Below are 128,053 nucleotides of genomic sequence, written 5' to 3' on the forward strand. Positions count from 1 at the left end.
ATGGGGTAGCCACTTCATCTGGAAGAGAGTCACTAGGAACCACCTTGGGACAACCCATGCTCTCCATTAAGGTACTGTTACTTGGCTGAACACGCCTCCGCAACTGATCAACATGACGGTGCCACTCTTGCCCATCATCACAATGTACCTTGTATGACACAGGTCCAGTAACTTCAGTTATTACTGCAGGGACCCACTTTGGACCAGCCCCATAATTCCTGGCATACACTGGATCATTAGAAGCAACTGTACGCAGAGTCTTAGAGGATAGGGCTGAATCCAGGCTTTGTTGCTGTTTCCTTTCTACATCATCAGTTAGATCTGGATTAAGACGATCAAGACATGTTTTAAGGCGCCGCCCCATCAGAAGCTCAGCAGGGCTGACACCTGTGGTAGGACATGGGGTAACATGCTGAGCTATAAGGAATCGTGCAAGTCTTGTTGACCAGTCCCCATTAGTAATCCTTCTGAGTGCATCCTTCGCAGTTTGAACCATTCTTTCAGCTTGTCCATTTCCTTGAGGTCGACGTGGAGCAATGGTTACTGCCTTTATTAAGTTGTTATTGGTAAAGGTCTTAAACTCCTCAGAAGTAAAAGCAGTCCCATTGTCTGATACAATAACATCTGGTATTCCGTGTGTTGCAAACAGATGACGTAGGGCTGAAATTGTCACAGCTGATGTCTGAGATGACACGAGGATGACCTCTAACCATTTTGAGAAAGAGTCTACCACTACAAGAAAGTTCTTCCCCTGGAATGGTCCAGCAAAATCAATATGAAGTCTAGACCAAGGCTTTTTTGTAATCTCCCAAGGAAACACTGGAGCTGCAAGGAGGCTGTGATGAGAGTTCTGGCAAGTGACACACAGATGTACGGCCTCCTCTATGTCTGTGTCAATTCTGGGCCACCAGACATAACTCCTTGCGAGAGCTTTCATGCGCACGATTCCTGGGTGGGCTGCATGTAGCATATCTAGGACAAATTTGCGTCCTCTTTGAGGAATGACTACTCGGCTTCCCCATAATAAACACCCTTTATGTGCAGATAGTTCATGTTGACGGTTTGAATATGGTCTGAACTCTTCAGACAACTTTTCATTTGTCCATCCCCTCCACACCCAGTTGAGAACACGAGAAAGGATTGGATCCTTTGCAGTCATATGAGCAATCTCAGTAGCTTCCAGTGGAGAATCAGGGAGGGATTCAAGCATAAGTACTTCAAGTAAAGGGGGTAGTGAGCAGTCTGGGATCTGTAAAGGCAAGCGACTCAAAGCATCAGCATTTAAGATTGATTTTCCAGGTTTATAAAGAAGAGTGTAATCATAAGCACTTAGCACGATACTCCATCTGAGCATTCGAGGTGACATAACATTAGGAGTAGGGCTATCTTTTGAGAGCAAACCCAGTAATGGTTTATGATCAGTGTGGATTTCAAATGTATGTCCATAGAGGTAATTATGAAACTTCTTAACACCAGCTATGATAGCTAATACTTCTTTATCAATTTGTGCATAGTTCCTCTCTGCTGATGTCATTGTCCTAGAGTAATAAGCAACTGGTGCCTCTTTACCATTTGGGAGAATGTGGCTAAGAACAGCGCCAACACCATAAGGAGATGCATTTGTAGTAAGTATTAATGGCCGATCTTCATCATAATGGACAAGAAGAGAATCAGATGTCAGCAACTGTTTAACTTTGCAGAAGGCCTCTGAATGTTTAGGAGTCCAATTCCATGGGACCCCTTTGTCAAACAAGCGATGAAGAGGCTCTGCCACTGTTGCCTTGTGAGCAAGGAAGCTGTGATAGAAATTGAGCAACCCAAGGAATGCTTGAAGTTCTTGTTTACATTTTGGTTCAGGTGCATCATGGATAGCTTTCACTTTACTTTCTGTAGGATGAATGCCTGAAGCATCTATACGGTACCCCAAGAAGTTTACACTGGTAGCTCCAATCTCACACTTTTCTTTTTTTAAACGAATGCCTGATGAATCAAAACGAGATAGTACTTCTCTAAGGCGGTCAGCCAGTATACTTTCAGATGGCCCCATTAGTAGAACATCATCAAAATATGGTACAACACCAGGAATGCTGGATAGCAAGGTTTCCATAAAGTGCTGGAATATTCCTGGTGCGGTTGAAATTCCAAACTGGAGGCGCTTTACCCTGAATGCACCCCGATGGGTAATAATAGTCTGGGCATCTGCAGAAGCTTCATCCACCAACAACTGTTGGTATGCCTGGGCAAGATCAAGTTTTGCAAAAACCTTGCCACCAGCTAGTGTGGATAACAGTTGATTCACAGCAGGCACAGGATATGGATGCTGATTAAGAGCTTTATTTACTGTGCATTTATAGTCTCCACAGAGTCTCACATCACCATTAGGTTTAAGAACTGGCACAATTGGGGTTGCCCATTGTGTGTGTGTCACTGGCTCAAAGACCCCTTGTGCTGTGAGACGTTCAAGTTCAGCTTCAATTTTTGGACGTAAAGCATATGGCACAGATCTGGCTTTCATGTGTATGGGTGAGATTGCAGGGTCTAATCTAAGTGACACAGGTGGACCCTTGTAAGTGCCTAGTTCATTTGCAAAAACTTGTGGAAATTCCTCAATGACTTTCTTTACTGATCCCCCAGTGACAACATGGATGCCTTGGAGTACCTTTGGCAACAATCAGGGGTAACATTCCGCTGAATGTGTTGTACTGAACACTCACATCACAACTTCCAAGAAGCTCAACAGACTGCCCATTATAGTCACGGAGTGTGCACCCTGGCTTTGATAATGTGGGAGGATTGTGAGGGAACAGTTTATCAAATAATTCAGAGCTTATTATGGTAAATGCGGCTCCTGAGTCAATCTCCATTTCACACCGATAGCCATGTATAAAAACATTTGCAGTAATTTCAGAGTTTACAGGGCTCTTACTGTTGACATGTTGGATATGATACAGCTGGTTGACCTCTGTTCCAGTGGCTGCCCCTTTATTTGTTGGTAAATTTTTATGTGAAAACTTTGCATTATCGCTTTGTTTTTCCTGATTAACCCTTGCTTTGCAAACACGTATTACATGGCCTTTCTTTTTGCAGTAATGACACACAGCATTCTTAAAAGGGCATACAGAGCGTCTGTGCTGACCACCACATCCAATACATGGTGTAAATGGTGATGCATTTGTTGCAAGATAGTCTTTTGGTTTGTTGTTTTGAAATTGAATGTCATCTCCCTGTTTGGAGGATATGGTGTGCACACTGGTTGCTGTATGATGAATTGCCTTAAGGTGGCCATACACGGACCGATTTTTTACTTACAAACGACCGATTCCCGAACGATCCGATGCTATCGTTAAGTTATCGTATAGTTGGTGGTGTACGAACGATCGTCGGCCCACTAAACGAGCCGACATTATCGTCCCCAAAATCGATCGGCCAGGTTTAAAAATTTTGGTCGTTTAACGATAAAATCTGCCAGTTGGTGTGAGTGTCAGACATTTGTCTTTCAACAATTGTTCTCTGCGCATGTCACGATTGCCAGCAGCGGAAGTCAACGACATTCGATCGTACGTAGATGTACGATCGTACGTATTTTACGATAATGATGCGACGAAATCTTTCCCGAATTATCGTTGCCCGTGGATGGCATATCGTATGGGAACTCGATCGCCATACGATCGTTTGTCGATATAATCGTTCATCGCACAACGAGCGAAATCGCCTCGTGTATGGCCACCTTAAGTGTGTAAAAGTGCAGTTTCTGCAGCCAAGGCCTTCTCCTGCGCAGCTGCCAGTGTCAGGTTAGGCTCAGCGAGAAGCCGGCGCTGCAAGGCCTCATTCTTACATAGTTACATAGTTACATAGGGTTGAAAAAAGACCATTGTCCATCAAGTTCAACCCATCCAAGTAAACCCAGCACACAACCTATACTTACCAGTCTATACACTCACATACAGACCAACACTGACCTATCTATCCACTCACATACAGACCCATACTGACCTATCCACTCACATACAGACCCATACTGACCTATCCACTCACATACAGACCCATACTGACCTATCCACTCACATACAGACCCACACTGACCTATCTATCCACTCACATACAGACCCACACTGACCTATCTATACACTCACATACAGACCCATACTGACCTATCTATACACTCACATACAGACCCACACTGACCTATCTATCCACTCACATACAGACCCATACTGACCTATCTAGCCACTCACATACAGACCCACACTGACCTATCTATCCACTCACATACAGACCCACACTGACCTATCTATCCACTCACATACAGACCCACACTGACCTATCCACTCACATACAGACCCACACTGACCTATCTATCCACTCACATACAGACCCATACTGACCTATCTATCCACTCACATACAGACCCACACTGACCTATCTATCCACTCACATACAGACCCATACTGACCTATCTATCCACTCACATACAGACCCACACTGACCTATCTATACACTCACATACAGACCCACACTGACCTATCTATACACTCACATACAGACCCATACTGATCTATACACTCACATACATAAACTATATATACAACCACTAATACTAACTGTAGATATTAGTATCACAATAGCCTTGGGTATTCTGCTTGTTCAAGAACTCATCCAGAATACTGACCCAGAATTAACCCACTGATACTGAGCCAGAATCAACCCACTGATACTGACCCAGAATCAACCCATTGATACTGACCCAGAATCAACCCATTGATACTGACCCAGAATTAACCCATTGATACTGACCCAGAATTAACCCATTGATACTGACCCAGAATTAACCCACTGATACTGACCCAGAATTAACCCATTGATACTGACCCAGAATTAACCCACTGATACTGACCCAGAATCAACCCATTGATACTGACCCAGAATTAACCCATTGATACTGACCCAGAATTAACCCATTGATACTGACCCAGAATTAACCCACTGATACTGACCCAGAATTAACCCATTGATACTGACCCAGAATCAACCCATTGATACTGACCCAGAATCAACCCATTGATACTGACCCAGAATTAACCCACTGATACTGAGCCAGAATCAACCCACTGATACTGACCCAGAATCAACCCATTGATACTGACCCAGAATCAACCCATTGATACTGACCCAGAATTAACCCATTGATACTGACCCAGAATTAACCCACTGATACTGACCCAGAATTAACCCATTGATACTGACCCAGAATTAACCCACTGATACTGACCCAGAATTAACCCATTGATACTGACCCAGAATTAACCCACTGATACTGACCCAGAATCAACCCATTGATACTGACCCAGAATTAACCCATTGATACTGACCCAGAATTAACCCATTGATACTGACCCAGAATTAACCCACTGATACTGACCCAGAATTAACCCATTGATACTGACCCAGAATTAACCCATTGATACTGACCCAGAATTAACCCATTGATACTGACCCAGAATTAACCCATTGATACTGACCCAGAATCAACCCATTGATACTGACCCAGAATTAACCCACTGATACTGAGCCAGAATCAACCCACTGATACTGACCCAGAATCAACCCATTGATACTGACCCAGAATCAACCCATTGATACTGACCCAGAATTAACCCATTGATACTGACCCAGAATTAACCCATTGATACTGACCCAGAATTAACCCACTGATACTGACCCAGAATTAACCCATTGATACTGACCCAGAATTAACCCACTGATACTGACCCAGAATCAACCCATTGATACTGACCCAGAATTAACCCATTGATACTGACCCAGAATTAACCCATTGATACTGACCCAGAATTAACCCACTGATACTGACCCAGAATTAACCCATTGATACTGACCCAGAATTAACCCATTGATACTGACCCAGAATTAACCCACTGATACTGACCCAGAATTAACCCATTGATACTGACCCAGAATTAACCCACTGATACTGACCCAGAATTAACCCACTGATACTGACCCAGAATTAACCCATTGATACTGACCCAAAATTAACCCATTGATACTGACCCAGAATTAACCCACTGATACTGACCCAGAATTAACCCATTGATACTGACCCAGAATTAACCCACTGATACTGACCCAGAATTAACCCATTGATACTGACCCAGAATTAACCCACTGATACTGACCCAGAATCAACCCATTGATACTGACCCAGAATCAACCCATTGATACTGACCCAGAATTAACCCTCTGATACTGACCCAGAATTAACCCACTGATACCGATCCAGAATTAACCCATAGATGAGCATGACGGTGCCCAGAATGTTGGCCTCTGCCAGTCTCCTGGTGCCGGCTGTACCCCACGTCCCACTGCTGCACTGCAGGGTGAGTGCCCGTTGCTTGCCCAGTGGCAGTGGAATGGGGGTGTGGGCACACAAGGAATGCTGTGGGCCCACAAGCCCTGTTGGTTGGGCCTGGGCAGCCTGGCAATGTGAAACAACCTAAAGCAATTATCCCATGAGGCTTTGCCAGGGGCAGCAGTGGGCACAGGGCATGGCCCTTACTGAATCCCACAGACTAATTGATCTCTCAGCATATCATTTAGGGACTCTCCAAACTGGCAATGCTCTGCTATGTGCCGTCATTCTGCAATATACAGTAGGTAGAAATTGTTTCATCTGCTCTTTGGTTTCTTTTGTGGAAGTGAAATCTCTGTATAATGACAGATGGTGTTGGAGAAAAATGTGCCTTTAACATTGCTAGTAACTCCTCATAAGACTTTGTTTTTGGAGAGGCCGGGGCAGTGAGTGAGCGGATGACTGCAAATGTTTTAGCCCCACAGACAGTCAGTAGCACGGCCCTCAGGGGTATCTATAGTGTTTGCTTCTAGGAAGTAAGAAAGTCTCTCTGCATATGAGTCCCAAGAAGAAGAGCCTCCATGTGTCCCAGGGCAGCCATGTCTGCAGTGGATCTGAAGTTTGTCCTGTGAGTTTTCTTTTCTGCACTTTTCCTATTCTGCTGCTCTGTCCAGACAGCAGAGTTCTAATCCTCGTCGCCACAAAAGGTGTTGGGTTCACAGTGGAGTTGTGCAGGACTCAATGGTAATGCTTAAACAACTTGTTTATTAGAGCTCCAACATGGCAAACTATATACAGACATTCCAAGTAGGAAGTATATCTAACCATAGAGAGCAAACAGAAGCCAAGCTAGATAACACATTGTAGCTGAGCTAACATTTAGGCATCCAGCTCCCTCTAGTGGTACACAACAAAGGGTGAGGCATGCTGGGAGCTGTAGTCCAGCAACATCAGGGCTGTATCCTTAAAGCAATATTGCCCAATAAAACTTTCCCCCATTAAAATGCAAGAAATCCCCCAATGAGAATCCCAGCTGATGTGAGTAAATCCGGCTCCCTGTTCTCTGTTCCTGCAATTGGAGTTGGGAGCAATAAGCACAGTTTCCCAGCACTGAACAAGTCTGTCCCTTTATCCCCATGTCTGATTCCTGTGCCATATAATGACGGGAAAAATGCCATCATTATCTCTATATGTAAGGTACCAGCAAGGGGCCTGTACCATTGTGAATAAAATACAGTTAAAAGCCATGCATGGTGGCAATTAATTTAAACTGTATACCAGTCTCTCATTCACACCACTGCCTGGTTGCTAAGGTAAACAAGACCCTAGCAACCAGAGAGCTGTGATTCTGTGCCATGTGTTTCTATGTTAATGAGTAAGTGAGTGTTACTGAGTGTTACTGAATGTGAGTGAGTGTTAGTGAGTGTTAGTGAGTGCTAGTGTGTGTTACAGAGTGTTAGTGAATGTTACTGAGTGCTACTGAGTGTTAGAGAGTGTTAGTGAGTGTTAGTGAGTGCTAGTGAGTGCTAGTGTGTGTTACAGAGTGTTAGTGAATGTTACTGAGTGCTACTGAGTGTTAGTGAGTGTTACTGAGTGCTACTGAGTGTTACTGAGTGCTACTGAGTGTTAGTAACACACACTAGCACTCACTAGCACTCACTAACACTCACTAACACTCAGTAGCACTCAGTAACATTCACTAACACTCTGTAACACACACTAGCACTCACTAGCACTCACTAACACTCACTAACACTCAGTAGCACTCAGTAACATTCACTAACACTCTGTAACACACACTAGCACTCACTAGCACTCACTAACACTCACTAACACTCAGTAGCACTCAGTAACACTCATTAACACTCAGTAACACACACTAGCACTCACTAGCACTCACTAACACTCACTAACACTCAGTAGCACTCAGTAACACTCAGTAACACTCACTAACACTCACTAACACTCACTAACACTCAGTAACACTCAGTAACACTCACTAACACTCTCTAACACTCACTAACACTCAGTAACACACACTAGCACTCACTAACACTCACTGAGTGTTAGTGAGTGCTAGTGAGTGTTAGTGAGTGTTAATGGTTGTTAGTGAGAGTTACTGAGTGTTAGTGAGTGTTACTGAGTGTTAGTGAGTGTGAGTGAGTGTTACTGAGTGTTAGTGAGTGTTAATGGTTGTTAGTGAGAGTTACTGAGTGTTAGTGAGTGTTAGTGAGTGTTACTGAGTGTTAGTGAGTGTTAGTGAGTGTTACTGAGTGTTAGTGAGTGTTACTGAGTGTTAGTGAGTGTTAATGGTTGTTAGTGAGAGTTACTGAGTGTTAGTGAGTGTTAGTGAGTGTTAGTGAGTGTTACTGAGTGTTAGTGTGTGTTAGTGAGTGTGAGTGAGTGTGAGTGAGTGCTCCTCGGCGGGACCTGCCCGGGATGCTATGCGTTTAGTACACCGGCCCCACTGAGAGCTGTTAGAGTGCCTACTTGATGCTTTCACTCCATCCAATGTGTAACCGTCAGGCTTCTTTGTTCCTCTATAAAACAATACTCAGAGCAAACAAACCGGCTGTGTTTCTATGCAGAGCGCAGGGGCAGGGGATACGGGGGAACCTGTGTATAATATACAGAGCGTTTATTACAGAGAGAGGCACACGGGGGGTTATTGCGCATCACTGGGAACATTGGGCTCAGAAAAGACATTTTACCCGGTTGAAAGGAATAAAATAAGCAGATAAGTCTTTGTCTGATTGCATTTAATTGCGAGTGAAGCGCCTCGAGGCTGTGTATCTGGCCCACTTCTTATTAATCTGTCTGTTCATTACCTTTTATTGGGTGTAGCGCTCTGTGTTACAGAGAATAACTTTTGAGCAATGAAACAAATTGTAAATTATGTTTCTGCCGACGCCGCCATCTTAGGCCACATGACAGCTCTACATCGGCAACTCGGCAAGGCACACCCATACACACACTTTTTACACTAACACATATACACACTTTATTTAAAGGGGATGTAAACCCAACCATAACGCTGTCCCACAGCGCCCCCTATTTTAATGCAGTTTTATTGGGCAATATTGCTTTAAGAATACAACCCTGATGTTGCTGGACTACAGCTCCCAGCATGCCTCACCCTTCATTATATGTTACATTATTCTGGGATTTGTAGTCCGGCAACAGCTGAGTAAGGTTTGGTTGAGCCACAGGGTGGTGGGGGCACAGAGGGGACTCCTCATTATACTAACTAACAAGAGCTGAAGGGGTCATGGGTTGAACATCCCTGACCTGTGTGATTCCCCCCCCCCTGCTTCTTAGATGGTGACCCCCAAATTTGCCTTAAGAAAAGTCTATAATAAAGCGATGAAATGTACAAAGCAGCTAAAGTTATTGGGTAAGTGGGAAATTTCTCAGACTGTAATTGTGTCTCTTTCTGTAAATAAATCTTGTTAACCCAGTTATGGGGCCCTCGCACTGCTACGCCCCCGCTCTCTCGCCAACCTCGCACTTCGCTCCATATGCAACCGACAAAAAACAGGTGCCATGTGATCTCCTGGCAACAAGTCTCTGCCGGGATTCAATCCCCCACCGGTGCCTGGGAACGTTCCTTTGCTGCAGGATTTCCCCTGGAATTAACTTGTAGTATTCTGAGATCATTTGTAGATAATGTGATCTTTATTTTATTTGTTAATTACTTACAGTATCTTTTTATTGTGTCTATTCTATGGGGCTGGCCTTCAGGGTGAAGAAGCAAAGTCATAGGTGGGGTACAGGGTCGGATTGGAGGGTGTGGGGCCCACACCCCCCAAGGGGCCCCCGCTTCAGCCCATCCTAGGGACCCCCGCCGGCTGCCTAACCCCCTCCCCCGAGCACATGTACACAATGTATAGCTATGCGCACTTGGGGGACAGTTAATAGTGGCCTGGGGAGCACCCAGTCCAACCTTGGTGGGGTGGAACCCAATCTGAGGAGGTCATTGGGTGCCAATGCATCATACAATGACATTGTATGTATGTATAACTTTATTCTTAACATTTATTCTTAACATTTCTGTGCTCCCTGTGGTAAAAGTTTGCTGAAGGCCCTTTCCTGGTCCTGCCCACATAGCCCCCCATGCATAAAGCAGTCCATAAAGAAAGGGTTTACAGAGAGTAGAACTTGGCCTTTACAAAGTCCTGAACTCAACCCAGTGGGATGAAATGGAGGCCCTTCTGTGAGCCGGGCCTGATCCCCAACATCACTGGCCTACCTCAAAAATACTCCTGTGGCTGAATGGAGGCAATTCCTCACACCTCTCTCCCCTTATACTCTGGTAGAATCCTCTAGAAGCTCTACGGGGCAGGGACCATACCTGGTGCACTCTTACCTTCCAATTTGTGCCTGTATGTTACCCAACCACTTAGACTGTAAGCTCTACGGGGCAGGGACCATACCTGGTGCCTCTTACCTTCCAATTTGTGCCTGTATGTTACCCAACCACTTAGACTGTAAGCTCTACGGGACAGGGACCATACCTAGTGCCTCTTACCTTCCAGTTTGTGCCTGTATGTTACCCAACCACTTAGATTGTAAGCTCTACGGGGCAGGGACCATACCTGGTGCCTCTTACCTTCCAGTTTGTGCCTGTATGTTACCCACCCACTTAGATTGTAAGCTCTACGGGGCAGGGACCATACCTGGTGCACTCTTACCTTCCAGTTTGTGCCTGTATGTTACCCAACTACTTAGATTGTAAGCTCTACGGGGCAGGGACCATACCTGGTGCCTCTTACCTTCCAGTTTGTGCCTGTATGTTACCCAACTACTTAGACTGTAAGCTCTACGGGACAGGGACCATACCTAGTGCCTCTTACCTTCCAGTTTGTGCCTGTATGTTACCCAACCACTTAGACTGTAAGCTCTACGGGGCAGGGACCATACCTGGTGCCTCTTACCTTCCAATTTGTGCCTGTATGTTACCCACCCACTTAGATTGTAAGCTCTACGGGGCAGGGACCATACCTGATGCACTCTTACCTTCCAGTTTGTGCCTGTATGTTACCCAACTACTTAGACTGTAAGCTCTACGGGGCAGGGACCATACCTGGTGCCTCTTACCTTCCAGTTTGTGCCTGTATGTTACCCAACTACTTAGATTGTAAGCTCTACAGGGCAGGGACCATACCTGGTGCCTCTTACCTTCCAGTTTGTGCCTGTATGTTACCCAACCACTTAGATTGTAAGCTCTATGGGGCAGGGATTCCTTCCTAATGTGCCTTTTTCCACATCACTTAATTACTGTATATGTATACTGATTTGTTTACTATTATTCATTATAATGGTGTCTTTACTATGGGTACTTTTCTAGCTTGTGTATCCTACTATAAATAAAGTTACAATTACAATAATGTTCCAACATCCAGAGGAAAAAGAAGTAGAAGCTTATATAGGAGCAAACTTTGGTTTGGGAATGAGATGTTGAACAGGGACAGGGAGGGTTCCTCAAGCTCTTGGCTATGCCTGAAAACATGACCATAACACTCACCCTGTGATGGTTCCAGGTAGATCCCAACCCTGGTGGGTCTTAGGGATAGTAGCCCATTCCAACTAGGGAATTAGAGTGATATTTGGGGTTAATGCTTACCTGGGAACCCTCTCTGAAGGCAGTCTGAGATTTGGCCGCCCTAGATGTTCTTGTGACTGTAGTAGGATAACTAATAAGATCATGATAATGTTTTGATAAGCTAAGAGGGGTTAAGGTCCCCATACACAGGCCGATTCTAGCTGCCCATATTGGTCCCTTAGACAGATTCAGCAGCTTATTGGCCCGTGTATGGGCACTACCAACGGGCCTGCCCGACCGATATCTGGCCTGAAATAGGCCAGATCTCAATTGGGCAGGTGAAGGTGCCCATACACGGGCAGATCCGCTCGCTTGGCAAAGTCACCAAGCGAGCGGACCTTCTCCCGATATCCCCACCTTCGGGTGGGCAATATCGGGAGAATCCCGATGCCACTAGATTTTCTAACCTGCCCGATTGAGATCTGGCCGATTTCAGGCAGGCCCGTCGGTAGTGCCCATACACGGGCCGATTAGCTGCCGAAACGGTCTAAGGGACCCATATCGGCAGCTAGAATCAGCCCGTGTATGGGGACCTTTAGAAAATCTAGTCAGATTGGGGACCGCATCGGCTTGTTGATGCGGTCCCCGGACCGACTTTTGCTATGCCCATCGTTATAACTCAAATGGCCAAATGATCAAATTATCCTGGATTCTCCCGATATCGCTCACCCGATCGCCAAGCCATCGGATCTGCCCGTGTATGGGGACCTTTAGAGTTGGACCACAGAGGACCTTAGACCAAAAACCCCCTGAAAACCTCTGCATTAAGAGTAAGAATTGTGGAAACCATCCCTGTAGCTGTGTGTTTGCACTGTGTGAATGAACAGTGTGTTTGCATTGTATAAATCAATAGTTGTTGCTCGTATCAGGAGCAATGGATGGTTTTCATATCTCTACTGAGAACATAGATCCATGGAAAGTCCGACAGAATCCCATTCCCTTCTCTCCGGCGCTGCTAGATTGTATCTGTGTGTTACAAATGTAGAATGTTCCATCAACACAGACACAGGGTGTAGAGGGGAATGGGCTGTCTCTGAACTAGAGAATAAAGATGCCCATTGGACTCACCCCCCCAAGTCATGTGTTTTTTATTGAACATCGAACTGTGAGAAGCCCCATTGGCTTGCTGTAAATCTCCTCCATCTTTCATGCAACCCTGGGGCCCTAGTCATTAGCCCTGTGATATTAGATCATTTGGTGCAGCGGGTGCCTGAGAAATGAGGCTCCGGGGTTATTAAAACACTTGGCCCCAGAGCAGCGTTCTACTGTCAGGCAATAAGCAAAGCAAATGGGAAGCCTGCGTGAGGCGGCTGCCTGGGTCCCTTATTAAAACGAGCTGCCCGTCCATTTGTTTTACTTGGCCACTGAATTTTAGGCTGCAGCCTAGAGCAGAAATGCTTTGTAAACAAATACCCATGTTTAAAGGGCAAGTAAAAATATTATCTTTTGAGGGTTGCGTATGTAACCTATTTGGCTGTAAAACAGTCCAACACTAGAATAGGTGTTAGCGCATGGGGTACATACGACTCAATCCTTCAGGATGGGCCTTCGCTATATGGAAGTAGCCTGGGGGTGTGGTGCAAAATAGCAAATTGTGGACGCCAGAAGGTTCTTCCAGTTGAACAAATAATAACTGGGTATTATTGTCAATCAGACAAGATGCAGGGTAATAATACTCACAAGGCAGCTGTTATATGATAGGGGTACTCTTTGACGACAACAAGAGAGGATGCCACCGGTTTATCCCACCTCTGTTGGGAGTCTGGGCAGGGTAAATGCGCCTGGTCAGCTTGGCACCCCTTTGGAAGCAGTCAGGATAGATACCTCAGTCCTCAGGTTGATAACTCCCTAACTTGAGAGTCCTACAGCCGACTGTGGAACAGGGTTGAGATACTGCTCCTATGTCTTAACCGTGACCCTATGCTGAGGCAACAGTTCCTGTATGGGAGGTACTTCCAGCTACTTTCCTTGGTGGAGCCAAAACTGCTCTTGCTTCCTTCCCTCTCTATCTCACTCTCCTAGAGTGCTCCACTAGTGTGCTCCACTAGAGTAACTATCTAACTGGTCCTCGTTCACGGGGTCCCTGTCCCCGACTTCTCTAGAGCAGGTGATGACTCTAGGGTAATTTATGACTTTACTGGGGCCCTGTTGATCCCAGGCTCAGTGGAACTTCACCTGAGACACCAGAGGCAGACCCACCCCTTCGCTAAACACTATATTGGAGAGCTAAGGATGGAGTCAACCTGTAAACCAATAAGGCATAAGTGCCTAACTAGAACTGGATACATGGCTCTTGGCCTAGAAACAGCATCAACTAAGGAAGTTGTAGGGTTTAAAGCATGTTAACCCTATGGGTCCCTACACATACATGAGCTTTTCCATGTTAGTATCACGTGACAAGGTCTGGCACAAGACTTAGTCAGGCTAAATCAGTCTGTACATTGTAATACTATACAACTAAGGCTGCAGAGATATTCCAAAACTCCCAACAATTTAAAAATACAAATAAAGGCGCTTTGGGCTACCACCTTGATCTTCCCCCAACCATAAACAGTTACCCCCTTGATCCATCATTAACCCCACCCCATAATTTGCTACTGTACCACCTAAATAGGGGCAGTTAGGGGGTATGGGATTCCCCTCAAACACAATTCTGTAGCATAATTTGAGAATATAGCGGCACTACAGCCAATCACAGCACTTCCCTGGGTGCTCCTTGCTTAATTGTCTTTAATTCTGGATTTTGGAGGGTCACTGAGTGGTGAATAAATGTATAAAACTTTAACGACCTTTGTAATAAATTTGGAACCTGATTTTTGCATCAGATGGGAGAGATGCACTGGGATCAGAGAGAAGCAAAACACAAAATAGCACTCTGACAAATGCCATTAATGACCCAGGTACATGAATATTTCAGTATTCAATATTAAAAATGTTCTTATTGAGCTAAAGTAAGAAAGGGAAATAGTACTATTCTTTATACTGTGATTTAGGTATTTACATGGGCTCTGTGACCATATAATGTACCCCCTACTGTAAATGATAAGGATATTAGCAGTCACTGGGGGGTTCTGTGCCCATATAAAGGCACAAGGCTGCAGGCTGAGTTATACAGGGAACTCTGAGTATCACTCATGTATTATAAGGGATAATGTACCCCCTACTGTAAATGATAAGGATATTAGCAGTCACTGAGGGGTTCTGTGCCCATATAAAGGCACAAGGCTGCAGGCTGAGTTATACAGGGAACTCTGAGTATCACTCATGTATTATAAGGGATAATGTACCCCCTACTGTAAATGATAAGGATATTAGCAGTCACTGAGGGGTTCTGTGCCCATATAAAGGCACAAGGCTGCAGGCTGAGTTATACAGGGAACTCTGAGTATCACTCATGTATTATAAGGGATAATGTACCCCCTACTGTAAATGATAAGGATATTAGCAGTCACTGAGGGGTTCTGTGCCCATATAAAGGCACAAGGCTGCAGGCTGAGTTATACAGGGAACTCTGAGTATCACTCATGTATTATAAGGGATAATGTACCCCCTACTGTAAATGATAAGGATATTAGCAGTCACTGAGGGGTTCTGTGCCCATATAAAGGCACAAGGCTGCAGGCTGAGTTATACAGGGAACTCTGAGTATCACTCATGTATTATAAGGGATAATGTACCCCCTACTGTAAATGATAAGGATATTAGCAGTCACTGAGGGTTCTTTCTTTATCTTTTCTTTATTTCTTGTTACTGCGTTGCTGTTCTCCTTACACACAGCCTACGGACGAGCGGGTCGGCTGCCTTTTGAATCGCAGATCGATTTGCTTAATTGGAAAGCAAGAGAATGATTCCGCAAATCACATGAATTAGGGGAAGCAGTGATGAAGGGTCGCCGCTGTGCTGATCGATTTGAACTGATAGAGTGAACTCATTGGTATGGGGAAAAGCCGCCTGCAACTGCCCCAGGGTCAGACATGAAGCAGGGGGTAAGGAGCGCTACTCCATTAGGGTAAAGTCAATAGAACGTTTCTTTGGAGACTAAGTGCCCTGCACACCCACACAAACATGTATTCACTATTAAACTGCCACAGAGACTTGCCTTGCCAGGGCTTGCAAGCTTAAAGGGAAACTAAACCCCCAAACAATGTAGGTCCCTATAAAAACATATTACATAAACAGCTCATATGTAAAAACCTTTCCTTGTCCTTTAAAGGGAAACTACACCCCCAGAATGACCAACAGAAAGTTAATATTATATTAAGTGACCTATTAAACAATCTCCCCAAACTGGAATATATATATCAGTAAATATTGCCCTTTTACATCCTTTCCCTTGAGCCGCCATTTTGTGATGGGCTGTGTGCTCCCTCAGAGATCAGCTGACAGGAAGTGATGCAGCTCTAACTGTAACAGGAAGTAGTGTGGGAGCAAAAGGCAGAACTCTGCCCATTCATTGGCTGATGGGGCCTAGCATGTATGTGTGCCTTGGCTTGTTTGTGTGCACTGTGAATCCTATGATCCCAGGGGGCGGCCCTTAGTACATAAAATGGTTTCCTATTTAGGATTACCCAATGGCACATACTGCTAAATAAGTATATTTATATGAAAATGGTTTATTTAGATCAGTGCTGTCCAACTTCTGTGGTACCGAGGGCTGGAATTTTTCCGACCTACGTGGTGGAGGGCCGATAATGGAAGCCAGTTTTGACCACTCCCCTTTTTTAAACCGCACCCACTTGAAACCACACCCATGTTATCACATGACCATACCCATATTAATGGTTGTAGTACAGCAAAAACCTGCCATACTCTGCCTTCCCTACCCTGCCTGTGTGTGCCATACTCTGCCTTCCCTACCCTGCCTGTGTGTGCCATACTCTGCCTTCCCTACCCTGCCTGTGTGTGCCATACTATGCCTTCCCTACCCTGCCTGTGTGTGCCATACTCTGCCTTCCCTATGCTCCCTGTGTGCCATACTCTGCCTTCCCTACCCTGTCTATGTGTGCCATACTCTGCCTTCCCTACCCTGTCTATGTGTGCCATACTCTGCCTTCCCTACCCTGCCTGCGTGTGCCATACTCTGCCTACCCTACCCTGCCTGTGTGTGCCATACTCTGCCTTCCCTACCCTGTCTATGTGTGCCATACTCTGCCTTCCCTACCCTGCCTGTGTGTGCCATACTCTGCCTTCCCTATGCTCCCTGTGTGCCATACTCTGCCTTCCCTACCCTGTCTATGTGTGCCATACTCTGCCTTCCCTATGCTCCCTGTGTGCCATACTCTGCCTTCCCTACCCTGCCTGCGTGTGCCATACTCTGCCTACCCAACCCTGCCTGTGTGTGCCATACTCTGCCTTCCCTACCCTGTCTATGTGTGCCATACTCTGCCTTCCCTACCCTGCCTGTGTGTGCCATACTCTGCCTTCCCTACCCTGCCTGCGTGTGCCATACTCTGCCTGCCCTACCCTGCCTGTGTGTGCGCCATACTCTGCCTTCCCTACCCTGCCTGTGTGTGCCATACTCTGCCTTCCCTACCCTGCCTGTGTGTGCCATACTCTGCCTTCCCTACCCTGCCTGCGTGTGCCATACTCTGCCTGCCCTACCCTGCCTGTGTGTGCGCCATACTCTGCCTGCCCTACAGTCCTACAGTCTGCACAATAACTATATATTAAAAACCTTTTTAATTGCAGTACCACCTCAGTATATGTTCTTTTTGTAGTGTGCAGGGATTATTTGTGGGTTTCTACTGCTCCTGAGGTGTGAACAGGGGAACAATATGGTTGATTACAGCCTGAGCCTGAGGTGTGAACACTGCAGGGGGTGAACAATGCAAAAACTAAAAGGTGTGAAAAACACAGGGGATTACATATTTAAACAATACAGCCTGATTACAGCCTGAATCTGAGGTGAGAACCATGCAGGGGGGGCCAGTTAATCTCAGTACTGATACCATTTAAAGCTTACACAACATTAAGCCATCAAAGCAGCCAGACAGGTGGGGGCCACACAGAGGGGGGTCGCGGGCCGCCAGTTGGACAGCACTGATTTAGATGATACAGGGCTTTACATATGAGCTGTTTATGCAATATATTTTTATACAGACCTACATTGTTTGGGGGTATAGTTTCCCTTTAATGGAGATAACGGTATGAGAACATGAAGTTCATCGTTGTATTGAGAAAAATGAAAACACAAACAAACTTTAACCCTTTTGACCCTGTCAGAGTCGTCGGCTTTTCAATGAGTAATTAGGAGAGACCTGCCTGACAAATAATAATGTAGCGCTTCCCTCACCGTATTGAAGTCATCGAACTAAAACAAAGGAATCCTAATGCATTTCTCGGAATACATGTTTATTTATGAGATGCATACGCGGCGGGTTGTGCAGTTCAGCTTAGCATTTACAAGGTTATTCCGAATGTGTTATTGGATGCTGCCTCCAGGGATTCCGCTGGTAGAATATACACCGAAAAAGATATTATTTAAAGTGCTGTTTACTGTGTCATGTAAAATGGCTCAGTCACACTTTACTGCTGCGCTGCAAGTTGGAATGATACCCCCCCCTCACCCCCAGCAGCCGATCAGCAGAACAATGGGAAGGGAGCAAGATAGCAGCTCCCAGTAGGTATCAGAATAGCACTCAATAGTAAAAAATCCAAGTCCGGCTTGGGACTCCTCCAGTTACATGGGAGTAGGAGAAGCAATAGGTTAGCTGAAAGTAGTTCTAATGTGTAACGTTGGCTGAAAGCTCAGACTCAGGCACACTTTACTGCTGCGCTGCAAGTTGGAGTGATATCCCCCCCTCCCCAGCAGCCGATCAGCAGAACAATGGGAAGGGAGCAAGATAGCAGCTCCCAGTAGGTATCAGAATAGCACTCAATAGTAAGAAATCCAAGTCCGGCTTGGGACTCCTCCAGTTACATGGGAGTAGGAGAAACAATAGGTTAGCTGAAAGCAGTTCTAATGTGAAGCGCAGAACTTCCAAAGGAAAGAGATAGATGTTGGGGGTTGGGTGGCAGATGCTTAAACCCTATAGGTGATCTGGTAAAATGATAGGTACATTAACAGAGCACAAATTGTACTAAAATATCTGATTTTAGAGAAGTGGTGGACTTTGTCACTTGAAATGCCCTTGAAGTCCAACTTTTTTCATGGATAATGCTAGTTAAGTCTATGGAATTGGCTTGGAAGCAGCCAAAGAATTGAATGCACCCTATGGAAGTATGTAAGTGGTGTGCAGAAGAATCAATTGCTGTAGTGTAGCATGCCTCTTGTTCTTGGTGACCAATCTCCATCAGGGGTGAATTGCTCCAGGACCTACCTAGTCCTGAGCCTAACTGCTCGGGTCCATATAATGGCAGCAGAGGTACTGTAGGGAACTAAACCACATCAATCTCCTTGTTGGAGCACAAGACTGCTCACTAACCATTCCTGAATCCATTTTTCAAGATCTAGGACAAAATCTGGCAAAATCTACCTAGTCCTGAGCACAACCGCTTGGGTCCCTATAATGGCAGCAGAGGTACCGTAGGGAACTAACCCACATCAATCTCCTTGTTGGAGCACAAGACTGCTCACTAACTATTCCTGAATCCATTTTTCAAGATCTAGGACAAAATCTGGCAAAATCTACCTAGTCCTGAGCATAACCGCTTGGGTCCCTATAATGGCAGCAGAGGTACCGTAGGGAACTAACCCACATCAATCTCCTTGTTGGAGCACAAGACTGCACACTAACTATTCCTGAATCCATTTTTCAAGATCTAGGACAAAATCTGACAAAATATACCTAATCTTGAGCCTAACCGCTTGGGTCCGTATAATGGCAGCAGAGGTACCGTAGGGGACTAACCCACATCAATCTTCTTCTTGGAGCACAAGACTGCTCACTAACTATACCTAAATCCATTTTTTCAATATCTAAAATGATATCTGACAAAATGTACCTAGTCCTGAGCCTAACCGCTTGGGTCCCTATAATGGCAGCAGAGGTACAGCAGGGAACTAACCCCCATCAATCTCCTTGTTGGAGCACAAGACTGCTCACTAACTATTCCTGAATCCATTTTTCAAGATCTAGGACAAAATGTACCTAGTCCTGAGCATAACCGCTTGGGTCCCTATAATGGCAGCAGAGGTACCGTAAGAAACTAACCCCCATCAATCTCCTTGTTGGAGCACAAGACTGCTCACTAACTATTCCTGAATCCATTTTTCAAGATCTAGGACAAAATGTACCTAGTCCTGAGCATAACCGCTTGGGTCCCTATAATGGCAGCAGAGGTACCGTAGGGAACTAAACCACATCAATCTCCTTGTTGGAGCACAAGACTGCTCACTAACTATTCCTGAATCCATTTTTCAAGATCTAGGACAAAATCTGGCAAAATCTACCTAGTCCTGAGCATAACCGCTTGGGTCCCTATAATGGCAGCAGAGGTACCATAGGGAACTAACCCACATCAATCTCCTTGTTGGAGCACAAGACTGCTCACTAACTATTCCTGAATCCACTTTTCAAGATCTAGGACAAAATCTGACCCGGCTCTTGCTTCTCCTGTACTGGGTCAATCTCTGACCAGGCCCTTTGGAGCACACCTCGCCTCCTCCTGCGAGTGAGGGAACTACTCCCCCATCTAACTTATCAGGAACCAGCCTAGCTGGCTAACTCAATGCCAGGGGGCAAATAACTAAGGGTTTAGAAAATCTTTACCCTCCTACATATAAACGTTTGCCCCATATATCACCCTGAGTTTACCTTCAAGCAGGGACCAGGCCATCAGCATATCATTTTATCTGCGTATTATCTGTGTCACAACTGCCAGAATACTTCATTTATTTTTATATCGCTAGTGTACACATTACATACTGTGTCCCACTTAGTGGCAAAACATTTTTGGTGGAAATCCGCAGAACAGAGTTACAAGGCACATTAATCACGAGCTCAAATTCAAAGAGTCTCAGAGCATTTTCGGGCACTTGGCAGTTGTTTTCATTGTTGGGCATGTTTAGTAATTGCGTCTGCAGAACATAAGTCTTTCCATGATTCATCTAAATCCTGAAAGAATAAGTGTTGCGGGGAAAAATGATTAGCATCGCATTGACTTTGAACTTCTTGTTCTTTTTTTTATTCAGCTCTTCAAACACAAAATCAAATCAAAAGGAGGTTTAAAAACAATTTCCCACATAGAACTGTTTCCTTCTCAAACCCAATGCAGAACTCATCAACAACTCTTACCTCCCTATTTCCCACGTAAAGCCGGTAAAACTATGGTGAGTCTGGTGAATAAACAGATTGTCTGCTGGTTTGGATGTTCTCTACTTTCATATCTATGACATAGTCAGGATGGCTTCCACTGGCAATTAGTGGACTTTAGTGGCTGTGATTGGCTATTGGAAGCCCCTATGTGGACTGGCAGCTTACAGGAGGCTCAGTTTGGCACTGCTCTAGATCAGCTCTGATCTTCTCAATTCAAAACTTAGCACCTGCTTTGAAGTCAGTATGAGCAACATTTAATTGGTTGGTGAGAAACATGTTGCTCGGAAGCCATTGGTTGGGGTCACTGCTCTAGATCAGCTCTGATCTTCTCAATTCAAAAATTAGCACCTGCTTTGAAGTCAGTAAGAGCAACATTTAATTGGTTGGTGAGAAACATGTTGCTCGGAAGCCATTGGTTGGGGTCACTGCTCTAGATCAGCTCTGATCTTCTCAATTCAAAAATTAGCACCTGCTTTGAAGTCAGTAAGAGCAACATTTAATTGGTTGGTGAGAAACATGTTGCTCGGAAGCCATTGGTTGGGGTCACTGCTCTAGATCAGCTCTGATCTTCTCAATTCAAAAATTAGCACCTGCTTTGAAGTCACCAAGAGCAACATTCAATGCGTTGGTGAGAAACATGTTGCTCGGAAGCCATTGGTTGGGGTTACTACTCTAGATCAGCTCTGATCTTCTCAATTCAAAAATTAGCACCTGCTTTGAAGTCACCAAGAGCAACATTCAATGGGTTGGTGAGAAACATGTTGCTCAGGAGCCGTTGGGGTTGGGGGTCACTGCTCTAGATCAGCTCTGATCTTCTCAGTTCCCACAGCAGCTAGAACCAGCACATTGGTAACATATATTAAGTGTAACACAAGATCATGGGGGGGCCCACTTTCTGGTCATTTCGCAAAAACACTATAATACACTGAGGTCCAGAAACCCCATGTCCCCAAAGGGTCGAAACTTAAATTCCATAAAATGGGTTCACACAGATATTAAAATGGACATTTTCATTTCCTTGGTTGGGCCATATAATAACTCGGGATGGCACAGCGTAAAAGTGTGAAATCTTCTTTGCAGTCCAGGATGTAAAGATGAAAGTTTGCACAGACTGTTATAATGGAACTCAAGAGTATGAAACATGCCCGAAATAACAAGGAGAAGAAGCGGAAACATGAAGGAGGAGGGAAAATAAAGCCTCAGAGCCGAGAGTCGCGGTGCATTCGAGAGGTTGCATCTGATTCTTCTTTTTATTCCTGTTGCATCCTTTAACGTAAAAGCCTAAAGTGCACCCATGAGTGGTCAGCCAACTCAGCCTAATAAGTGACTCTCAGACAAGCCCAGAACCCACTGGCAATCACATACTTGGTCCTGTATGGAGCCGGTTGCTAAGCAACCCAGGCCATCTTCTCCTATGAACAATCCCCCATCTCTCAGGAGCAGGCAGAGCACTTTTGTTTGGAGAAACAGTTCTGACAGCGAAATGGAAAGATGTTATTTTGCCCCCTGCATGATGCGGCGGCTCAGATTGTGATTGCTCGGAACCTAAAAACCTTTTCGTTATCCTCCATCGGCCATAAATGTACGGCACAAATAGTAAATTGTATATAATACTCAAATTATCATTCAATTTCCCTACCTAAACATTTAGGCTCAGTTGGGTAGTACAAGTCTAGATCTAGGTTGTGCTTCTTCACTTTATCCCATAGATCAGATAGGAATATCGTTGTACAGGTATAGGACCTGTTATCCAGAATGCTGGGGACCAAGGGTATTCCGGATAAGAGGTCTTTCCATAATTTGGATCTCCATACCTACTAAAAAATCAATAAAACATTAATTAAACCCAATAGGGCTGTTCTGCCCCCAATAAGGGGTAATTATATCTTAGTTGGGATCAAGTACAGGTACTGTTTTATTATTACAGAGAAAAGGGAATCATTTAACCATGAAATAAACCCAATAGGGCTGTTCTGCCCCAATAAGGGGTAATTATATCTTAGTTGGGATCAAGTACAGGTACTGTTTTATTATTACAGAGAAAAGGGAATCATTTAACCATGAAATAAACCCAATAGGGCTGTTCTGCCCCCAATAAGGGGTAATTATATCTTAGTTGGGATCAAGTACAGGTACTGTTTTATTATTACAGAGAAAAGGGAATCATTTAACCATTAAATAAACCCAATAGGGCTGTTCTGCCCCAATAAGGGGTAATTATATCTTAGTTGGGATCAAGTACAGGTACTGTTTTATTATTACAGAGAAAAGGGAATCAATTAACCATTTAATAAACCCAATAGGGCTGTTCTGCCCCAATAAGGGGTAATTATATCTTAGTTGGGATCAAGTACAGGTACTGTTTTATTATTACAGAGAAAAGGGAATCATTTAACCATGAAATAAACCCAATAGGGCTGTTCTGCCCCAATAAGGGGTAATTATATCTTAGTTGGGATCAAGTACAGGTACTGTTTTATTATTACAGAGAAAAGGGAATCATTTAACCATTAAATAAACCCAATAGGGCTGTTCTGCCCCCAATAAGGGGTAATTATATCTTAGTTGGGATCAAGTACAGGTACTGTTTTATTATTACAGAAAAAAAGGAAATCAGTTTTAAAATTCTGTATTATTTGATTAAAATGGAGCCTATGGGAGACTAATTCTGAGCTTTCTGGATAATGGGTTTCTGGATAAGGGATCCGATACCTGTACCTGTAGTTTGGATTGTGGAGATTGACAGGTTAATATTAGAAGCTCAATATTATGGGTTGCATTTTGTTAATGCCATTGCAATGGGCTTTTAATATATGTTTTTAATATATACAGTGGCAGTTCCTGCTTAACTGTGCTTACTACAGGGGAATAATCCTGCTAGAATAGGTGTTTTGTTATCTCTCTATACAGGCTGTGTGCAAACTAAGGGTCTTGAAATGCGGCCAGTTCAGGAGAATGCCTTAAATTTTTTGTTATTTTTTCCATCAAGCAGTATAAAGCTGTTCATTCTATGCATTATCTTTCCATTTCCAGCCACAATCCCAAGTACCTGCCCATTGGATCATCCCTACTGGTTATCTTGTAAGGGAGCAGAGCAATGGGATTAGATAATTTAGTTATTGTAGATTCAGTGGAATTGAAGACAATATCTGCGATGTGTTCTGGCTCCTTACCCAAAACTTTATGAAGAATTCTTCAGTGCATTTGTCAGGTCCCTCAATGGGGTCCCCTTAAACTTCCAAGACTACCAGCAATCACTTGGTTTGCTACCTATACTGGAACACCAATACCACCCATAAGGCCAAACAAGGGCCAGTGTGTGTCTTCAAACACAACAAGAGTAGACACAGATTAAGGAGCTCCTATCAGGATCTCTGCTGCCTCCTGTTATTGTCAGAATGAAATAGTATTGGATAATTTATCACACAGAGACAATGAACATTACAGTCTGCAGTTTGTTTTCTTGGAAGGAGGGGTATTTATCTCCATTAAGCACAACAAAACAAAGTTATAGAAGTCCTTCTGGAAATCTCAGACTTCACAATGTGTTATTAAGGCTGGGGAGTAGAGTTGGAGCTGCTGCTATATGTTCTTTTGCCAAAGAAGGTGCTTTAGATCTGGGGCCAATGGGATCTGAAACGTTTAGGCGCAAGGGGACCATTGAATCAACCATATCATTATTTATATGTGTGGGCAAAGTGGGTATTGGCCAAAAGTAAATGTAGGGGGTGGTCCGCTCTTTACCCCTTACTTCAGTTAGGGAGTAAGTTTGAGAATTTCCAGGTTACACATTCTCTAGGGAAGGAATCCCAACAGGACTGTTCTGCCCCCAATAAGGGGTAATTATATCTTAGTTGGGATCAAGTACAGGTACTGTTTTATTATTACAGAGAAAAGGGAATCATTTAACCATTAAATAAACCCAATAGGGCTGTTCTGCCCCCAATAAGGGGTAATTATATCTTAGTTGGGATCAAGTACAGGTACTGTTTTATTATTACAGAGAAAAGGGAATCATTTAACCATTAAATAAACCCAATAGGGCTGTTCTGCCCCAATAAGGGGTAATTATATCTTAGTTGGGATCAAGTACAGGTACTGTTTTATTATTACAGAGAAAAGGGAATCATTTAACCATTAAATAAACCCAATAGGGCTGTTCTGCCCCCAATAAGGGGTAATTATATCTTAGTTGGGATCAAGTACAGGTACTGTTTTATTATTACAGAGAAAAGGGAATCCTTTAACCATTAAATAAACCCAATAGGACTGTTCTGCCCCCAATAAGGGGTAATTATATCTTAGTTGGGATCAAGTACAGGTACTGTTTTATTATTACAGAGAAAAGGGAATCATTTAACCATTAAATAAACCCAATAGGGCTGTTCTGCCCCCAATAAGGGGTAATTATATCTTAGTTGGGATCAAGTACAGGTACGGTTTTATTATTACAGAGAAAAAGGAATCATTTAACCATTAAATAAACCCAATAGGGCTGTTCTGCCCCAATAAGGGGTAATTATATCTTAGTTGGGATCAAGTACAGGTACTGTTTTATTATTACAGAGAAAAGGGAATCATTTAACCATGAAATAAACCCAATAGGGCTGTTCTGCCCCCAATAAGGGGTAATTATATCTTAGTTGGGATCAAGTACAGGTACTGTTTTATTATTACAGAGAAAAGGGAATCATTTAACCATTAAATAAACCCAATAGGGCTGTTCTGCCCCAATAAGGGGTAATTATATCTTAGTTGGGATCAAGTACAGGTACTGTTTTATTATTACAGAGAAAAGGGAATCATTTAACCATTAAATAAACCCAATAGGGCTGTTCTGCCCCAATAAGGGGTAATTATATCTTAGTTGGGATCAAGTACAGGTACTGTTTTATTATTACAGAGAAAAGGGAATCATTTAACCATTAAATAAACCCAATAGGGCTGTTCTGCCCCAATAAGGGGTAATTATATCTTAGTTGGGATCAAGTACAGGTACTGTTTTATTATTATAGGGGTGCTGAGGAGCATGAGGCAGAAGGCAATGGAAGTAGAAGGAGATGTGCAAGGTAGGACTGGCTAATGCTAGGGCTAGTTGTTGTTTTAGCTTACTGGGAGCAAGAGATAGGATTAGGCTAGATTAATTAATAGAAGAGGTTAAGAATTCACCAAGAAGGGCAGGTAGGGTTAGTACCCTAAGCGTCACCCAATAGCAGGAATTAAGTGCATAGACTTGGGAATAAAGAAATTGCAAGAGGTTCACCACAGTAAGAGCCTTGTACTTGTTAGTGAGTACGATCTTTCAGCCATCATTTATCTCAATATCTAACTATCCACCTATCTAATTGTATACCTGTCCCCCATATATCTATCGTCTTTCCTTGATTTATCTCTTTGTCTATCTGAGCTTTTCTATCCATCCTTTATGCTAGACTAGTGGTTGTGCTGACATTTTCACTCCAAGCCCCCCTTACTCTAGGCAAGGGAATCCCCGTAACTCACAACAATGGTACGAATATGGGAATATATCGGTGTTCCATTCAGCCACAGTTCCAAAAATATCTGGGAAAGCAAATAAGTTATCGCCCCAAGCTGAGTTTCAGGTGCATCTTGAGGGGCAAATAGCAATTTCCCCAACATCTTCACCTATCCAACATTCAGGCTGCCACTGCTCCTAGACCCTATGGGGGACCAGTCCCACATATTAAGAACTATTGCAGCAACAGAACAATTGTCTGTGTTGTACCATTGCACATCCCCTTACATTTCCCTTAATTTCCTAACTAACCCTCATTCAGGCTGAACAACCTTGGCCCAATGGGATTTTACTGGCTTAGGCAACATCTTTGGAGACCCACACTGTACTTTCATACACTCTGATTGATCGCTTTTTTACCTGTTCGTTTCTCCCATTAAATTGTTAATTTGATAGCAATGTAGAGCAAAGAAGTGAAATAGATGCTGCCTGCCTTGCTACAAAGCACAGAACTCTCCCTACAGCTGAACAGCCAATGGCATCGCTTACTTTAAACCCAGTCTCAATTCTGCCTGAGATCCCAAAGTCTGAGATGCATCAAAGCGATCGTTCTTCTCTCTATAGACAGCAGGAATAGAATATGAGATTGTGCTCGGGAAGCCCTAGGCAATGTGTGTCTTGTTATTGTGGCCATCAGCGGGGGGGTCCTGACATAATCCTTGTTATGAAGACCCCCGGAGCAGCGGCTGCCAGTGTACATGCAGATATGGGTCTATCAGGCAGGAGGGGAAGCTTGAAATTATTTAAACAAAAAACATACATTTCCCATAGGCAGAGAAATCATTGTATTAAATACAGTAGGACTGCTGTCGGCTCTGAATAAAATGTATTAACCATTACAGAATAGTCTACATTTATAATTGCTATTGTACTTTATATTTGCCTAGAATTATGTCACCTCTGATATTGCTATTTTGTATTGAAGTGCAACACTGGGGCTTATTTATTCATAAAGCACAGCTCTAAAAGAAATATTCCAACATCGGCGATGTCCCACCTGATAATAAAAATGTTACGCAGCTATTAATTATCTTTATGAAATCCGGGAACACTGAGCCTCACCGAGGCAATGGGGTGCCTCAGTATATCCCAGTGGACCCCAATGTTGGTGGGCTGTCTACACCCCTGCAACGTCCCGTGCCCCCCATTAAATGGCAACTCAGCCTCCATCTCACAATGTAGTGAGCAGCTAGCCAATCCAGCAACATTCCTAGTAGCTTGGTGCATAGCAACAAGTTTGAAAGGCAGACCATTGGTGCTGCCCAATTTAACATTCTGGATCATTGTGCCATTTTATGCTGGGAATCTCTGTGCTATTTATTGCTGGGAGTCACTGTGCCATTTTATGCTGGGAATCTCTGTGCTATTTATTGCTGGGAGTCACTGTGCCATTTTATTCCAGGAATATCCCTGCTATTTGTTACTGGGAGTCACTGTGCCATTTTATGCTGGGAATATACCTGCTAGTTATTGCTGGGAGTCACTGTGCCATTTTATGCTGGGAATATCCCTGCTAGTTATTGCTGGGAGCCACTGTGCCATTTTATGCTGGGAATATCCCTGCTATTTATTGCTGGGAGTCACTGTGCCATTTTATGCCAGGAATATCCCTGCTATTTATTGTTGGGAGTCACTGTGCCATTTTATGCTGGGAATATCCCTGCTATTTATTGCTGGGAGTCTCTGTGCCATTTTATGCTAGGAATATCCCCGCTATTTATTGTTGGGAGTCACTGTGCCATTTTATGCTGGGAATAAACCTGCTATTTATTGTTGGGAGTCACTGTGCCATTTTATACTGGGAATCTCTGTGCTATTTATTGTTGGGAGTCACTACACAATTTAATGCTGGGAATATCCCTGCTATTTATTGCTGGGAGTCACTGTGCCATTTTATGCTGGGAATATCCCTGCTAGTTATTGCTGGGAGTCACTGTGCCATTTTATGCTGGGAATATCCCTGCTAGTTATTGCTGGGAGTCACTGTGCCGTTTTATACTGGGAATCTCTGTGCTATTTATTGTTGGGAGTCACTACACAATTTAATGCTGGGAATATCCCTGCTATTTATTGCTGGGAGTCACTGTGCCATTTTATGCTGGGAAAATCCCTGCTAGTTATTGCTGGGAGTCACTGTGCCATTTTATGCTGGGAATATCCCTGCTACTTATTGCTGGGAGTCACTGTGCCATTTTATACTGGGAATCTCTGTGCTATTTATTGCTGGGAGTCACTGTGCCATTTTATGCTGGGAATATCCCTGCTATTTATTGCTGGGAGTCACTGTGCCGTTTTATACTGGGAATCTCTGTGCTATTTATTGTTGGGAGTCACTACACAATTTAATGCTGGGAATCTTTGTGCTATATATCACTGGGAGTCACTGTGCCATCTTATGCTGGGAATATCCCTGCTATTTATTGCTGGGAGTCACTACACCATTAAATACTGGGAATCTATGTGCAAATTATTTCTGGAAGTCACTGTGCCATTTAATGTCGGGAATATCCCTGCTATTTATTGCTGGGGTCACTGGGCCATTTTATGCCAGGAATATACCTGCTATTTATTGTTGGGAGTCACTGTGCCATTTTATGCTGGGAATAAACCTGCTATTTATTGTTGGGAGTCACTGTGCCATTTTATACTGGGAATCTCTGTGCTATTTATTGTTGGGAGTCACTACACAATTTAATGCTGGGAATATCCCTGCTATTTATTGCTGGGAGCCACTGTGCCATTTTATGCTGGGAATATCCCTGCTATTTATTGCTGGGAGTCACTGTGCCATTTTATGCTGGGAATATCCCTGCTATTTATTACTGGGAGTCACTGTGCCATTTTATGCTGGGAATATCCCTGCTAGTTATTGCTGGGAGTCACTGTGCCATTTTATGCTGGGAATATCCCTGCTATTTATTACTGGGAGTCACTGTGCCATTTTATGCTGGGAATATCCCTGCTAGTTATTGCTGGGAGTCACTGTGCCATTTTATACTGGGAATATCCCTGCTAGTTATTGCTGGGAGTCACTGTGCCATTTTATGCTGGGAATATCCCTGCTAGTTATTGCTGGGAGTCACTGTGCCATTTTATACTGGGAATATCCCTGCTACTTATTGCTGGGAGTCACTGTGCCATTTTATGCTGGGAATATCCCTGCTAGTTATTGCTGGGAGTCACTGTGCCATTTTATGTTGGGAATATCCCTGCTACTTATTGCTGGGAGTCACTGTGCCGTTTTATACTGGGAATCTCTGTGCTATTTATTGTTGGGAGTCACTACACAATTTAATGCTGGGAATCTTTGTGCTATATATCACTGGGAGTCACTGTGCCATCTTATGCTGGGAATATCCCTGCTATTTATTGCTGGGAGTCACTACACCATTAAATTCTGGGAATCTATGTGCAAATTATTTCTGGAAGTCACTGTGCCATTTAATGTCGGGAATATCCCTGCTATTTATTGCTGGGGTCACTGTGCCATTTTATGCCGGGAATATACCTGCTATTTATTGTTGGGAGTCACTGTGCCATTTTATACTGGGAATCTATGTGCAAATTAGTTCTGGAAGTCACTGCGCCATTTATTGCTGGGAGTCTCTGTGCCATTTTATGCCAAGAATATCCCTGCTATTTATTGCTTTACTGTGCCAATTTATATTGGGAATATCCCTGCTATTTACACCTGTATTATTTAACATACAAACTGCCTGGGATTTATTGTGCCATTTAATGCTGGGAGTCACAGTGCCACAGTCACCGGCTAACTGTCACTTTACCAACTAACCAATCAGTGGAATGGGACACATTTTTGTAACTTACAAGAAACTTTATTTGAATAAGAATAAAAATATCAACTCATTTACTGGATAAACTCTTTTAGAAATGATTATATCCCCCCCCTCCCCCAAATCACTGCTGGGAGTCACAGTGCCACAGTCACCGGCTAACTGTCACTTTACCAACCAACCAATCAGTGGGCTGGAATGGGACACTTTCTTGTAACTTACAAGAAACTTTATTTGAAAAAGAATAAAAATATCAACTAATTTACTGGATAAACTCTTTTAGAAATGATTATATCCTCCCCCAAATCACTGCTGGGAGTCACAGTGCCACAGTCACCGGCTAACTGTCACTTTACCAACCAACCAATCAGTGGGCTGGAATGGGACACTTTCTTGTAACTTACAAGAAACTTTATTTAAAAAAGAATAAAAATATCAACTAATTTACTGGATAAACTCTTTTAGAGATGACTATATCCCCCCCCCCCAAATCACTGCTGGGAGTCACAGTGCCACAGTCACCGGCTAACTGTCACTTTACCAACTAACCAATCAGTGGCCTGGAATGACTATATCCCCCCCCCCAAATCAAAAGAAATTTGGAGAACTCCATCTGTGAATTTTTTTTTTTTTCAAAACTCTCCTGCTTTGACAATTTTATACATTCCGCTGATTTGTTTTTTTCTTTTTAATGAACACAATCCTATCTCCCAGAGACATCTGCTTCTCAGCGACGGAATGTTCCTCGCCATTTCCATGAGAATCAGCCTCAATTACGGGGCCGTTTATGAATATGGTAAATCCTTGATGTAAATGTATGAGCTAGAGGCTCCCCTATCCCTCTACCACACACATTACCCATTTCCCATACAACCTCTCGCAATCAGCAGTAATAGCTGCCGGGGGGGGGGGGGGGAGATGGATTGTGTAGTTTAAATTGTATAATATAAATGTTCTTGCCCATCAAAATATTCACTGAAACCTAATGAAGTAATCAGAGTGTTTCCTAGATATGGCCGCTCCTCATGAATAAAGGCTACTGAACGTTCTTTCATTTAGAAACTTCTCATTTAGACTCATCTTCTCCAACTGCCTCTAAACCCCTCTCATAGCAACGTCATTTGGTATATCCCAGTGGGCCGACCCACCTACTCACAGGGAGGGTCCTACTCTTCATCTTATTCTGCCCCTATTTCCAACCTACTATCTCTCCCTTCCACTTTCTGACCATCACTTGCTCTCCTTCCATATAAACTCCTTCTTCTTTGTTATATAAACAAGCATTAATCACCCCCATCCTCAAAAAACCTTCCCTTGATCCCTGCTCCCCCATCAACTATTGGCCAGTCTCCCTTCTTCCATTTGCATCTCAACTGCTAGTGAGGTTTTTTTACAACCGCCTGGCCCAGCATCTCACTCGCAACTCCATTCTTCCCCTGCAATCTGGCTTCCGTCCAACACCCTCAACAGAAACTGCTCTCACCAAAGTAACCAATGATCTTCTCCTGGCAAAGTCTAAGGGTGAAGACACACACACAGCTACTAGTAGCAGCTACTTGTTGTGGCTACTAAAAAATCCAATGCTGATCATTTACTGATAATTGTCTCCACGTGTGTTTAGCAGAGGCAATTCTCAGTATTTCCTGGAGTTTAAAAGCCGTGACAAGTAGCTGCTACTAAGAAGCTCTGTGTGTCTTCACCCTAAAGGTCACTATTCCATACTTTTTCTTCTAGATCTCTCCACAGCCTTTGACACGGTTGACTCTACTTGCTATCCCACAGCCCCAGTCCCTTCCCAGAGGCTATTATCCCCCACTGCTACTATAGGCACCATCTCTCCCTACTATACCTGCTATTCCACAGCCCCAGTCCCTTCCCAGAGGCTATTATCCCCCCACTGCTACTATAGGCACCATCTCTCCCTACTATACCTGCTATCCCACAGCCCCAGTCCCTTCCCAGAGGCTATTATCCCCCACTGCTACTATAGGCACCATCTCTCCCTACTATACCTGCTATTCCACAGCCCCAGTCCCTTCCCAGAGGCTATTATCCCCCCACTGCTACTATAGGCACCATCTCTCCCTACTATACCTGCTATCCCACAGCCCCAGTCCCTTCCCAGAGGCTATTATCCCCCACTGCTACTATAGGCACCATCTCTCCCTACTATACCTGCTATTCCACAGCCCCAGTCCCTTCCCAGAGGCTATTATCCCCCCACTGCTACTATAGGCACCATCTCTCCCTACTATACCTGCTATCCCACAGCCCCAGTCCCTTCCCAGAGGCTATTATCCCCCCACTGCTACTATAGGCACCACCTCTCCCTACTATACCTGCTATCCCACAGCCCCAGTCCCTTCCCAGAGGCTATTATCCCCCACTGCTACTATAGGATCTCTCCCTTACTATACCTGCTACCCACAGCCCAGGTCCTTCCAGAGGCTATTATCCCCCACTGCTACATACGGCACCATCTCTCCTACTAACCTGCCTATCCCACAGCCGATCCGTCCCCTTCCCAGAGGCTATTATCCCCACTGTTACTATAGGCCACCATCTCTCCCTACTATACCTGCTATCCCACAGCCCAGTCCCTTCTCAGAGGCGTATTTTCCCCACTGCTCTATACGGCACCAATCTCTCCCTACTATACCTGCTATCCCACAGTCCCAGTTCCCTGTCCCAGAGGCTATTATCCCCCACTGCTAACTATGGGCACACATCTTCCCTACTATACCTGCTATCCCCACAGCCCCAGTCCCTTCCCCAGAGAGCTATTATCCCCACTGCTACTTATAGGCCACCATCTCTCCCTACCATACCTGCTATCCCACAGCCCCAGTCCCTTCCCAGAGGCTATTATCCCCCCACTGTCCTATAGGCACCAATCTCTCCCTACTATACCTGCTATCCCACAGCCCCCAGTCCCTTCCCAGAGGCTATTATCCCCCCACTGCTACTATAGGCACCATCTCTCCCCTACTATACTGCCTTCCCACAGCCCAGTCCCTTCAGAGGCTATTATCCCCCACTGCTACTATAGGCACATCCTTCCCTAACTGCTACCCACAGCCCCAGTCCCTCAGAGGCTATTCCCCCACTGCTACTATAGGCACCATCTCTCCCTACTATACCTGCTATCCCACAGCCCCAGTCCCTTCCCAGAGGCTATTATCCCCCCACTGCTACTATAGGCACCATCTCTCCCTACTATACCTGCTATCCCACAGCCCCAGTCCCTTCCCAGAGGCTATTATCCCCCCCACTGCTACTATAGGCACCATCTCTCCCTACTATACCTGCTATCCCACAGCCACAGTATAATCCCCAGTGCTCGTATAAATGTTGCTGCATCTCCTTTTCTGATTAAAAACAGAAAGTTCAAGCATGGGTAGACTCAAGGTACTTTTAGCCCTGCTCCGTAGTGCCTGACCATGTGGCTCTTTGCCTGCAGCATTGGTACATGAGGCAGTGTATCTTTCAGCCCATTAAGCAACAGCAAGAAGATTTCACCTCGGATACAGCATAATCAGTACAGTAACATTCATGCGCATGTGTTAAAGGCAAATTAAGACAATATATAATAAAATTGTAACCTGAGTCGGGGATACAAGCCTAGCTGAAAGCAGTTCTAATGTGTAGTGCCGGCTCCTTCTGAAAGCTCAGACTCAGGCACACTTTACTGCTGTGCTGCAAGTTGGAGTGATATCCCCCCTCACCCCCAGCAGCCGATCAGCAGAACAATGGGAAGGGAGCAAGATAGCAGCTCCCAGTAGGTATCAGAATAGCACTCAATAGTAAGAAATCCAAGTCCGGCTTGGGACTCCTCCAGTTACATGGGAGTAGGAGAAACAATAGGTTAGCTGAAAGCAGTTCTAATGTGTAGCGCTGGCTGAAAGCTCAGACTCAGGCACAAGGCACTGAGATGGCGCCTACACACCAATATTACAGCTACAAATACATTTGTTGGTTGAAGAATAAAAGGTTAAATGGCAGAGGGAATCATTTGCTATGTAACAGTGTCATTTAGAAATAAAAAGTGTCCCATAAAAATCATGACAGTGTCCCTTTAATAACCATAGGATATAAAGGAAGTCTGTTTAGGGATAAATGCCTTTATTCACTACTGCCCCTGTGTAAGGGAAAATAAAGATACAAACTCCTATCAGTGGGGAATTGTTTCCCTCAGTAGATGAGGAGGCCGAGTGTTGTGCCGGCAGGTCCCTCGCTACGTGTGATTCTCTATCCACATGTAATTACTCCCCCCATTCCCCTGTAAGGGGTTATTTACAGTCGGCTGATGGAAGGGCACGGCGCCCCCTAACAGAATGGTGACAGTGTATCAGCGAAGCCCAAGCCAATTCCCACCGCAAATTGACAGACGCGTCCTTGGTGTCTGCACTGGGATATCATAGGCACTTGTGCGGAATAGAATGGCTTCAATCTCATTAATGGTGCGCCGAGCCCGGCATCTCAGCGAGAGAAATACTGGCACCGAATGCTTCTGTATCTGTTCAGTATAAGGAACCGGCACAGGGAACTCTGAGTATCACTCATGTATTATAAGGGATAATGTACCCCCTACTGTAAATGATAAGGATATTAGCAGTCACTGAGGGGTTCTGTGCCCCCCATATAAAGGCACAAGGCTGCAGGCTGAGTTATACAGGGAACTCTGAGTATCACTCATGTATTATAAGGGATAATGTACCCCCTACTGTAAATGATAAGGATATTAGCAGTCACTGAGGGGTTCTGTGCCCATATAAAGGCTCAAGGCTGCAGGCTGAGTTATACAGGGAACTCTGAGTATCACTCATGTATTATAAGGGATAATGTACCCCCTACTGTAAATGATAAGGATATTAGCAGTCACTGAGGGGTTCTGTGCCCATATAAAGGCACAAGGCTGCAGGCTGAGTTATACAGGGAACTCTGAGTATCACTCATGTATTATAAGGGATAATGTACCCCCTACTGTAAATGATAAGGATATTAGCAGTCACTGAGGGGTTCTGTGCCCCCCATATAAAGGCACAAGGCTGCAGGCTGAGTTATACAGGGAACTCTGAGTATCACTCATGTATTATAAGGGATAATGTACCCCCTACTGTAAATGATAAGGATATTAGCAGTCACTGAGGGGTTCTGTGCCCATATAAAGGCACAAGGCTGCAGGCTGAGTTATACAGGGAACTCTGAGTATCACTCATGTATTATAAGGGATAATGTACCCCCTACTGTAAATGATAAGGATATTAGCAGTCACTGAGGGGTTCTGTGCCCATATAAAGGCTCAAGGCTGCAGGCTGAGTTATACAGGGAACTCTGAGTATCACTCATGTATTATAAGGGATAATGTACCCCCTACTGTAAATGATAAGGATATTAGCAGTCACTGAGGGGTTCTGTGCCCATATAAAGGCACAAGGCTGCAGGCTGAGTTATACAGGGAACTCTGAGTATCACTCATGTATTATAAGGGATAATGTACCCCCTACTGTAAATGATAAGGATATTAGCAGTCACTGAGGGGTTCTGTGCCCCCCATATAAAGGCACAAGGCTGCAGGCTGAGTTATACAGGGAACTCTGAGTATCACTCATGTATTATAAGGGATAATGTACCCCCTACTGTAAATGATAAGGATATTAGCAGTCACTGAGGGGTTCTGTGCCCATATAAAGGCACAAGGCTGCAGGCTGAGTTATACAGGGAACTCTGAGTATCACTCATGTATTATAAGGGGTAATGTACCCCCTACTGTAAATGATAAGGATATTAGCAGTCACTGAGGGGTTTGTGACCCTGTCTTTATCTATCATATTATTCCCAATGCTATCTGATTGAGGAGTTGAGTGTATATGGATAAATTGCAACAATTCTACATGTCCCTTGTTGTTACCCTGAAACCTACAGATGGGGGGCACCTACAGAGTCAGTGTATATAGTTATTCAGCCCGTGGTGCCACCCTGCAGGCATTAAATAAGGTCCCTAATAAGCATTAATCGGCGCTGACAGATAGCGGCAGAATGTGCTTGTCCGACAGACAATCCCTTAACTCAATCTCTGGGTCAGAACCCACAGCAGAGGCAAATGGCAGAGCCCCCCCCCCCGAGACCCCCAGCTCCGACAGGAAGGGACTGAGAGCAAATCACTGAGTTAATTAACAATTACAGACATCTGTGTAGTGAGCGGCACCGGGGAAACAGCTCAAGAACCCACACAGCTGGGCTACGGGGGGGTCCATAATGTGCCGGCAACTCCCGGCTCCCTGGGTACATCTATTGGTGCCCAGACATGTAGCTGTATAATATATAAAGGGAAAGTTATATCTATACATTAACTACAGTGTATGAGTAGATAGTACAGCAACTGTGCAGTTGGTCTTCTTCTCTTTCTAGTCTTCCTCACTGACTGTAGTGTTAATGGTTCTTTACTGCTGATCCTTTCATCTCTTCTCATTATCCTTTACTCTGATATTCCCCAATAAATGCCCGGTTGCTAGGGTGAGTGGAACCCTGCCAACCAGATGATCTGTATCCCTTTATTCTGAGTTTGAGGCTCATATTTCCCATGTTGCCCTTATATCTAACATAAATCACATATTTACTGTATATATGCTTAAATTGCGTGGCTATAACATGTAGCATCCTACATATGCAATACATCTCCGTAAATCGGCCCTACTTTCTATTTAAGATAATTTCCCTGAGGCCCGGTGCATTTTCCCTTTTCCTTGCATGCAATTCAGCCCCATAATAACCAGATACGCAATTTAGGAAAGTAACAGAGAAGAAATGAAAGAAAGATATGGGCCTTTAACACTATCCATGATATACAAACTGCTGCTCCGACCCAGAACTTCCAGCACTAATGATGGGCGAAATGTTTTGGCAGGCATGGAATCGCGCGGCTATTCCGGCGACAATTTTTGGACGTGCGGCAAATTTTTCCGCGGCAAATTTTTTCATCCATTTCGCAAAACAACCCACCAATGGCGAAACACAGAAATTTGCCGCGGAAACATTTGCTGCACGTCCACAAATTGTTGCAGGTGTCAAAAAAGAATAGCCGCACTATGAAATAATAGCCGCGGGCAACAAAATAATAGCTGCGGGTGACAAAATAATAGCCGCGCAACAAAAGAATAGCCGCACTATGAAATAATAGCCGCGGGCAACAAAAGAATAGCCGCGGGTGACAAAATAATAGCCGCGCAACAAAAGAATAGCCGCGTGATGAAATAATAGCTGCAGGCAACAAAAGAATAGCCGCGGGCGACAAAATAATAGCCGTGCAACAAAAGAATAGCCGCGTGATGAAATAATAGCTGCGGGCAACAAAAGAATAGCCGCGGGCGACAAAATAATAGTCGCGCAACAAAAGAATAGCCGCAGGCGACAAAACAATAGCTGCGCAACAAAAGAATAGCCGCGGGTGACAAAATAATAGCCGCAAGCGACAAAATAATAGCTGCAGGCGACAAAAGAATAGCCGCAAGCGACAAAATAATAGCTGCGCAACAAAATAATAGCCGCGGGCGACGAAATAATAGCCGCGCAACAAAAGAATAGCCGCAGGCGACAAAATAATAGCCACGCAACAAAAGAATAGCCGCGGGCGACAATTTTTTTTTTTGCCGCACAACATTTTTGCCGTTTCGCGGCAAAGAGAAACAGAACAAATTCGCTCATCACTATCCAGCACCAAAGATTCTACGTCTCTGGTTTATTTTATTCCCAACACATCATAGTGTATTAGAAACCCCCATTTGGTGAGCCTGACGCTGGCACAAAAAGGGTTAACCTCTTTAGGATAAAAAATGGTTTAGAATCTATTAAAGCCATGACATATTCTAAAGCAGGGTCACAGTTAAGTTTCATTCAACCCATAGAAACGGTAGTCAAGGTAAGGCCAACCCTGGAACATTCCTTAGGTATATTGAGAGTAAATAAGAAAACCGTTTAAAAATTTACGATAAAATCGCTCGGGGGTGCTCTCCTAAGCACTTTGCTATTTACATTACAATGCAGTTTACATTCATTATTCATTTAAGTTTTTATTCATTGCCAATATAATGACGTTTGTAACAATGGTGCCACCTGCTGGTCAGTTCCTGTAACTGTACACACAAAGAGATGTCCCTTCAGAAGGGAAACAGAGAAGGGTTCTGATGTTGTTCTGCTCAGGGAAGGGACCAGAAGCCCCAGATGCCCTTTCCCATCTCCTCCCAGAGCAACATCAGAACCCTTCTCTGTTTTCCTTCTGAAGGGATATCTCTTTGTCTGTACAGTTACAGGAACTGACCAGCAGGTGGAGCTGTTGTTATAAACTATTATCCCCAGTGCTAGTATAAATGGTGTTTCACCCCCTTTTGTGAATAAACACAGAGACTGTAGTTAAGATGCAGTTGGGCATGCCTGGCTTTTCAGTGCCAGCTGAATGATAAATGGACCTTTCATTTTTCAAGGTCTGATTAAATGCCTGTTGGGTATTTTAGTAAATAATAATAATAATAAGTATAAGTTATTTGTATGCAGTTTGGGTTGCAGTATGTAATGTAAGAGCTAACGGTATAGTGATTGATTGAAATCTGAATGGTTGTTTAATTAAAAGAAACAAACATCTTTTCGCCGATGATACCGGAGGCATTAGTGCCCAGCCTTGGCTTCTCCCCCTGATAATGAGCAGGTTTCTCACACTTCCAGAGCTACGAAGCGAAGCAGGAATTTTGTTATGTGATAACATAGATTAGGAAAAAACGGAGATTAAAAAGTACAGAAATTGTAAAGCATCAACAAAATGGATGGGGGGTGGGGGCTGAGCAAAGATGGAATGACACGGCCGCGAGTGATTGGAAGATGAAAAGATGACACTTTGGAACAGGTTCAAGGCAAAGTGACAATCAGACGCCGAGCTTCAAGCGAATGATGGATGAAGCCTTTCTGGTCGGCTCAGAGGTTCCAGCGACAGCCGCGAGGAAACAACCGGAATTTACAAGCTGGAAACAAAGGAAATAATTATCTCGGGAAATAAACTCGCCCTCTGATGCAAATGGAACGAAAACAAACGCAAAATGGGGATAAATACGTTCGGGGAATTGCTGACATTCTGCGCAGTTTGGTTACAGAGACGCACAGAGTTGCACAGGACGTAATGGCGCTACAGAGGCCCCCGGCCGCCATGTAATGTGACTTCTGCTGCAAATCATTTATTAACTGTGGACTCTATTAATTGCATTTACACGCTAACAACCCATCAGGGTCGGACTGGGCCGCTGGGGCACTGCAATAATAACCAGTGGGCCCCGGCCTTGGTGGGCCCCAGCGGCCCAGACCTGACCCTAGTGCCGCTTCCTCTGGCCTCCAATGTCCTCCCCGACGCGTTTCACATAAGCTCATTTAGGGAAGGATGATGGACAGGGGCCCCTGCAGAAAGGGGGCTAGGGGTGCACGGCAGTGGGGGCCCCTGTGGGGGACGCGGCCGGAGGAGGCACCGTGGGTGGTGCACCCCCCAGTCCAACCCCACAGCCCATCTTTGTGGACACGTTTGTGCCCTTGATAGGGCGGAGCCAAGCTGCACTTGGGTGGTGGCAAGTTTAAGGCTTCTGCTGCCCCATGTTGAATCCTGAACATACAGTTGGGGGTAGACTACTCTTCCATAAAGCAGGAGAACCCCTTCCACCACCAGCAGGTGTTGCCCCGCCCCCTCCCAGATATAGCTCAGGATCCATCCCAGTCCCGACCAATCCCTCTCTGCCCCCAGCATGCCCAATCTACACCCCTTTTAGCTAACACTGGGCCTCCTTTCAGTGTCTGACACTGACCAATGGTCTTCACTGTAAATATTGCCCTTTTACATCCTTTCCCTTGAGCCGCCATTTTGTGATGGGCTGTGTGCTCCCTCAGAGATCAGCTGACAGGAAGTGATGCAGCTCTAACTGTAACAGGAAGTAGTGTGGGAGCAAAAGGCAGAACTCTGCCCATTCATTGGCTGATGGGGCCTAGCATGTATGTGTGCCTTGGCGTGTTTGTGTGCACTGTGACTCCTATGATCCCAGGGGGCGGCCCTTAGTACATAAAATGGCAGTTTCCTATTTAGGATTACCCAATGGCACATACTGCTAAATAAGTATATTTATATGAAAATGGTTTATTTAGATGAAGCAGGGCTTTACATATGAGCTGTTTATGCAATATATTGTTATAGAGACCTACATTGTTTGGGGTATAGTTTCCCTTTAAAATGGAAAACTGGTGCCAAAAGGAGAGGGAAATACAAAAGAACCAATGAGAACCCCCCTTTGCAGCAGAATGTAAATAAAGGACACTCACAATGGGTGTGACCAATAGCAAACCACCTTACATCCTTGAATTCAGGAAGCCTAATGCATGGCGCACTAGCAAGGGGTTTTCATGAGAATAACAGCCCCCCAAGGTGGGCAAGCTGCACCTAATTGCACAGTAACCACTATTGGGCTCGACTACATAGCAACAAGGTGTGGGCAAAAAATATGCAGCTTTGCTCCTATTAAAAATGATGATATTTCTAGGCTGGGAAGTTCAAAGAGACCTAATAGAAGCAGTTCTACGAGACTGCCGGCTCCTTAGTGACCCCGGGGGGCACCTATATCTTATCCCCTCCCTCCAACCGAACCCCCGAGCTTCCCCGCGCCGATCAGCCGCTGCCTTTTAATTAACCTCGGGGTGAAATCTGCGTCGGAACAGATTCAGTTTGTGTGAAACGAGGCACCGGTATTAATATTACTTTTCTAACTTATCTTGATGGGAGAAATACTTTCATTTGCCTGCTGCTGCCACTTACCTGAGCCTAGGGACCCGCTCACATTACACAGTATATATTCAGTATAAAAGTCATGGTACAAGGATAAGTAATTCATTCAGATTCACATTACATGGCAGCATAGAATTCAGTGCAGTCTGCATCGTAACCAGCCCCATAGCAGCAGCTTCTATGCCAGATGGAACCTCACTTTCTGCTATGATTTCCCAAACCCCAAAAGAAGCTTAGCTTCTTATCAGCAGCCCAGAGCCCACTGAGCACGTGCAGTGCCGCTGGCACACAAAAGATGGCCTAACAAGACACAAGATGGGGAGCTGCTGGGGGCAAATATGAAGGCTCGGATCATTACTATTATAGGGCTGCTGCACCTCTGGGCTGGTACAGTAAGTCCAGTATATAAAATACAGCATTTCTAGCCTGAGTCTGTTTTAAAGGTACAGTAAACTCCACCCAAACACAGCTTTTTAAAAAATAAACATAATTTCAAGTGACTTTGCAATATACGTCAATTAAAAATGTGCAGCCTTTTTGTGATTGTTAATGTAAATATAGATTGTAAGCTCTAAGGGGCAGGGTCCTCCATCCTCTTGTGTCTTTGACTCTTATCTTATAGCAACCATATCTTTTATGTATTTGTATTTATTGTTATACTGTGTATTTATCTATTATTATCTTAATAACTCCCTGTTTATATTAATTTATTCTACTGTACAGCGCTGGGTACATAAGTAGCACTTTATAAATAAAGATATACATACAATGTAATAATATGGGTTGGAACAGTTCCCTAAGCCCCGCCCCCTGTTCCCCTGCTGATCTGGCTGACTACTTTGGGACTAGTCGACTGTCCCCAGCCTGCCTTCAGCCTGCCTCCTCCCAATCCCACAATTCCCTGCTGGACACGTCATGTCAATAAGGAAAGGAGCATCCCAGTGCAATGCATTGTGGGTTATGTAGTTCCTGCATGCTGTCTGTAAGCTGTGGGGAAGTTATTACAATTTGTAACATCAGTGTTTTAGTCCCTCCTCCCCTGCCAGGATTTCAAATGATGCAAAAAGAGAAGAACTGTTTTGCAGCTGGATTTCAGCATATAAAAATGGGATTTATTCCTACTGTTTGAAGGACCAGATTACAGTGATAGGGATATTAGGGGTTTCTGTGTTGTGGGGTTTTGGTTCTGAAGCAGGAGTTCCTCGTTAATGATTTAGGTCTAGTGATGGGTGAAATGTTTCGCCAGGCATGGATTTGCATCGAATATCCACGTTTCGCCATTGGCGGATTGTTTTGCGATACGGGTGAAAAAATTTGCCGCAGAAAACTTTGTTGCGCTTCCAAAAATTATCGCCCACGGCAAAAGAATAGTTGCGCGTAAAAAAAAGAATAGCAGCGCGACTAAAGAATAGTTGCGGGAGACAAAAGAATAGCCGCGCAACAAAAGAATAGCCGCAGGTGACAAAAGAATAGCCACGGTTGACAAAAGAATAGCTGCGGGAGACAAAAGAATAGCCGCACAACAAAAGAATAGCCGCAGGTGACAAAAGAATAGCCGCGGGTGACAAAAGAATAGCTGCGGGAGACAAAAGAATAGCCACGCGACAAAAAAATAGCCGCAGGTGACAAAAGAATAGCCGTGCGACAAAAGAATGGCCGCGAGACAAAAGAATAGCCGCGGGCAACAAAAGAATAGCTGTGGGCGACAAAAGAATAGCTGTGGGTGACAAAAGAATAGCCGCATGACGAAAGAATAGCTGTAGGCGACAAAAGAATAGCTGTGGGCGACAAAAGAATAGCTGTGGGCGACAAAAGAATAGCTGCAGGCGACAAAAGAATAGCCGCCCGACAAAAGAATAGCTGCGGGCGACAAAAGAATAGCCGCGGGCAACAAAAGAATAGCCGCACGACAAAAAAATAGCTGCGGGCGACAAAAGAATAGCCGCACAACAAAAAAATAGCTGTGGGCGACAAAAGAATAGCAGCGGGCGACAAAAAAATAGCTGTGGGCGACAAAAGAATAGCCGCGTGACAAAAGAATAGCTGTGGGCGACAAAAGAATAGCCACGTGACCATTTTTTTTGACGCACGTCATTTTCGCCGTTTCACAAATTTTTGTAAAAGATTCGCAAATTTTTGGCCGAAGCGAAACAGGACAGATTCACTCATCTCTATTTAGAATCCCCAGCTTCTGTTGTTGGTCTCGGGAGAATTGTCAGTCTCTCTTGGTCAAACACAAGCATATTCCTAATAAATATTGATCCTGTAGGAACAACAGTCAAAGCAGCCATGGCACGGGCCGACACATGATCCAGAGCCAATTACAACTGCCAGTAAATCTACTAATTCTCACCCCTCCCCTCTTTACCATTATGTTGCTGACAGGTCCCATCGACCCCCCTCTGATAACAATCGATTGACTGGTTCCCCCCCCCCACACAAGGCTTACGGCAATTCCAATACCCATTTTCCTATTGGCCAGTCCATAATGAACTACAGAACTGCGGGAGTCCATAAAGATAAATAATGATAATAATAAACCGTCGGCGCAGATACAAAGACGACGGAAGCCACTGACTTACTGCCATTGGCCCCCGACTATATTGATGATTATGGGATTCCCCCCGGGATTGGATTTCTCCCTTTCCGGCCCAGTTTGGCCCAATAGGAATAAAAACCCAGAACGAGCCAAATGACTGTAATTTCGAGAAAAGCCCAGGGAGCATCATTAAACGGAATCAATTCGGTGGCGATTAAGTTACTCAGTCGAAAAACCTTGTCAGAGAGAAATGCAATTTAGGAGCCTCGACATTGTGATTGATGGCTGACGGCGTGCCCTGCGCTTCTGTCAGAGCTGAAGAGCCAGACGCGGCTTCCTATTGGCTGACACCAGGCACATTGACGCTCATAACTCTTGGGTGCCAATAGGCAGACTTAGCAAGGGGATAAAGAACAGAGATAGAGCCTCAGACCGACAACTGTCTCCCTAAGCCACATATAAAAAAAAAAAAAATGGATTAAATTCAGACAAAAGGAAACACGATGTACAAAAATGAACATTCAAAGAAGGGAAAATGGCGAAGAGCGGTCTGTCTGTCCCTGATATGCCTGATCCGCTCCGTGATTTACGCACCTTTTGTTTCCCTTTAGACTTCCCACAATGGGAACATTTTGTAAAGATAAGCGCAAAGGCGGCAGGATTCCCGGAATTCAATCGTTTTTTTTTTTTAATCGGGGAGATTTTTGATTTGTGACGTTGGGCACACGCGGCTCTAGCGGGCGGATACGGCTTCATTAATCCGCTGAATAGGCAGAATAGAAAACAATCATCAGCAATAACGGCAGAGAATAAATCATTCATAGCGCAGAACAACGCAGCGGGTTGAAAGAATTCTTGTGTTCCAGAGCTTCTTTGTGATTGGGCACTCAGGGCCCCATTAACTCTTTGGTCAGGGCTAGTGATGAGCAAATCTTGTCCTGTTTCGCTTCGCCAAAAAGTCTGCAAAATGGCAAGAAAATTCACGAAATGGCGAAAAATCTGTGAAGCACATTTGTTGCACAATTTTTTTGTCGCCCACGTCTGTTTTTTGTCGTCTGCCCTTTTTTGACGCACAACTAATTTTGTGGACGCGCAACAAATTTTCCCGTGGTGAATTTTCCCGGAAGTTTTGCGAAACAATTCTCCAATGGTGAAATGTGGAAATTCGCTGCGAATCCATGTCTGGCGAAAAAATTCGCTCATCATTAGTCAGGGCCCCTTAGTGGGTTGTATGAAAATATACGCTAATGAACTCCAGATAGGGGATATAATAGGAATTTCGGAACCATATGCACCCCCATCCGTTGTGTGCCCCCTACATGGGCAGTAGTAATGTGCAGGCTGGCCCAAAACCTGCGGGACCTGCAGGAGGGTTCGGGGCTCCGCCCCCAGCCACTCCCACTCCAAAGTGGAACACATGACCACCTTTATTTTTCCACATTACGTAACCAGAGCAAGAGTTGCGGTGGCTGGGGGCCCTTGATTCGGGTACCCAGTGGGCCCGGGGGAACCCAGTCCAACTCTGGCAACCATTGGGTCTTGTGTAGATTTAGAAGGGGTGGGTTAGGGTCGGTGTGGGTTGACTATTGGTCAACCTGCCCATCACTAATGGGCAGCCATTCTGGGGCACACGTATGTGTATAATGTACTTGTGTCTGGGCTCACGTTACACGTATGTATATTGAACAATCCAGCAAACTTGCTCATTATATACATACATGTTCCCCAACATGGCTGCCCATAGGTTCCTGGTGCGAGGGACACAGCATGTAGTGGGGTATACCCTTCAAAAAATACTACTGTTTCCACCATCCAGAACACTCTGTTAGAACACTCTGCCGGGGGGGAAACACCTTGCCAAGCGAGCGGATCTTCTCCCGATATCCCCACCTATGGGTGAGCCATATCGGGCAAATTTAGGCTAATTTGCTGGGGCCAAATGATCGAATTATAACGACTGTAATAGGCATAGTCGGTTCGGGGACCGCATCAACGAGCCAATGGGGTAGGCCCTTCGTTAGTTCCCATACACGGGCCGATAAGTTGCCGAATTGGTCTAAGGGACCCATATCGGCAGCTACAATCGGCCCGTGTATGGCCACCTTAAGTTACATTCTGTCTGACCAATCGGCCCAGACAGAACAACAGGGGGCGCTGCTGCTGCTAATGTCAAAGAAAAAATTTGAGTGCAAAAGTTCTCAGAAGAGCAAATTTGCCATTTAAGGTTAACATACGCCAATGGGATATTTTAGAAGGGGTGCTTGTCTGAAACGCAAAGTGCCTGAAAGCCCCTACGACTAAGTGCCCCATAAGGCACGAAATGCGTTAGGCTGTTCCTTCTCTCCTAATAAATGACTTATTGATTGCTATTTTACCATTACTGCTCTAATTATCGATGGTCTTTTGCAATTTAAGCCCCAGTACTTACATTTTTCAGTGCAAAACGCTGTACACGGTAATTGCAGTCTCACAGTCCTGTTCCAAGAAGGCAACAGAGGGCGGAGCTTGGTAACGAGGGGACTATTATTGGAATAATGATGAATGAAACAGCCCCAGAGGATATTAGCCTAATTAAGAAGAAACCTATTTGTTCGCTCATCGGATATCTCTAAGGTGGACATTAACTTTCCTAAAATATATGGATCATAAAGTACTTGAGTTAGAGAAGAGCCCTGTGTCTATTCTCCTACACAGCTTGCCTAGAACATCTCCTCAGGATAAAGGCAGCAGATGTTGGCTCCGTTACATAACTCTGCCCTTTAAACTGCCGATGGGATCCAACAGGAAATCCACAGAGAGGGACAGGAACTCATGACAGACGGACTCCCAGACCTTCGTTGCTCCTCCTGAATCCCAGAGATTCCAGCGCAGATGGCCTAGCTGCACAACAAACCATCTCTCGCCATGCGTTCCTCACATACCGTGCCAAGAATTCATCCTTTTATCTTTATCTTCAACAAACAACGTGTGTAGCCCTCACTGAATGCATCCAGCCTTTCAATAAAGAGTCTATTGTGATAAAGATTGTAAAGCTTCAGAACAAAAAGTAAAATAGACAGACGCAAAACTATTATGTGTGTAGGACTTTCTCATATTGGTTAGAAGATACCACCAGGAGTCTTGTGGGACACTTCTTCTGATCATGGTTTTACATCAAAAGGCCCAGCCATAAAGCAAGGCAATCACCTTGAGATGCATTTAGTTGAGGCTAAGATTAGTTGTGTTGCTGTACAGCAGTGCTGTAACTATAATGGGTAGCAGACCCTGCTGGACCTTAGCAGACCTCCTCTACCCATGGGAGGATGGTGGGCCTTTCACAGGCTTGAGGTGGGACCCTAAACGATTGTTACGAGTAGATATGGATTCTGAGAAGGAGATGGGAAGGTGAGTCCTTAAGGCAGGGGCTGTTACAGGACAGGATGGAGTGGGCGGAGACTGACAGGATGGAACGTGATGGCACGGGTGAAGCAAGGAGCAAAGGGGCAAAGGAGCAAAGGCAAGGAGCAAAGGAGAAAAGGCAAGGAGCGAGATCAGGAGCCAGAAGAGGGAACATGACTTAGGGGCAAGCCATAGTGTTTAATGTTAGACCAATGTTCAGGCAAGGAATGTGAGGAGGGCTGGGCTTAAATAGGGCAGGGTCAGCCCCAATTGACTGACTCCAACTAACCAATAAGGCTGCTGGGGTGATGTCACAAAGCCCAGGATACAGGTGAGTAAAACAACATATAAGCAATGGACACTTGCCAGCTGCTTTACTGGCCCAATGGTTAGGGAGAGCAGTCAACAACCAGGAGGTCCTGGAATCAAACCCCAGTAGAGCCTAACAACGATACTTTGCTGGAGGCCTGAGGATGCCATGTTATAGCCCTAGCTTTTAGATCACATGAAGGTTCTAATCATCCACTTAGGGCTCCAAACATTGGGTACCACTTTCTAACAACAAGACAGACAAGATATGGCTGAGAATGGCAAAGATAGCATAGACCAGGGATCCCCAAACTTTCTTACTCGTGAGCCACAGTCAAATGTAAAAAGACTTGGGGAGCAACACAAGCACCATAAAAGTTCATGGAGGAGACAAATAAGGGCTGTGATTGGCTATTAGGGGCCTCTATGCACCCTATCAGCTTACAGGGGCTTTATTTGGTAGGAAATCTTGTTTTTATTCAACCAAAACTTGCCCCCAAGTCAGGAATTCAAAAATAACTCCCTGGTTTGGGGGCACTGAGAGCAACATCCAAGGGGTTGGAGAGCAACATGTTATCCCTGAGCCACTGGTTGGGGATCACTGGCTTAGACTATGGAGAGATTTGCTAGACTGGATCTGATTTAACATCACAAAACCTTCAAAAACCAAGATGAAAATCGGTTGCGGTAATGAAACAAAAGCATTGTTGCCTATTTTACACAACAGAGCGCCAGGTTATTGGTTCTTTAGGCATCAAATCCCTCGGCCTTGCTAACCTAGCCTTTGCAGTTGTACGGAGATAAGACATGTCTATACCACTCTCATTGTCCCAGACCATGTTCCTGCTACCGGGTAAAACGTGTTACTTGATGAAACATTAATACTGATGGACAAATCCAATATCCTCCACACAAAGACAAAGACAAAACAGTGAGGCAAATTAACATGGAGACAAAAAACAAACCAGATCGGCAGAACGAGCGCTTCATCCACTCAGAGGACTATTGACCAAATGGCTCATTCAGTGAAGGCAACATCTGGAATCTTCTGGGACTGAGCTCTTGGGCTTTCAGGATATTGTGTCTTAAATGACAAACACCAACAATAAAAAGAATCCTTCTTTCTCTTCCAGACTGATTTTCTCTTTCCACTTTCTTTCTATTGACTCTTGGGCCTGTGAGACAAGTTCTTCAGGTGTTGCTGGACAACAAATCCAAGTAGTTAACCACTTATAGTCAATGTTTAAAGCACAGTAAAGGTCCCCATACACGGGCCGATTGTAGCTGCCAATATGGGTCCCTTGGACCGATTTGGCAGCTTATCGGCCCGTGTATGGGGCAGAAACGAGGGGCCTGCCCGACCGACAGGGTAGGACTGGGCCGCCGGGACACCGGGAAAAATCCCGGTGGGCCCCAGCGGCCCAGTCCGACCTTTGCCAGCACTCCCCCTACTGACTGTTCCTCCCCGACGCGTTCAATTTATACTCGCTCGGGGAGGACGTCAGGCAGGGGCCCTGTGGGGGGGTTAGGGGGGCCCCTGGGGGGGGTTAGGGGACACGGCTGGGGCACCTGCAGGGCCCCTGGGGCGGGAGCCCCGGTGGGCCCTGCACCCCCCAGTCCGACCGATATCTATCGAATTAGTCTACACGCTCCCCGATATCGCCCACCCGTAGGTGGGGATATCGGGTGAAGATCTGCTTGCTTGGCGACCTCGCCAAGCAAGCAAATCTTAATGTGTATGGGGACCTTAAGTTGTTGAACTTTAACACCTAACAACAAATAACCCAGATAAGTACAAGTAATCTATACATTAAAGCAGTGGAGCAGTGGCAGGGGGCTCAGATTGAAGACTAGATAGACTTGATAGTGACCCACAGTGAGAATTGGGTAGAATGGCCATTTACTCTCCTAGATACACCTGAAAGCCCAGTTTGAAGGTTTGTAGAGGTGAGATTTGCAGGGGGATTATATATTTGCTGCCATACTATGCTTGAGACTATATCTGACTGAATGATACCCTATATTTGTGCTAAAGGAGACCCTGATTTGAGGTTGGGCCTTCTAGGTGGGCATTGCCAAAGGTTGGACCTTCCAATGGGGTTTGAACTAAAAAGTTTAACAAGCACATCATGAGAAGGAAAAAGTGACTATGACCCTACGCCTGTCTATATAAAATAAGATTTGGTCATTTGACCAACCACTCAAGCCAAAAGCCAACAATCAATAGGGGGCCTATGTAGAAACTTTGAGATTCCATAGCTCAAGGCAGTCTCCAGCTAGCAGAATTTTTCATTCTGTCAGATCGATATCAGAATGGGCCCCCAGAGGTGGCCCTTTTCCCGGGCCAATAGGCTGTTGAGTCATTAGCCGAAGTGATCACAAATAATCACAAATGTAATAACGGGTTGGCTAATTATCCCCATTCACACACTGACATAAGTCAAATGTTCTGAAGTTCCATTTTGCTTTATTATCCTGCAGTCTATTAAACCAAGACAAAGAAGTGGCCTACTAAGTGCTGCAGTAACACAGCGCCATCTGCTGGCTGAATATAATATGGAAGCAGGTGAATGCGCCTCACAAGGTAATGGCTCTGTTAGTAGGGTGGGGATGGGACACAGACCTTGTATCTGCCCCAAAGGCAGTGGGAGAAGCAGAGCCATCTTTCCCCATAGAACTGTCCCCCCATATTCATTAATATTTGTTTATTTAGACGAATACATTGATTTTTATTTGTCTTTGCCCCCTTCTTTGCTACGTTTCCAGCTATTGGTTTAATGCAGCCCCGTTCCAGCAATCTCTTTATCCCCATTAAAATGCAAGAAATCCCCCAATGAGAATCCCAGCTGATGTGAGTAAATCCGGCTCCCTGTTCTCTGTTCCTGCAATTGGAGTTGGGAGCAATAAGCACAGTTTCCCAGCACTGAACAAGTCTGTCCCTTTATCCCCATGTCTGATTCCTGTGCCATATAATGAGGGGAAAAATGCCATCATTATCTCTATATGTAAGGTACCAGCAAGGGGCCTGACACAGTGCTGGGAATCAGCATTCTCATTGGTCACTTCTCTTGCACTTACAGTCACATTGTTGCTCAGTAGAATTCTCATTGGGGAATTTCCTTGCATCTATAATAATGGTTTTTGGCAACTTCTATAGCAAAACTAGGGGGCGCAGTGGGACAGTGTTATGGTTGGGTTTACATCCCCTTTAAGGTGTGTGACACAATCTTGACACTTTGGAAGGACAGTTTGGGTGACCGCCCCAACATTTTGTTTGGGGGCAGTCAACAGACTGCCCCTATGTTAACTGCTTCTGGATTCAAGCTGGGTTTGCTTGAAACAGAACATCCCTAAAGCCCCCCCCACCAACGTAGTCCATATACAGGTATGGGATCCCTTATCCGGAAACCCTTTATCCAGAAAGCTCCGAATTACGGAAAGCCCATCTCCCATAGATTCCATTTTAATCAAATAATTCAGAATTTTAAAACTGATTTCCTTTTTTCTCTGTAGTAATAAAAGAGTCCCTTGTAATTGATCCCAACTAAGATATAAATAATCCTTATTGGGGGCAGAACAGTCCTATTGGGTTTAATTAATGTTTTATTGATTTTTTAGTAGACTTAAGGTATGGAGATCCAAATTACGGAAAGACCCCTTATCCGGAATACCCTTGGTCCCGAGCATTCTGGATAACGGGTCCTATACCTGTATATTGTAAGCTATACAGGGCAGGGACCTCCATCCTCTTGTGTCTTTGACTCTTAACTTATTGCAACTGTATCTTGTATTTATTTGTATTTATTGTTATACTTTGTATTTATCTATTATTATCTTAATAACCCCCTGTTTGTATTAATGTATTCTACTGTACAGCGCTGGGTACATAAGTAGCACTTTATAAATAAACATATACATACATACATACAAGTAGTTTCAATATTTGTGAATAGTGATGAGTGAATCTGTCCCGTTTCGCTTTGCTGAAAAATTCGCGAATCTTTCAAAAGATTTGCGAAACGGCGAAAAATTCATGAAACGGCAAAAATGTCGCTCGTCAAAAAAATTGTCGCCTGCGACTATTCTTTTGTCGGCCGCGGCTATTCTTTTATCACACAACTATTCTTTTGTTGCACGGCTATTCTTTTGTCACCTGTGACTAATCCTTTGTCGGCCACGGCTATTCTTTTGTCGCCCGTGGCTATTCTTTTGTCGCCCGCGGCTATTCTTTTGTCGCCCGTGGCTATTCTTTTGTCGCCCACGGCTATTTTTTTGTCGCACAACTATTCTTTTGTTGCACGGCTATTCTTTTGTCACCTGTGACTATTCTTTTGTCGCCCACGGCTATTTTTTTGTCGCCCGCAGCTATTCTTTTGTTGCACGGCTATTCTTTTGTCGCCCGCGGCTATTCTTTTGTCGCCCGCGGCTATTCTTTTGTCACACGGCTATTCTTTTGTCACCCACAGCTATTCTTGGACGCGCGGCAATTTTTTTCATAAATCCAGCGAATCCATGCCTGGCGAAACATTTCGCCCATCACTATTTGTGAATAAAAACTGTCTCAATCCCAAACTATTGGTGGACCTTAAAACTTCTGGAAGGAGGGACAACGGCAATGGGTTTCTGTAAGTTTCGACATTCTACATCCAAGAGCGAGTGCAAATGATGCCCCGGTCACGTCGGATTCCATTCGTTTGCTTCCCGCGGGGAACGGTGAATATTCATGAGGGCACCATGAGGGCCATCGTAGACCTCGAGTGCAAATGGAATGGAACACGGAAGCTTTCAAGTCTCAATCAATATCATAGCTACTCAGTTAGGGTTGGAACCTCTCCGCCGAGTCTGGCTTTTTGCTGTTAGAGCCGTTCTCCATGGAAACCAGAGCAATCACTGGATGCCCACGTCCCTCCTCGTTAGGGCCAAGTGGCGCAGACCCCTGACATGAATGATTTCCTCACTCCGGAGCGGAACAAGCCGTTCTGTGACTCTCAGCTTCACTGCTGGACAAAACAACCAAAGCCCTGACGGAAGGCTTGTTTATTGGATTCTATTCAATGCGGCCCTTAGTGCTGCTTTGCTCCTTATTGTTTACTCTCATAGAGCACTGGTTACATTTCAGACTCTATTAGGTATTAATTACTGATGTAGCTTTATTCCGAATGGGCAGTTCGTCAAGAGACCTGAACAAAATGCATTTTACTGCTCGAAGTAAAATAATAAAGGCAGATAGGAGCAATGGGTTACATAGTTATATAGTTAATTTGGGTTTAAAAAACAAAAGTCCATAAAGTTCAACCTCTCAAAATGGAGGGCATATATAGATAGATAGATAGATAGACAGATAGATAATTTTATAGACCCATCTATAGACTCACATACTATGTTTATTATATACAGTGGTGTGAAAAACTATTTGCCCCCTTCCTGATTTCTTATTCTTTTGCATGTTTGTCACACAAAATGTTTCTGATCATCAAACACATTTAACTATTAGTCAAAGATAACACAAGTAAACACAAAATGCAGTTTTTAAATGAGGGTTTTTATTATTTAGGGAGAAAAAAAATCCAAACCTACATGGCCCTGTGTGAAAAAGTAATTGCCCCCTGAACCTAATAACTGGTTGGGCCACCCTTAGCAGCAATAACTGCAATCAAGCGTTTGCGATAACTTGCAATGAGTCTTTTACAGCGCTCTGGAGGAATTTTGGCCCACTCATCTTTGCAGAATTGTTGTAATTCAGCTTTATTTGAGGGTTTTCTAGCATGAACCGCCTTTTTAAGGTCATGCAACAACATCTCAATAGGATTCAGGTCAGGACTTTGACTAGGCCACTCCAAAGTCTTCATTTAGTTTTTCTTCAGCCATTCAGAGGTGGATTTGCCGGTGTGTTTTGGGTCATTGTCCTGCTGCAGCACCCAAGATCGCTTCAGCTTGAGTTGACGAACAGATGGCCGGACATTCTCCTTCAGGATTTTTTGGTAGACAGTAGAAATCATGGTTCCATCTATCACAGGAAGCCTTCCAGGTCCTGAAGCAGCAAAACCACCCCAGACCATCACACTACCACCACCATATTTTACTGTTGGTATGATGTTCTTTTTCTGAAATGCTGTGTTACTTTTACGCCAGATGTAACGGGGCACGCACCTTCCAAAAAGTTCAACTTTTGTCTCATCGGTCCACAAGGTATTTTCCCAAAAGTCTTGGCAATCATTGAGATGTTTTTTAGCAAAATTGAGACAAGCCTTAATGTTCTTTTTGCTTAAAAGTGGTTTGCGCCTTGGAAATCTGCCATGCAGGCCGTTTTTGCCCAGTCTCTTTCTTATGGTGGAGTCGTGAACACTGACCTTAATTGAGGCAAGTGAGGCCTGCAGTTCTTTAGATGTTGTCCTGGGGTCTTTTGTGGCCTCTCGGATGAGTTGTCTCTGCGCTCTTGGGGTAATTTTGGCCGGCCGGCCACTCCTGGGAAGGTTCACCACTGTTCCATGTTTTTGCCATTTGTGGATAATGGCTCTCACTGCGGTTCGCTGGAGTCCCAAAGCTTTAGAAATGGCTTTATAACCTTTACCAGACTGATAGATCTCAATTACTTTTGTTCTCATTTGTTCCTGAATTTCTTTGGATCTTGGCATGATATCTAGCTTTTGAGGTGCTTTTGGTCTACTTCTCTGTGTCAGGTAGCTCCTATTTAAGTGATTTCTTGATTGAAACAGGTGTGGCAGTAATCAGGCCTGGGGGTGACTACAGAAATTGAACTCAGGTGTGATAAACCACAGTTAAGTTATTTTTTAACAAGGGGGGCAATCACTTTTTCACACAGGGCCATGTAGATTTGGAGTTTTTTTCTCCATTAATAACGTAAACCTTCATTTATAAACTGCATTTTGTGTTCAATTATGTTATCTTAGACTAATAGTTAACGGTTTTTGATGAGCAGAAACATTTAAGTGTGACAAACATGCAAAAGAATAAGAAATCAGGAAGGGGGCAAATAGTTTTTCACACCACTGTACATATATACAGATACCTACACTCAAGGTGAGCTCTCAGATACATGGTCGTGATTAATTATTGATGCAGATTTATCCGGAATGGGCGGTTCGTCAAGAGACCTGAACAAAATGCATTTTACTGCTCGAAGTAAAATAATAAAGGCAGATAGGAGCAATGGGTTACATAGTTATATGGTTAATTTGGGTTTAAAAATGATTTAAATATTGGATAAACCCAATAGGACTGTTCTGCCCCAATAAGGGGTAATTATATCTTAGTTGGGATCAAGTACAGGTACTGTTTTATTATTACAGAGAAAAGGGAATCATTTAACCATGAAATAATCCCAATAGGGCTGTTCTGCCCCCAATAAGGGGTAATTATATCTTAGTTGGGATCAAGTACAGGTACTGTTTTATTATTACAGAGAAAAGGGAATCATTTAACCATTAAATAAACCCAATAGGGCTGTTCTGCCCCAATAAGGGGTAATTATATCTTAGTTGGGATCAAGTACAGGTACTGTTTTATTATTACAGAGAAAAGGGAATCATTTAACCATTAAATAAACCCAATAGGGCTGTTCTGCCCCAATAAGGGGTAATTATATCTTAGTTGGGATCAAGTACAGGTACTGTTTTATTATTACAGAGAAAAAGGAAATCAATCATAAAATTAGAATTATTTGCTTGTAATGGAGTCTATGGGAGATGGTCTTTCCATAATTCGGAATTCGGTATTGATCCCATACCTGTATATGTAGAAATTCACTGATGAAATGGCATTATGCAGCACACTGGGTGCATTTTCTCTTAAGCTGGGCCTGAATATATCCTAATATTTTGTGGCAGGAATTAGTTGACTGACATGTGGGTCACCGTGTAGGAGTCTCGGCTGAACTTGCATCTGATTCCCTGCAGCTTCCTATAACTACGGAATATCACAGGTAAATGTAAAGTCAGTTTCTAAAATATTCTAATTCTATGTGTAAGTGCTCACTCGAGAGAGCCATGATTTGGGTTTATTCTGCAAAGTGGAGAATGAAGAGAGTGGAAATGGGGGAAAAAAATCTCATTTCTCAATGTGACATAATCAGTGCCGAGGAGCAGAGGGGCATGGGGAAGATTACATGAATTATTCTTGCCTGTTATTTCAGGTTATATTATTATATTATTCCTTGGGAATTAATTGCATATTGAATTTTTCTTTAGTCAACTTTATCCATTTGAGTTTTCTGCAGACTTCAAAAACAACCCGTGGATATATATATATATATAAACACTAATACGCAGACATGCTCTGCCCTTATATTGTGCTGCCTAATTATAGGCCGTCATTGAAGGATACTTGAAATAGGCTATTGTAATTATTTTTAGGGCAAAGCAAGTCTAATCACAGTGCTGTGGCCCCTTAGTTACCATACATACCATACGTCCAGTTATGTTCTCTATGAACTCCATCCCTTTACCTTCCTGTGCAGAAGGGCAGAAGGTTTAATATATAAGAATACGGCTCTCGCCTCAGGGTTTTCATTATTCACCACCTGGTCTTTCACCGAATGCACAACATAAACACTGCTCGGGGGTTAAACCCCTGACAGGACATTACTGTACCAGGTTAGGAACAGCTTGAGCTTCCCAAACAAAATCAGAGCAGCCCTTGTATTAGCGAGAATGATCATTTTAATTGAGTAGCGCCTGTCGGCAACACCCAAAGCCCCTTCTGGCAGCTTCCATCCAACATGCCAGTTGTAAATTATAGGGATATTATAAGTCCCCGAGGAGTTCCTTATAATATATAGTGAATAAAGTGCCCCCTATTGTAACATATAGGGATATTATAAGTCCCCGAGGAGTTCCTTATAATATATAGTGAATAAAGTGCCCCCTATTGTAACATATAGGGATATTATAAGCCCCCGAGGAGTTCCTTATAATATATAGTGAATAAAGTACCCCCTATTGTAACATATAGGGATATTATAAGTACCAGAGGAGTTCCTTATAGTATATAGTGAATAAAGTACCCCCTATTGTAACATATAGGGATATTATAAGCCCCCGAGGAGTTCCTTATAATATATAGGGAATAAAGTACCCCCTATTGTAACTTATAGGGATATTATAAGTCCCCGAGGAGTTCCTTATAATATATAGGGAATAAAGTGCCCCCTATTGTAACATATAGGGATATTATAAGCCCCCGAGGAGTTCCTTATAATATATAGGGAATAAAGTACCCCCTATTGTAACATATAGGGATATTATAAGCCCCCGAGGAGTTCCTTATAATATATAGGGAATAAAGTGCCCCCTATTGTAACATATAGGGATATTATAAGTCCCCGAGGAGTTCCTTATAATATATAGGGAATAAAGTACCCCCTATTGTAACATATAGGGATATTATAAGTCCCCGAGGAGTTCCTTATAATATATAGGGAATAAAGTACCCCCTATTGTAACATATAGGGATATTATAAGTCCCCGAGGAGTTCCTTATAATATATAGGGAATAAAGTGCCCCCTATTGTAACATATAGGGATATTATAAGCCCCCGAGGAGTTCCTTATAATATATAGGGAATAAAGTACCCCCTATTGTAACATATAGGGATATTATAAGTCCCCGAGGAGTTCCTTATAATATATAGGGAATAAAGTACCCCCTATTGTAACATAAAGGAATATTATAAATCACAGACTTGTTCCTTTTGCACAAATCAGGTGTGAAATTAATCAGAGTTGAACTGAGAAATGAAAGAGGTGGTGGAGAAGGGGCTGAAGGTTCAGTGGCTTGTAATATATTCATTCGTTACCGGATTCCGGGCGACCTGCTAATTACGTCTGGTGAATAATTGATGGTAATGGCTTTGTTATATTGGCAGAAAGGCAGCGCCGTGATTGAGGTTATAAAGGATTTCTCTTAAATGGTATTGGATTCCAATTTAATTACGTTGTAATTAATCACAGGGTTCAGTGCCCCTAATACATATTGTGACCGACTCACTTGAGTCTGAGCAGGGAAATTGCCCCGGGCCCTGCAGAGCAGAACTGGGGAGTATGGAGAATGTGGGAAATGTGGGAATTTGTCATTTGTTTTTTTAGACATCCCCTGCTATGTACATGTATGAGCAGGGCTCATGCCAGCAAGATCACTGCAAAAATGGATAATGAACATATTACCCCAAACATGCCAGTAAGATCATTGCAGAATGGATAATGAGCACACTAATCCCAGACATGCCAGTAAAATCACTGCAGAATGGATAATAAGTATACTAATCCCAGACATGCCAGTAAAATCACTGCAGAATGGATAATAAGCACACTAACCCCAGACATGTCAGTAAAATCACTGCAGAATGGATAATAAGTACACTAATCCCAGACATGCCAGTAAAATCACTGCAGAATGGATAATAAGTACACTAACCCCAGACATGCCAGTAAAATCATTGCAGAATGGATAATAAGTATACTAACCCCAGACATGCCAGTAAAATCACTGCAGAATCGATAATAAGCACACTAACCCCAGACATGCCAGTAAAATCCTTGCAGAATGGATAATAAGTACACTAACCCCAGACATGCCAGTAAAATCATTGCTGAATGGATAATAAGCACACTAACCCCAGACATGCCAGTAAAATCACTGCAGAATGGACAATAAGTATACTAACCCCAGACATGCCAGTAAAATCACTGCAGAATGGATAATAAGTACACTAACCCCAGACATGCCAGTAAAATCATTGCTGAATGGATAATAAGCACACTAACCCCAGACATGCCAGTAAAATCACTGCAGAATGGATAATAAGTACACTAACCCCAGACATGCCAGTAAAATCATTGCTGAATGGATAATAAGCACACTAACCCCAGACATGCCAGTAAAATCACTGCAGAATGGATAATAAGCACACTAACCCCAGACATGCCAGTAAAATCATTGCAGAATGGATAATAAGTACACTAACCCCAGACATGCCAGTAAAATCATTGCTGAATGGATAATAAGCACACTAACCCCAGTCATGCCAGTAAAATCACTGCAGAATGGATAATAAGTACACTAACCCCAGACATGCCAGTAAAATCATTGCTGAATGGATAATAAGCACACTAACCCCAGACATGTCAGTAAAATCCCTGCAGAATGGATAATAAGTACACTTACCCCAGACATGCCAGTAAGATCACTGCAGAATGGATAATAAGTACACTAACCCCAGATATGCCAGTAAAATCACTGCAGAATCGATAATATGTACACTAACCCCAGACATGCCAGTAAGATCACTGCAGAATCGATAATAAGTACACTAACCCCAGACATGCCAGTAAGATCACTGCAGAATGGATAATAAGTACACTAACCTCAGACATGTCAGAAAAATCACTGCAGAATTGATAATAAGCACACTAACCCCAGACATGCCAGTAAGATCCCTGCAGAATGGATACTCGGCCAGCTCTCCCAGTCTCTGCACTGTGTTTGACAAATACGTTTGACTCTACATCAAGACCTTCTGGGCCCCCACATCTCACCTGTGCATAATTGAGGGTGTAAGGAAAGTCCTCCTCAGGACTTTGGTTCCGATATCCAGTATCTGACACAATAATCACATTAACCCCAGACATGCCAATAGGATTACTGCAGAAAATGGATAGATTAAAGGCGACCTGTCGCCCTAAGAAATAATTTCCAATACATGCAGTGGGCAAGTCCAACTAGTGAGCGGTGGCCCTGTTTAGGCACAGCATCAACAAACTACAGGGACTGCCTAGAAAGGGTCGTCCTTCCAAAAAGTTTGCACCAATAGGGACACTTGAGAGAGAAGCCAATAATCTCTATGAAGTTTGGAAATCTGGAATTTACTCCTAAGAATCTGCCTCTCCTTATCATTAGTATATTAGTGATTTAATTAGCAAATTCCTGTGTAACCTCATTACCCACAAGGCCTCGGTAATTGTAGGAAAGGACTGTACCACTCTCTGCCAGCCCCACAACTGTCATCTAATTAATTTCCTCAAGTGTAAATCATTCAATTAAACCTCTCTCATCTCAGCTAAATGCCGGCTAATCCCACTAATTATCTGCAGAACTTTCATCCTAAAAACATCTTCACTCTGTTGCCATAGTTTTATGGTATCTCTCTGTACAGACTATGAGCAAACTTAGGGGGCTGTTCCTGCTGAATTGTGCTTAGTACAGGGGAATCCCTATCTGCCATAGTTTTATGGTATCTCTCTGTACAGGCTATGAGCAAACTTAGGGGGCTGTTCCTGCTGAATTGTGCTTAGTACAGGGGAATCCCTATGTGCCATAGTTTTATGCTATCTTTCTGTACAGGCTATGGGCAAACTTAGGGGGCTGTTCCTGCTGAACTGTGCTTAGTACAGGGGAATCCCTATGCTGCCATAGTTTTATGCTATCTTTCTGTACAGGCTATGGGCAAACTTAGGGGGCTGTTCCTGCTGAATTGTGCTTAGTACAGGGGAATCCCTATGTGCCATAGTTTTATGCTATCTTTCTGTACAGGCTATGAGCAAACTTAGGGGGCTGTTCCTGCTGAACTGTGCTTAGTACAGGGGAATCCCTATGCTGCCATAGTTTTATGGTATCTCTCTGTACAGGCTATGAGCAAACTTAGGGGGCTGTTCCTGCTGTTTTTGGCCCTTACAGAGGGTTCGGGTAGGAAAGGGTGCCTTGGTCATTTAATTCAGTGTCTAATTAAACAAATTGCTAACGGAGCGGCTCCCCAGATACGGACAGATGGCGGCGAGGTTGGCACAGGAAACGCTCACAGCTGAGCCCGGAGACGCCATGACGCCCACCCCCAACCTGGGGGATTCAGCCAGAACCAGGGAGCACCCCCAGCTCTCCCACAGCCCAGGCAGTACCGGCCCGAACCTTTTTGGTGTATAGAAATAAATAATACTGTTAACCTATACGAGCCAGACTGGTGCAACCATTCTATCCACTGTGGGACGGAATTAGTGGGATTCCCAGCAAAGATAATATGTTTTATGCTTTATGAAGCCATTTTGGTTGTTGGCGGTGCTGAACAAACTGGCAACTGTGTCATTTTAACTTCCCTTTTAAAGCTGGCAGCTAGTAATTACAGGGCTCTATGGCTGCTCCCACTGTGCTGAAACACTCAAATCAAACTGTAGGGGGCGCAGCAGCCCTTCCCTAACAGCCGGCACCATAGTCTTTATCATCTCCAATTGCTCTAATTTACAGAAAGATCTCTTATGGGGAAAACACTGTGTCCCAGCATTCCAGATAATAGGTCCCATATTTTTATGTACAGGCACCCCCTATATATCGCCCCTCCCCATGTGGTCCCACTTTCACCGCTTTTACTTAGCCACTCGGCGCCTTTGGGTGCCATTCGGTATCGGTTTTTATTCCTCGTTTCTCCTTTACAGCAGCAAAACATCAAAACTGCCAGCGGAATTAGGTTCAAAACTGCCACTTTTTTGGGTACTTTTATGTTTTCTGTCAGCTTAATATTAAGCAAGAGCCATGGGGGGGGGGGGGGGGGGATAATTGGGGCAATTATATGTGATAAAAGGGGTTTCCTTATCAAAGTGCAGGGGTATGTCTTGTAGAACCTATGGAGCTGGCAATCAAACTAAATGACATTGTCAGGATACAAAGCAATTAAACTAATGTACAATATTGGGACAATTGGCATTCTGGGGGGCGGGGTTATAGGGCTGGGGGGCAAATAGCCAGGCATGGAAGACTCCTAGGACCCAGGCTCCTTAGTGGCACAGGGATGCCAGTGTTATTGCTCAGGGGGCAGATTAGAGAAGACTGGGAACTGGAAGAGAAGGGGTGAGCATGGGGGTTGGGGGGGGGCGGGCAAGGGCAGAAAGTCTAAAGCTGCCCCTGAATTACAAGCTAAGGGAGGTAGGAAATAAGCAGAGCTGTGTTAGTTGGACAAACAGCAAGATTCACAGAAACCCACAGGGCACTACTGCCCCCTGGTGGCACAACTCTAATAGTACAATCCCCACAGTAATGCTGCCTGGCACATTCCCTGGCACCAGTCTGTAGCAGCCCGGCCATTCTGCCTGGGGAGGGATCCGGCTGCTGAGATACAGGCTTGCGGGGCAGAACAGGGGGTGCATATGGGCAACTATAATCCCTGTACAACTCTATATATTTGTACTTATACTCTAATCATACAATATCTAAACTGTGCCCATACTGTATCTATACTGTACTTATACGCTAACCATACTGTGCCTATACTGAATCTATACTGTACTTATACGCTAACCATACTGTGCCCATACTGTATCTATACTGTACTTATACGCTAACCATACTGTGCCCATACTGTATCTATACTGTACTTATACGCTAACCATACTGTGCCCATACTGTATCTATACTGTACTTATACGCTAACCATACTGTGCCCATACTGTATCTATACTGTACTTATACGCTAACCATACTGTGCCCATACTGTATCTATACTGTACTTATACGCTAACCATACTGTGCCTATACTTTCCTGTATTGTATCTTCATTTCTTACTGCATACATATGCATCTTTATGGAGGCCCTACAACGTATAGGGCCTGGTGCAACCTTCCTATAAAAGCAGTTTATAATCTCCGCACTTCTGTTTCTGACTCCTGATACAATGTAGTAGAGTAACAGACCCAGGAAAGAAATTATATTTAATTCATGGAAGTTGTGTAATCCAAAAATCTGACTGTAAGTGCAAGAGAAGTGACCAATGAGAATGCTGATTCCCAGCCCTGTGTCAGGCCCCTTGCTGGTACCTTACATATAGAGATAATGATGGCATTTTTCCCGTCATTATATGGCACAGGAATCAGACATGGGGATAAAGGGACAGACTTGTTCAGTGCTGGGAAACTGTGCTTATTGCTCCCAACTCCAATTGCAGGAACAGAGAACAGGGAGCCGGATTTACTCACATCAGCTGGGATTCTCATTGGGGGATTTCTTGCATTTTAATGCAGTTTTATTGGGCAATATTGCTTTAAGAATACAGCCCTGATGTTGCTGGACTACAGCTCCCAGCATGCCTCACCCTTCATTATATGTTACATTATTCTGGGATTTGTAGTCCGGCAACAGCTGAGTAAGGTTTGGTTGAGCCGCGCTGTGCAGCAGGGTTTAGTTCCCCTTTAACTTCATGTTAGAAACTAAACCCCAGGGACTGACTGAGGGGATATTCGGGTTAAAAGATGAATAAATATCCCACACCCCAGATTTTTTTTTGTCACGGCCCCGGGGCCGGCAGCTGTTACTGGCGGGCAGGGAAGCCAGACACTGGCATATAATCAGCCTAACGACTGGAAACGAGCAGAGGCTGGAGCCTAATTGCCACTCATTAATAGGGCAGCTGGATGCGGCTAATTACTGTTTTGCTTGAGGCGCCAAGCGCATCTTCAGCCTCTTCCAGTCTATTTATATAGAGCCGCCTCCTCCCACCGGCACAATGGGGAGATAATAAGTGGCGCCTCTGTGATACCCCCCCATTTGGATTTATTATTAAAGGGAAACTATACCCCCAGAATGAATACGTAACCAACAGACAGTTTATATTATCTAAGTGGCCTATTAAAGAATCTCCCCAAACTGGAATATATATATCAGTAACTATTGCCCTTTTACATCCTTTCCCTTGAGCCGCCATTTAGTGATGGGCTGTGTGCTCCCTCAGAGATCAGCTGACAGGAAGTGATGCAGCTCTAACTGTAACAGGAAGTAGTGTGGGAGTAACAGGCAGAACTCTGCCCATTCATTGGCTGATGGGGCCTAGCATGTATGTGTGCCTTGGCTTGTTTGTGTGCACTGTGACTCCTATGATCCCAGGGGGCGGCCCTTAGTACATAAAATGGCAGTTTCCTATTTAGGATTACCCAATGGCACATACTGCTAAATAAGTATATTTATATGAAAATGGTTTATTTAGATGAAGCAGGGTTTTACATATCAGCTGTTTATGCAATATATTTTGGGGGTATAGTTTTCCTTTAAATCTGCCTCTGAGGGATGGACTCTGGGTAATATTACTCTACGATCCCCCAATGCTTCCTCGCTCCCCCCATTGCGCCAAACTTTCTCCTTCTGTTCTCTTTACATTCCCTTCGCCTCATTATCCCACCACAATAACTTCTGTCCACATTTATTGACTAGCTCAGATTGGCCACTAGGGGGAAGCACTGTCCCACAAACAGCTCTATCATTGTCAGAACAAGCCTCCATTAGTTTTTAGAGTGTAAGCTCTGATGAGCCCACTTTACAACTCTTGTCTTGGTCCCTTATTTGTGTTATAACTGTAATACACTGTTACACAGCAAATAATTCCCTCTGCCATTTAACATTTTATTCTTGTACCAACAAATGTATTTGTATCTGTAATATTGGTGTGTAGGCGCCATCTCAGTGCCTTGTGCCTGAGTCTAACCTATTGTTTCTCCTACTCCCATGTAACTGGAGGAGTCCCAAGCCGGACTTGGATTTCTTACTATTGAGTGCTATTCTGATACCTACTGGGAGCTGCTATCTTGCTCCCTTCCCATTGTTCTGCTGATCGGCTGCTGGGGGTGAGGGGGGGGATATCACTCCAACTTGCAGCGCAGCAGTAAAGTGTGCCTGAGTCTGAGCTTTCAGAAGGAGCCAGCGCTACACATTAGAACTGCTTTCAGCTAACCTATTGTTTCTCCTACTCCCATGTAACTGGAGGAGTCCCAAGCCGGACTTGGATTTCTTACTATTGAGTGCTATTCTGATACCTACTGAGAGCTGCTATCTTGCTCCCTTCCCATTGTTCTGCTGATCGGCTGCTGGGAGGGAGGGGGGGGGGATATCACTCCAACTTGCAGCGCAGCAGTAAAGTGTGCCTGAGTCTGAGCTTTCAGAAGGAGCCAGCGCTACACATTAGAACTGCTTTCAGCTAACCTATTGTTTCTCCTACTCCCATGTAACTGGAGGAGTCCCAAGCCGGACTTGGATTTCTTACTATTGAGTGCTATTCTGATATCTACTGGGAGCTGCTATCTTGCTCCCTTCCCATTGTTCTGCTGATCGGCTGCTGGGGGTGAGGGGGGTGATATCACTCCAACTTGCAGCGCAGCAGTAAAGTGTGACTGAGTCTGAGCTTTCAGCCAGCGCTACACATTAGAACTACTTTCAGCTAACCTATTGTTTCTTCTATTTCTCCTGCTTGGGTGCTATCCTTAGATCTACCACTAGGTGGAGCAAATGATTTTGATCTATACAATGCTGAAACATTCTCCAGCCATCAGGTAACCCTGCTCCTTAAAAAGGAAAGTGGGTCTGTGGGGTTAGGAACAATTGCCTCCGACTGCATATAATGTATTTGGGGCGGCACTGCCCTCTGCCTCTCTCACTGTATAATGTATTTAGGATCTGGGGGCATTTTTCATGGAAATCGCTGTACCATTACATGTACATAGAAGTTGCCTGACACAGTCTGAACTCATCCCACAAATATAGAGTGTAAGCTCTTTTGGGCAGGGCTCCCTTCCCCTCCTGTATCGGTTACTGATTGCTTTATATGTTACTCTGTATGTCCAATGTATGTAACCCACTTATTGTACAGCGCTGCGGGATATGTTGGCGCTTTATAAATAAATGTTAATAATAATAATAATGCACATTGAAGCAGTTTAATACCTCCCCCCCCCCCCCCCCCCAATGTACTGTAGCCCTTAGGGGAATAGCAAGGGGGGCAAGTCTGTTCAACCCATGTAATTCACATGCAATTCATAGGGATTTCAGAAAACCTGTAATACCAGTGGGCAATAAAATCTCCCGGAAATACCTATTCATTGCTGCAGGGGAAGGAAATCTTTGGCAGTTCTGCCATTTATATGATTTATTGTGGGAGGTTCCCACAGACACCGATACCAAGGTATTTTAAGGAGATTTGTGGCCGGCGGGTAGGGTAGATTCCTATGGGCAGCTTTGCCCTTTCCCCAGTCTCTAATATATAGAGCCCCAGAACCCCTCAGTGACTTCTAATATCCTTATCATTTACAGTAGGGGGTACATTATCCCTTATAATACATGAGTGATACTCAGAGTTCCCTGTATAACTCAGCCTGCAGCCTTGTGCCTTTATATGGGGGGCACAGAACCCCTCAGTGACTGCTAATATCCTTATCATTTACAGTAGGGGGTACATTATCCCTTATAATACATGAGTGATACTCAGAGTTCCCTGTATAACTCAGCCTGCAGCCTTGTGCCTTTATATGGGGGGCACAGAACCCCTCAGTGACTGCTAATATCCTTATCATTTACAGTAGGGGGTACAGTATCCCTTATAATACATGAGTGATACTCAGAGTTCCCTGTATAACTCAGCCTGCAGCCTTGTGCCTTTATATGGGGGGCACAGAACCCCTCAGTGACTGCTAATATCCTTATCATTTACAGTAGGGGGTACATTATCCCTTATAATACATGAGTGATACTCAGAGTTCCCTGTATAACTCAGCCTGCAGCCTTGTGCCTTTATATGGGGGGCACAGAACCCCTCAGTGACTGCTAATATCCTTATCATTTACAGTAGGGGGTACATTATCCCTTATAATACATGAGTGATACTCAGAGTTCCCTGTATAACTCAGCCTGCAGCCTTGTGCCTTTATATGGGCACAGAACCCCTCAGTGACTGCTAATATCCTTATCATTTACAGTAGGGGTTAATGGGAAGCAATGAGGCGGTGGGTAAATATATATATATCTATTTATTAAAGAAATGGTTTATACCGATTTTCACAGTTCACTGAGCAAAAAATAAGCCCCATAAGGAGGGGCCACAAATGACTGTAGAACAGCGTCCGTACGTGCGATTCTGAGAATAGTTTTTGGCAGAGACGGGATTTTTTTTTTATAAAAAGTCGTTTTTTTTTGTCCCATGCATTTAAATTGGCATTAAAGGCACTTCGGTGTGACGTTAATACTGGTTACAGTTCTTTCCTTGAGTTGACCAATCCCAGTGCGTCGGGGCGCGACGGTCCGCACTACGATAGATATACGATATGGAGGGGGCGGAGCTCAGAAATGAGAAAAACGAAGTCTAAGGGAACTGGGAAGGAAATAAAATATTAGTGTAGGAAGCCCTGGGCTCTGTGGGCGGAGCTCCGGTTGTATAACAGGAAGTAAGGAAATGGGTCCTTCCTCAGGATTGGATGGTATTAAACTAGTGTAAAGGAAAAATAGAAAAATAAATTCCGTTTCAGTGTTGGGAAAAGTAAAATCCTCGTGTTAAAACTGGTTTAGAAATTGCACTTTGGGATAGAGATCAGTGGTGGATTTCCTCCCCCCGCGTGATTGGTCGGAGGGGATATTGCAGAGAAGAGACGTACAAATACTGCAGAAAAACAGAGGTCTCTGCCCCCCCGGAGCGAGGGATCCCGGCCTGTAACGTAGGGGTGGGGCCCCCCTCGCTGTATGGAAGTTCTCAGTGCTCGGGGGCGGGATCAGAAGAGTCATTGCAGCCAATGGCTGTCCAGTCCGCATCCCATAGGCCGCCGGCAACGCCGGATTCGTACTTTGGTTTTCCAGTCTCGGTTTAAGGTGAAAGACAGAAAAAGCCAACGGAAATATCTATCTTTATACAGAGAGAAGGATATGGCGGCGGGGCGCCCCATAGGCCATGGCGTTGGGTTCCTTGAGTTGCTGCTAACAGTTCTAAGAAAGGGCTTCTGGGAAAGTACAGCACGAGCGGTGGGGGGGCGCCGGGTCTCACGTGTGGGGGTTCAGGCCTTTGTCTGTGCCGATGTTCACAGTGATGTTGGTGTAAAGCGGCTGCAACTCCTTGGAGAGCAGTAGGTACTGCAGCGAGTTCATCCCGTCCTGCCGCCACGTCCGCCGGGTCTTCGTCAGCATGTTAAACCTAGCGGGCAGCAAACGAGAAGCTTTAGGGTACGTACTAAGCACAATTCAGCAGGAACAGCCCCCTAAGTTTGCTCATAGCCTGTACAGAGAGATACCATAAAACTATGGCACATAGGGATTCCCCTGTACTAAGCACAATTCAGCAGGAACAGCCCCCTAAGTTTGCTCATAGCCTGTACAGAGAGATACCATAAAACTATGGCACATAGGGATTCCCCTGTACTAAGCACAATTCAGCAGGAACAGCCCCCTAAGTTTGCTCATAGCCTGTACAGAGAGATACCATAAAACTATGGCAGCATAGGGATTCCCCTGTACTAAGCACAATTCAGCAGGAACAGCCCCCTAAGTTTGCTCATAGCCTGTACAGAGAGATACCATAAAACTATGGCACATAGGGATTCCCCTGTACTAAGCACAATTCAGCAGGAACAGCCCCCTAAGTTTGCTCATAGCCTGTACAGAGAGATACCATAAAACTATGGCAGCATAGGGATTCCCCCGTACTAAGCACAATTCAGCAGGGACAGCCCCCTAAGTTTGCTCATAGCCTGTACAGAGAGATACCATAAAACTATGGCACATAGGGATTCCCCTGTACTAAGCACAATTCAGCAGGGACAGCCCCCTAAGTTTGCTCATAGCCTGTACAGAGAGATACCATAAAACTATGGCAGCATAGGGATTCCCCCGTACTAAGCACAATTCAGCAGGAACAGCCCCCTAAGTTTGCTCATAGCCTGTACAGAGAGATACCATAAAACTATGGCACATAGGGATTCCCCTGTACTAAGCACAATTCAGCAGGAACAGCCCCCTAAGTTTGCTCATAGCCTGTACAGAGAGATACCATAAAACTATGGCACATAGGGATTCCCCTGTACTAAGCACAATTCAGCAGGAACAGCCCCCTTGTATAAATAAGATAAGATAATAGAAGATAGGGCATTATGGACTTTATGGGAACAAACCTTGTTATCAACTGAAAAAACACTCTGCTAAAGAGCTTATAAAGTAAATAAGTTAATAAAGTGATGCCCAGAGCCCGGGGCCAAGGAACACAAAGGGAACCATTCTAACAAATCAGTGGAGCTGGGTGCCAAGCTGTTAATGAGCTGCCAACGGCCTGCCCATATGATTAATAGAGAGAGATGTGCCAAGGTAAGCACTCCCTAATAACCCTGCCCGTGCCCGGCGTGCCGCCCCATGGGGCTCATTTATTAGCACTGCCCGTGGGCAGTAAACCGTAGCAACCAATCAGCGATTAGCTTTTTTTCAGCCAGCTGCAGGTAGAACAATAAATACAACAGTTTGATTGGCTACCATGGGTTACTGCCTGCCCAAGCTCTGTATACACCGGGGGAGCTTCCATATTGCTTCCTTTACATAGCAAGTATGAGTGTTCAGCATCAGCCACAAGGGGGCGACAATAACATTTCCCGGGGGCTGTACACCCTGCGGCATTAAAAATAAACAACTCACCTTTTGGGATTTTGCTCATTGCCCTTGTCGTGGCCGTGCTTGATCATTTTATACCTCCCGTGCTGGATAGAAGGGCGAGAGATGATCATGCCGCTAAGTGCGACCCTGCAGGAAGGGAGATAATGGGTTAATCAACCATAATGACCTTCTGTTTAAAGGGTAAATATCGTGTATACAGTATATACACAGCTTAACCACTAGGGGCGTTGTTCCATTTGCCCTGAGCTACTGTATATACACAGCGTAACCACTAGGGGCGTTGTTCCATTTGCCCTGAGCTACTGTATATACACAGTATAACCACTAGGGGCGTTGTTCCATTTGCCCTGAGCTACTGTATATAGACAGCTTAACCACTAGGGGCGTCGTTCCATTTGCCCATAGCTACTGTATATACACAGCGTAACCACTAGGGGCATTGTTCCATTTGCCCTGAGCTATTGTATATACACGGCTTAACCACTAGGGGCATTGTTCCATTTGCCCTGAGCTACTGTATATACACAGTTTAACCACTAGGGGTGTTGTTCCATTTGCCCTGAGCTACTGTATATACACAGCTTAACCACTAGGGGCGTTGTTCCATTTGCCCATCACATTATCACATGACTCACCTGATGCCTATATCATCATCTTCGCCGCCCCATCCCCAGTAGTTGTTGGGGAAGCCGTTCATCTTCATGTATTGTTCTGGGGAAAGGGCTGACACTCCCCCGAAGTAGGATTTGTAAGGCAATCTGCAATAGGAAATGGGAAATATTAACGTACCCCATACACATTTATTTTGTGCCTGAGCCAAAAGGTACAGGTCATTAACCTTTTATGTGAGAATCTGTGGGGACTTGCGCTTACGGCAGTATTGTGGCCATAGATTTTCTTGGGAAACCACGCTAAGGGGGAAGACACACGGAGCTACTAGTAGCAGCTGCTAAAACAGACAATGCTGATCATTTACGGATAATTGACACTACATGTGTTTTAGCAGAGGCAATTCTCAGTATTGTCTATGGCAGGGGATTTTCTGGAGTTTAGTAGCCGTGACAAGTAGCTGCTACTAGTAGCCCAGTGTGTCTTCACCCTTAAGGTGGCCATACACGGGCAGATTTCACCTGCTGATTGTGGTCCTTCAGACTGATTCAGCAGCTTATCTGCCCGTGTATGGCCACTATTAGGCAGGTATACCCTTGGGCAAGTTGCCTTTATACATTACTATGTGTTTAGCACACACATACGGGCCATGCTGGGCTCAGAGCAATGTGTTCCCAAACCCGCCATTCCTCATATAACCGTGGTTAATATATTACTCAGCACATGAGGTGTTTATTAGGTTTCCAACGTGAGGTCTAAACACTGAGGTTTTATCACCGCTTGTGCCTTCAGCTAATGGCACGTAGGCGCTCTATCTAACCAGTAACCCCCACCTACTTGTATCCAAACTTGTCCATGGCGATCGAGGCGTGCTTGGGAAATTTGTCGCAGGTATAGATATTGCGATCGTCTTCGGGAATGAGGTCGACATCGTGGTAGAACAAGCAGTCCCAATCCTCGTCTTTCATGGCCTCCTTGAAGCCGACGTTCAGCAACTTAGCGCGGTTGAAAGTAAAATTACCCGCCTACAATAGAAACGTGCGGTTAATCATGAGTATTCTAAGTGAGGTATCTAGGTCATAGTATGGGAGCTGGTTGGTTACTAAGCACCTTCAGGCTGGGCCCCCTTAGCCCATAACAAGGTTACAGATATATAGAAACATTGGGGTAACAGTCAACCCGCTATAGTTCCAGGGGTACCCAGGGCACAAATAAGCACTCACCCCAAATCCCCCCCTAACTGGCCTTCAGGCTGGGCCCCCTTAGCCCATAACAAGGTTACAGATATATAGAAACATTGGGGTAACAGTCACCCCGCTATAGTTCCAGGGGTACCCAGGGCACAAATAAGCACTCACCCCAAATCCCCCCCTAACTGGCCTTCAGGCTGGGCCCCCTTAGCCCATAACAAGGTTACAGATATATAGAAACATTGGGGTAACAGTCACCCCGCTATAGTTCCAGGGGTACCCAGGGCACAAATAAGCACTCACCCCAAATCCCCCCCCTAACTGGCCTTCAGGCTGGGCCCCCTTAGCCCATAACAAGGTTACAGATATATAGAAACATTGGGGTAACAGTCACCCTGCTATAGTTCCAGGGGTACCCAGGGCACAGATAAGCACTCACCCCAAATCCCCCCCTAACTGGCCTTCAGGCTGGGCCCCCTTAGCCCATAACAAGGTTACAGATATATAGAAACATTGGGGTAACAGTCACCCTGCTATAGTTCCAGGGGTACCCAGGGCACAGATAAGCACTCACCCCAAATCTCCCCCTAACTGGCCTTCAGGCTGGGCCCCCTTAGCCCATAACAAGGTTACAGATATATAGAAACATTGGGGTAACAGTCACCCTGCTATAGTTCCAGGGGTACCCAGGGCACAGATAAGCACTCACCCCAAATCTCCCCCTAACTGGCCTTCAGGCTGGGCCCCCTTAGCCCATAACAAGGTTACAGATATATAGAAACATTGGGGTAACAGTCACCCTGCTATAGTTCCAGGGGTACCCAGGGCACAGATAAGCACTCACCCCAAATCTCCCCCTAACTGGCCTTCTAGCATACCGATCATATGACCTGCCCCAATGTTATTGCCCTGTACAAGCAATCATTGCACCATTTCTCGAGTGCCAAATTGAACACTTACACATTCCAGGGAATGAGCCACATCAGCAGACCTGACTAAGAAGATTGGTAATTACCCCAAGGAGCCTGTAATCTGCCCTTTGCACTCCCACCACTGTGACCCTGCTGCTGAACTGCTTACTTGCCCTCAGTGAGCAAGCAAAACCCATACGGCCTCACTTTGTATCTCCAGCTGTCGGCTATCCATTCATCTCTATGGATGGGCTAAAGTACAGCGCCACTCCCAGTGACTATCAGCAGCTGTGCTTATTTCCCCTTTAAAAAATAAATCAACTGAATGTGAAGTAACAGGCCCAGCCCTGTTATCAGTATCTAAATAAAGGCACAGAGCAAATAGAGGAATCAATGCCGAGGTTAAATTCCTTCACCGGTGAGTAATCCCCGTGACCTGAATTAGTTCTGTAGACAACCTCTTCCAACAGCCAGTGGCCCTTATAGTCTCTCCTGCGGCCAAGGCTTCACTTCCCACAATGCCTTGCAAGTCCTACGGTTAACACACCTGTGTAGAAAGAACCCCAGAGATGTGCAAGGCATTGTGGGAACCGGAGTCTCGGCCGGAGGCCACAGTTTTGGGCATTGGGCTTTGGTCTCACCTGATGGATGATGTATATCCCGTAGTTCAGTTGCTGCCGCTGCAGAAACGGGTGCAGATAATACAGCAGGTATTTAAGGTGCTGCTCCCTGCCGCGGTGAGGGATGATCACGGCCGTTTTATGAGTGGACTCGCAGTCGGGTGGCTTGTAGCGCCCTCCTTTGGACACGTAAGGGTTCTTTTTCTCCACCTCCTCCAGTAACAAGTTCTCCGGCAACGTGACTCTTATTGGGCCCCCTAAAAAAAATAAAATGAAATATATTAAGCAAAAAGTTGGTAGTTAATTAATTGTCTTAATGGCATGTCCTGGGTTTAAGGTTCATCAGTGAAATTGTTGCCCCCAACAGGGTTGCATGACGGGACAGTGGGGGAGGAGATGCCTGTACTAGTGCGCTTGCCCTTTAAGTTTCATAGGAATCAGCATGACTAACCCTCGGCCTCGTCACCTTGCCCACACATTAAGGAGTGTCGGAGGGAAAGGTATCAAATTCCAGGCTTTTACAAGGCTATTAGTGATATTAATGGATTGGGTATTATGACCCAACAGGCCGGGCAAGAAGAAACCGTATAAACCAATGACTCACCAAGTATCAAGCGGAATATAAATCTTCATTTTGCTTCTCTCGCAATGGGTTGACCAAAGAGCAACCTCACCAAGGGAGCAGATCTCTGGGAGTATAATCAGCTTTGAAAGGTTTTTAAAGATTTATAACCTCAGCCTTACAGGAAGCTCAGTGGTCTAAGACAGTGCTGTCCAACTGGTGGCCTGCGGCTCCCCCTGTGTGGCCCCTACCTGTCTGGTTACGGATACCCGATTAACTGGCTGCCTGCCCTACCCTGCCTGTGTGTGCCATACTCTGCGTGTGTGTGCCATACTCTGCCTGCCCTACCCTGCCTGTGTGTGTGTGCCATACTCAGCCTGCCCTACCCTGCCTGTGTGTGCCATACTCTGCCTGCCCTATGCTGCCTGTGTGTGCCATACTCTGCCTGCCCTACGCTGCCTGTGTGTGCCATACTCTGCCTGCCCTACCCTGCCTGTGTGTGCCATACTCTGCCTGCCCTACGCTGCCTGTGTGTGCCATACTCTGCCTGCCCTACCCTGCCTGTGTGTGTGTGCCATACTCAGCCTGCCCTACCCTGCCTGTGTGTGCCATACTCTGCCTGCCCTATGCTGCCTGTGTGTGCCATACTCTGCCTGCCCTATGCTGCCTGTGTGTGCCATACTCTGCCTGCCCTACCCTGCCTGTGTGTGCCATACTCTGCCTGCCCTACGCTGCCTGTGTGTGCCATACTCTGCCTGCCCTATGCTGCCTGTGTGTGCCATACTCTGCCTGCCTTATGCTGCCTGTGTGTGCCATACTCTGTCTGCCCTATGCTGCCTGTGGGTGCCATACACTGCTTGCCCTATGCTGCCTGTGGGTGCTATACTGCTGTGCTACCACCCTGCACCATATGGGAATGGTCATAAAAGCTCTTGTGATAACATGGGTGTGGTTTAAAAAACAGAAGTGGTCAAAACTGGCTTCCATTGTCAGCCCTCCACCATATAGGCCAGAAAAATTCTGGCCCTCGGTACTGAAGTTGGACAGCACTGGTCTAAGAGAAACAGTATGGCAGCTCCTAAACACACACAGGCATAATCACATCCACTCCCCATTAACACAGGGCAGCACCACCCATCAGTGTGAATAGAGCAGGTTCTATGGACAAACTGTACCGCCCAAGGGAAACATTCTGAATAAACTGAAATAGAGATGAATAGAATGTTCCAGGAACACAATAAACTATGCCCTCATTCCATCTTGTTTATGTCAGATAATCGTATTTTTCTGCAGGGTAAAGATGAAATCCCATTCTGTGCTTTGTTTCCTCTCAATTGATTTTCAAGGGGTGGAAACAAAGGTCTGAGCGCTGTAACCAAACAATAACGATAATGTTACGGTCGATTAGCTGGGAACCCATCCCCTACTGGTCAATGTATGGGAGAGGCATACAAGCACAAGCAAGCCCTTCTATTTTACGCACACCTCTCTCCCTACACTAAGAATAAAGGCCTTTCTCATGGTGGCCATACACAGACCTATTCGGCAGCTTATGGGACGTGCCTACCCGACCAATATCTGCTTGAAACCTTTACCATCGGTGGCCATTTTGGGAGAAGATCTGCTGGTTTGGCGACCTACTAGTCTACTAAAGAGAGCGGAGCTTCATGTTCAACTTGGATCCAGGCCCAGTAGTAGTTCCGCATATGGGGCCAAACAGACAACCTAGTGAAGAACAGCCAGTTCTGAAATAATTCCCAATGGATGAAGATGTCGTTATGTTCCTCTCCTGATGAGTCGGCATTGGCCCTATTTATGCCCCTTGGCCAAACAATCGCATCAGCAGTAGTTAGCCCACTATAATAAATCTTGGTTGCCCAACTGAAGGTTCAGAGTCTGAACATGGCTGCCCAAGCAGTAGTTATTGCCCAAATACGACAAAATAATACAAAAATTGCCTTTAGCAATGCCACCCCTGTGTGGCGCCCCACCCAGGACAAGTCAAGCTTGCTAAAGGGACGTGCCACTCCTCCGTCTGTTCCCTTTGTGCCTGGTTTGTCTTACATTTGTTTTCCTAAAGCTAGACTGCCACTGGGACAATGGCCTCACTTAAGGTCCCCATACACGGGCTGATTCTAGCTGCCGATATCGGTCCGTTAGACAGATTTGGCAGCTAATCGGCCCGTGTATGGGCACTACCGACAGGCCTGCCCTACCGGATATCTGGCAGATATCGATCGGACCGACTTTACCTATACCCGCCGTTATAATTCGATTTTTTGGCCACAGGGCCAAACGATCGAATTATCCTGGATAATAAATATGGGTGGGCGATATCGGGAGAAGATTCACTTGCTTGGCGATCGGCCCATGTATGGGGACCTTAAGAAATATTCTGAGCCCAAAGCTGGTCTATAAAGTCTCCCACTGGGACTAGTGTTTATACAGGTTACTTGCCCTTAAATCTGAAGCGGTTTCCTACTATCTATAGATGAAACACAGCCGAAAAAAAACTAGACATATCTGAGAACTGGCAATGGAAATATGTTACTGGCATGCAAACGTAGGGCTTGGCTGCCAAGTGGCTCCGTGCCATCGGCACAGCAGGTGTCAGAACTTGGAGAGGTGTCAGAACAGCAGAACTGGGCCGCGGAACACTGGAAAGCTCATGTAATGCCCCTATTCCCCAGCCGGACCCGGTGCCAGGCAATACGAGCCCCTCAGCTGGTATGTTCAGCCAAATAACTGCATCCCGTGCCGGAATCTGAAGCCTCCGAGGGATAACGATTTGCCTTATCATCTACATACCCAACAGCCAAGATATATCCCCAGGGCCAAAAGATCGAATTAGCCTGGATTCTCCCGATATCGCCCACCTGTAGGGCCCGTGTATGGGGCCCATGACTGATCTCTGCTACCATGGACGACTAACCTCTCCGAAATACCTTTCCGTCTGCAACAATAATGTCATTCTGTGGCTACTAAAGCAAACAAAGTAGACTCAAGGGATGAAACATAATTTTGCCTCTTTATAGGTCCCTGGTAAGGCCTCACCTTGAGTATGGGGGACAGTTACAGTGAGTATGGGGGGCAGTTCTGGGCTCCAGTTCTTAAGAAGGATATTAATGAGCTGGAGAGAGTGCAGAGACTGCAACTAAACTGGTAAAGGGGATGGGAGGTCTCAAGCCTATATAATTATGTATGATTAGCAGACCTGGAGGAGAATGGACTCCTGTTACACTGTTTCAGGTTAGACTGCTAATATCAGGCAGTTGGGTCAGCGACCCTAGTGTTAAATGGCCTGCAACAGCGCTCAGGAGCACTTCCTACCTGGGTTTAGTTTGCCTTTAATACAGTGTGCCTCGACACCAAGTTCCTTCGATAACACACAAGCTGATCGACTGATGTGAGGCTTTGCCCTATGGGAGTATTACTCGCTTTGCCAATTGCTTGAGAGCACAATGTAACTAACACACCCATGCACTCTAACAAAAGCTTAAGTGCTAAGCCCCAAACCCACGGTTACCAGCCTTGTCTGCCATGTAAAGCTTTGCAGATGCAAAGAGCCAGATAAGCCAGTCTGTGTTTGTTGTAGGTTTCTAAAAAAGGCTAAAACCAGAGGCCGAGACGGCCAGTCCAAGAGACAATGGCAGCTTAGGCAAGGCTCAAACCACAGGCTGAGATGGCCAGTCCAAGGGGCAACAGCAGCTTAGGCAAGGCTAAACCACCTGCTGAGACAGGCAGTCCAAGGGACAATAGCAGCTTAGGCAAGGCTAAAACCACCGGTCGAGACAGCCAGTCCAAGGGACAATAGCAGCTTAGGCAAGGCTAAAACCACCGGTCGAGACAGCCAGTCCAAGGGACAATAGCAGCTTAGGCAAGGCTAAAACCACCGGTCGAGACAGCCAGTCCAAGGGACAATGACAATGTAGGCAAGGTTCAAACCACAGGCCGAGACAGCCAGTCCAAGGGACAATAGCAGCTTAGGCAAGGCTAAAACCACCGGTCGAGACAGCCAGTCCAAGGGACAATAGCAGCTTAGGCAAGGCTAAAACCACAGGCCGAGACAGCCAGTCCAAGGGACAATGACAATGTAGGCAAGGTTCAAACCACAGGCCGAGACAGCCAGTCCAAGGGACAATAGCAGCTTAGGCAAGGCTCAAACCACAGGTCGAGACAGCCAGTCCAAGGGACAATAGCAGCTTAGGCAAGGCTCAAACCACAGGCCGAGACAGCCAGTTGAAGAGACAATGACAATGTAGGCAAGGCTGAAACTGCAAGCCAAACTAATAACCTCTTCACAGAAGCTAAGAGTGGGGAAAGCAGCACAGAGCCCACTCTCAATATCCGTTCTGCACAAAAAGAAAATTAAAACTGACTGTGCAGTATCGGTTTAGGAAAAAAGTCCCTAAAAAATAAATAACAGCACCATCTGTCACATTTAAGTCAGAGCAGTAAATGCCACGTATAACGTTAGGGAAATCTAATAAATTACAATTGTTTGGCTTGCCCTTGTCTGGAACAGATAACTGCGGCACCGTAAAATCCAATAAAATATAATATAAAAGGTTTATTAAGATCTAAAATGATGACTTTAATAAAACCTAAAGTAAATATAGTAACGGGCAATGGCACAGGTTGCCCTACCCTGGCTTAACCAACTGGCCCACAGGACTAATGGACAAAGGGCCTATGAGGGGCCAATCAGTGCAGTGGGAACATTTGTTCTTGCATCAACCCACAGCGAGAGGAAAGGGAAAGCTGAACTTTTAATCCCAAATAATTACATGCTGCCAAATTCGAGCCTGCGTCACCCCTACGATTATATTCATTCCTTTGTTTGAGGCTTATGTCGCGCGTGACACTCTAACGGCGTCTAGGAACGACCAGTTCAGCTGGTTTGGCTGGTAGAGAAATAGGAACCCCCCAAATAGCAAATGACACCCCACTGGATGATTCAACTAGTAGCGACTTTTGTCGTCTGGTTATTAGCCCCCCATTTCCAGGGAGCCTCCTAGGGTGTCATTTGATTGGTCAAGTGTGTCTATTTTTTTGGGCATCAGCCTTGGCTGAATTAGTTTTAAGGTGGTCTTAAGTCTTAAGGTGGCCACACACTGTAAGATCCGCTCATTGGGTGAGCTCGCCAAACAAGCAGACCTTCTCCCGATATGTCCACGTAAAGAGGCCGACATCAGGCTATTTTGGTTTTAAACTGCCGAACATAGATGCCCTCGGGCCGAGGAAAATCCGATGGGAAAATCAAACCTGCCTGATCGAGATCTGCCCAATTTTAGGTAGTCACAGCCTTCAACTCAACAACTCTTAAGGTAGCCATACACTGTAAGATCCGCTCATTTGGCCAAACAAGAAGACCTTCTCCCGATATTGGGATAATCGGGATTATTTGGTTTTAAACTGCCGAACATAGGTGCCGTGGGACCAAGGAAAATCAAACCTGCCTGATCTAGTTCTGCCCAATTTTAGGTAGTCACAGCCTTCGACTTAACAACTCTTAAGGTGGCCATACACTATAAGACCATGCCAAATGAGCATAGCTTTCCTCCAATACATCTACCTAAGGTAGGCAATATCGGGCTAATCCAACTTTTTAACCCTTGGGGCCGAATGATAGGATCACAACGGCGTGAGTATGAGAGGTTGGACTGAGGGGCGCGTCAATGACCCAACCTGGTCCTTGATCAAACCTGCCCAATGGACATCTTCCCAATTTTCAGTCGGATAACAGTCGGGTAGGTTGCTTCGGAGGGCCCCACACGTGGAATGAAAAACTAACGACAGGTAGAGGCAAAGTCGGTCCGGGGACTGCATCAACGAGCCGATGCGACTAGATTTTTTAACCTGCCCGATTGAAATCTGGCCTGAAATCGGCCAGATTTCAATTGGGCAGGCCCGTCGGTAGTGCCCATACACAGGCCGATTAGCTGCCAAATCTGTATAAGGGACCCATATCGGCAGCTAGAATTGGCCCGTGTATGGGGACCTTAACATTGGGCAAACAAGTGAGTTATTTGAAAGATTAGCAGCACTCCCAAGCAAGGGCCCATATGGTGAGGCACCTAAGGGCACTCAGATAATGGACTAAGTGAGGCCATTGTTCCAGTGGGAGCCTAGCGATAGGAAAACAAAGGTAAGACGTATTTCTCAGTCAATATTCCGCATACTCAGCACAGACTCCCAGAGAAGGAGTTCCCCTGCAATCAATTTAGTGGAGAATTTGGCTCTTCGGCAACAGATGGGGTTGGAAGAAAGCGCAAACATCAATGATAAATATGCATTGCTCACGGAAAGTGGTTTATGCACCACTTCAAGAATAAAAAAAACAAAAACCGATATATATAGCTGCTGTTTGAACATCTAACAATGAAACTCAAAACAAATACGGCAAAACAAACATATGGTAAATGTACTTTATACACAGTAAATCTTGGCTTTGTGGAGGCATAAAGTACAATAACTCATCGTCGGTTTTATTTGCGCTTACGGCACAATGAGAACTCACCTGGAAAAACCTCAACTAAACACATGCACGGTTTGGGTTAAGGTGCCCTTTATAGCCCGTTATGGATTAAACATTTACATTTCCTGCGACATGTAGTCCCACCACAAACTCGGTTCCAATCATATACAGCTTGAAGCACACACCGGATCGCCGTGAGATGTTTAAAAGCTTACAATCTTTATTTGTATCTTTAAAAACAGAGTGCCTGACGCGTTTCGTGCGCGTGCGCACTTAATCATAGGCACCACAAACTCTGAACATGATTTAGAAAGTAATATTCTAAGACAATTCGCAATGGGTCTTTTTTTGTTTTTTTGTTTGTGGTTTTATTCAATAATTTTTTAACTTTTTGCTCAGCAACTCTTCAGTTGGGAATTTCAGCAGCTATCTGGTTGCTAGGGTTCAAATTACTTTAGCAACCAGGGAGTGGCTTGGAGAGGACCTGAATAGAAAATAAGAGCGATTAGACCGATTCGGCAGCTTATCAGCCTGTGTATGGGCACTAACGCCACGTCTACCCGACCGATATCTGGCCTGAAATCAGGCAGATATCGATCAGCAGGTTTAAAAATTTAGTTGGGTCCCCCGATCCGACTGTGCCTATACCCGCCGTTCTTATTTGATCATTTTGCCCCAGGGCCACTGAATTAGCGGATATGGCCCACCCGTAGGTGGGGATATCGGGAGAAGATCCGCTCGCTTGGCGACCTTAGCGTGTGTGGCCACCTTAACCCTACATTTTGCAGTGATTTTCCATATAAAACTTTTGGGTTTTCTGCATAATAAAATAAAGTAATTCAGAGCAACTTTCCTACATCCATTTATTACACATAATGGTTTTACTGTTATTTGGAATCATCCCCATCTAAGTGTGAGACAATGTAGCGGAAGTCGGTACCCCTCCGGGGCTGTAGCTTCTGCCATATTGTTTCAGGCCAATATACAGAGCCATACACTGATATTTTGGATCAATGTATATTGGAAAGTGGCTAAAGGTGGCCATACACGTTCCTATAACGCTCTTCCCTGGGACCACTGGTTGCAGTATTGATCGTTCATCCACTCCGCTAACATTAGGAGCTAAATCAGCAGATATGCAGCTAGAGCCGATAGAATTCTGCCCCCAACTGACCATTCAGCATTAACCTTCTGCCCATGTTCCACCGATGACTGATAACCAAGGCTTTTGCTGAATTTATTAATGCAGAATTAACCCCCTCCTTTTTTTTTTTTTTTTTTTTTAAGGGGAATTTCTCATTAAATCACTGGGAGGTGCCCTTTAGGCTCCACCCTCCGAACACGTTCTGGGAATTTCCCGTTTCTTTCTAGTTCTTTCAAGTTGTCAAACTCTAAAATTACAACTAACAGCTACTTAACACTAAAGGCGACCATTCATGGAGAGGTCGCCAAGCGAGCACCTATGGGTGGGAGATATTGGGCTATGTTGGCCCTGGGGCCAAAAGATCGAATGAGAACGGAGGGTATAGGCGCTGTCTTAACGAGCCAATGGAGTCCCTGATCCGACAGAAAAGCCGATATCGGTCAGGCAGGCTCGTCGTTAGTGCCCATACATGGGCAGATAAGCTGCCGAATTGATCTAAAGGACTGATATCGGCAGCTAGAATTGGCCTGTATATGGCCACCTTAACTACACAGCCATCTAGTGGCAGATACTAATCTGCTGGGTAATTACCCCCCAACATACCTTTTGTGGAACCCCTTTCACCTCCTCACAAGTGGATTATTCCATGTAAATTGTAACTACTACAATCATAGCTAATCCTATTTGAAGGAGATGGAAAGGAAAGAAAAAAAATCACTGGGGGTGGATTTTAATTGCCCCACAGCCTTGTACAATGTGTTTTTCATTGTAATCTCCAGACAAAACTCACTGCCCTGTTCTATACAAGTGTCAGTAGCAGTTGCAGTCCTGGGGGGGGTATCTTTACAGCACAGGTAGTTGTTAGGGTGCTACTAAAGTTACACAAAGTTCCATTCACGTGCCATTATAGCCTGGCAACCCATGATTAGTACTGGAACCCCGCCATGGAAAATGGTTTGTTCCAGGCAAACGGACTTTATTGTCTGCTTGACTTCGGCTATTCCCCTTCAGTACTCCGAGTCGCAATTATTTCTGTCGCTTTAAGTTCCCCTGACCCACCCAGACTAACTACGGCCTCGGCCCCCAGCCTGTACATTATATGCCTCTTCATACGGGATTTATTCAATATGGGAACATGTTTCTATTTCATGTAAACCTGAAATCCCCTTCATGCACATGGTTTAGCCTCAGTTTAAACCCGAAGTGATATTTTATTATTACAGAGAAAAGGGAATCATTTAACCATGAAATAAACCCAATAGGGCTGTTCTGCCCCCAATAAGGGGTAATTATATCTTAGTTGGGATCAAGTACAGGTACTGTTTTATTATTACAGAGAAAAGGGAATCATTTAACCATTAAATAAACCCAATAGGGCTGTTCTGCCCCCAATAAGGGGTAATTATATCTTAGTTGGGATCAAGTACAGGTACTGTTTTATTATTACAGAGAAAAGGGAATCATTTAACCATGAAATAAACCCAATAGGGCTGTTCTGCCCCCAATAAGGGGTAATTATATCTTAGTTGGGATCAAGTACAGGTACTGTTTTATTATTACAGAGAAAAGGGAATCATTTAACCATTAAATAAACCCAATAGGGCTGTTCTGCCCCCAATAAGGGGTAAATATATCTTAGTTGGGATCAAGTACAGGTACTGTTTTATTATTACAGAGAAAAGGGAATCATCCCATACCTGTATTTGGCTTTTTGTTCAGCAGCTCGCTAGGGATTTTAGAATCTGGTTGCTAGGGTCTTTACCTTAGCAACCAGGCAGTGGTTTGAATGACAGACTGGAATTTGAATAAGAGAGGAACTAAATGGAAACATAAGGAACAATAAAATTGTAGCCTCACAGAGCAATAATTTTTTAGCTGCCGGGGTCAGTGACCCCCATTTAAAAGCTGGAAAAGACTAATTGCAAAGTTGCTAGGAAGGCAAACAACCCCTTTAAGATACCACAGCAATAAGACAAGCATATTTTGCCCTCAACCACTAGTTACTGGATACTCAGTAGCGCTACAAACGCACCCCCAAGCATATTGCTGACTCTGCTTTCATGAAGGCCAAACAGAAAATAACTTTACAGAACAGAAACCATCCATGTCTAATTTTAGATGGACAACCGTAGCAGCGAATAAAGGAAGCAAATAGGAACCAATGAGGACGGTCTACATACGCACTAGTAAGAGGCTGATCTATAATGGGCGTGGTTTTGTCATCAGAGCAGTGATAGGTTCCCCCACTCTTGACCAACACTGTTTACATAAATTATGTGAATGGGTCATGGGACTCTAACCTTCAGAGAAGTATGTCATCAATGAACCTCAACTAACAAGGCTCCCAGAGACAGGTAGTGGGTAAGGGCAACCCATTGGAGATTAAGGACCTGAACCTTGTTGGTCTCAGTGGTTGTGGGACACTCCTAAACCAAGTATTAGGAAATGTTTAGACCAGGGGTCCCCAACCTTTTATAACCGGGAGCCACATTCAAATGGAAAAAGTGTTGGGGAGCAACACAAGCATGAAAAAGGATCCTGGAGGTGCCAATGAGAGCTATAATTGGCTATTTGGTAGCCCTTATGTGGACTGGCAGCCTATACAAGGATCTGTTTGGCATTATACTTGGTTGTTATGCAACCAAAACTTGTCTCCTAAACAGAAATTCAAAATTAAGCATCTGCTTTGAGGCCACTGGGAGCAACATCCAAGGGGTTGGGGAGCAGCACAAGTATGAAAAATGATCCTGGAGGTGCCAATAAGAGCTATCATTGGTTATTTGGAAGCCCCTATGTGGACTGGCAGCCTACAGAAGGCTCTGTGTGGCATTTGTTTTGAGGCCACGTGGAGCAACATCCAAGGGGTTGGGGAGCAGCACAAGTATGAAAAATGATCCTGGAGGTGCCAATAAGAGCTATCATTGGTTATTTGGAAGCCCCTATGTGGACTGGCAGCCTACAGAAGGCTCTGTGTGGCATTATACTTGGTTTTTATGCAACCAAAACTTGTCTCCTAAACAGAAATTCAAAAATAAGCATTTGTTTTGAGGCCACGTGGAGCAACATCCAAGGGGTCGGTGAGGAACATGTTGCTCCTGAGCCACTGGTTGGGGATCCCTGCTGTAGAACCTTCCATGGAATACGTAAGAGAGCAGGGGAGGCACAACAAGGCACAGTCTTTACCTACCAGGGAAAAGGTCAGGAATTTTGGCAACAGGTGGAATGTGTCTACCCGACTGAAATCTGGCCGAAAATCGGCTCATTGTTGCAGCCCTTGCTCTGATAGGTCACCCAATGATTGGATTAGCCCGATATCGCTTGGGCATATGGGGAGAAAGATCTGTTTAAAACCTCGTCAAATGATCGGATCTTATATAGTGTATGGCCCACTTAACCCCTGGGTATCAGGCAGTAAAAGTTCCGCATACACTGGCCGATTCTAGCTGCCGATATGGGTCCCTTAGACCGATTCGGCAGCTAATCGGCCTACATATGGGCACTACCGACGGGCCTGCCCAACTGACATCTGGCCTGAAATCGGCCAGATATCGATCAGGCAGGTTAAAAAAATCTAGTCGGATCGGGGACCGCATCGGCTCGTTGATGCGGTCCCCAGACTGACTTTTCCTATACATGTCGCTATAATTCGAAACGTTTGGCCCCAGGGCCTGGATTCTCCCGATATCGCCCACCTGTAGGTGGGGGATATGAGGAGAAGATCCGCTCGCTTGGTGACATCGCCAAGCGAGCGGATATGAAAGTGTAGGAACGCCACATTCATGTTGCACACATTGTCACAGGTTTCATCTTGGGTTGAGACCTCAAAAACCAGAAAAACAGCCAGGGTGCACCTTGTAATGACACATCTATTGCAAACAAAACCCCTTTTGTTAGCTGAACAAACTACAATGATGAATGCGGGTAATTTAAAGCTCTTATATACAGGTCAGCCGAAACAGGGAACCCATGAACCGTACCCGGAGCTCCACCCCTTCTGCAAATATGGCAAACAAACAGACTATGGAGAAGCGGATTGACAAGGACGGATTTGGAGTTGTACTTTTTATTACTTATCTTTATATTCTGATCCTCTCCTATTTATATACAGGTATGAGATTCCTTATCCGGGAACCCGTTATCCAGAAAGTTCCTTATAAGAAAATAATTCTAATTTTTAAAAAGGATTCCCTTTTCTCTTTAATAATAAAACATTACCTGTACTTGATCCCAACTAAGATATAATTACCCCTTATTGGGGCAGAACAGCCCTATTGGGTTTATTTAATGGTTAAATGATTCCCTTTTCTCTGTAATAATAAAACAGTACCTGTACTTGATCCCAACTAAGATATAATTACCCCTTATTGGGACAGAACAGCCCTATTGGGTTTATTTAATGGTTAAATGATTCCCTTTTCTCTGTAATAATAAAACAGTACCTGTACTTGATCCCAACTAAGATATAATTACCCCTTATTGGGGGCAGAACAGCCCTATTGGGTTTATTTAATGGTTAAATGATTCCCTTTTCTCTGTAATAATAAAACAGTACCTGTACTTGATCCCAACTAAGATATAATTACCCCTTATTGGGGGCAGAACAGCCCTATTGGGTTTATTTAATGGTTAAATGATTCCCTTTTCTCTGTAATAATAAAACAGTACCTGTACTTGATCCCAACTAAGATATAATTACCCCTTATTGGGGGCAGAACAGCCCTATTGGGTTTATTTCATGGTTAAATGATTCCCTTTTCTCTGTAATAATAAAACAGTACCTGTACTTGATCCCAACTAAGATATAATTACCCCTTATTGGGGCAGAACAGCCCTATTGGGTTTATTTCATGGTTAAATGATTCCCTTTTCTCTGTAATAATAAAACAGTACCTGTACTTGATCCCAACTAAGATATAATTACCCCTTAGATCCCTTATCTGGAAAACCCCAGGTCCCAAGCATTCTTGATAAGAGGTCCTACACCTGTAACCACTCCCTGGTTGTTAAGATAATTTGGACCCTAGCAACCAGATAGTTGCTGAAATTCCTAACAGGGAAGAAAAAGCTAAATAATTCAAAAACCACAAATAATAAACAATGACGTTATTAGAGAGTGACAGGTGGCGAGAGAACTTTCCGAGGGTCGTCTCTGCTTATTTCTATTTACACGGGTGGGTGCTGCCACTCTGCTTGTGCGGAGAATAGATTTTCTGTAGATATTAAGCAGCCAATGTGTGCAGAACGTGCCCTTGGCATATTGGCAGCTCCCACGCAGACATGGAACATTCTGTGCACACAGTAAGTTGTGCTCCAACACTGTGAAATGGCACATTTCCCATGGGTAAATATTAGACGGAAGGAACTGTCTACTTACAGATAGGGTATGATTTGCTTTTATAAACCCCCGGGGGGGGTATCAAGCACATTCTAGAGCCGAGAACACGGCTGAGACCTGTGTTACTAAATAGAAATCCCACAGGGAGTCTTGTTCTCTGGCACGAGATGAAAGATAAATAGAGCGTCGCTTTCCCCTATTTGTGTCTGGCTGTCTCTTGGCTCAGATTAACACCTTAGCTGCCATAAATCCAACGCAGTTACGGGGGTATGTCCAACTTTGGCCCAAATCTACAGCCTCCAAGAGCGGCCACCACAGCAAAAGGGTTTGTACGGCCTTCATATCAAATAATGTATAATGCCCCTCAGCCGAGAGGCAATGCCGTAAAGGCACTTTTATCCCCTTTGGGATACTGGCATCAATAAAACTAGAAAAGCCTTTGTCGGAACGACGGGGCCAATGACAGGCAGGAATAATTATGGCCCCATAATACGGGGAAGCAGGGAGGTTTAGAGCACAGCAATAACCATAAAAGCCATAACAGCACTTAGTATGTAAGCAGTGCTAAGGGTAACTCCACACATGGTGCTTTTACTGCTTATGTCATGTAATGGTTCCCCCACCTTGGCTGATGTGGCATAGGTGGGGTTAAAAGTACTCCCCCCCCCCCCCCACCACTGTGGAAATAATCCTATATTCAGGTAATCCTTTGGGTGTTGCAAGACTACAATTCCCATAACTGTTACAACATAAAATCAACGGTCATGAAAGTTGTAGTTCTGCCACATCTGGGGACTCGAGACTAAAGGAGCTGTTCTGCTTTAAATTCACTTGTAGTATGTTGTAGAGAGGTGATCATTTATCTTTTTTATTCAGTAACTTTCCAGTTCAAAATGCAAGCAGCTATACGGTTGCTAGGGTCCTAATGACCCTAGCAACTGGGCAGTTCTTCGAATGAGAAACTGGATTAGGAATAGCAGTGGGTCTAAATAGTTTTTTTTTTGTCTGCTGGGGTCAGTGACTCCCTTTTGAAAGGTTGCAAGAGTCAAAAGAGGAAAGCAAAAATAAATTAAAAAATGAAGACCAATTGAAAAGTTGCTAAGAAAAGCTGAACCGCCCCTTTAAGAAACAGGCTCTAAACGCACTGCTCCCTATTCTTAGGTAACGGGCAGTTTAGAATAGTAGAAACAACACGTGCGTCGTTACATTTCTAACGACAAACAATAAATGATTTACAGTATGTTATAGAATGGCCAGTTCTCGGCAACTTTTCAATTGGTCTTCATTATTTTTTATAGTTTCTGAATTATTTGCCTTTCTCTTCCGCCTCTTTCCAGCTTTCAAATGGGGGTCACTGAACCCGGCAGCCAAAAAAAAAAAAAAAAAAAACTATTGCCCTGTGAGGCTAAAATTTGATGGTTATTGTTACTTTTTAGTACTTATCTTTCTATTCAGGATCTCTACTATTCATATTCCGGAGTCACTCCCTGGTTGCTAAGGCACTTTGGACCCCAGCAACCCCATAGCTGCTGAAATTCCAAACTGGAGAGCCGCTGAAGAAAAAGTTAAATCATTCAAAAACCACAAGTAATAGAAAATGGAGACTAATTGCAATTTGTCTCAGAATATTACTCTCTGCTTCATACTAGAAGGTAACTCATTTAAAGTCAAGGAGGAAAAATAAATTACCTATATAAGGTGAGGTCTCCGGGCAGAATGGCAACTCCTCTTCCCGTAAGGAAGACTTGGATATTAGGCTGAGGTTGGCGTAAACGTCCCCGGGCTGGGATACATTGTGGGGGTTCATCAGTCCCATGGAGGCAGGTCCCCCTTTGTAAAATATACCGAAGAAATAAGCCACCCTTTTCCTGTAGCCTTCCCTATACAGCAGAGCCATGACCACCAGCTGGACGCAGAGGAAGAGGAGAAGGTAGCGACCCTTAGCGATGACCATTTTTGTCCACTTTCAGGTGGAATTGGTGTTAATTACCAAAAAAATAAATTATAAAAAAAAAAAGTATTCTGGGGAAAAAAAAATCAGCAGCTTGGGGACATTCTGCTCAGACAGATTGGGAACAAATCTTCCCGTCGTCTCTATCGCATCGCCGTGAGGGTAAATTATTTTTTTTTCCTCTTGCCACAAAAACAGAACTTTGTTACAGATGGCAAAAGCTGCGGCGTTCAGAGGAAAACTTCCCAGGTAAGCGTATTTCTGGTGATTTCCAGGTGGAGTAAGGCACGTTGGGAGGCTTGGCGAGGAGGTTATCTGTGGCCGAAGGCACGGGTCCCGATAAGCGAAGGAATTTGGATGCCCATGGAGTTCCTTAAGCAGCTGATAGTCCTGAAAGGTACAAGATACTTTGTTACAGCTGTGTTACTGTGAGACAGTCGCCCGTTTTAGAGAGAAATAGAAAAGAAAGAGAGTGCCAAGTAGAAAGCCGCTGGCACCTTTAGCTGCCCAAGGGTGCACTCTCTGTGCTGCTCTGATCTGACTTCTGTGCCGAGTCAAAGGCAGTGGAGCAGCCCCGGTCCCACCCCGTTGCCGCCTCATACAGACACACAGGGCAGGGGAAGGAGTGGTTGTTTGCATTTGTATAGCAATTAGTAACTAATGAAAGGAAGCAGGAGGGACCAATCACTGCGCACGGAGCATTAACCCTGGAAACAATTGGCCGTCGGGTTTCCTCAACATGGCACCTGTGGTTTCGATGCAGTTAATTATTATACATAGCGCTGTGTATTTCCGGCTTCTGTTAATTAATGGTCCTGCGCCGGCAGGATTTCCACCTCCCCCAATCAGATCCTCAACCAAGGGGGCAATTGGGATCTGCCCGTCTATGGCAAGGTGATCAGTTCAACTTAAGGTGCCGATATTGGCCCTTTATCTGCAGCTTATCTGCCTGTGTATGGGCACGAACGTCAGACCTGCCCGGCCTGAAATCATCCAGATCTCGATCAGCAGGTTTGATATTTCCGTTGGCGCGTTCATGCTGTACCCGAACCCGGGACCCTAGGGCCAAACGACCAAATTTCCACGATATTGCCCACCCGTACCATGTATGGCCAGCTTTAGGGTAGTGACAGACAGGGAGATTAGTCGTCCCGTAGTAGTGAAGATTTATCGTGGGTGACTAATCTCCCCTCTACGCGTCGCTGCGATTTCCGTAATTCGCCTTAAGAGGAAACTTCGGGTGACTTCCGGAAATTGTAGCGACATGTATGCCATCCCACCGACGATTTACATTCTTGCTGATGGGATGGTATTGCGGGGAGATTAGTCGCCCGCGACGAGAGATTTGTTGCAGGTGACTCAGCTCCCGTGTGCCACAGCCCTTAGGGTGAAGACACACAGAGCTACTAGTAGCAGCTAACTGCCGTGGCTACAAAATCAGGCAATGTTGATCATTTACTGATAACTGTCTTTATGTGTGTCTTAGCAGAGGCAATTTTCAGTATTGTCTATGGCAGGGGATTTTCTGGCATTTAGTAGCTTTGAAAAAGTAGCTGCTACTAGTAGTTCCATGTGTCTTCATCCTAAGGGCAGTGGCACACAGGTTTAATGGGGCAACTAAACCGCTCTGTAAATTTCCATGTGTCTTCATCCTAAGGGCAGTGGCACACAGGGTTAACGGGGCAACTAAACCGCTCTGTGAGTTCTTACCCTTAGGGCAGTGACACACGGGGACATTAGTCAGCCAGCAACAAATCTTCGTTACTGCGAGCGACTACTCTCCACAATGCCATCCCACCGGCAAGAATGTAAATGGCCGGTGGGATGGCATCCATGTCACTACGATGTACCAAAGTCACTCGAACTCATGGAGTAGTTTAGTTGCCCAGGGGCAACGAACAGCCCTGAAACAATAGGAGTCACTGGTGGAAACCACTAATCCGAAAGTCGTTTAAAGTTTCCTCGTTCAGGCAACTTCACGCGACTTTGGAAAACGAAGGGCATTTCAGGTCAGGTAGGTTACGGCTTTTATGAGCAGCGCTGAAACTCCAGCACCAGTCGCCTATCACAGCGCAGTTGGCTAAGAATAAGGGTTCCCTGTGCCAATCGGAGCTCTTTGGCTGCACCTACATAACTGGTTTGTGTGTGGGACTTTACGCAGGTAAATCAGGTCTAGCGCATTCCTCGGGTGGCTATAACGGACAGAGGTGATACTGAAAAAAAAAAAAACCCTTTGTCCCTGCTGAATAGGAAGCCTATGGGTAAACTGGTTCCTGTCTGTTCTGTTTGTTCTAGGCTCAAGACCCTTCATAAGGGGCAAAGCAGGTAAACAGACTATTTACATATTCCCCTATAGTTGTTTTACGTGTTTCTCTACATCCCACAGAGCAGATCCCAGCCAGCGTAAATCTGCCCCGTCACCTGAACTTACTGAACTGCATGACCCCTAAGTACTCGCAGGCTCTTCCAGTCACATTCCATTCAACTCAATGAGTGCCACTTGCATTTGCACCAGCTGAAATCCACCCTGTGTGCCGTTAGACTGTCCCATGTGCCCCCCCCCCCCCTAAAGTCACTGACTAAGAGGTTAGACAGCCGGAAGCAGGAAGTAGTGTTCTGGCTATTATGTTAGACACCTGCCCACTCCAGTCTTTATACATTACATTTTTGCCTAACTTTATTACAAATATTTTCTATTTTGCGCAGTCTGTTCATTTTTACACTGTACTGTTCGTTTAAGCTGGCCATACGGGCTCACCGAACCAGCTGACCTTAACTCCAATATTTCCACCTAAGGTGGGCGGATATCGGGCTAATCCAATCGTTTGGCCCTAGGGGCAATACAGGCCATTGCAGTGGGAACTTCATCAATGAGCCCATGTAGTCCCTGATCTGATGGGGAAATCAAAACTGTCAGATCGTCATCTGCCCCATTTTTTTGCCAGATACTGGGCAGGTAGGCCAGTTAGGTGTTTCTGTGTTGTGTGGGGCTTTTTAAACAAATTTTCGTTTGGAATATGGAGGGTCCCCATTAAATCTATCCACGTAAAGGTGCCCATACACGGGCCGATTCTAGCTGCCAATATGGGCCCCTTAGACAGATTCGGCAGCTAATCGGCCTGTGTATGGGCACTACCGACGGGCCTGCCCAACCGATATCTGGCCTGAAATTGGCCAGATATCGATCGAGGTTAAAAAATCTAGTCTGATAGTGGACCGCATCAGCTCGTTGATGCGGTCCCTAAACCGACTTTACCTATACCCGTCGTTATAATTCGATCATTTGGCCCCAGGACCAAACGACCGAATTACCCTGGATTCTCCCGATATCACCCACCTGTAGGTGGGGGAAATCGAGAGAAGATCTGCTTGCTTGGCGACATCACCAAGCGAGCTGATCTGAAGGTGTATGGGCACCTTAAGGCCACCTTTTCCTTAAGGCTGTCAACCTGATCGATTCGGTGTGACCAACTGAGAGGTACCGGTCAGCCCAAAGCAAAGCCCCTGGATTTGCACATAAGCAGAATATATACTATAGGGGCAATTTATTGTATCTGTGGGGCAGCAAAGTGCAACAATGGCAATGATCAGCCCTGGCACCCTGCGGTTTGCTTTACGAATTGCCATTTTGGAGTTGCCGCTACCCCCACAAATAGAGCGCCGGCTGCGTCAGTCACCCCTCCTGCCCCCCAATAGCCTAAGTTACAGAGCGGCAGAGGACATTGGGTGCAACAGGGCCCCGTCCTTACCACAGAGAAAAAATAAATTCCGACATCTAGTCAGGTCCTTGAGTTCAAGTGACACGAATGTCACGGGACAAGATGTTTAAATACGGAACCGATACCCAACGAGCACACTGAGTACACAGAAGGAGAGGTTTAAAGTAAACTAAAGGCGCACCAGAAGCTGTTAGGCACCTGGGATCAGGGGTCGGTATGTGACCTACGGGGGGCGCTCATTACCAAACACGCATGTATAGAGATGCCAGAGCCGCGGCTATATAAACGCAAATGCTTTCCATGCACTGCTAAACCAAAGGCATACACGACGTATCGCTACTGGGACAGGTAACTATTAACAGTATATAGAATTGCTCATCTTCATATTATGTTATAGGTCAATTCTAAGCAACTCTTCAATTGGTCTTCATTATTTATTTTTTTATAGTTTTGAATTGTTTGCCTTCTACTTCTAAAGATCAACTCATTAGACGAGGTCGCCAAACAAGCGGATCTGCTCCAGATATGTCCACCTAGGATGGGCGATGTCGGGTTGATTCAGTCGTTTGGCCCTAGGGCCAAACATTCCAATTAGACCGAGGTCTGATCCGACGGAAAATCATACCTGCACAATCAAGATCTGGACAGTTTTAGGCCAGATATTGGCTGGGTAGGCCCATCGGGGGTGCCCATACATGTGCAAAATCGGTCTAAACTCTTTGCAGCTTTCAAATGGGAGTCACTGACCCCTGCAGCCCAAAAACTATTGCTCTGAGAGGCTACAGTTTTATTGTTATTGTTACATTTTATAGTTTATATTTCTATTAAGGCTCTCTCCTGTTCATATACCAGTCTCTCATTCAAACCATGCCCTGGTTGCTAAGGTATTTTGGACCCTAGCAACCAGATGGCTGCTGAAACTGTAAACTAGAGAGCCGCTAAACAAAAAGACCAATTGCAAACTGTCTCAGAATATTACTTTCTACATCATACTAAGTGGGAGATTTAAAAAGGATCTTCAAAAAAAAAAAAAAAAAAAAAAAAAAAAAAAATTATATATATTTTATATATATATATATATATATTATATATATATATATATATATATATATATATATATATATATATATATATATATATATAGGACCCATTATCCAGAATACTCGGGACCAAGGGGATTCCGGATAAGGGGTCTTTCCATAATTTGGATCTCCATACCTTAAGTCTACTAAAAAATCAATAAAATATTAAATAAACCCAATAGGGCTGTTCTGCCCCAATAAGGGGTAATTATATCTTAGTTGGGATCAAGTACAGGTACTGTTTTATTATTACAGAGAAAAGAGAATCGTTTAACCATTAAATAAACCCAATAGGGCTGTTCTGCCCCCAATAAGGGGTAATTATATCTTAGTTGGGATCAAGTACAGGTACTGTTTTATTATTACAGAGAAAAAGGGAATCATTTAACCATGAAATAAACCCAATAGGGCTGTTCTGCCCCAATAAGGGGTAATTATATCTTAGTTGGGATCAAGTACAGGTACTGTTTTATTATTACAGAGAAAAAGGGAATCATTTAACCATTAAATAAACCCAATAGGGCTGTTCTGCCCCAATAAGGGGTAATTATATCTTAGTTGGGATCAAGTACAGGTACTGTTTTATTATTACAGAGAAAAGGGAATCATTTAACCATTAAATAAACCCAATAGGGCTGTTGAATTATTTGATTAAAATTGAGTCTATGGGAGAGGGTCTTTCCATAATTCGGAGCTTTCTGGATAACGGGTTTCGGATAAGGGGTCCCATACCTATATTATATATATTATTATTATTTTTTTTTTTTTTTGCATAATGGAAAAAATATAATTCTGAACACCTTTCCAAGATTCATTTAAAATTCTGGTTTCAGTTATTTCTGAAAGTAATTGCTACTGAAAGAAGTAACTGTTCTCAGATTCTGACTCATGAAACAAAGTAGCAGAAGTCAGTTTTCCAGGACCTGTTAATCAGCCGATTTTTGCTACAGGGTTTCAGGAGTCAAAGGCAGCAGTGGAGAGAATATAAACAGGCAGGCAGATTTAGACAAATGTGCAAGTGGTCTTTTTTTTTTTATTGTGTGTAATTTGAATAACTTGTTCTGCAGCTCTTGGGCTTGGAATTCAACACATTATCTGATTGCTTGGGGTTAATTACCCTAACAACAAGGGAGCCGGACTGAAACCAAAATGAAAGAGGAATAGCAGTAAATAATAAACAAGTGAACCAGAGTCACTGGTTGTTTTTAATTACTATTATTGCTAAGGTCACTGACCCCAACAGCATTTTTGTTTTTAGTCTGGAAAGAGGCAGAGCAAAAGGGGTAATAAAAACAAATACAAGTATGGGACCTGTTAATCCAGAGTGCTCGGGGACCTGGGGTTTTCGGATATGGGGTCTTTCTGTAATTCGGATCTCCTACCTTAAGTCTGCTAAAATAATTATTTAAACAGTAATCAAACCCAATAGGACTGTTCTGCCCCCAATAAGGGGTAATTATATCTTAGTTGGGATCAAGTACAGGTACTGTTTTATTATTACAGAGAAAAGGGAATCATTTAACCATGAAATAAACCCAATAGGGCTGTTCTGCCCCCAATAAGGGGTAATTATATCTTAGTTGGGATCAAGTACAGGTACTGTTTTATTATTACAGAGAAAAGGGAATCATTTAACCATTAAATAAACCCAATAGGGCTGTTCTGCCCCAATAAGGGGTAATTATATCTTAGTTGGGATCAAGTACAGGTACTGTTTTATTATTACAGAGAAAAGGGAATCATTTAACCATGAAATAAACCCAATAGGGCTGTTCTGCCCCAATAAGGGGTAATTATATCTTAGTTGGGATCAAGTACAGGTACTGTTTTATTATTACATTGAAAAGGGAATCATTTAACCATTAAATAAACCCAATAGGGCTGTTCTGCCCCCAATAAGGATTAATTATATCTTAGTTGGGATCAAGTACAGGTACTGTTTTATTATTACAGAGAACAAGGAAATCATTTTTAAAAATTTGAATTATTTGATTAAAATGGAGTGTATGGGAGATGGTCTTTCCGAATTATCTCTAAAACCACAAATGCCAAGTGATTTATTAAAACAGCCCTTTTTATACAAAAACACAAACTAAACAGGGCTGGGCGTTTCTTCACATTACAGCAAAGATGACAAAGAGGAAAAATGAAAAGGGGAAAAAACACATCCAAAAATAACGGAGGGTTCCGTCACAGATAAAAATAAATGCGTTTTAGGTGAAAGAGCACTGACGTGCGCGCCCGTGATTGTTATGCATAGCTAATGGAATGGAATGGAAGCCAGGCAGGGCAAATGTCAACTTACTTTTTTTTTTTAAAGGTTATTTTTTATATATAACAATAGAGAGTAATAGGGGAAGATAGGCAAGGAGTTCCATTTATCAATGCAGTAGCTAATGATTCAATCTAAGGTGCCCAGATTTGATCAATCTTGTCTAGATTTGTAATATATGTTCATTTGTAGAGTGCCAATTGCTTATTCACTAAAGGTCCCCATACATGGGCCGATAGTAGTTGCCAATATGGGTCCCTTAGACTGAATCGACAGCTAATCGGCCCGTGTATGGGCACTACCGATGGGACTGCCCGACAGATATCTGGCCTAAAATCGTCCAGATCTCGATCGGGCACGTTAAAAAATCTAGTCGGATCGGGGACCGCATCGGCTCGTTGATGCGGTCCCCGGACTGACTTTGACTATGCCCGTCATTATAATTTGATTCTTTGGCCCCAGAGCCAAATGATCGAATTACCCTGGATTCTCCCGATATCACTCACCCGTAGGTGCGCTGCAAGTTGGAGTGATATCCCCCCCCTCACCCCCAGCAGCCGATCAGCAGAACAATGGGAAGGGAGCAAGATAGCAGCTCCCAGTAGGTATCAGAATAGCACTCAATAGTAAGAAATCCAAGTCCGGCTTGGGACTCCTCCAGTTACATGGGAGTAGGAGAAACAATAGGTTAGCTGAAAGCAGTTCTAATGTGTAGCGCTGGCTCCTTCTGAAAGCTCAGACTTAGGCACACTTTACTGCTGCGCTGCAAGTTGGAGTGATATCCCCCCCACCCCCCCACCCCCAGCAGCCGATCAGCAGAACAAAGGGAAGGGAGCAAGATAGCAGCTCCCAGTAGGTATCAGAATAGCACTCAATAGTAAGAAATCCAAGTCCGGCTTGGGACTCCTCCAGTTACATGGGAGTAGGAGAAACAATAGGTTAGCTGAAAGCAGTTCTAATGAGTAGCGCTGGCTGAAAGCTCAGACTCAGGCACAAGGCACTGAGATGGCGCCTACACACCAATATTACAGCTACAAATACATTTGTTGGTACAAGAATAAAAGGTTAAATGGCAGAGGGAATTATTTGCTGTGTAACAGTGTCATTTATAAATAAAAAGTACAACATAGAAATCAGGACAGTGTCCCTTTAAGAATGATCCTGGGCCCCAGTTCCTGGCAGCTGAAACAGAGGATTGCTTGGAGAGTTGAGCCTTTTTCCACACAGCTCTACTGACACCTTTATGGTTCTGATGGGTTATTTACTGAGGCCACTGGGCGATTACGCTTCATAGAGCTTAGCATATGCCGCAAACCTGAAAGCGTCATTCCTTGAACTCATTTATAAACAATCACTTGAGGGAACAGACCAGTGCTCAGATCTGAAATCTTGTTGCCGGGGGAAACGACAGATTCGACTGTATCCCGGGGCATGTTTATACTGTTGAGAGTAGTTGTGCTCCCTGTCACTTTATATATACACCCCCCACCCTAAACACTGATGGGGGTTATGTAATAAAAGGCACTAAGTTTGCCCAGAAGCAGTAACCCATAGCAACCCATAGCAACTGTTTAAAAGCAAACATCTTATTGGTTGCTAGGGGTTACTGCTCCTGGGCAAATTTAGTGCCTTTTATTACATATGGGAGTTAAGAGAACATAACTGCGGGACTAATAGCTTGGGAAGAAGATTCTACCGCACAGCAACACAAGTGTTAAATGACTTAAGCCTGTGGGTCAGCACCCAAGGGAGTCAGCCGCCATGATGAAGGCTGAAAACCCGATTAAGAAAAGATCAAGACCAATTTTTTTTTTTTGCGTTCTGTGTGGCAGTGTGCACCCATGGGAACAAACCCGAGGCTGGATTCAATTAGCCCTTGTCATGTGGAGACATACACCAAAAATGAAAAGCATGAAAAGTGCGAGCCATAAGGTGGCCGTCACTGATCTACAGGCACTGAAATCAAACCCTGGCATTAAAGGGCTACCGCCATGATGTTTATGGGGTAACTTTTATTTCTAAAGGACTTCTCCTACTCCCATGTAACTGGAGGAGTCCCAAGCCGGACTTGGATTTCTTACTATTGAGTGCTATTCTGATACCTACTGGGAGCTGCTATCTTGTTCCCTTCCCATTGTTCTGCTGATCGGCTGCTGGGGGGGAGGGGGGGGATATCACCCCAACTTGCAGCACTGCAGTAAAGTGTGCCTGAGTCTGAGCTTTCAGAAGGAGCCAGCGCTACACATTAGAACTGCTTTCAGCTAACCTATTGTTTCTCCTACTCCCATGTAACTGGAGGAGTCCCAAGTCGGACTTGGATTTCTTACTATTGAGTGCTATTCTGATACCTACTGGGAGCTGATATCTTGCTCCCTTCCCATTGTTCTGCTGATCGGCTGCTGGGGGTGAGGGGGGGGGATATCACTCCAACTTGCAGCGCAGCAGTAAAGTGTGAGTGAAGTTTATCAGAGCACAGGTCACATGGCTGTGGCACCCTGGGAAATGAAGAATATGGCTAGCCCCATGGGAAAAACAGATTACAATGCAGGATTCTGCTGGAGAAGCTCTATTAACTGATGGGTTTTGTTTAAAAAAAAAAAAACATGTTTTCCCATGGCAGTATTCCCTAAAGTAAAGATTTCTCGAAAGGTTACGCAAGAGGAACCCAATGCCGATGCCTCAATGAATATATAAATCCGCATGGTAATCTGCCCTCCCACATCCTCTATTGAGGTTTAAGTAACGAGTCTTGATGAGACCAACAAGTTTGGGGAGTCACAATTAATTTCAAAGGGAAGCTTTCACTGCCAAACCTTGCTGCGTTTGGAGGAGAGCCCTTGGTTTCCCTTAGAATGGAAAAAATTATTCAACTTACAATTAACTGTTATGATGAATAAAAGGCATGGGATCCATCATCCAGAAACCCATTATACAGGGATGGCCATCTCCCACAGACTCCATTTTAATCAAGTAATTTACACTTTTAAAAATGATTTCCCTTTATCCCTGTTATAATAAAACAGTACCTGTACTTGATCCCAACTAAGATATAATTACCCCTTATTGGGGGCAGAACAGCCCTATTGGGTTTATTTAATGGTTAAATGATTCCCTTTTCTCTGTAATAATAAAACAGTACCTGTACTTGATCCCAACTAAGATATAATTACCCCTTATTGGGGCAGAACAGCCCTATTGGGTTTATTTAATGGTTAAATGATTCCCTTTTCTCTGTAATAATAAAACAGTACCTGTACTTGATCCCAACTAAGATATAATTACCCCTTATTGGGGGCAGAACAGCCCTATTGGGTTTATTTCATGGTTAAATGATTCCCTTTTCTCTGTAATAATAAAACAGTACCTGTACTTGATCCCAACTAAGATATAATTACCCCTTATTGGGGCAGAACAGCCCTATTGGGTTTATTTAGTGTTTAAATATATTTTTGCAGATGGAAGGTATGGTGATCCAATTTATGGAAAGTTCCCTTATCTGGAAAACCCCAGGTCCTGAGCATTCTCGATAACAGGTTTTCATACTTTTACTCAAATTTTAATGTGAAAAAACTTTCATTTTGCCAATCCCACATCTTTTCTTGCTAAAAAGGAGGCATCAAAATGACCAGAAATCGAGTGGAAAGCCAGAAATGGCAGTTGCCAGATGTTTTGCAATCAAAACCCAATCCAAGGGTTTCATGCTCTGCCTGCAGAATGCTACAACTAAAGGAGCAGCAGGGCAAACATCCTGGATATAAAATGGTTATTGCTAAATCCTATGCCCTGAACATTATCCATATGGCTGATGATCTGTCTTTATATTTCTATTACTCATAATCTCATATTTCACATAGGCATCAGAAAAAGCCGTGTTCTCCTACTGCAAATAAAACAGGATATCTGCCCGGCAAATCCTGGTCTGCAGCCAAAGGCCTTTAAATGGTCACAAAATGCCTCAGTGACTTCTAATATCCTTATCATTTACAGTAGGGGGTACATTATCCCTTATAATACATGAGTGATACTCAGAGTTCCCTGTATAACTCAGCCTGCAGCCTTGTGCCTTTATATGGGCACAGAACCCCTCAGTGACTGCTAATATCCTTATCATTTACAGTAGGGGGTACATTATCCCTTATAATACATGAGTGATACTCAGAGTTCCCTGTATAACTCAGCCTGCAGCCTTGTGCCTTTATATGGGCACAGAACCCCTCAGTGACTGCTAATATCCTTATCATTTACAGTAGGGGGTACATTATCCCTTATAATACATGAGTGATACTCAGAGTTCCCTGTATAACTCAGCCTGCAGCCTTGTGCCTTTATATGGGCACAGAACCCCTCAGTGACTGCTAATATCCTTATCATTTACAGTAGGGGGTACATTATCCCTTATAATACATGAGTGATACTCAGAGTTCCCTGTATAACTCAGCCTGCAGCCTTGTGCCTTTATATGGGGGGCACAGACCCCCTCAGTGACTGCTAATATCCTTATCATTTACAGTAGGGGGTACATTATCCCTTATAATACATGAGTGATACTCAGGGTTCCCTGTATAACTCAGCCTGCAGCCTTGTGCCTTTATATGGGGGGCACAGAACCCCTCAGTGACTGCTAATATCCTTATCATTTACAGTAGGGGGTACATTATCCCTTATAATACATGAGTGATACTCAGAGTTCCCTGTATAACTCAGCCTGCAGCCTATATACAAAGGACACCTCAGTGATTCGGAATATCCTTATATTAAAAATGACATGTTGGATTCTGTTAACACTTGAATGCCATTATGAGAGCTTCCAATCGGAGTGACAGAATACACAGCCATTAAGTGATATTTTTAAAAAAAATTGTCAGACCTGCCTGAACCTATCCATTCTCTCAGACAGATACGTACATGCCTGGGAATGAAGTTCCGGGACGGCAGCCCAATCTCACCGTGTAACTACTGGTACAGTACAAGCCCATGTAACCGCCCCTGGCCATTGGCTTATTATAAAACGCACACATGTAATACAGGGATAATAATGCTTACTTACCCTGCTGCAGGCTGGCAGGAAATTCAGCGGATAAAGCGATATTACGGCTCCTATAAGAGAGGATTAAGTGACACATTAGACACCATTGTACTGAATACCGGAAAATATCCCGACCCGACGCAGTGACGGGCGCATAGAATTAATACAAAATCATAAAGCGCAGAAGATAATCCAGACCCACGGGGCATGGGAAAAGTTTGTCATCCTCAGCTGCAGATTAATATGAAAGGCTTCTTTATAATCAAGGAGAAAAAAAGGTGGTTTGAGTAGTAACAAACATTAAAGGGGAACTCCACCCAAACACTTGAGCTTTTTGAAAAGTACACATAATTTCAAGCGACTTTGCAATATAAATCAATTAAAAATAAGCAGCCTTTTTGTGATGTTTAATATAATAATATGGTTTGGTACAGTTCCCTAAGCCCCGCCCCCTGTTCCCCTGCTGATCTGGCTGACTGCCTTTAGCTAGCATCCTCCCAATCCCACAATCCCCTGCTGCACATGTGATGTCAATAAGGAAAGGAACATCCCAGTGCAATGCATTGTGGGTTATGTAGTTCCTGCATGCTGTCTGTAAGCTGTGGAGAAGTTGTTGCAATTTGTATCATAAATGTTTTAGTCCCTCCTCCCTTGCAAGGATTTCAACTGATGCAGAAAGAGAATTACTGTTTTGCAGCTGGATTTCGGCATATAAAAATGGTATTTATTCATAGTTTCTGCAGGAACAGATTACAGTGATGGGTATATTAGGGGTGTCCATGTTGTGTGGGGCTCTGTAACACATTTTGTGTTTTAGTTCCCCTTTAAAGTAAACTGCCTGCGTTTACTGTACAAGTACTGTATGGACTTACTTCACTAGGCAGCCAGGGACCTCTCTGCTATAAGCCAGACGTACCAACCAACAAACTCACTGCCAAGGCCAAGGTGAAACAGCTGCGCCCGAGATACAGTATCAGAATAAAATGTGTTTAGAGGAGATAAACGGCTAAAAATATCTAAGCTGTCGCCATCTGCATTTAACTGCCGATCTGCAGAGAGAGAATGATGAGATGTGTTTTATCAGAAGGCCTGAGTAGGTATATAGAACATAAACAGAGATGGTTTTGTGGGGCAGGAAAGTGCCAAGATAAATCTACACATACCTAAAGGGAAACTATACCCCCAGAATAAATATTCAACCATTTATATTATATTAAGTGGCCTATTAAAGAATCTCACCCAACTGGAATATATATATCAGTAAATATTGGCCTTTTACTTCCTTTCCCTTGAGCCGCCATTTTGTGATGGACTGTGTGCTCCCTCAGAGATCAGCTGACAGGAAGTGATGCAGCTCTAACTGTAACAGGAAGTAGTGTGGGAGCAAAAGGTAACTGGTAAAGATTAAAGAATGTAGAAAGGTTTGATCATGGAGTAGGTGAAAAGGTCTACAAATAGACATCATCCCACTCAGGGAGCAACAAAATTGATGTTCCTGCCCTCACCGTGAGGAACCCCCTACCCAACATCCCCCGGCAGGGCATTCCCCAACCCCCTCACTGCCCTCACCGTGAGTACCCCCTACCCAACATACCCCGGCAGGGCATTCCCCAACCCCCTCACTGCCCTCACCGTGAGGAACTCCCTACCCAACATCCCCCGGCAGGGCATTCCCCAACCCCCTCACTGCCCTCACCGTGAGGAACCCCCTACCCAACATCCCCCGGCAGGGCATTCCCCAACCCCCTCACTGCCCTCACCGTGAGGAACTCCCTACCCAACATCCCCCCGCAGGGCATTCCCCAACCCCCTCACTGCCCTCACCGTGAGGAACCCCTACCCAACATCCCCCGGCAGGGCATTCCCCAACCTCACTGCCCTCACCGTGAGGAACCCCCTACCCAACATCCCCCCGCAGGGCATTCCCCAACCCCCTCACTGCCCTCACCGTGAGGAACCCCCTACCCAACATCCCCCGGCAGGGCATTCCCCAACCCCCTCACTGCCCTCACCGTGAGGAACCCCCTACCCAACATCCCCCGGCAGGGCATTCCCCAACCCCCTCACCGTGAGGAACCCCCTACCCAACATCCCCCGGCAGGGCATTCCCCAACCCCCTCACTGCCCTCACCGTGAGGAACTCCCTACCCAACATCCCCCGGCAGGGCATTCCCCAACCCCCTCACTGCCCTCACCGTGAGTACCCCCTACCCAACATCCCCCGGCAGGGCATTCCCCAACCCCCTCACTGCCCTCACCGTGAGGAACTCCCTACCCAACATCCCCCGGCAGGGCATTCCCCAACCCCCTCACTGCCCTCACCGTGAGGAACTCCCTACCCAACATCCCCCGGCAGGGCATTCCCCAACCCCCTCACTGCCCTCACCGTGAGGAACTCCCTACCCAACATCCCCCCGCAGGGCATTCCCCAACCCCCTCACTGCCCTCACCGTGAGGAACCCCCTACCCAACATCCCCCGGCAGGGCATTCCCCAACCTCACTGCCCTCACCGTGAGGAACCCCCTACCCAACATCCCCCCGCAGGGCATTCCCCAACCCCCTCACTGCCCTCACCGTGAGGAACCCCCTACCCAACATCCCCCGGCAGGGCATTCCCCAACCCCCTCACTGCCCTCACCGTGAGGAACCCCCTACCCAACATCCCCCGGCAGGGCATTCCCCAACCCCCTCACTGCCCTCACCGTGAGGAACCCCCTACCCAACATCCCCCGGCAGGGCATTCCCCAACCCCCTCACTGCCCTCACCGTGAGGAACCCCCTACCCAACATCCCCCGGCAGGGCATTCCCCAACCCCCTCACCGTGAGGAACCCCCTACCCAACATCCCCCGGCAGGGCATTCCCCAACCCCCTCACTGCCCTCACCGTGAGGAACCCCCTACCCAACATCCCCCGGCAGGGCATTATTCCCCAACCCCCTCACTGCCCTCACCGTGAGGAACCCCCTACCCAACATCCCCCGGCAGGGCATTCCCCAACCCCCTCACTGCCCTCACCGTGAGGAACCCCCTACCCAACATCCCCGGCAGGGCATTCCCCAACCCCCTCACTGCCCTCACCGTGAGGAACCCCCTACCCAACATCCCCCGGCAGGGCATCCCCCAACCTCACCACTGGGAATATTCTGATCTGACAGGCAATACAGCGCTTATAGGATGAAGGGATGACCAGGGTGATGCAGATTAATTTCCCATGAGATTTGTAAGTATTTATTCCCGGTTTGATCTGTACTAGATAATCATATTTTGAGAAATACACAAAATCCATCAGTAATCTTAGCACAATATAACAAAGAGAAATAAATATACATCAACTGCTGTTTAGTGACAAAAGGCATGTAAGTATGCTGCGATAATCAATGGGAAAGAAAAAAAAGCCACGTCTTCGCCTGACTAAGCAACAGCCAACTGGGAACCAGAGCCAGCTGGCAGCTAAGTGTTCTGTGTATGAGGACAAACCAATGGCTTGTCCAACTGATATCTGACCTACTATCAGCAATCTTTAGTGTAAGTTTAAAGGGGAACTCCACCCAATACAACTTAAGTTTTATTAAAAAGTAAATGTAACAGTAGTCAACTCAGCCGGCATCCTCCAAACCCCACAATCCCCTGCCCATGTGTTGTCAATGAAGAAAGGAACATCCCGGTGCAATGCATTGTGGGTTATGTAGTTCCTGCATACTGTCTGTAAGCTGTGGGTAAGTTGTTACAATTTCTAACATAAATGTTTTAGTCCCACCTCCCCTGTCAGAATTTTAAATGATGCAGAAAGAGAAGAACTGTTTTGCAGCTGGATTTCAGCATATAAAAATGGGATTTCTTCCTACTTTTTGAGGAAACAGATTACAGGGATAGGGATATTAAGGGTTTCTATGTCGTATGGGGCTCTCTAACAAAGGCCTGCACAGACCCCCATCATGAACAAATATTTAGAATGAGGGGCCGAATGATCGGATAACCTGGGTGACCAAATCGGGTATAAATCTGCTCCTTCGGCAGTGCAAGCGTGGCTTTTCCTGTACGGCGCACATCCCAGGGGAAACCAATTCCGACTCATGACTTATTTTACCCGTGTTTATATACAAACATCACCATTCCGTAAATAGAGAAAAGAAAATCTTCCTGCCTCTCGACTTGCTATTCCCCAGAGATCTCCCTGCACAGGCAACGCTGTTAACCCCGTCTGAGGGAAACTCCAGCAGCCTAGCACTTTCCGAGGAAGAAATATTTTTCATGATACAAAACACATTTCGTTGGCCAGAAGTTGCTTCATATTTTTTTCCATTTTGCCAATCCTGCCCGACTGAGTCATCATAAACGGCTGCCAAAGGAAATCTGAAACCTTGCAAATGTTACTGGCTTATAGATATAAGGCGACTTGCAACTCTGTATATAATGGAGAGATCATTTACAGCCCATATTCTTTGCACAAATGATCAGAACACTAGGCGGCCATACCCCGTGTCCACTCGTACGTACGTTCTCCATGCTTTTAATTGGAGAGCAATAACAGATCTGCCCCTCTATGGCCTCCTTTACCCTCCCAAACATCAATATATCTGCCTTCTTCACAAGTAGTGAGTCCCAACAATACAGAACGGATAAAGAGCCCCACACAACATAGAAACCCCTAATATACCTATCACTGTAATCTGTTCCTTCAAAAAGTATGAAAAAATACCATCTTTATATGCTGAAATCCAGCTGCAAAACAGTTCTTCTCTTTCTGTATCATTTGAAATCCTGGCAGGGGAGGAGGGACTAAAACACTGATGTTACAAACTGTAACAAAGCTTACAGACAGCATGCAGGAACTACATATCCCACAATGCATTGTGCTGGGATGTTACTTTCCTTATTGACATCACGTGTGCAGCAGGGAATTGTGGGATTGGGAGGATGCAGGCTGAGGACAGGCGACTACTGTTACATTTATTTGAGTCACAAAATAGTCAGCCAGATCAGGAGGAGAACAGGGGGCGGGGCTTAGGGAACTGTTCCAAACCATATCACAGGGATCCCTTATCCGGAAACCAGTTATCCAGAAAGCTCTGAATTACAGAAAGCCTGTCTCCCATAGGCTCCATTTTAATCAAATAATTCAGAATTTTAAAACTGATTTCCTTTTTCTCTCTAATAATAATAAAACAGTACCTGTACTTGATCCCAACTAAGATATAATTACCCCTTATTGGGGGCAGAACAGCCCTATTGGGTTTATTTCATGGTTAAATGATTCCCTTTTCTCTGTAATATTAAAACAGTACCTGTACTTGATCCCAACTAAGATATAATTACCCCTTATTGGGGCAGAACAGCCCTATTGGGTTTATTTAATGGTTAAATGATTCCCTTTTCTCTGTAATAATAAAACAGTACCTGTACTTGATCCCAACTAAGATATAATTACCCCTTATTGGGGCAGAACAGCCCTATTGGGTTTATTTCATGGTTAAATGATTCCCTTTTCTCTGTAATAAGAAAACAGTACCTGTACTTGATCCCAACTAAGATATAATTACCCCTTATTGGGGCAGAACAGCCCTATTGGGTTTATTTCATGGTTAAATGATTCCCTTTTCTCTGTAATAATAAAACAGTACCTGTACTTGATCCCAACTAAGATATAATTACCCTTTATTGGGTGCAAAACAATCCTATTGGGTTTAATTAATGGTATGGAGGTCTTAAGGTATGGAGATCCAAATTACAGAAAGACCCCTTATCTGGAATACACTTGGTCCCAAGCATTCTGGATAACGGGTCCTATACCTGTATTACATTAAAAATCATGAATTTTTTTTTAATTGCAAATTTGCTTGAAATTATGTTTCAAAAATTCTTCCATTGTGTTTGGGTGGAGTTCCCCTTTAAATGCTACAGTACAAGACATTACCGAAGAGCAAGCATCTCCGCGTCATGTCTCTGAACCTGAATAAACAGTAAAAGAGCACTGCATTATTGTCTGCAAATGACGGGCCCATCAAGCTAATAGCGGACTGGGGACTTTTAAACGGATGACGAACTGGGTCATTAGCACCAGGAAGAGGAAGGCATTAAGGCTTTTACAGCGAGAAAGCTCCAAAGCCCACTGTGATTTACGTTAATATTACTCCTCTAATGGAAATCAAATTGACTTCCAGATATTGTTTTGACTGGAGACTGGATGCGGTCAATTTAAGGCTGGTATCGCATTAAGGCTCGAAATTCAATAGTCAGAACTGATTCCTTTACTCGTGCAAGAGATGGCAAACTAAATGGCTTCCAGACACTGGTACCTACACCCTAACTAGGGCCAAATGGGGCCCCGCACAAGATTGTATGGCCCCAAACTGCTCAAAAGCCTCACTAAACCCAACATGTAGAGCAGGGGTCCCCATACACCTTTAGATCTGCTCGCTTGGTGATGTCGCCAAGCGAGCGGATCTTCTCCCGATATCCCCCTCCTATGGGTTGGCAATATCGGGAGAATCCAGGCGAATTATAACAATGGGTATAGGAAAAGTCGGTCTGGGGACCACATCAACGAGCCGATGCGGTCCCCGATCCGACTAGATTTTTTAACCTGCCTGATCGATATCTGGCTGATTTCAGGCCAGATGTCGGTCGGGCAGGCCCATCGTTAGTGCCCCTACACGGGCCAATTAGCTGCCGAATCAGTCTAAGGGACCCATATTGGCAGCTAGAATCTGCCCGTGTATGGAGACCTTTACTCGTGGGCCACAGTCAAATGTAAAAAGACTTGGGGAGCAACACAAGCACCATAAAATTTCATGGAGGTGCCAAATAAGGGCTATACACTTGAATAAACCCCATACAACAATTGACACTTCTGTGCGGCTTACTCCCAGTGTGTAATGAGTAGGCTTTTTTCTCACATTAGATGGTATCTTGTTACACTGAGGTGCCGGGTTATTCGAGGTGTCTTATTTCTACCAAGAGATTCTCTATCAAAGCCACAAAGAGTAACCTCTGTGCAGGATACAGCTTATACAGAAAGTTCCAGATGAACTAAGGTGGTCACACATGGGATTCCTTGCCCAGCCTATGAGCCAAATGGCCATCTACTGGGATATCTAATCAAGCTTGTGGATGGTAAAACTCTACTTATCTTCTAAACAAGGCAGGAGAGGTCATACATGTAGAAGGTATTGGCAGGCTATAAGTTTATACGCAGGTAGAATCATTGCTGTCTGGGTTTCTGATCTCCATACCCACATTCACAAACAGATGGCTTCACTCACAACTTAAGGTGGCCATACAGGCTAAGATCCACTCGCTTGGCGAGGTCCGATCGAGATCTGGCCGATTTCAGGCCAGATATCGGTTGGGCAGGCCCGTCGTTAGTGCCCAAGATTAACATTGTTTATGTTCTTCCATGTGACTCCCCAAGGCTACAAGGAACACAAGTGATGAATCCATAACCTGCTGAGATCTGAAGGACCACTATACTGCTTCTTAGTACTGGCGTAATACCAAGTTAACACTCAGGACAGAATATGAGCAAGTTTGTTTCTGTTCAACTGAGCTTCATACCATGGCGCACCAATGCTGGCAGAATTTTGGCATCATCTATTTGCAAAACTAGGCAAACATCTAAAGTTGATTCATGTCCAGCCATAGCCCACCATTTTCCAACCTGACCCTCTGTGTCGTCATCGCTTGCACACCCACAACTAACACACCCCTTGCTCACCACTCCCTTTGATGTTGCCCCCAGTGGCCTCAATGTAGGTGCCCATTTTTACATTTCTGGCCTGAAAGCAAGTTTTGGAGGCACAGAGACAGTTTTACCCCAAGCTGAGCCTCCTGCAGGCCAGCAGTCCCCATGGGGCTACAAACAGCCAATCACAGCCCCAAAGAACTTTTTTTATGCTTGCATTGCTCCCCAACACTTTGTATATGTATGGCTGACGAGTAAAAAAGGTTGGGGATCCCTGGTGTACTTAGGTTGGCCATCCCAGCTGCTGGTTTGACAAGGACCACCAGACAGAGATTATATAAATCCATTGGCCTTTGTACAATACAATTTATACATGTAGCTTTTTCGTTTTCTTCCACTAATGGCAGTGCTAACCACAAATCAGGTAATATTATGACTTTAATTTGTTATTATTCAATGTATGCCCAGTGCACTGGCATGGGAGGGGCACAGTGGCTAGAGGACACAATGCAGCTGGTGCCAGATGTCTGAGTGGGCAGGGAGAGAAGAACTAATGATCCGCTCTGTTCCAGATTAAAGGAGATTGGACGTGTATCTGGCACTCAGATTAAACCAGGCGTTCTGGTATTTCCAGATATCAGCTCTGTTTCTAGCAATGTCATAAGGGCGAACATGCAAAAGACTGACAACGATAAAGTCTAACAGTGGCCACACACGATAAGATCATCTCCTGGTATCCCCATCTATGGTTGGACGATATCGGGCTAATTTGGTTGTTTGGCCCTGGGGTTCGCATTAACAGGATGATATGGTCCCCGATCATATGGAAAAATCAAACCTGCCTGATCGAGATCTGCCCAATTTCAGGGCGGATGACGGTTGGAGAGGCCCGTCGTTCGTGGCTATACTTGGGCATATAAGCTGACAAATCGGTCTACAGGATATCGGACCGATATCGGCCACCTTAAAGATGGCCATACACGCACCGAAACCTCGTTACGTACGATATCCATGTGCATGTATGGCGGTTCGACAAGGTGACCAATATCGCAAAAGGCTGCGGATACCGGTCGAAACGCTGAACGGCCAGGTTAAAAGATTTTGATCGGGCGCCATTGAAGGCACCCAAGCAAAATCTACGTTCAGGTAGAATTTCTATTGTTTCTACCTCCATATCGGACGATTCAGCACTGAACGTCTGTAGAGGGTGGGAACGATCTTTGGTCGCACGAAAAATCGAAAACCGCTACACGTATGGCCAGCTTAAGTGTTCATCAACACCGGGATACACAGAGGGCTCCTCCACCCTAAACGCTGTTTTTGCCACAATGAAAGAAAATGTCATTCTAAACGACTTATCGAATACAAATTTTCAATGGTTTTATTGGTCAAGTTGTTTATGTTCTCTGCACTGTCGCTCCTGATTGGCTGGAGAAGAAATTACGTCTGCTACCCTGTTTAGGGTCCTCGAACCGACTGCGCCTATACCCCAGGGCCAAACGACTGAATTAGCCTGAATTAGCTCGATATGGCTCACCCGTAGGTGGGGATATCGGGAGAAGAACGACTCGCTTGGCGACCTTGCCAAACGAGCGGATCTTAATGTGTATGGCCACCTTTAGAATAATGTTTTTCTATCATTACACAATAAGACGCAAGTGTTGTTGCCCTTATCCCTATGCAGATCTGTGCGACCCGGCATAGCACTACAGGTGCGTGTGTGTAATGTATCAGAAAAATTGACTTTTTTTTGTTAAATGCACAAGCTTTCAATGCCGGCACAGCCCTGGGATAACAAATCAATATTCCATTCATGTTTAAATTAAACACAGACAAGCAATCGGGCAAGCTTGATCGGTTACACAATGCCGGAGAGGCTTCCCCAAGGAGAGGAGAGGAAACCACAGCTAAAAAGGTAATCAATCAGCCGGATATGGGCTACTGGAACAGCACTCACACACACCACTACCTGGAAATGGCAGGGAGAAAACCATCTGCTTCTTCCCTCATTATGCTGCACAAATGTGCCCAAAGCAGTTATTTATATTTACAGTTAAAGGCAAACTAAAGCGCCATATGTTTCATTCACTTCAGTAAGTTTCAGTATGCGTATTGTAGGGACGGCTGGTTATTAGCCCACTGCAAGCCCTGCCAACTAAAGCCGGCCACACAAGCCTGAGTTGGCCACCACCCACATACTGGGCCAAATTAGGGTCTAGGCACTAAGGATCAGATCATACAGTGGTCCTACAAAGACCAGAGGACAGAATTTTCATACCTGTCCAACAGATATCTGGACTATTTCTCCCAAGGGCCTGCACATGGGCCAATAAACCAAGTGGGAAAGGGACTCCCAAGGGCCTGCACATGGGCCAATAAACCAAGTGGGAAAAAGACTCCCAAGGGCCTGCACATGGGCCAATAAACCAAGTGGAAAGTCCCACACAAAACAGAAACCCCTAATATCCCTATCACTGTAATCTGTTCCTTCACAAAGTAGGAATAAATACCATGTTTATATGCTGAAATCCAGCTGCAAAACTGTTCTCCTCTTTCTGCATCATTTGAAATCCTGGCAGGGGAGGAGGGACTAAAACATTGATGTTACAAATTATAACACACTTCTCCACAGCTTACAGACAGCATGCAGGGACTATATAAAACGAAACTGGGTAAAATTGACAGACTGCGCAAGACAAAAAAGATATTTGTAATATAGTTAGTTAGGTAAAAATGTAATCTATAAAGGCTGGAGTGGGCAGATGCCTAACATAATAGCCAGAACACTACTTCCTTCTTTACAGCTCTATAAGCTGTTAGCAGTCAGTATCCAATCCGTGATTTGAGGGGCGGGCATATGGGTCATAACTGCTCACTTAGTTTGCATTTGGATCTGACCTGCTCACAAACTAAAGGTGGCCATACACGGGCCAATTCTAGCTGCCAATATTGGTCCCTTAGTCCGTCTCGGCGGCTTATCGGCCCGTGTATGGGCCTGCCCGACCGATATCTGGGCTAAAATCGGCAGGTTTAATAGTCGGGTCGGGGACCGCATCGGCTCATTGATGCGGTCCTCGAACCAACTGCGCCTACACCCGTCATTCTAATTCGATCATTTGGCCCCAGGGTCAAACAACCAAATTAGCCTGAATTAGCCCATCATCGCCCGCCCATAGGTGGGGATATCGGGAGAAGATCCGCTCGCTTGGCGACCTCGCCAAGGGAGCAGATCTTCACGTGTATGGCCACCTTTACTGACAGTTAAGTTCCATGTGCCCCCCCCTAAAGTCACTGACTAAGAGGTTAGAGAGCGGTAAAGCAGGAAGTAGTGTTCTGGCTATTATGTTAGACATCTACCCACTCCAGCCTTTATAGATTACATTTTTGCCTAACTATATTACCCAGTTTCATTTTTACACTGAACTGTTCCTTTAAATGCCAGTATAAGGTAACTGCCAGTAGTAAAGACAAACACCAGTGGGGAAAAAGCTGAGTATTATGTGGTAGGCACCCAACACCTGTGCAGTTGGGGACATCAGGGTGCGCACCCTTCACTGGAGAACTACAGGTCATTTGACAATAAGAGAGCTCTACGTTAGCCAGTTGCTAATGGAAATGCACATATTGGGTTGCAACGCTTTCACGCTTCTGAAGCGCAACCACAGCGGAACAAAAAAAATGAACCACAAAAGAGGTAAATACAGTTTTTATGTCATGCTTCCCCCTTCCGGGGCTTCAGCGAGAACAAAATAGCTGCTCCCTTGCCACAATGACACACGTGGGTACATTCGGCAGCTTTCGACAGACACACAAATGTTTCCTTGAAGGCTGCGCGAGATGCCGACGGCTGTCACTGGAGATCACTGTCACTTGGATTACTGTGCTTTAAGCTACATTTACACCGGTATTTAAGCCATTCGCTGGGGAGGCACGAAGCCTCATTGCTTGCGGTGCGGAAATCCGGATGGAGGAGTTTGACAGAGACTCAATCTTTCAAACTTCTGTCCCATTTTTATGACTTAGAGCTTGAGTTTTGTTGGAAAATGGACTCTGTACCGATCCATTACAGATTCTGAATTCAGAAAAACCAAACATTCTGGTTAGAGAGCTTCTCACGTGCACCTTAATTAAAAAAAAAAAAACTTTATTTTATTAGGTTTCTGGATAAGTGAAAAGGAGGCAAGCTGGGGGAAGGAGTTGGTCTTTAAAGGGGAACTCTGCCCAAACACAACTTTTTTGTAAAAAAAAGAAATAAACATAATTTCAAGCAACTTTGCAATATACATATTTTAAACAATAAGCAGCCTTGTTATGATGTTTAATGTAATAATGTGGTTTGGAACAGTTCCCTAAGCTCCGCCCCCCTGTTCCCCTGCTGATCTGGCTGACTACTTTGAAACTCAAATAAAATGTAACAGTAGTCGCCTGTCCTCAGCCTGCATCCTCCCAATCCCACAATCCCCTGCTGCACACGTGATGTCAATAAGGAAAGGAACATCCCAGTGCAATGCATTGTGGGTTATGTAGTTCCTGCATGCTGCCTGTAAGCTGTGGGGAAGTTGTTACAATGTGTAACATCAGTGTTTTAGTCCCTCCTCCCCTGCCAGGATTTCAAATGATGCAGAAAGAGAAGAACTGATTTACAGCTGGATTTCAGCATATAAAAATGGTATTTATTCCTACTGTTTGAAGGAACGGATTACAGTGATAGGGATATTAGGGGTTTCTGGGTTGTGTGTGTCTTGTGTGGGTCTTTTTAGCAAATTAAGGGGAAATTGGTTCCCCTTAACTACCGGTTCACCACTCATGGAACACACAAAAATAAAAGTAATCCTTGCACTAGTGAATTCAAGGAGAATTCCTGCTGGACTTGTCATAAGCAGCTGACTGCCTGATGGGAGGGCATGTGATTGTTTCTCTGCTCCAATGAGCATGGCATGAATATGCAAAAAAGGAGCCGTTGTTGCCCTGAGGAAGATCACAACAATGCGATCAAAACATTGGAATCCTTTTTGTTTTTTCTTCCCAGGCATGCTGTGTTTTTGTTTTGTAAGTGCTCCTCCATGCTCCAGATATATATTTACAAGCAAGTGTATTGCTAGGGCTGTATAGGAATTTACCAATTCAATAGTCTGCTTCAGCCACTTGAGAAGTTTGTGTGAATCTGGCACAACTCCATTGTAATAGATAAGACCCAATCAACACTGGCATTTTCCATTGTAAAATTAGATCCATGTGGTCCCGCAGAGAACCATAAAGTTGCACAGAGGTTAGATTCCTTATGGTTTGGTGTAAAAACTGTATGTGCCTCATAAGTTATTTTAAAACTAGGCTTATTTACAAAAGGAGTATTACTCTGGGTATTTATGTTGGGTTTGGGACTATTCCCCCGTGGGTCACCACCCTTATGGGTTTCCAGATAATGGATCCCACACCTGTACTTATCTGTACAAAGAATCAGAAGTTATTGTGTTGGCTAAAATTTTGGAAGCGGGGGGGGGGGGGGGGATTAATGTCCCCGTGGGCCGGGGACAAGCCCTCTGCATCACTTCAGTAAACCTTCAGATTACCAAATCGATGCAAAGGGCTTTACACTGGCGATTCCTATAGTTAGAGGTGGAAAGTCTTTTCAGAGCAGAGATCTATCACCGCTCCGTGGGTTCTTACCCTAAAGGTCTTTTTCCGATGAACGTTGGGATGTTGGTCGTACGTTTAAATGTAATGATCTAAAACTGACGTTCAGAGTGAATCTGTAGGATAAAGCCATAAAAATAACCAATGGGAGGGTGTTCTGAACATGAAATAGTTACAGGCACCAATCGTACGATAGTGACTCCCACTGTAGGGCCCCCAAGGATATCAGCAGATACACAATACTGCGCAGATTTTATCCTTATCCGACCAGAATGTTCTAACCTGTCCCATCGACTACATGACCGATCACCCCGGATTGAAAAGTATCGGGACAATAATTCGTAGCCCACACATGGTCCGACAATTGTACAAAATTAAGTTTTGTGCGATTATATCGGCACGTGTAAAAAAACAGAAGCTATCGTGTTGGCTAATTTTTTCGCTTTTGAAAATACAAATCGGCTCAAAACACCCAAACCCTACATAAATACCCAGAGAAATACTCCATTTGTGGCTTAGCACAGTTTCTAGATATTATACAATTTAGTAAGAAAGAAATAGGTCAGCTTCTAACAATAGACCAAGAAAACTAAGCCAGTGATCCCCAACCAGTGGCTCGGGGGCAACATGTTGCTCACCAACCCCTTGGATGTTGCTCTCGGTGCCCCCAAACCAGGTAGTTATATTTGAATTCCTGACTTGGGGGCAAGTTTTGGTTGAATAAAAACAAGATTTCCTACCAAATAAAGCCCCTGTAAGCCTATAGTGTGCATAGAGGCTGCCTAATAGCCAATCACAGCCCTTATTTGGCTCCTCCATGAACGTTTATGGTGCTTGTGTTGCTCCCCAAGTCTTTTTACATTTGGCCGTGGCTCACGAGTAAGAAAGGTTGGGGACCCCTAATTTAGACACAGGAAACAATAAAAACAAATAACTCCCCCGTTACAAATTAGCGTTCCCCTAAATATGCTCTCTAGTTAGCGCTGGCTGGAATTTCCCAAACATTAGGTCCAATCAAATGCAAGAAAATGTTGCAGGTTCAATGGTAGGAGCTTAAGTGGGACAGGTACTGGCCCAACAGGTTAAGTCAAACAGTTGGAAATTCCAAAATGTATAAAACCAGTTCAACGTGACATTAACAAAGCAAAATAATCAAAAACAGAACTGTATACCCTATAGCGTCTAAACTGGATTGGGCTCGAACAAGGTATTTTTACAGCCCACAGTCCAACAGGCATATATGCATTACAGGTATGGGACCAGTTTTTCCGTAATTTGGTAATCCATACCAAAAATTAATTAAACATGAATTAAACCCAACACCAATAAGGATTAATTATGTCTTAGTTGGGATCAAGTACAGGTACTGTTTTATTATTACAGAGAAAAGGGAATCATTTAACCATTAAATAAACCCAATAGGGCTGTTCTGCCCCAATAAGGGGTAATTATATCTTAGCTGGGATCAAGTAGAGGGCACTGATTTAAAAATGCAATTATAGGAGATGACTTTCCCATAATTCAAGTTTTCTGGATAACGGGTGTTCAGATAACAGATCCCATACCTGCATATCCTTTTCATACAGTCCAACATGAATGTTTGACATGAGATTCTTAGAGTGTTGCACATAAAGACATATAAATAGTCTCTATGGGAACCCTCACAGGAGCAAACCATTGATTTGTGCCTTAAATTGCTTTGTCCATTGATCCCGAGAACAAAAACTCCCTAACTACAGAAATCTATTTTATCCGGCCGTCGATTCACTTCTAAACCATATACCTGGGTGAAAAGTGTAAAACTGGGGCATCATTTCTAGAAAAATAAAAAATGCTAAATACCTCCGCCTGTTTGTACGTTTTAAAGGACACGTCAACCCCAAAAAATTACTTAGAAATAGGTTTTATTTTACTAGGCAAAAAAATTATTTTTTGGGTTGACTTGTCCTTTAGCTGGTGATAACGGCTATCCATTCTCTAAATCAGCACAGAGCCCAGATAAGACATGGGCAGAGGCAAACACGCTGCAATTAAAGTCCGGACTTCTGCTTCGAAGACAAAGAAACAGCTGCTGTGCCGATCCGCCGCTCCCTTTTGTGTCTTTCTGGGCTTTAAATATCACTAAAATAAATCTATGGGAAGGGCCCCCGGGGGCCAGACAAGAGCAACTTCACGAAACGAGCCAAAAAGCCAGCAGCATCATTTAACTCCCATCTCCCAGCAGCTGATGAAAAGCCCACTTACAGACACCTTATCCCGGGTAAGGAGCTTATGCCTTTAGTTAAGTCGATCCCTTTTTCTCACAAGAGCCAGAATAATGAAAGCACTGGGAGGGGGGTATATGGGGGATACTGATAAATGAACATCCCAGTGCAATGCATTGTGGGTTGTGCAGTTCCTGCATGCTGTCTGTAAGCTGTGGAGAAGTTGTTACAATTCGTAACATCAGTGTTTTAGTCCCTCCTCCCCTGCCAGGATTTCAAAGGATGCAGAAAGAGAAGGATTTCAGCATTTAAAATGATATTTATTCCTACTTTTTCAAGGAACAGATTACAGTGATAGGTATACAGGTATAGGACCCGTTATCCAGAATGCTCAAGACCAAGGGTATTCCAGATAAAAAAAAAATTAAACATTAATTAAACCCAATAGGGCTGTTCTGCCCCCAATAAGGGGTAATTATATCTTAGTTGGGATCAAGTACAGGTACTGTTTTATTATTACAGAGAAAAGGGAATCATTTAACCATTAAATAAACCCAATAGGGCTGTTCTGCCCCAATAAGGGGTAATTATATCTTAGTTGGGATCAAGTACAGGTACTGTTTTATTATTACAGAGAAAAGGGAATCATTTAACCATTAAATAAACCCAATAGGGCTGTTCTGCCCCAATAAGGGGTAATTATATCTTAGTTGGGATCAAGTACAGGTACTGTTTTATTATTACAGAGAAAAGGGAATCATTTAACCATGAAATAAACCCAATAGGGCTGTTCTGCCCCCAATAAGGGGTAATTATATCTTAGTTGGGATCAAGTACAGGTACTGTTTTATTATTACAGAGAAAAAGAAAATCAGTTTTAAAATTCTGAATTATTTGATTCAAATGGAGTCTATGGGAGACAGGCTTTCCGTAATTTCTGGATAACGGGTTTCCGGATAAGGGATCCCATACCTGTATTAGGGGGTTTGTGTGTTGTGTGGGGCCGGCATTCCCCCTTTCAAGCACCTCGTCTGCACAGATTTTATAATGAACCCTGTTGCATTTTTTTGCACCGTTAAAGTACGGTGCTCTTGTAGGATCAAAATGCAAAAAGATCCCACACACAGCAGGGGGCGGGGAGCAGTGATAAGGGGAATAACTCTTATACAACTCTATTTCTTCCAAAGTAGCCACATTAAAGGCTTAAGGTGGCCATACACTCACTAAATATCTCATGAGATAATATCGGTGGGCAGCTTTAGGTTTGGTTGGTCTTGGTGCATTCAAGGTGAGTGTACCAAGTGGCATCAGGGAATGATGGTTCTAGAGCGCCTAGATGGTACATACCAAACTGCCATCATGGGGGGGGGGGGGGCGGACCTCAGACATTTTTAAACTATTCTCACATTACAGCAGCCTTAGGGGAACTGTGTAACCATACAACAAACACTAACTCAAACACTTGGCACACCGGCACATACCGTAACGCCGCATCGCAACTCTCCAACCAATAAAAACACATGGGGTTTCATTCAGTTGGTTCCGCTTTACACAATCTTTATGAATAAACAGTATATTCCATACCCACAGAAACAAGCGCTGGCCAAAGTCACAACAAAAAGCAAACACAACATGAGGGCAGAAAGGTAAGTCTGTAGAGGAAAAAGCAAATAATGAAGGTGATGGACGGAGACCTTTATGGTGTTATAAAGAGGAGCGTAAACAGGATGGAGGCTAGGCAGGTCTGTAGGGGGCACATATAATGGGGGCAGTTAAGGTAACTTTGGGGGCAGGGGCCAGTTAAAGTGACACTCGGGTGGGGGTGGGGAGCCATATAAAAACAGGCTGGGTGTCAGTTCAGTTTCACACAGAGGAGAATACGGGGTGGGGTGAGAAGGACAGGTGTTGCCCTGCGGAGATCAATAGACAAAAGTGTAAGTGGGTGTGAGCCGGGCCAGACATAATGCCGGGGAGATACATTCCGAAACAGTGTTACAGGGGGTCCTACTCACAGGTTATAAAGGGGGTTCAGACACACAGATAGAGGGGTGGGGGGCTCAGACACACAGATAGAGGGGTGGGGGGCTCAGACACACAGATAGAGGGGTGGGGGGCTCAGACACACAGATAGAGGGGTGGGGGGCTCAGACACACAGATAGAGGGGTGGGGGGCTCAGACACACAGATAGAGGGGTGGGGGCTCAGACACACAGATAGAGGGGTGGGGGGCTCAGACACACAGATAGAGGGGTGGGGGCTCAGACACACAGATAGAGGGGTGGGGGGCTCAGACACACAGATAGAGGGGTGGGGGCTCAGACACAATAAATTGGGAGGTCAGACAGAAAAGTTTGCAGGGTAACTGGTATGTATGTATGTATGTATGTATATCATTTATAAAGTGCTACTTATGTACGCAGCGCTGTACAGTAGGATACATTAATACAAACAGGGGGTTATTAAGATAATAATAGATAAAAACACAGTATAACAATAAATACAAATAAATACAAGGTACAGTTGCAATAAGTTAAGTCAAAGAGACAAGAGGATAGAGGTCCCTGCCCCGCAGAGCTTACAATCTACAATATTACAAGTCCTAAGTCTCAGTGGTAAAGAGGTGGAAACCAGACAAATGATATTTGGGAGGGGAGTGGGGGCACAGGCTGGGGGAGTGATACACACACAGGTCTGTAGGGGATATTGTTGCAGACAATAAGGTGGTCTCAGACACAACAAATTGGGGGCCCAGATACAATGACACTCGGGGGGGGGGGGGGATTTCACTCACAGAAGAGAACAAATGGAGAGTCTGACAGACTGTGGGAAGGCAAAATGCAGACAATAAGGTGGGCTTACAGGCTGTGTGTGTGGGGGGGGGGGGGTACACACCCAAAGACACACTGGGGGCCTGAAATACACAGTGCAAATGAGGGGTTATTATATGCACAGAAGAGAATAAATACACACAGGGCACAGAACGGGGGGTGGGGGGGCTTGTTACAACGCAGGCAATAGGGGGACTGGATACAAAGCAAGGAGGGAGCTCTGCAGACATTTGGGGGGCTCAGTACATGGTAGCCAATAAGAGTGGCTGGGTACAAAAAGGCAATAAGGGGGGGCTAGGTACAAAGCAGGCAATAAGGGGGGCTAGGTACAAAGCAGGCAATAAGGGGGGCTAGGTACAAAGCAGGCAATAAGGGGGGGCTAGGTACAAAGCAGGCAATAAGGTGGGCTAGGAACAAAGCAGGCAATAAGGGGGCTAGGTACAAAGCAGGCAATAAGGGGGGGCTAGGTACAAGGCAGGCAATGGGGGGGCTAGGTACAAGGCAGGCAATGGGGGGGGCTAGGAACAAAGCAGGCAATAAGGGGGGCTAGGAACAAAGCAGGCAATAAGGGGGCCTAGGTACAAGGCAGGCAATAAGGGGGGCTAGGTACAAGGCAGGCAATAAGGGGGGCTACGTACAAGGCAGGCAATAGGGGGGCTAGTAGGGGACCCAGTACAAAGCAGTAACATATAGGGGACCCAGTACAGAGCAGTAACATATAGGGGACCCAGTACAAAGCAGTAACATATAGGGGACCCAGTACAAAGCAGTAACATATAGGGGACCCAGTACAGAGCAGTAACATATAGGGGACCCAGTACAGAGCAGTAACATATAGGGGACCCAGTACAGAGCAGTAACATAGGGACCAGGGCAGTAACATATAGGGGACCCAGTACAGAGCAGTAACATATAGGGGACCCAGTACAGAGCAGTAACATATAGGGGACCCAGTACAGAGCAGTAACATATAGGGGACCCAGTACAGAGCAGTAACATATAGGGGACCCAGTACAGAGCAGTAACATATAGGGGACCCAGTACAGAGCAGTAACATATAGGGGACCCAGTACAGAGCAGTAACATATAGGGGACCCAGTACAGAGCAGTAACATATAGGGGACCCAGTACAGAGCAGTAACATATAGGGGACCCAGTACAAAGCAGTAACATATAGGGGACCCAGTACAAAGCAGTAACATATAGGGGACCCAGTACAGAGCAGTAACATATAGGGGACCCAGTACAGAGCAGTAACATATAGGGGACCCGGTACAAAGCAGTAACATATAGGGACCCGTACAAGCAGACAAGGACCCGGTACAAAGCAGTAACATATAGGGGACCCGGTACAGAGCAGTAACATATAGGGGACCCGGTACAAAGCAGTAACATATAGGGGACCCAGTACAGAGCAGTAACATATAGGGGACCCAGTACAAAGCAGTAACATATAGGGGACCCAGTACAAAGCAGTAACATATAGGGGACCCAGTACAAAGCAGTAACATATAGGGGACCCAGTACAAAGCAGTAACATATAGGGGACCCGGTACAGAGCAGTAACATATAGGGGACCCGGTACAAAGCAGTAACATATAGGGGACCCGGTACAGAGCAGTATAGGGGACCCGGTACAGAGCAGTAACATATAGGGGACCCGGTACAGAGCAGTAACATATAGGGGACCCGGTACAGAGCAGTAACATATAGGGACCCGGTACAGAGCAGTAACATACAGGGGACCCGGTACAGAGCAGTAACATACAGGGGACCCGGTACAGAGCAGTAACATATAGGGGACCCGGTACAGAGCAGTAACATATAGGGGACCCGGTACAGCATACATGACCCGGTACAAAGCAGTAACATATAGGGGACCCAGTACAAAGCAGTAACATATAGGGGACCCAGTACAGAGCAGTAACATATAGGGGACCCCAGTACAGAAGCAGTAACATATAGGGGACCCAGTACAAAGCAGTAACATATAGGGGACCCAGTGCAGAGCAGTAACATATAGGGGACCCAGTACAAAGCAGTAACATATAGGGGACCCAGTACAGAGCAGTAACATATAGGGGACCCAGTACAAAGCAGTAACATATCAGGGGACCCAGTACAAAGCAGTAACATATAGGGGACCCAGTACAAAAGCAGTAACATATAGGGGACCCAGTACAGAACAGTAACATATAGGGGACCCAGTACAGAGCAGTAACATATAGGGGACCCGGTACAGAGCCAGTAAACGATATAGGGGACCCAGTACAGAGCAGTAACATATAGGGGACCCAGTACAAAGCAGTAACATATAGGGGACCCAGTACAAGCAGTAACATATAGGGGACCCAGTACAGAGCAGTAACATATAGGGGACCCAGTACAAAGCAGTAACATATAGGGGACCCAGTACAAAGCAGTAACATATAGGGGACCCAGTACAGAGCAGTAACATATAGGGGACCCAGTACAGAGCAGTAATATATAGGGGACCCAGTACAGAGCAGTAACATATAGGGGACCCAGTACAGAGCAGTAACATATAGGGGACCCAGTACAGAGCAGTAACATATAGGGGACCCAGTACAGAGCAGTAACATATAGGGGACCCAGTACAAGCAGATAACAAGGGAGGCTCAGTACAATACAGGACTCAGGGTCCCAGAGACACAGTGGGATCCCAGGAAGCCAAGTTACAGGAGAAGTAAGTGTAAGCGGAAGGAGTTGCGGGACCCCCCGGCCGCTCCCCCATCCCCTGAGGCCCGTTATAAGGGCGGAGCCAATGCCTACCTGTAGCCGGCAGCTCCGGGGACTCCAGGCGGAACCCAGGGACGGGAGGAAACACCTATCACATGTGAACTGAGGGTACAAATCCGTTCCGATGGGCGGGAAGTGAGGGGGTCCCGGTCACATGGGAAGGGGCGGCCCCTACTCACTCGGCTTTCCTCTCGCAGCGTCACACGCCTCTCACGCCCCGAAAAGAAGCGCGGGACCGCGCAAGCGAGAGTGACAGAGGCGCGCCCCCGAGTCCCCTTCATTGGTCAGTCTGCGCAGGCGCAGCTCGGTTGTGTGTGGCTGCCATGGCAACGGCTTGTCCCTGCCAGCCGCTACCTTGTTTTGGGAAGTTACTGTAAATTGACAAGGGAAGAGTGTAATAAAGTGATTTTCTGAGTGATTTCTCACAGATTATGTGCAGTAGTAATAGGTTATGTGGCAGCCCTTATTTCACACTATATAACTTGTCATTTCTACCCATGTTACATAGGGTTGAAAAAGACCAGAGTCCATCAAGTTTAACCCTTCTAAGTAAACCCAGCACCCACACACCCATACTGACCAGTCTATCCACTCACATACACACCCATACTGACCTATCTATCCACTCACATACAGACCCATACTGACCTATCTATCCACTCACATACAGACCCACACTGACCTATCTATCCACTCACATACAGACCCACACTGACCTATCTATCCACTCACACACAGACCCATACTGACCTATCTATCCACTCACATACAGACCCATACTGACCTATCCACTCACATACAGACCCACACTGACCTATCCACTCACATACAGACCCACACTGACCTATCCACTCACATACAGACCCATACTGACCTATCCACTCACATACAGACCCATACTGACCTATCTATCCACTCACATACAGACCCACACTGACCTATCTATCCACTCACATACAGACCCACACTGACCTATCCACTCACATACAGACCCACACTGACCTATCCACTCACATACAGACCCATACTGACCTATCTATACACTCACATACAGACCCATACTGACCTATCCACTCACATACAGACCCATACTGACCTATCTATCTACTCACATATACACCCACACTGACCTATCCACTCACATACAGACCCATACTGACCTATCTATCCACTCACATACAGACCCATACTGACCTATCTATCCACTCACATACAGACCCACACTGACCTATCTATCCACTCACATACAGACCCATACTAACCTATCTATCCACTCACATACAGACCCATACTGACCTATCTATCCACTCACATACAGACCCACACTGACCTATCTATCCACTCACATACAGACCCATACTGACCTATCTATCCACTCACATACAGACCCATACTGACCTATCCACTCACATACAGACCCACACTGACCTATCTATCCACTCACATACAGACCCACACTGACCTATCCACTCACATACAGACCCATACTGACCTATCTATCCACTCACATACAGACCCATACTGACCTATCTATCCACTCACATACAGACCCATACTGACCTATCTATCCACTAACATACACACCCACACTGACCTATCCACTCACATACAGACCCATACTGACCTATCTATACACTCACATACAGACCCATACTGACCTATCTATACACTCACATACAGACCCATACTGACCTATCCACTCACATACAGACCCATACTGACCTATCCACTCACATACAGACCCATACTGACCTATCTATCCACTCACATACAGACCCATACTGACCTATCTATACACTCACATACAGACCCATACTGACCTATCCACTCACATACAGACCCATACTGACCTATCTATCTACTCACATACACACCCACACTGACATATCCACTCACATACAGACCCATACTGACCTATCTATCCACTCACATACAGACCCATACTGACCTATCCACTCACATACAGACCCATACTGACCTATCTATCCACTCCCATACAGACCCACACTGACCTATCCACTCACATACAGACCCACACTGACCTATCTATCCACTCACATACAGACCCATACTGACCTATCTATCCACTAACATACACACCCACACTGACCTATCCACTCACATACAGACCCATACTGACCTATCTATACACTCACATACAGACCCACACTGACCTATCTATCCACTCACATACAGACCCACACTGACCTATCCACTCACATACAGACCCACACTGACCTATCCACTCACATACAGACCCATACTGACCTATCCACTCACATACAGACCCACACTGACCTATCCACTCACATACAGACCCACACTGACCTATCTATCCACTCACATACAGATCCATACTTACCTATCCACTCACATACAGACCCACACTGACCTATCTATCCACTCACATACAGACCCACACTGACCTATCTATCCACTCACATACAGACCCACACTGACCTATCTATACACTCACATACAGACCCACACTGACCTATCCACTCACATACAGACCCATACTGACCTATCTATCCACTCACATACAGACCCACACTGACCTATCCACTCACATACAGACCCATACTGACCTATCTATCCACTCACATACAGACCCACACTGACCTATCTATCCACTCACATACAGACCCATACTGACCTATCTATCCACTCACATACAGACCCATACTGACCTATCCACTCACATACAGACCCACACTGACCTATCCACTCACATACAGACCCATACTGACCTATCCACTCACATACAGACCCACACTGACCTATCTATCCACTCACATACAGAACCATACTGACCTATCTATCCACTCACATACAGACCCATACTGACCTATCTATCCACTCACATACAGACCCATACTGACCTATCTATCCACTCACATACAGACCCATACTGACCTATCTATCCACTCACATACAGACCCATACTGATCTATCTATCCACTCACATACAGACCCATACTGACCTATCTATCCACTCACATACAGACCCACACTGACCTATCTATCCACTCACATACAGACCCACACTGACCAATCTATCCACTCACATACAGACCCATACTGACCTATCTATCCACTCACATACAGACCCACACTGACCTATCTATCCACTCACATACAGACCCATACTGACCTATCTATACACTCACATACAGACCCACACTGACCTATCTATCCACTCACATACAGACCCATACTGACCTATCTATCCACTAACATACAGAACCATACTGACCTATCCACTCACATACAGACCCACACTGACCTATCTACTCACATACAGACCCATACTGACCTATCCACTCACATACAGACCCATACTGACCTATCCACTCACATACAGACCCACACTGACCTATCCACTCACATACAGACCACACTGAACCTATCCACTCACATACAGACCCATACTGACCTATCCACTCACCTACAGACCCATACTGACCTATCCACTCACCTACAGACCCACACTGACCTATCCACTCACATACAGACCCACACTGACCTATCCACTCACATACAGACCCACACTGACCTATCCACTCACATACAGACCCACACTGACCTATCCACTCACATACAGACCCCACACTGACCTATCCACTCACATACAGACCCACACTGACCTATCCACTCACATACAGACCCACACTGACCTATCCACTCACATACAGACCCACACTGACCTATCTACTCACATACAGACCCACACTGACCTATCCACTCAACATACAGACCCACACGACCTATCCACTCACATACAGACCCACACTGACCTATCTACTCACATACAGACCCACACTGACCTATCTATCCACTCACATACAGACCCACACTGACCTATCCACTCACATACAGACCCACACTGACCTATCTATACACTCACATACAGACCCATACTGACCTATCTACTAACATACAGACCCACACTGACCTATCTATCCACTCACATACAGACCCACACTGACCTATCTACTCACATACAGACCCACACTGACCTATCTATACACTCACATACAGATCTACACTAACCTATCCATACATATGTCGATTGATAGTCAGTGTGGGTCTGTAATGTGAGAGGATAGATAGGTCAGTATGGGTCTGTATGTGAGTGATAGATAGGTCAGTGTGGGTCTGTATGTGAGTGGATAGATAGGTCAGGTGGGTCTGTATGGTATGTGAGGTATTAGATAGGTCAGTGTGGGTCTGTATGTGAGTGGATAGATAGGTCAGTATGGGTCTGTATGTGAGTGGATAGGTCAGTTGGGGTCTGTATGTGAGTGGATAGGGATAGGCAGTATGGGTCTGTATGTGAGTGGATAGATAGGTCAGTGTGGTCTGTATGTGAGTGGATAGATAGGTCAGTGTGGGTCTGTATGTGAGTGATAGATAGGTCAGTATGGGTCTGTATTGAGTGGATAGGTCAGTATGGGTCTGTATGTGAGTGGATAGATAGTCAGTGTGGGTCTGTATGTGAGTGGATAGATAGGTCAGTGTGGGTCTGTATGTGAGGGGATAGATAGGTCAGTATGGGTCTGTATGTGAGTGGATAGGTCAGTGTGGGTCTGTATGTGAGTGGATAGATAGGTCAGTGTGGGTCTGTATGTGAGTGTATGATAGGTCAGTTGGGTCTGTATGTGAGTGGATAGATAGGTCAGTGTGGGTCTGTATGGTGAGTGTATAGATAGGTCAGTATGGGGTCTGTATGTGAGTGTATAGATTAGGTCAGTATGGGTCTGTATGTGAGTGGATAGATAGGTCAGTGTGGTCTGTATGTGGTGTATAGATAGGTCAGTATGGTCTGTATGTGAGTGGATAGATAGGTCAGTGTGGGTCTGTAGTGAGTGTATAGATAGGTCAGTATGGGGTCTGTATGTGAGTGGATAGTAGGTCAGTATGGGTCTGTATGTGAGTGGATAGATAGGTCAGTATGGGTCTGTATGTGAGTGGATAATAGGTCAGTATGGGTCTGTATGTGAGTGGATAGATAGGTCAGTATGGGTCTGTATGTGAGTGGATAGATAGGTCAGTGTGGGTCTGTATGTGAGTGGATAGATAGGTCAGTGTGGGTCTGTATGTGAGTATAGATAGGTCAGTATGGGTCTGTATGTGAGTGGATAGATAGGTCAGTGGGGTCTGTATGTGAGTGGATAGATAGGTCAGTGTGGGTCTGTATGTGAGTGTATAGATTGGTCAGTATGGGTCTGTATGTGAGTGGATAGATAGGTCAGTGTGGGTCTGTATGTGAGTGTATAGATAGGTCAGTGTGGGTCTGTATGTGAGTGGATAGAGTCAGTATGGGTCTGTATGTGAGTGGATAGATGAGTCAGTGTGGGTCTGTATGTGAGTGGATAGATAGGTCAGTGTGGGTCTGTATGTGAGTGTATAGATAGGTCAGTTGTGGGTCTGTATGTGAGTGGATAGGTCAGTATGGGTCTGTATGTGAGTGGATAGGTCAGTATGGGTCTGTATTTGAGTGGATAGATAGGTCAGTGTGGGTCTGTATGTGAGTGATAGATAGGTCAGTGTATGGGTCTGTATGTGAGTGGATAGGTCAGTATGGGTCTGTATGTGAGTGGATAGGTCAGTATGGTCTGTTATGTGAGTGGATAGATAGGTCAGTGGGTCTGTATGTGATGATGGATAGTAGGTCAGTATGGGTCTGTATGTGAGGGATAGATAGGTCAGATGGGTCTGTATGTGAATGTATAGATAGGTCAGTATGGGTCTGTATGTGAGTATATAGATAGGTCAGTATGGGTCTGTATGTGAATGTATAGATAGGTCATGATGGGTCTGTATGTGAGTGGATAGATAGGTCAGTTGGGTCTGTATGTGAGTGGATAGATAGGTCAGTGTGGGTCTGTATGTGAGTGGATAGATAGGTCAGTGTGGGTCTGTATTGTGAGTGATTAGGTCAGTGATGGGTCTGTATGTGAGTGGATAGATAGGTCAGTGTGGGTCTGTATGTGAGTGGATAGATAGGTCAGTGTGGGTCTGTATGTGAGTGGATAGATAGGTCAGTGTAGGGTCTGTATGTGAGTTGATAGGTCAGTGGGGTCTGTATGTGAGGGTAGATATCAGTATGGTCTGTATGTGAGTGGGATAGATAGGTCAGTGTGGGTCTGTATGGATGGATAGATAGGTCAGTGTGGGTCTGTATGTGAGTGGATAGATAGGTCAGTGTGGGTCTGTATGTGAGTGGATAGATAGGTCAGTTGGGTCTGTATGTGAGTGATAGATAGGTCAGTAGTGGGTCTGTATGTGAGTGGATAGATAGGTCAGTATGGGTCTGTATGTGAGTGGATAGATAGGTCAGTATGGGTCTGTATGTGAGTGGATAGGTCAGTATGGGTCTGTATGTGAGTTGATAGATAGGTCAGTGTGGGTCTGTATGTGAGTGGATAGATAGGTCAGTTGTGGAGTCTGTATGTGAGTGGATAGATAGGTCAGTATGGGTCTGTATGTGAGTGGATAGATAGGTCAGTATGGGTCTGTATGTGAGTGATAGATAGGTCAGTGTGGGTCTGTATGTGAGTGGATGATAGGTCAGTGTGGGTCTGTATGTGAGTGGATAATTAGGTCAGTGGGTCTGTATGTGAGTGGATAGGTCATAGTGTGGGTCTGTATGTGAGTGGATAGATAGGTCAGTGTGGGTCTGTATGTGAGTGTATTAGATAGGTCAGTATGGGTCTGTATGTGGAGTGGATAGATAGGTCAGTGTGGGTCTGTATGTGAGGTGATAGATAGGTCAGTATGGGTCTGTATGTGAGTGATAGATAGGTCAGTATGGGTCTGTATGTGAGTGGATAGATAGGTCAGTGTGGGTCTGTATGTGAGTGAGATAGGTCAGTGTGGGTCTGTATGTGAGTGTATAGCATAGGTCAGTGATGGGTCTGTATGTGAGTGGATAGATAGGTCAGTGTGGGTCTGTATGTGAGTGGATAGATAGGTCAGTATGGGTCTGTATGTGAGTGGTAGATGAGTCAGTTGGGTCTGTATGTGAGTGATAGATAGGTCAGTATGGGTCTGTATGTA

The 128,053-nt window shown here is 44.9% G+C and overlaps 2 protein-coding genes across 7 annotated transcripts in view; both read right to left on the reverse strand.

Moving 5' to 3' along the window:
• LOC108645137 (uncharacterized protein K02A2.6-like) overlaps positions 1 to 2,515 on the reverse strand; it is a 2,711-nt gene extending 196 nt beyond the window's left edge. Inside the window, exon 1 of the mRNA XM_018089892.2 lies at positions 1 to 2,515. This exon is cut by the window's left edge and continues 196 nt beyond it. Coding sequence (XP_017945381.2) covers positions 1 to 2,515 — 2,515 coding nt within the window.
• Positions 2,516 to 66,350: 63,835 nt separating this feature from the next.
• Positions 66,351 to 121,260, reverse strand: b4galt3l2 (UDP-Gal:betaGlcNAc beta 1,4- galactosyltransferase, polypeptide 3 like 2). Of its 6 annotated transcripts, none has more exons than XM_004919457.4 (9): positions 121,025 to 121,209; positions 100,755 to 100,931; positions 99,904 to 99,953; positions 87,522 to 88,173; positions 72,335 to 72,570; positions 70,430 to 70,617; positions 69,619 to 69,741; positions 69,005 to 69,109; positions 66,357 to 67,520 (listed from the first exon to the last, which is right to left on the reverse strand). In XM_004919457.4, exons 4-9 carry the CDS (start codon positions 87,784 to 87,786, stop codon positions 67,370 to 67,372), a joined length of 1,068 nt encoding a protein of 355 aa, XP_004919514.1. In that variant the 5' UTR covers positions 87,787 to 88,173; positions 99,904 to 99,953; positions 100,755 to 100,931; positions 121,025 to 121,209; the 3' UTR covers positions 66,357 to 67,369. The 6 variants fall into 6 exon arrangements, with proteins under 6 accessions (XP_002941069.2, XP_004919514.1, XP_031761318.1 ...); XM_031905458.1 differs by having other exon boundaries at positions 99,900 to 99,953; XM_002941023.4 differs by lacking the exon at positions 100,755 to 100,931 and having other exon boundaries at positions 66,351 to 67,520; positions 121,025 to 121,260.
• Positions 121,261 to 128,053: the final 6,793 nt, after the last annotated feature.

This window comes from Xenopus tropicalis, chromosome 7 (genome assembly GCF_000004195.4).
Source record: "Xenopus tropicalis strain Nigerian chromosome 7, UCB_Xtro_10.0, whole genome shotgun sequence".
In the NCBI taxonomy this organism is placed as follows: Eukaryota; Metazoa; Chordata; class Amphibia; order Anura; family Pipidae; genus Xenopus; species Xenopus tropicalis.

Coding starts and splice junctions, on each gene's coding strand:
- b4galt3l2 (XM_002941023.4), bottom strand. CDS start 87,786: ATGGTCATCGCTAAGGGTCGCTACCTTCTCCTCTTCCTCTGCGTCCAG. Junction 70,618..72,334: donor GGATATACATCATCCATCAG/GTGAGACCAAAG, acceptor TTTCTATTGTAG/GCGGGTAATTTTACTTTCAA. Junction 69,110..69,618: donor GATGATGATATAGGCATCAG/GTGAGTCATGTG, acceptor CCCTTCCTGCAG/GGTCGCACTTAGCGGCATGA.